Source organism: Talpa occidentalis, unplaced genomic scaffold (assembly GCF_014898055.3).
Source record: "Talpa occidentalis isolate TD23 unplaced genomic scaffold, MPIMG_talOcc4v2.1 talOcc4.5, whole genome shotgun sequence".
NCBI lineage: Eukaryota > Metazoa > Chordata > Mammalia > Eulipotyphla > Talpidae > Talpa > Talpa occidentalis.
Window position 1 is genome coordinate 138,206,679 of NW_023604861.1, and position 138,070 is coordinate 138,344,748.

The window sequence follows — 138,070 nt, forward strand, 5'->3', positions numbered from 1 at the left end:
ACAAACAAGGAAAATAAAATAAGGAAAACAGAATGAAATGATAAAGGCAGACCGGATCGGCTGCAGAACAGAAAACAGGGGCTGGCGAGTCAACGCGGAAGCAGGTCTTCACACTCTAAGAGCAGCAACAGCAACACGACGAGGTGGGTCACGGGACACAGTGACAGGGGACAGGAGCCGGCCCAGAGGGAGGGAGCAAAGGGGCGTGCTCTGCTGGAGCTCAGGGCCCCCTGGCCTCGGGAGAGGGGCGCCCTCAAGGGCCCGCTGGCCTGGGCAGGCTTCAGGGGGCTCTGCTAAGAGGCACAGCCCCACCCTTGAGCAGACTCGGAAGAAACCTTCGAGAAGCGGCTTCTGCTGGTGGCGGGGAGCAGAGTCGGGGCCGTCGTCCCTGTACCAGGCAGAGCCCCGACCCGCGCGGCGCCTTCACCTGTGTGTCTCTCTGCAGCCCGCACACCCGCCACTGAGTCGGCCGAGCCCGCCGCCCGCGCCTTCACTGCCGAGAACCTGCCATTGGCGGGTGAAAATCTGAGGCCCTTTGTCCCCCACTGGGCGCCATCAGGCTCCCGAGACGGGCGAGCCACTGCCAGCGCCACCTGGCTTGTGGGCCCCTGTCGTCTCTGGCGGCAGCCGAGCAGGGCCGCCGTGGGGCGTGAGCCTGCGCCCAAGTCCGGGGCCTGCCAGGCAGACTGAGGCGCTGGCCACGGGCGAGGGTGAAGTCTGCATCTCACTCACCCCGTCCTGGAGTCGGCCCAGCGGGGCAGCGGCCCCCAGGGAGCCTCGAGGGGGTGGGACTGAGTGGCCCCCCAGGACGGCACACCCCAGCGGGGTGACCAGAGAGCAGGTCCATCCCCACTGAGGGCGCCGTGCCTTTGGGGTCCTGTTCCTCCTACGAGGAAGAGGTGAAGGGGAGACATTTCTGTGGAGTCAGGCCCAGCACAGAAGGCAGGACCCAGGGGAGGGCTGCTCTGTCTCCTGTTTCGGGGTCCTCTCCAAACCCAGGGCATGCTGGGCCAGCCGCCTGGTGGGGGCCCGGCCACCCCCAGAGCCACCTGCCCCTCCTGGGGCTCTCCTGCTGCAGAGGAGGCTGGCTGGGTGGACGGCGGCCCCAGGGGTGGGCAGCGCGCAGGCCTGGTCTACAGCCTGGCGAGGGCAGGCTGGCCTGCCTGCCCCATCTCACGCTCTCTCTAACTACGCCCCTGCGAGCCTTCCTGGGACCAAGAAATCTGCGGTTTCTGGGGTTATTCTAACAGATGCCCAAGGGGTCTTGGTGGTGCTGGGTGAGAGGGCGGAGGCACACCCAAAAAGCCACCACTCGCTAGAAAAACAAAAACACCCAAAGAAAGAGCAATAACAAAGGCGGGCAGTGCGCATGCCCCGCGGCAGCCCGTACCTGAGGTGCTGGCGCCACCTGCTGGCCGCCCCGTGCCACGCGGCCCAGGGCCCCCTCCTGGCCCGTCCTGGCCCGTCCTGGCCTGTTCTGGCCCGTCCTGGCCCGTCCTGGCCCGTCCTGGCCTGTTCTGGCCCGTCCTGGCCCGTCCTGGCCGGGCTCAGCCCGCGCGGCCACCCAGCACCAGAAAGCCGGGGCGCACACATCACTGTCCTCCACCTGCAGCCCCGGCCCTTCCCATTTCACGCAGGAGCAACTTCAGACCCCTCAGCTAGGTACAGGAGGCCTCAACCGCCTCCTTCTGTGACGCTGCTGTGGGGTCCGGCTCTCCGGGTCAGCCGCCTTCCCGAGGGCGCCCCAGGCCCTTCCGGCAACTCTGGCTCTCGGGTCTGGGGGGACAGGCTGTCTGAGGGTGACTGATCGGAGGCGCAGGGAAGAGGTGGGCACCCCGGGGAGGCTGATGGTGGCTTTTTCTTCCCAGATGGAAGATCGCCTCAGCCGAAGACAGGGCCACGCGCTGCCCCCCACAGGCCCCATGCACCCGGGCGAGCCCCAGCCCCGCTACCCCGCTCTGGCGGGAGGGCGCTGTCGGCCGGGACCGGCTTCTTGGGGTGAACTACCTGAAGCACGTGCAGTGGCTGGAGGCAGCTGGAATTTGAGAATCCCGAGGCTGATAGGAATTGTAGGTCTGGACTCCCGTGCCCGGCCGAGGACGGCATCCAAGTCTCCGGTCTCCTCAGCATCCTCAGGTCTTGTGGCCCCAAAGTCTCCACCGGGGATGGGGTACACCCCAGGGACTCCTGGGGCTACAGACGTTTGTCCAGGAGCCGAGTTGGGGGCCCAGCTTATGGAGAGCGCGGCAGCGAAGGCCCTGGGAGGGCCCCCTGGCTGCCATCTCCGCTGGGGAGGGCAGACCTGGGGCTCCCGACTCAGGCCTGGAAACTGAGCTCGCCCGCTGGAGCCCCGGGGCCGGGGCCGCGGCTCTGCCTGGAGATGAAGCTCTGGGGCCCCTCAGACGGGAGCGGGAGGGAGCCGTCGCAGGATGAGGCTGGAGAGCAGTTAGCGAGGTGACAGGGTTCCTAAGAGAAGGTGGCAACACGTATGGGGGGAGCAGGAAGACGAGGCGCAGTACCCCAGCCACCCACCTCCGGGAACTGAGAGGACGGGAGGTGTGCTGGGAGGGACCGGGAGCCAGGCAGACCCCCCAGGACATCTCCCCCGCCCGCCACCAGGGCAGGCACCAGTCCAGAGGGGCGTCTAGCTGCCCACGGGCGGCAGGCGAGGGGCCCCGTGTCAAATGCCGTCCCTGGAAAAGCTGGGCTGCCCAACCACAGGGCACCGGCGTCTCCAAACCCAGAGCCGGGGTGCTCGGCCGCTGGGTCCCCCTCAGCCCTGGCCCCTGGGGCACCCACCGCCCCCACCCCAGGCACACATGCTCACACTTCGCCATAACTTTCCCTGGTTTCCCCTTCATCATCTGTGCCCCAAGTGGTGTCTGTAGCGACTCCCCATTTAGCGTCACCTGCAAGTGCCGTGCACACGCTGGCTGCTCCCGCCATAACACAAGCGTTGGGTTATTACCCCCGGTCACCCCGGCAGCGGGTGCACCAGACAGGGGTTCTGCAGAGGTTGCACCTCAGTTCTGTCCCTGGACACGCCCAAGCCGCTGGGAGAAGTCCAGCCGCTCCCCTTTGTCCCTCTGTGGACCCCAAGGGAGATGCCCTCGGCTCTTGGGTGCCGGGTGGAAGACAGAGTCTTGGGGAGAGCGGCTGCAAGACCGACCCGTCCTCTCTCCTCTCTGCTCTCTCCCGCACTGAGAATTCATATCCTGCCATTCCCCGCGCCCCTGCTTTCCAGGGAATGCCCTGAATCTGCGCCTTTGACCCCAAACCCCAATGAGAACCGGCTGCGCCGGGGGGGGGGGGGGGGGCAGGGCTGGCTCCCCAAGGGGGCCCAGCCTCTGTCACGAACGTCACCTCCATCCCCTCTGCCCGCGCAGCCCTGGCTCCCACAGCTGCCAGGACCCACTCTCCCTCTGGCGCTTCCCGGGGCCCAGGCGCGCACCTGCCCTGGGGTCTGCGGTCTCGGGTCCTCCCGGGAAGTGCAGCCCAGCACCGAGCCTGTGAGCCTGTGAGCCCCGGGACCAGGTACATCTGAGGCCAGAGGAGGGCCTGAGGAGGGAGGGGGTGCCTGAGGGTCTGAGGTGGGGGGGGCAGGCCTGAGGTCGGGGAGGGTCTGCAGAGCAGCATCCAGGTGCTGCTTCAGCCGGGCCTGCGTGTCCACACGCCCCTCGCTGTGGTCAAGCCCTCCGGTGGGGCGGGCCGAGGCGCGCAGGTCCCCTGTGGTCCGCGTGTCCCTCTGGGCTTCACTGTTTCAGCGCGTGGGGAGCGCCGAGTGCAGAGATTCCTCGCTGCGCTGGGCTGTCCTGGAGCCGCGGTTCGGAGCGAGGCTCCTTCCGGCAAACGGCCGTCCCTCCCCGTGTCTGCCTCAGCCCTGAGCTTGGCCTCCGCCGCAGGGTGGCCTCAGCGCACGTCCACCGTGCAGCAGAGACGCCGGAGCTTCCGTCCTTGCAGGGCCGCTGGAGCCGCTTCCCCGGAACAGACGCCAACCCGGGGCGGACGGCAGGTCCTGCTCAGGTCCACCCCGAGGCCTCCCGGCACCCGGAGGCCTTCGGGAGGCCCTTGGGGAAGAGCAGGGAGGTGTTTTCTCCCTGGCGCTGAAAGCTCCCGAATGGTGTGTGTGCCTGGGGGAGCTCCTCCCCTTAGGGGTTCCCTGGGGCTTGAAAATGGGGGATGGGGACTTGCATCTTCACATGGGACATTGTCCTCCCAGAGCCAGCTCTGCCCGGGAGGAGACACATGCCACCTGGCCCAGGTGAGGGGTCCCTGCAGGTGAGGGGTCTCTGCAGGTGAGGGGTCTCTGCAGGTGAGGGGGTCTCTGCAGGTGAGGGGTCTCTGCAGGTGAGGGGTCCCTGCAGGTGAGGGGTCTCTGCAGATGAGGGGTCTCTGCAGGTGAGGGGTCTCTGCAGGTGAGGGGGGTAGCAGGGTCAAGGGCAAACGCTGGCCCTGTGCTCCCAAGGACAGACCCCATCCAGGCTCCTCTTATGCTGCTTCACCTGCGGAACAGTCCTTGGATGCTCGCCTGGAGGCCAGAGGCCCGAGCCGGCCGCACCTGCGGGAGGGGCCAGAGAAGGGCCGGGACAGTCCCGGCTCTAAGTGATGTTTTACCCCGAGGCGAGACTCTTGCTTCCAGACAGTCTGTGCAGTTCAGGTTCTAGTTTAATGTGTGTTTTTTTTTTTTAATTGGATGATCCCAAGGGACTGTCTTCCCAACCCAAACACCCCCCCCCCCCACGGAAAGTTCGATTCCTTCTGTGATGGGAGTTGCAGAAGCTCTTACTGTGGGGCAGACACAGGTAGGGGTGACAAGCTCGTGTTCATTTATTTCCTCAGTGCCTGGAGAAAGCCGAGAGCCAAGCACAGTGCAGTGAGTCCTGCGCCTTCCAGGGGGCTGAGTCCCATCACAGGGGAGAGGGATGAGGGGGGCCTGGTAATTACACGGGGGACGGCGAGGGGCTGCTTTCCCGACGCAGAATTCCACTCCCTCCCGACGACGCGGACAGAGCGTGCGAGGCAGGCCGAGCGCCGCCGCAGGAGGGTCGACACCTGTCGGGACACCTGCAGGTGCTCGAGGTGAGGCCTCATCTGCACCACGCTCACCTGTCATAAGCGGTGCCTGAAGAGACAGGGTGTAGTTTTATCTCGCCTGTAACTTACACTGTTTCATTTTCCCGTCACCTCGTCCCGTCACCTTGGGCCTTTCTGCCTCCTCCTTAACCCCCGAGCCCCCTTTTTTTATTTTCACTCCATTTTGCTCTGCCTTAACCACCGGGCCCCGGGCGCAGGGGCCTGAGCGGCAGGGCAGGGGGCTGAGGGCCGCGGGCGTCCTCCCGGGGTGTGCCGGGGGAAGCGCGGCGTGTCCCTCCGTGAGCCCAGGGGCCACGAGGTTAGTGGGGGGGGGGACATGCGGCCTTAGACTCGCTGTTGCTGCTCTTGGCAAACTCACTAAGTGGACGTGGTGGGCGAGAGCCAACGGCTCGCCTTTTCCTCCCGGCACCACGCGGCTGCTCCCGAGGTGATGACACTCCCAACACGAGCTGGGGGTCTGTGGTCCTGGCCCCGCAGGGGGCACGCGAGTGGGCGGGATCACCCCGACCTGACCCGCCGCTCTGGAGCCAGGGCGCCGGCAGCCCCAGCAGACAGACGAGGGCTCCTTCCCGGCGACACCCGCCCCTCCCCGCCCCCCGAGTCAGGACAAGGGTCCCACTCAGCCCGCCGCCCGCTCGGAAGGTACAAAAGATGGAGCCAGACAGGATTTACAAAAGTAACCTGTATTCTAGCCAAAATATCATTAAAAACAAACCCCTCCTCGAGGGGAGGCGGGCGACAGAGACACGGTCAGCTCGCGGGCGGGCCGGGACCGCGGCCCCAGCTGTCCGGAGGATCCAAAGTACGAACACGAGGCAAAGGCATCGCAGCGTCTCCACATCACAGTGGGGCGGCCAGGACAGCGCCCACCCACGAGCGTCGCTCTGGCGACCGCCGCGGGACCCCCTCCTGCAGAGGCCAGGGCACCGGGAGCAACAGCGACGGCGCGGCTCAGGCCCGCGGGCGCCGCGGGGTGGGGGCCCTGGAGTTTGGAAGACAGGACGGCAGGACTCCAGGGGGGCCGCGGGGGACACCGGAGCCTCGCGCTCTAGCGGGGGCAGGAGGGCGGCGGCCGCGGGGCCCCAGCACGGCCCGGTTCTTGGCACTGGAGGGCAACACCGGCCACCATCCCTCACTGTGCTGCTCCGCGGGGCTTGGCTCCACGTCGAGGACTCGGCCAGCGTCGGCGTCCTTCAAGGAGCCGCCAGGTGCCGCTTGCGAAGTCTGCCCTTGACCATCCACCGCGCCGAGGTGCGTCCGGGGATTGAGTCATACGCGAGAGTCTGAGACACATGAAAGGGCTGCCCACTTCCGTCCCACCTCACACGCCCCACGCCACCAGGGGGGTCGCTCTGGTCCCGTCGATGACTCAAACTGTGTGACCTCAGCGGGAAAGGGAACGTCGCCTGGATGGATCTCTCTCGCAGACCCGGCAGCCCCCCTCGGGCCTCACTCTGGTCAGGGAGGCCCCGAGCAGGCGCGTGAAGAGGATGCCCCTCCCCGTGGCTGGTGCTGGTGCCTGCAGCTTCCTGCGGGTGGAGGAAGAGCTGACGGGGCAGCAGTCCACGCACCCTCGGGTGTTCTGGCAGCCCTTATTCTAGGTGGGTCTCTGTGACGGGGCTGTCCACTGGGCCCTGTGCTGCCACAGCTGACCCTGGGGAGCTCAGCTGACCCCGGGGAGCTCGGCTGCTGAGCTGCAGGAACATCGGGGCAGCCGTGTCCTCCGCAGTCACCCCAGAGGGACAGCACAGAGCTGACTGTGGCGATCTCTCGGGCCCCTTCCCCCCTCCCCAGAGTCTAAAGGCCTCTCTAAGCCCAGGAGTACCTGTGCCCGCAGGGGGTCTGCACAGAGCCGTCAGCAAGTCCCTGCTCAGGACAGAGACCCCCCAGGTTTTGCTGGTTCACACAGAACCAGTGTTTCCCACGTGCTGCTCGCTCATCACACCGGCTGGTGAATGCTGCACCCCGTGAGCAACGGGGAACGCTCGGGCTGAAGGGGGCCTGCTGGAGGCTCCCCAGCTACGGCAGCTCCCCATGTGCTCCTGCTGCTATTGTTGCACAGAAAGGACAGTGTCGGCCTCGTTAATTATGAAGTCAAGTGCAGCACACCAAGGCGTGCCTGATGCGGAGGGTCGGGGCGTATGGGCGCTATGGGCCCTGGCGGCCCTGACCTCCTGTCCCCGCCAGACCAGAGCCTGGGAGGGAAGGCACAGAAGTCAGGGCCCTGAGGAACGTGGCTGAGGCGCCTTCCTCCCTAAGGGCCTCACCCACCAGGAAAGCAGCTGCGCCCCAGCCTGGGCCCAGGCCTTGGGGAAGGGCTGGCCCCATCCGAGCCTGAGGCAGGGGCCCTACTACGTGCTACTCACGTCAAGTGCAGTGGACAACAGGCAGCTGCCAGTACAGGTTGGGGTATAGAAGGCCTGCGGGGGAGGGGGGTCACTGGAGACAGAACCGCCTCTTCAAGCCTCGTGCAAGGCCTATCACCGTGTCCACACCCAGGCTGACCACAGGGGCAGCCCCGGCTTGTCCTGGGACCCAGGGAGTCATCGCCCCTCCAGAAAAGGCACGGACCAGTAGTCCCTGTGGTCACCCCTCCAGCTACGAGACTTACAGCCCCAGCTCATCCGAGCAGATGGCCGCAGGAATGTCCTCTCAGTGCCTCAATTCTAAAGGGCAGCTACAAGACTATTCAACAGGACTGTGACACAGACCGACTTCCCACACGGTTTCACAAGGAAAATAAATAGGAGGGCGGGAGAGTGAGCCGCTCCTGCTCCCCTCACGCACTAATGCTCAGAGCGAAGGGGACAGGCCTCTAGACCCGAGCCCCAGACACAGAATCTCCACACCCTCCCGCGAGGAGTGCGGCCATACAAGCTGGGTCTCGTCCTGGGCGCCCCTTTGTGGAAGGCTCACCAGTGTCCCAAGGCCCCCGCTAATGCTAATGCCCCCCACGCGCCTTCTCGTCGTCTGTAGTTTGATGCAACCACTTTGGTCTCTAAAAGCACGTGCGGCTTTAAACGCCATAGGAAGATCAGCTCCCCTAAGGACCGCGCTTCCCACTCTGCGAAGTTAGTGGAGTGACGTGTCTTATTGAACCCCTGCTTCCTGCAGCCACAGGACGGTCACTCACAGTCTGGAAAAGCCCCTAGAGGTGAAATCCCTCATCAAAATAACAGTGAGGTGAGAAGGTCGGCAGCGGGGTGGTGGGCCGTGCAGGACAGAAGTGGCTCCTCCATCACTCAAGCAACTGTGAACACACAGGCCTCTCCCCGCCCTGCCGAGAGGTCCTGCTCTGAGGGTCAGCCCTGCGGTTCCCGACTCTCATCCACGGGGGGACGAGGCCTGCGGCCAAACCCGACTGCTAGTTGAACCACTTCCCAGTAAAACACTTGGCTCCTGAAGACATGAGACAATGTTTGCTGCACCCTGGGTGTGAGGTCGGCCCCGAGCGAGAAAAACCACAAAGCAGACCTGGTGACGCAGCTGCCCATTAGCCGGGTTCTCAAGGACAAGCAGCGACGCAGGAACCACGCTTATGACAGGACCCGGCCGACGGCGCTCAACAAGCCGCCGGCACAGGTGCCAAGGGAAACGCAGAGAACATAAGGCTTTCTCCGTCTCCTGCAGTGCGGCCAGGTCAGAGTCATTTAACAGTAACTTCTCAAAATGCACATTGCAAGAAAGGCATAGGATGGTTTAGATGCACCTTGCTGATCTCACTACTCGGCTGGGGAAAAGCCTTCTAGAAAGGAGTCCTACATGCCATCGGTAGTAACACAGCTGTCGCGAGCAGATGCTGGCCTCCAGTCACCAGTGAGGTGCTGTCTGCAGAGGGCGGCCACCTCCAGGACTCCTCAGCCCCAAGCTCCATCCCGACGCGGAGAGGGGCCCCCTGCAGAGAAGCCCAGAGCCCCAGACCCCGCGTGGCCACAGGAGAACACGGCCCGCGAGCAGCCGGCTCCCCCCAAGCGCAGCGGCGGCTGCAGGGACGGGCGGCCTGGCCTTCCCAGCCCGGCGCTACCTGGGCTGCGGCAAGCGCTCTGACGTCAGTCCCTGAAATCGCGGCGTCAGGCGTGACGCGGTGAAGCTCAATGGGGCACGTAAGGCAAGAGAGATGTTGGGTGGGGGCGGGGCGGACCTCGCTCCCGGGGGCAGTCCTGTTGGCCGACCGCCTCGGCCTAGGTGGGCAGCGGGTCGTCGTCTCCCTTACTGCACTTGCACTTGCAGCAGAGCACGAAGGGGGTGGCCAGGAGCAGGAAAGGGGAGGCCACCAAGAGCAGGAGCCCAAATCCGGCGAAAATGCCCACGACCTGCAGGAAGGAGACACGGGAGCCGGGGTCAGGGGCGGGCCTGTGGGTCCCACGGCGGTGGGGGGTGACCCGCCAGGCCCTCGCCAGCCACTGCCCCCCAGCCCTCCTCATCTCTGCTCACGCTCCCCCTCCCGCCCCCCGTTGCGTAAGCAGCCCAGGCCGGCAGCGTCATTGCTGATTCGGGCAGACGGAAAGAGAATCTGGGGCCTTGGCTGTATCAGGCCTTTGATGCTGAAGCTCGGAACCAGGCACAGGCGGACCAGCAGGCGGCGGGGAGCAGCAGCTGAGCCCGAAAATCTCCCCTTTAATCCCTGGCTTTGCTTTTTGGCCCAGGTGTCCATATTTACATATGCAAACACCGTGTATGTGCATGCGTAGGTGCGTGCGTGCATGCATGTGTGTGCACGTGTATGTGTGCGCGCGTGTATGTGTGTGTGTGTGTTTTCTCAGCCCAGGTGTCTGCAGTTACAGGTGTGCGTGCCTGTGCTACTCTCCCAAGCGCCCGCCACCACACGCCATTGTGTGCGGGCAGTGGAGCCTAGGAGGAGAGCTGGGCCACAGGTGGCCGCTGCAGAGGCTGGGGCGGGAGGCCGGGCCGCTGGGGCGGGAGGCTGGGCCACAGGGGCTGGGGCGGGAGGCCAGGCTGCTGGGGCAGGAGGCCAGGCCGCAGGGGCTGGGGCGGGAGGCCGAGCGAGCCTGGGCTGTGTTCCTCCACTCCCCGTCCCCTTTCCTCCCTTTAAAAACTCCGTCCCTCTCCCTCCTGCAGCCCCAGCCTTCCTCCGAGCACACACCCAGCTCGCCGCCAGGCCCCGAGCCGGACGCTGCCCAGCTGCCACGGACCCGGAAGACCTCGGCCCTCGAGGAGCCCCGTCTCAGCAGGCAGCAGCGCCGTCTGCAGACCCCTCTGCCGGCTTCCAGGCGTTACGGGGGCCGGGGAGGGGCCCGCGAGGAGGAGGGCTCCCGGGGACGTGGGGTGGTGAGGCCCGAGGCCGGGGAGGCGAGGCTGGGCGCGCTGCGCCCGGGAGGGACACGCCCGAGTCATCCCCGGGGATTCAACCCCAACAGTGACCGCCGCACGCTTGGACTTTGCTCAAGCCGCCGCCGCCGCCGGAGGGAACGCGCCTCAAACGCACACGTTACCATGAAAATCCAGGCGGGAGAGGGGTCCAAGAAGCCCGAAGTTCAGTTCCTCCTGGGCTGGCGGCCCCCATCCCGGCTTCAGCCCCTGCGGCCCCGACCCCAGCACAAGCCTGGCGCTGGGCCGGCGCCTCGCGTGGGAGCGGGAAAAGCGCGCTGGGCGCGGCTCTAACCTGACAGGCGCTGCCACCCTCGGGGCCTGTTTCTCGGCTCTGAAGGGAGCCGGGTAAGGGTCTGTCAGGGCCACTGTGGGCTTGGAAAGAGGGCAGCGCGCCTGGGGGCAACAGAAAACAGCTGCTGGGCTCTGCCCCCGCCTCTGACTCTGCTCCGGAGACTGGCGGCTCCTGGGGGGCCTGGAGGGCCGTTTGTTCTCAGGAGGCGACTCTGGGTGGGATCCTGTCATTCTCTTGAGAAGGGAGGAGGGAGGGCAATGGAGCGGATGCGGGGCCTGGGGGCGCAGGCCCGGGGTGGCCTCTGACGCTGTGCCTCGCCCTGGCTTGCGCCGGGGCCCTACCTGGCTTTCCCACCGGCCTGCTGGCTGCCCCACACCTGCACCTGCCCCACACGTTCTCCGCTGCCCCCCCAGACCCAAGCGTCAGGTGCCCCCCCTACCTGCGTCCGGTGCCAGATGACAGAGGCCCTGGAGTGGCCCAGCTTGTTCCGGCAGGGCCCCTTGTCGTAGTGGATCAGGAGGAAGTCGTCCTGGGGAGGGAGCAGAGAGTGGGCTCCCGGGCTGCTCCCCGCGCAGGGCTGAGCTCTGCCAGGGTCTCCCCCACGCCCCGGGCAGGGGACAGGCGGGGGCAGGTCCAGCATGGCTGGTGCCTGACCTCTGCCTGCCTGGACAGCTGCAGGGAGGACTCGGGCACTAGGGGGCGTCTGGTCCCTCGCTTGGGAGCCTCTGGCTCCGGCTCAGGAGGAAAGACCATCTTGGAAGAGGTGGGGCTTCAGAACCAGGAGCTGGGAGGCCCTCCTGTACCCTGAGGGGATACTCCTGGACGCCAGAGTCCCCTTTATCTCTGGTCCATCCTCCTCCGGGAGCGTCTGGCTGCTCGGCTGGGAGGTGCCCCTCAGTGCAGACCTTTAAACGCCCCCTGACGTGGGAGGGGGCTGGGGACTACCCTCCTATGCAACTTCCCAGCCCACTGACCTGAGGGGCGCCCCCCAGCCCGCAGGGAACGCTGCCCTTCGCCTGGGGGTCCCATGACCCCTGACCACCTCCCTGTGTGAGCTTCCTGGTCTCAAGACGTCCAGGGGAGCCCCTACACCCCAGTCTCCCATGCACCAGATGAGCCTGTGGGCTTTTTCCACAAACTTCTGGGCCCCTGAACAGGAGGCAGCTTTTCTGTTCCCTAGAAAGCGTCAAGGCAGCCACAGGCATGGGGGGGCCGTCGGTCGAGGCCGCCCGCATTCTGCCCCAACTGGCGAAATGCCACCCCAAGGAGGGCCCTTGCTTGGCCACCAGCAGGCCCAGGGGCATCAGCATCAGCCAAGCTCACACCCCACCCGGATGCTGGCGCATTTTCAGAACCTGCAGAGGCCGAGCAGGTCTGACCTGGTCTGGCAGCAAGATGCCCACACCCCCCCCCCCACCCTGCAGAGGCCAGTCGCCCAATCCGTGCCCTGGGCCCAGGTCCCTTTAGGAACAGAGACCACACTCTGAGGGCCTCCTCCAGGCCGCCCCGCTCAGAGCGGGTCATCGGGTCCTCCTCGCCGGAATCATCCACGCCTCCGGTCAGCGGGCGACTACTGACATCGTCCACAGGGATTTGCTCTGACCCCCTTTTCACTGGACCCCGGGGCAGCGCTGCTGTGGGGTAAGGGGGGCTGGCGCAGCCCCCAGTGTGGACAGGACGGAAGACATGCACGCACCCCCGTGTGACTTGATGCTCGGCGATGTGAAGTGACAACCAGCTCTGCTAGTTCAGGGTGCTGTCAGACCATCCCATGAGCTCTTGTAAAACCAGTCACCAGGGCGTCACCGGACGCCCACCGGGCAGGGGCCGCAAAGCAGCCTCGCTTTCACCAGACCTCCCAGCTCTAGAGGAAGCCGGGAGTGGGGGGCGGCCTTGGCACGAGAAGGGAGAGGCAGGCCGGGCACCGCCTGCAGGTACGCGCTGGAGAAGCGTCCACCCCTGCTGACTCGGAGGGCAGGCTCCTCTGGCCGCCGAACCGCTGCCTGGCAGTGTCCGCCTCTCGCGCACTCTCTCTTTCCCACCATGCTCCCGACTCTGCCTTGCCGGACACTCACCGCAGCAGCCCTCGCCCCGGGATCTGGAGGTGGGGCCTTTGGGAAGTAAGGAGGTGCAGGTGAGGCTGTGCAATGGGCCCCCGCGATGGGATGGGAGCTTGGAAGAGGAGGAGGAAGCCCGTGCTCCCTCTCTCCATCCTGCCAGGGCACAGCGGGAGGAGGGTCCTCCCCAGAACCCCAACACAGCGGCACCCTGTCTCGGATGGCCTCCAGGGCCGAGAGAAACTGGGGCCCATCCCAGCACCCCGTGCACGGCTCTCCAGGCCGAGCCGACAAGCCAAAACCCCCATCCCTCTAGCCTCCAGGAGGATCCAGGCCTGCGGGACCGTCCGGGCCAGACGCCTGCCTCGGCATAGTCCCGGGAACCACCCGCCCAGGCTGCCTGTGTCCCCGCGCCAGACACCGCTTCTGCGCACAGGGGCGTCCCCCGGCTCCGCAGGAAGCAGCGCCCACCCTCGGGGCGCGGCCTGGCGGGGGCCGCGGTACTCACGTCCAGGGACTCCAGGCAGTACCAGCAGAAGGCGTGCTTGCAGCTCTTGCACATCATCTGCGCGCAGCCCTCGTCCCGCTCGATGTAGACGCGGCACTGCGGGCAGCGCTTGATGGGCGCATCGTCGTCCTCTGGGGCGAAGGCGGAGCTGCGGGAGAGCGGAGGGGCGCAGGCGGGGTCGTCAGGAGGGGGCCGTGGGGGGCAGCAGAGTGGGGGGAGAAGCGTCAGGGCTGGGGGTGCCGTCAGGGCCGGTGGCTGGGGGCCTGGTTCTCAGGAAGCACAAGCTCAACTCAAGGGGCCCCGGGGCACTGGACACTACGTGAGGTCAAAGGGGCACAACGTGCCGTGACCACCCCAGAAGGCCTTTCTCACGCTGGGGGGGTGGGGGCAGCGTCAGCAGGAATCTAAACTTAGTGATGTCCAGACACCCTGGAGGAAATGCGGCTGAAGGCTTAGAGCGGAGACGCGAGTGGGATCAGGCCTGTGAGGTGCCTGTTCGGCCTCTGTCTGCTTTGCAAGGGGCGGAGCCCGTTCCATGCGCCTGGACATCATCAGAAGGAAACAAAAGTGCAGACACACGACCTCCAGTCCTCGGCTGGCGAGGCCGGGGGTGCAGAGCGCTGCCCCACAGCCAGCTGTGTGACCCGGACCGAGCTCGGGCTTCCCGTTGAGGGCAGGGCAGGGCTGTGGAAGGGCCGTGGAAGGGCGGCCGCGCTCCCTCCCACGCACGCTCTGCTGCCGTGGGGAAGCCACGCACACGCACACGCCTGCCGGGACGTGGAAGGGCCTCGTGCCATTCATTTTAAACAGACAGCTGGCGGGACGCACGAAGGGCTCTGGAGGGCACAGTCACCAGGTGGCAGGTGTTACTACACATGACGGCGGCTCCTGCCACGCTGCGCTAACTCACGGCGTCCACTCAACATCGACACGACGTCACCAGGGGAAACATGGCTCCCGCTGGGTGAGCTGCCTGTTGGGAACTCAGTGCACCGCTGAGTGCACGTCGGGGGAGGGCCCGATCCTGTTGTCCCGACCACAGCATGCTTGAGAGCGGGCGCAGCCTGGCTTGAGTAGCGCTACCGAAATAGCTGAGCCTAGGACCCAGCCAGAGGGCTCGCCCAAGCCCTGGCTCCCGCCCGGTGCAAATGCCCCAGCTGAACGTGGCTGTTCGGCTCAGCAGTAGCGCAGGCAGGTGCTGAAGGACGCAGCAGCCCAGTGGGGAGCTCAGGGACCCGACGTGCACAGACGCCCCTTGGGCGGGGCTACGTCATAGCAGTCCTCTCCTGCCTGCACAGCTGAGGCCCACAGTGTGCCCCTTGGGGGTGTTGTGAAGATCAAGAGTGAGGAGCAGTCCGTAAACGGCAGTTGTTATGGATAGCATCACTGGGAGAAATGAAACCTTCTAGATCAACTTCTTTTACAATTTTAAGGCAAACTAACAGGCCAAACAGATGTGATTTAGAACAAAGCAGGTCCAGGTCGCCGCAAGGGGCAAACGAGTAAGGGGCGTGGACGGACGTGCCTCCAACTACCTCTGCACACTTGTGGCTGCGACTCCTGCTAGAGTGATGTGAGCTCTGCAGAGCCAGGAGTCACGCGGTATGCAGGCCGGGGAGCGCCCGCAGCAGGACGACAGAGCTTTGGTTCTGCTCTTGGGACACACAGAGAAATGGGCACGGCAGGGACCGTGGTTTTCAGACATTTTCTAGCGCAAAGTATAGTTCAAATTATTAGTAATAACATCTTTTACTCTGAACTCACATTTAGGAAGGCAGAATGGAGACTGACCATTTCATCACACGCTACATGTTCTCATGTCTTTACGGGGAAAACACGTAACGTGAGTGAAGCCGGTCAGGTGGCGAGTGGGAACACGGGCTAAGGGAAGGTCTGACTTTAAACAGGACAACTCTACTGTGTGAGACCAGCTACCTGGGCTTGCAGTGGCAAGGACACCTGACCATCAGCCTCAGAAGCAGGAGGCAAGAGGGAGTGGTGAGGACTGTGGACGAGCCACAGCTGATGCAAACCCCGTCTAGGGAGCCGGTACATGCTCAGCTCCAGATGACGGTCAGCAAGCGGGTATGTTTGCCCAGATCAGCCAGAAATTCAGACTTTTATGTGAGATCTTGATTTTTACATTTCCACAAAATGAGATTTGTACATTTTGATTTTAATCGGCCTTGTTTCACTTTTGAAGTTGCACATGTGTTTTGTTTTGGTTTCTGTTCTTGGTGATGTCTGCGGGGGGTGGAGGGATTTCACGCACACAGATGCTGTGGAGCCACAACCACCCTGAGCAGGAACTAAAGGAGGCAGAACCTCAGGATGGGAGGGTGGGAGTCCTCGGGCTGCAGCATGCACGCTCCTCCACCTCGGGTCCCTCTTCTGCCGAGTCCCGCCTCCACATCACCCAGACTGCACTGCGCTCTCGGGACTGGTTGTCTTGCTTCTCCGAATGTGGGAACCCACTCACCCGCTCACTAGGGGTGGAGGGCCCTCCTTTAAGCAGATCGCCTGGTTGCTTCCTGAGGCTGAGGCCCTAACTCGCCTGTAGGGTAAGTGAAAATTATCAGGCTTTTCTGCCCTCCTGCCATTAGTGTTAATGATGGATCCCTGCGGTCCTACACGCACGCCTGATGGCGGCACCTGGAACAGGGTGTGGGCATACCTGTGTAGGTGGGTGCACCTGGGCTGAGACGGGACTTATAAGGGCAGAGTCACAGGGACGCCAGCAGAACGAGAGTAAGAGGGCAGCAAAGGAGAAGCAGAGACCACGAGAAAACGCCAGAGAGCCCAGGAAGAGTGAAGACTCACCGGCCCCCCCAGTCCCCCTGCCTTGTCAAAAGCCCAATAAAAGCCTGAAAAACCACCGAGGGCTCCAGGACTCTCCTTTACCCGCCTGCCCGGATCATGGAGACCCTGCTCTGTGCCCTCCTCGCACTGCAGCCTCCTGCACACGTCCTCCCCAGGCTGAGAACCCAGCTCTGGTAACCACACAGGCTCACAGCCTGGGTAACGCTAACTGGCGCCTCCTCGTGTCTGAGCGCGAGCTGTGGACGAGGTATGGATGAGGAGGGTCCAGCGAGCGCAGACCAGGCTGCCGCGGGCTCTGACACACGCTATGTGGCTGGTGTTGCAGCACCAGGGCCAGGGCCCAGGGCGGGGAGGGTAGTGGGAGGCCGGGGTGGGAGGCGGAGGCCATTCTCCCCCAGACTGTTTATTGGGCACACGCGCTTCCTGAGCCTGGCCCGGCGCCAGCAGAGAATCCGCTCTCCAGCAATAAGAACCAACCAACCAGACGACCCAGGTGTGACCGGGAGGGGCCCAGCCAGGAGCTGGTGCATCCCCAAGGGTACATTTAGGGGAAAGGCCAGGTCCCCCCGCCCTCAGCCCTGCCTTCTGCACGGACGCGAGGTACCTGCTCTCTCCAGGGAGGAAGGTGATGGGCATGGTCTCAGGGCAGCCCTGGCCGGGGTGCCAGCTGGCTTTGCAGGCAGAGCAGAACTCCGTGTCGCAGGCCTTGCACTGCACCAGCTGGGGGGTCTGCGGCCCCAGCTCCTGCAGCTGGCACACGGCCTGGCAGGCGGACGCTGGGCACCACGTCCGACAGGGGTCCAGCAGCACCTCTAGACCGGGAGAGAAAAGGGGCATCAGCTCCAGGGAACGCACCTGGGGCACCCACTCTTATTTTCAAAGGTGAGGGGAAGGTCACGTCCCAACACAGCCAGGCGCCAGGCGTAACAGGCCCTGTGTCCTGCAGGGACGCTGCTGCTCGTCCAGATGACCCGGCAGGCCCTGGAGGCCAGCGAGCACCAGCCATCTGGGTCACCTGAGCACCTGCATCCATGGCCCTCCCTTCCCCCACAGCCCCCAGGACGCAGCTTTCCCTGTCAGGTCAGTGAGGGGGGCGCAGGCCCTGGAGCGCTTGCTGCAAGATGGGAATAAAGGGAAGAGGGAGGGGAGACGGCCAGGTCATCCCATGCCGGGCTCACCTGCCGGCCACGGCCACCCCCGGCTGGGCCCGAGGCGCTCTGCAGCCCCTGTGCAAGCCAACACTTAACAGCCAGCGCGTCCTTGAACCCGGCCTGGGGCTGAGCAACTAAGCCAGTTTTAGCGGCACAGGAAGGAAACTGGTCTGGAAAAGCAGGTTCCCGCGGCCCCTGCCTTCACGCCCCGGCTCAAGTCTGGCCATCCTTGAGACCACCAGTCCCGAGCGGCCGTTCCTCGTGAGGCTGGGGTTGGACCCGTTTACCCTCTGTCCAAGGTGACCAGGGATTCTCAATGAGGGGGCAGTGGGCGGCAGCACAGGACCGGAAACCACAGGATGTGGCCGGGCTGCCAAAGGCCAACGGGCCGTCTCCAAAGGCCTACAAGGAGGCCGCAGCATCCTGGCTTCTCGGTGCTGTTCCTGGGGAGACGCTGAGACACTGGAGTTCGCCGGGGAGATGTGGAAAGCCTTGAAAGGTGCTAGAAGCTTCTAGGCCGTGTGACGGACTCACGCCACAGGGTCATTTCACTCCCATCACAAAAGCAGTTTGTACTCGCTGGGGGCTGGACATGGTCCTACGTACCCCCCAAATGGGCTCCACGGGACGTGCCAGTCAGCTTGTCCCGATCAAATGGGGGAGCCGACCGAGGCCTCTGGGAACAAGCTCGTATCAGACAGAACCTGAAAACCGTCACCCCGCCTAACGCGGTGCGGGAGGGCCTGTCCCTAAAGGGGCAGACAGGGTAGTTCAGTATTTGGAGGCCCTGCAGCCGCTGTCCCAACTGCCCAGGTCTGCTGCTGCAGCGCCAAAGCTGCTGTTGTCGAGCCATAGTGATGTTCCAATAAAACTTTATTTATAAAATAACACGGCCCCAGACTGGCCTAGACTGGCCCATTGGCCAACATTGACCAACTTTGATCTAACACCCCCATTTTTTTTTAATGTGAATTAATGGCACAAAATATCAAATCAGTAGATCTGGTGGAAGATTTAGAGAACTTGGTGCCATGAAGGAACCTTGGAATTTGAATGTAATTTGCACCATGCTTCACCATTTGAATGGGAAACCCTCACACAGCGCCAGCAGGAGAGAGGCACGTCGGCGCCCGTCACTCCCTGGTGTGCCAGTTTGCTTTTCTAAAAAACTGTCTGGCTGCCAGATCCAGGGGGCTCTGTGGGAAGGGGCAACGGCCGGCCCAGGTACATGTGGGGGGCACTGCCCCAGGCCTGGGCTTGGGGATCGGATGAAAAGAGGGGACCCTCCTGTGGATCCAGGAAGACCTAGCATAGCAGGAAATGCCCAAGGTGTGCACCCCGGGAACCCTGCCGTGCGTCCTCCTGGCAGCCTCCCTCACCCGACTCTCTTCATGGAGTCTTCTCCACACACTCCTGCCTCTGGGCCAGCGCAAGCCGTGGCAGACCCCAGCGTGGCCCTGGCTGCAGCCAGAGGAGGTTCACCTTGCTGTGACCTTCTGTGTGACGCCGTGTCCCCACCTGATGTCCATGCTGCCCTGTTCAGACCTTTGCTCTGGGGAGCCTGTGACGTAGGCCAGGCAAGGCTGGCCGCACTAGCCCAGGCACCCCACATGCCCCGGCCAGGTCATCTCCCCTCATTTTTGCACAACCAGTGTAACTCCGCAAGGGAGTGCAGGCAGGAAGGGGGTGCACCGGGCGGCAGGCGGTCCAGGAGAGCTGGACCTGGAAGTGGACAGTGCAGCATGTCATGCTAAAGCCCAGGGTGCTTGCCCCCCCCAGGCCTATCCCCACCCCAGTCTTTAGAGGAGCCGTGTGGGAACAAATGCCAGGAAGGAAAGCCCCCCTTCTGACAAAGCCGGATACTAATAAAAACTAGAGGACAGTGGTAACCAGAGAGGCTTCCAGAGGCCGGGGGTGGGGGAGAAGCCAGAGGGAGGAGGGAGGGACAGTCATGGGGTGATGGTGAAGAAACAAAGAGCCTGCAGCTTGCGTGCCTGCTCCCGGCCGGCCCAACACGCCGGAGGGCGGGGACGTGTCCACGGGTCAGCTGGCACCACAGCGAGGCAGCCCACGTGCTCGTGACTTCCACGGACCCTGGGCCTTTGTGGTCAGGAGTCGGTTCAGGAAACCATGGAAGGGGGTTCTTCCAGAGCATTCTTCTTGAGTACATTTCCAAGGACTAGGCCAAGTCAAAACCTGCTCTGATCCTATCTCCACGCTGGCTCCACGTCCTGGCTCGAAAGCCTGGCTCGTCGCCCTAAGGTCTCACTCCACAGGCCCCTGCTGGTATGAGTCTGAGTCCTCTCTTTTTATAGTTTTCAGCATAATGTTAGCAAAATGTCTTAAAGTGACAGATTTGAGAGCTTTTCTTTTAACCTAAGTCAAGTTGGCCTCATTTTCATGCAAAAGGAGAAAAGTGCCTCTGATGCTAGCAGCGGAGAAACTATTAGGTGGGAACATTTACCCAGCTGCATTTTCAAATTCAATGTCATAGAAAGTTCATTTTCTTGTAACCCAAATAATTGCTGTTTCTATCAAAATCCTCCTGGAAAATGTCTTCCAAAGAACCTGAAAGTCTCAGAAACACAAGCTGACCCAGGTCACAGCACCGATAGCAACACTTCTACCACGGGGCGTTACAGTTAGTCTAGAAACTGCTCCAAACCATGATTCAAGCCATTTAAGTGAAAAGTTCTGGAAAACAGATTTTACTGCCATCAAAAATCCTGGTTGATTTTTCAAATTGGCTGCATATTGCCATTTTTTTGAGAAGCCAGTCTCAGAGGAAATACAACTATCTTTAGCATTTTTTAAAAAAATAAACAAAACAGAACCCAGCAAGAGCCTGTCCCCATTCAGCTGAACGAGCAGCCTCCTGGACTCCCTCGCTCTGCGCCGCCCTCTGTCCTTAGCTGGGCGGCTCTGCGGTCAGCGCGTGACCAGGGCCGCCTCCGTACCGGCTGCTGACCTGGGCCCAGTGCCGGCCCAGGAAGCCTGGACCGCAGCAGAGACAAAGCAGGCAGAAGCCATGGAACTCGGACGCTGTCTCTTCACAACCGTTTTGCCAGAGGACCAGCCTCGTGGACACCCAAGCGGGGCGCCAGCCTGGGGGCTTGCAAGGCCCGACACTGAGTGGGAGACCAGGGAGAGTGTGCTGGGTCAGGTTCTAGGTCACGGCCACCGCAGGGATGCTGAGACTGAGATAAGACTCCATGCTCCACGGGCGCCCCTGGTGGCGCAGGCGATTGAGCGCAGCGCTGTGGAGCTGTCAGCAGCCTCTGCAGTGTGGGTTCCGTCCCAGCCAGCCAGCGAGGGTCCCACACAGCGCAGCAGACCTCTCCTGCCTTGCCCGCTGCTCCTCTCAGCAGTGTACTTCGTCAGTCTGCCTGTTCTGTTCCCCACTCTGGCTCTGGTGAATCCTCCCACCCTCCCGCACATCTGGCCTGTACCCCAGATCTTGTGTAAATAAATAAATCTTAAAAAAAAAAAAAAGACTCCATGCTCCACGGGCACCCCTGGACTAACCCGCCTGGGGGGTGGGCATGCAGAGACACCTGGGCTACAGGCTGATACGGCCACCGGTGACCAGTTCGTGCTGAGCCCCGCTGCTCCTGCATCAGAAATTCAGCACAGCCCAAGAGCTTAGTCCCCTTCTCTCTTAACTGGCTGAAGAATAGGCCCCTGTGAAGGTCTGTCCCACGAAACCACCCCTTAAACCCAAATCCCTCCACGCAAATTGTGTTTCCCGAATCCTTCCTGCTACAATCAGATGCACAACCAAAGCTCGGACATGCGCTCCTAGGTGTGAGCTCCTGGGCATGAGCAACTCGAGGGTCCAGCCTGCCCGCAGGGAATCACAAGTCCAGTCACATCACTTATTTGCCCCGAGTGTAGCCGAGTGATGTAGAGTCGTGCCCACCAAAATCGCTCCCCCAGAGGAATCAGAAGGGGTGACAGACCAAGGCACCTACCTCTTTCAAACTGCAGCTTTTTGTATCTTTGCATGATTTCAGCCGCAACCATGCACTCGATCTAGGGGGCAAGAGGGAGCGGGCAACAGGAGCTGAGGCCACAGACTGGGCGGAGCCCCCAGCCCCCCCCCACGCGGAAGGCACGGCCCGGCCCAAGCAGAGGCCCCGGCACCTGCCTCGCGCTCCTGCAGGCGGCCCTGCTTCGGGCAGGCGGCATCCGGACAGCTGATGGCAGTCTCCAGCCCCTCCTTGATCAAGAGCTCGACGTACTGTTTCAGGCACTGCAAGAAGACAGAGAAGCGCTGTGAAATCTCGACTTCCTCACGGCCGAGGCAGAAGAGATGCGTTCAAACAAGGTCAGCGTGCACACGCCGCTCCGTCGCGGGTTTGTATTGTCCCCGGGTAGCCCATAGCAACCGCCAAATTAATGGTTTCATTCACCCAACACATACTTCTGGGGCAGTTCTTCCGCCCGGACTCGGGCCGGTTCACCGAGCGGGGTCTGCGGACAGTCCCGGCCACAGCCTCGGAAACACGGCCAGAGGTCCAGCAGCACCCCCCGAGTGCACACGGCACGCCGGGCGGTGAGTCACGGTCAGGAGCTCCGACTAACGCTGCCGTCCAACATCGCTCGTCGTGTTGTGATGGCAGAAGAGAGGCCGGTGGACAATGGTGAAAGGACACGGCCGAGGCGCTCGCCCCCTTCTGCGGTTTCACTTAAAGCCACAGCTGCCGAGACAGCCTGAGCCCCAAGACCATCCTCACCAACAGGCGTGACAGTCACCTCGGTGTGAAACCTGAGTCGCCAACGGACTTGTCAGCTAACCCACAGCAGCCTCCTGGCCTTGAACCCAAACCCACAGGACGCCTGCATCCAGCTGGACGTCCACGTCCAGGCACACTCCCCCCACGTGACTGGCAGGGCCTGGCCGCTCGGGAGGCCCGAAGATGCTGGTCACAGAAGCCGCGTGGCAGCACGGGCAGCCTCGCATCAAAGCAGTGAGGCCGTCACAGCGCCCAGGCCTCCCCCCAAGACGTCCTCTGTTAGATGCCAGTGCGCCCTGAAAAACACACCGTAAACAAGCAGAAGACACGGCTCCCCGGAGTGCGCTGCTAACGTGGCCGAGGCAGGACTGTGAAGAGTTCACATGAGAACAAAAAGCACACGAAGCACCGGGGCCAGAGAGAAGACGCAGAGACAATCTCTCAGCAGCGCCCCCAGGCGGGAAGCCCAGCCCGGCGGGTGGTCTGGGTTCCAAACAGCCACACTTCGTAGTGTTGAAATAACCCCGCTGAAGAGTCTATTAGCAATCCATTGAGAGAAGCGCAAAGCTACACCCTATAAGTCTCTACTGCGCCCTAAGATGTATGATGGATTCTGTCCTATGCAAGCAGGGTCTCGGGCCTCCCTGGTGGCGCAGGGGCCACGCACAGCACTGTGAAGCTGTCCCCAGTCTCTGCAACGCGAGTTCAATCCCCAGCCAGGGAGCTACCCACAGGGCGCAGCAGACCTCTCCTGTCTCCCCGCTGCTCCCCTCAGCAGTGGGTTTCAGTTGATCCGCCTGTTCTGCTCTACACTCTGTCTCTGGTGAGTCCTCTCACCCCCACACCTCTGGCCTGTACCCCAGTTTTTGTATGCATAAATAAATAAATCTTTAAAAAAAAAAAAGCAAGACAGCAGGGTCTCCATTGGGGGAGGGGCTCCCGCGGTGGCCCCCGCAGTTCTGCCGGTCCTGGCACCATCTGCTCCTCTCCCCACTCGCCCCGTTTTCACGGCCTGTCATGTGGGATGGCCTGAGCGCCTGTCATGGGGTGGTGGGAATCTCATGCACGAGAACCGTCCAGCAAAGGCCAGTGGCATTGCTCAACATATACATGATGAGTTGATATAAATGACGATTCTCACAGTTCTAGCAAGTGAGAAGGTTCATTCACTGAAGACTCAAAAATAATCACTTTAAAAAAACAGAAATCGAGGTCATCCTGTTCCTGGAAAGGGGCGTCCTCTCTACATAGGAGGGGGAGTGGTAAGAGCCACAGAATGTACCAGGCATTTCCTTTTCCATTTTGCCTTCCAGCTCCTTGAAACCTTGGCCCACAGACAACGCGCCAGCCCCGCCGAGCTGCGAGCAGTCCCTGCCAAGGAAACACGGGCCCGAGACCTCGCTGCTCGCCCCAAAGCCCCGTCTGCGCACGGCCTGCCTCCTCACTTGGAGGTCCGCTGACGGCTGCTGACCCAACAAGTAGGGCAAGTGCCCAGAAGCTGTGGCCACGGCGCCTGAGCCGCCCTGTCCTCTTCAGACACCCGCCGTGACTGGCACCAGCGTGGCCGACAGCCTGGGGCAGGGTCCAGAGCCAGGCCGCCCACCACAGCGGGGCTGAGCCCCAGCCGACTCCCTGCGGTCGCAGCCCCGTGCCCGTGGGCCTCTGCTCCCCTCCACGAGGTAAGGTGAGGGACAGCAACCCGCCCCGGCCCGGGTGCCGATGAACGCACTCACACGTGCTCTGTCCTGCCCTGGCCCACAGTCGTCCACAGTTGTGACCCCGGCGCAGGCCCCTCCGTCGGGCGAGGCCTCGACAGCAAGACCCGCTGTGTCTCCGCTCCCAGTGCTGGGCGTGCCCCCCGGGAGGGGCTCCCAGGAGCTGGTGACAGGCAGACGGTACAGACGGACAACGAGAGGGTGCAGAGGGGCAGACCCGTGGCTCGCCGTGCCCTCCTCTGTCCTGGGGACACCCTGTGGCTGCCAGGCCGGGCCCCGTGCTGTCCGGCTGCGAGCCGCCGAGACCGGGGCCTGCCAAGGCCCTTGCTATGCGTGTCGACGGCCCTGCCCACTGTGGACTGGAAAGTCCCCCCATTCTGGGAGCAGAACACAAAAGCAGCTGGGTTTTTAATGGAAAGGAAAGAAAGTGGCTGTTTTCTTTTGTGAATGTTTGTTGTTGTTTGTGTATTTCTTGAATTCAGAGAAAAATGGGGAAATCAAGAAAAATGTAAGGGACGGTCTGAAAAAGGAGCGGGCGCCTTCCTTCCCGGGTCTGAGAGGTGGGATCTGCAGCACGAGTCAGGTCCCAGTGGGGCAGGCCCCGGCTCCTGCCCCCCGACCACCACGTCCTTATGAACCCAAGGTCTGTGGGGGCCCTGGGTTGAGTGGGCCACCCCAGCCCGGGCCGCGTGGCGTCCACGCCTGGACCTGCCTCTCAGACCCAGGCAGCCGCGCGGCTGGCAGGCGGCAGTGCAGAGAGCACCCCCCGCGCAGGCACGGGCAGGCCAAGCGCAGGCGCCGCTCCCCACCCCGCCACTGCTTCGGGTCCAGAACCCGCCACCCCCCGGAACCTACCACCAGTGCGAGCAGACCCTGCCCCAGACAAGCAAGAACGGACCCCCCAGACCTCCCTGCGCCCGCCACCAGCGAGAGCAGTGGGAACGAGGCGGAGGCCCCGTCCAGGTCTGCGCTGAGTCCGAGGCTGCCAGGGGAGCGGGAGGGCTGGGCTGCGCTCGCTGGGCCGCGGCGCCGCCACCTCAAGCTGAACTGCTGACTATGAAGCAAGGGGGACAAAACTTTGGGGGGGCAGGTGCGGCCCAAGCACAGAAGGTCAGCTGCGCGCCGGCCTCTAAGGTTCTGTTTAACTGACGCTTTTGCACCATCAGCGACTGGACGGAAACCTGCTCAGGGACTCCTCTGAGAACCGCATGGGAGTCTCGGCAGGGAGACCCCTCCGCTAGGGACGGGGCCCCCACGTGCAGGAGCCGGGCCTCCCCGAAAGACCCACCAGGGTGCAGAAGATGCACTGGCACTGGGCGATGGTCGTCATCTGCTCCACCGGGTACTCCCCCAGGCACAGCTTGCAGGAGACCAGCGGGTCCAGCGCCAGGTCCCAGGTGGGCCGGTACCGCGCCGTGGTCATGGCCGAGCAGTCTGAAACGAGAGAGCACAGCGTCAGAGCCCACGGCCCCGACACAGGCGCCTTCCGGGGTGTCCAGGCCCAGGGCGAGCACAGATGGGCAGGCCTCGGGGTCACACCTGGGTCCACTGAGGAGCCCTGGCCAGGGGCCTCTGACCTGGGGACAGGCCCGGCTGAGGGCCGACTTCCACGTCTCCCTCCCAGCAGCTACTTCCCACCCCCCTAGGCCCCTGTGGGCCCCGCCGTCCCCAGACTCGGCTGCACAGCATGGTGCAAAGTCAGGGCTCTCCTTCAACAGAAGGTTCCAGAGCCAGGACCCTGCCCCATGGCCAGGCCTCGGCAGGCAGCATCCTTGGATACCTCCTGCCTGGACCGTCCACTGTGGCTCACCCTGGCTTGTTGCCCTCCCATGTCAGCACCACCCCTCACCCCAACTCTCCTGCTCCCGATCCTGTCACAGCCGCTCCAAGGGCGGGCGTGACCCTCAGCACAGCGGCAGGGGCAGGACACACCCTCTCTTCCTGGACCTGGATTCCACAATGGGCTCTTCCTGGACCTCCCGCAATGGGCTCGGCCTGCGTGGCCCCTTCCGCAGCAGCTCAAGGCCAGCCTCCCGCACCAGGGCCCCTTCCCTCCAGAGCAGACTATGAGACGGCTCCTGGCGATGACCCCCATGGTGACAGCAAAGACACACACACGTCGGGGAGGCCGTCAGCGCTTCCCTGCACGCGGGGTGAGCTGGAGAGGATCTCGCAGACACAGAACAGCTGCAGACTTGAACTCGGCATCTGCCGCGACACGCAAAGCAGAGCCAGCCTTTGTTTTCCTGTTGAGCACGTCAAGTCATAGAGGGAACAACAAACTGGCAGAGGAACATCTGGTCAGCCACACGCACTATTCAACCCAAGCACCTCCCACGTCTGCAAGGCGGGTTGAGCGCCGCGGCCGGGGTCCTGCGGAGCCGTGGGCGGGCTGGGGGCGGCGGGCTGAGGAGGTGGGAAGGGCCGGCGGAGAAAACGGCGCTCGGAGGGAGACCTGCTGGCCAGGAGGCGAAATGTGCTCATTTGACCTGAAACATCTCAGCGTGGGCTCCAGCGCCGTGGGCGCCGCGGGGCCCTGACCTCCCTGCCTCCGCTGCTTCAAAAAAACCAGGGCCGGGAGCCACCTCCAAGCCACGTAAGACTTAGCGACGGGAGCGGCTGCTAGGATGCCCTTTGCACAATGGGGAAACCAAGGCGGGCAGACACGGGTGTCCTGCGGCCACGCCCAGCACTGGGGGCCGGTCTCCCTGACCCAGCAGGCGCAGACATGGCCTTGGAGCATTTCCTGCAGTGGTCAGGGCTTGGCCTCGAGCCGCATCCTGCGGGGCTCAGCCGGCAGGCACTCGCCCCCAGAAGCGCGTCTCTGGCCAGCAGCTGGGCCCCGGGACACTGGCCTCGCGGGGGCTCGCCCATTCACTTCTGAGGCCGACGCTGGCGCGACCTTTCCCAGAGCTGAGGTCACACACTCCGCACGCAAGCTTCAAATATCTGGGGAGCTCCCACGGGCGGCCGGACAAGCCTCCCTTTCGGACCTCCGTCCAGGAATGACACGCAGAGGAAGACAGAGGCCCCATTGTTACTCCAGCTTCCCACATGAACAGGGCATGTGGGCTCCGGCCAGCGGCAAGTTTAAAATCAAAAGCAGTCACTGTGCTCAGGTGTGTTCAGGCTGCAGGGCCTGGCGGGTCCCTCGGAGGCGGGCCTTCCTCCTGGCCCCTCGATCGCCTTCATTTCCCAGACTCTGAGCCGATTCTGAGAAGCAAAACGATCTGCCCGGCCTCCCCCCAGGTAACGAGCGGCACCCGCAGGGCTCTGCACCGTCCATCCCCTGAGGCCTGCAGTCCAGGGTGCACCCCTCACTGCTGGGGGGTGCCCCTCCTCGGCCCCCTGCCGTCCACCCAGGTGAAGCGGCAAGTGCTGGAGTGACCGCTCGGCCTCCATGTGTGAGAGGCCACCGTGAGGCTGAGAACACACCTGAGTCGTCACGCGGGACGCTCGGACACTAACGCGGCATCGCCTTGGTGGTGGTGATGCGGGCCGGTGGCCGGCCAGGAGGCAGGGGCCAGGCCCAGCTTCCTGATCAACTCACACAGGCCCCGGGGCTACTGTGGCCCACGAGGGATCGAATGTCCTGGTGACCAGGAGCACGTGGGGACCTCTCGCGAGTCTCAGCTCTCCGGGAGGAAGGCCGGACAGGACCGAGAGCTCAGGTCAAAGGGCATGGCCAACACCAGGGGCAGGAAGGTCCATCCTTGCCCGACGTGCCGCCTGGTCCCAGCCCCACCCCCTGCTCCAACCCCACCGCTGAGAACACCCCAGGCCTCCAGTTTCCCTCTTGTCTGACCCTGCAGGAGACCCCACGGGAAGAGGAGTCCCCAGAGGACAGAGAGCAAGCGGGGCACGTGGGAGAGGGGCTCAGGGCTCTCTGCCTGGACCCCGCCCCAGCCCCTCCCCGCCCCCAGCCTCCAGCCGCAGCTAGAGCCCGAGCTCCAGCAAACAGAAAGGAAAAGCAGAGACTCACTCAGAATTAGCTCGGCCATGGCGGCGTCCCCCGGCGCCCCGGGCTAGGAGAGACCTTCCAGAGCCCGCCGAGCAGGCGACCGCAGCCCAGCTCCTCGGCCTCCTGAACACGAAGCTTTGTTCCAAGCCCACCCCGAGGGGATCGAGCGTAATCAAATAAACTGACGCAACCTTCCCTAAAGGGAACCAGGGACGCCAGCTTCAAATTATTCCCCAGAAAATGCCCGCTGTGGCTGGGGACAGCCTCTGGGGCGGAAGCCTCCTGCTGGAACACCCACACCAGTGCCCGGAAAGCCCGTTTACTCCAGGCCAGGGCGCGGCCTGGGCGCTCCCTCCCGCATGTCCTGAGCGTGGGGCTTGGGTCCTGGACACCAGGTGTGGGCGGGCTCACAAGTCCATTCCGGGGAAGGACAGAGCTGTGGACACCCAGTGGGCCCTCGACCTCTCAAGGACACCCGGCTCTGGCCGCTCGAGGCCCGCTGGCACAGCCACAGCGCCAGACGGCAGGCCTGCTCCGCCCAGTACGGTCCTCGTGCGGTCTCAGCAGCCGCGCATCCGGGCCAGCGAGCTTCCTGGAGCTTGTCACCAGACCATGCACGGGAGGCCCGCCGGGAGGCAGGCGGCAGACTCACGCTGCGAGCTGTTCCGGCGCCGCGAGCCCACGTTTTGTGTGTGCAGGTAGGAGCAGTGCGTCACGGACATCAAAGGTCGAATTATTTTGGACAGGAGAGCCTCCGGGGGTCCTAAGTTCATTGGACCTGAGGACATGCACACGTTTTCAGCGTGCAGAAGGCAGAGCTGGGGTGTCATCTCTTCCTAGGGGACACGCCGCAGAGCTGTGGCTGAGCCTGTTTAAGTCCCCACCCGGCATCTCAGGCACCAGTGTGGGGGAAGGACTGGCTGTGCCCACAGCAGCAGAGTTTGCACAGCTGGTCAGACTCCAGCCCTGGCAAGTGGCTCTGGTCCCGACCTGCCGGGGTGGGAGGGGGCTCCGGAACTCTCCGAAGCAAGGAGCTCCCACAGGCTGGAGCCTGCAGTCAAAGGCACCCTCGCCCTGCTGGTGTCCAAGCCTCTGCCTCGCGTGGCCTTGGCCCCGCACCAAGCTGGTGAGAGCGGGCGCTGGTGCCATCTCTCTTGGGTCTGCTGCCTGCAAGGACAGTCTCCTCAGGGTCCCCTCTCCAAGCTCCCACCCACTCCTGGTTTCCCACTCAGTGCAAACTCTTCAACCCCCAACCTCTTCACTTCTCCCCTCAGCAGTGACCACCGTCTGTGGCTCCACTCACTGTCTTGTTATTTTATTCTGCCTCCCTTTCCAGAACGTCCTCACCTGGAGGACAGTGTTTTCACCTGCTGCTCACGCTCGTCTCCGTATTACAGCGCACCAAGGCTGTGCTCCACACAGATTGGGCTGCAAAATGTGCTGCCAGCCAAGTCCCATCACCCGGGCCCACGCTAGGCGGTCAGCGCTGTGGACACATCGTGAAGTGCTCTGGGAACCCCACCCGATGGGAGCAGACAGGCGAACAGAGGCCTCCGCACAGCCCTGAAGCCTGCAGGGGAAGACTTTTCTCTGCCACGATGACCAAGTTGCTGAGAGAGGCGGCTGAGCCAAAGGCCCAGCCTCTGCAACCCCAGGGCGCATTCTCCCGAAGGAAAGACATCACACCCCAGCTCTGCCACCTCCACACACAGAAAACGTCAATGTATCTTTAGGTCAAAACGACTCAGACCCAACCAGAGCTCCCCCGTCTAGAATAATCACATGTTTAATGAAATGACTCACTGTTCCTACCTCTGTGTACCCGAATTCAATTCAAAGTGCGACTGTCGGAATGGCTCTGGCAGAATAAAATCTGTCAAACTGATTTCTGGGTTCAAATCTTCACTTTGCTGATCTAGTAACTCTTTGTCTATCATGGAGACTTTATTTCCAGTTAACAGGAGTGAAAAGATGGCCTCCTGGGCCTCCCTGGTGGCGCAAGAGGTTAAGACGCAACCTATGAAGCTGTCTGCAGCTATGAAGACAGCTATGAAGCTATGAAGCTATGAAGCTATGAAGCTGTCTCAGCCACTGCAGCATGAGTTCGATCCCCACCCAGGCAGCTACCCACGTGGCACAGCAGACCTCTCCTGTCTCCCCGCTGCTCCCCTCAGCAGTGTATTTCGGTAGATCTGCCTGTTCTGCTCCCCACTCTCTCTGGTGAATCCTCTCACCCCCTGCACCCCTGGCTCACACTCCAGTTCTTGTGTGCATAAATAAAATAAATCTTCAAAAAAAATGAAAAGAAAAAAAAAGAAAAGATGGTCTCCTCCATGACACTGACGCTTCCAGGTAACGGAGAATCCCACGTAACATCAACCATGCTGTTCTGGTAAAATATACAAGTAAATATTTACTGAGTGACTCAATATCTACAAGCAATTAGGTGTGATTTTGTCTGAAATGAAATCAAAGTGTTGATTTTGGCCCATCCGCTTTTGTAAGAATTGCCAAAGAGCCCTGCCCAGTCGCCGCCTAGCTCCGCACCAGCCACAGACTCGCCGGCCTCTCTCCCACGGACCCGCCTGCGCTGGGCTTCACCCCCAGGTCGGCCTCCAGTTGCTCCGTGACCTTGGCTGGCCCTACCCCATCTCCCTGTGCCCTGCACACTGAGGATGCCATCTTGAGTGATCATGCGTTACCGTCTGGAGACGTGCATGAACAATGTGGCTGAAGGGACCTTACAAGGAGCCAACACTCGAGAAGCAGCAGGTGGCATTTATCAAGGCCCCTAAGGAAGAGTGAATCCTTCCATCGGGTAACCCCCCTTCTGAGCGTTCCTCCACAGAACGGCAGCCTCTCCTCTGATGTAAACAGGCGTAAGTCAGCATCAAAGCGATTTGAAAAAGGAGCATCAAGTCCGTAGAAGAAGAATGGAGATGTGCGGGCCGCAGAGCAGCTGCAGAGGATATGTCAGTGGGCGGGGGTGAGAATACACCATATTCTCATTTCATAGCCACCACAGTCGAAGCAAGGGTGTGCACCCCCACGTGAAAATCGCTTTGAGCAGAACGAGAATTTTTTTTCCTGCACTATTCACACACACACACACACACACACACACACACATTCCAAAGACTTCCGTAAAGCCAAAGCAGGTCAAAATAAATACCAAAAAAAATCAAAACTTATTCCAAAGAATTCCTCTCCTTTATACCAAGTCATAAAAATTGAGAAATTGGGCCTCCCTGGTGGCGCTAGGGGATAAGACGTAACCTATGAAGCTATCCCCACGCAACCTCTGCAACATGAGTTCGATCCCCGGCCAAGGGAGGTACCCACAGGGTGCAGCAGATCTCTCCTGTCTCCCCGCTGCTGCCCTCTGCTCCCCACTCTGTCTCTGATGATTCCTCTCACCCCCCCCACACCTCTCAACTGTACCCCAGTTCTTGTATGCATAAATAAATATTCTTTTTTTTAAATTGAGAAATTAAAGAACAACAATTTAACTCAAAATGATCAGCGCTGGAGGCTGAGAAGGCCCTTCTTTGTATTAAAATGGAAGGATCTGGGCCTCCCTGGTGGCGCAGCGGTTGAACGCTGGGTTGCAAAGCTGCCACAGCCTCTGCAGCGCCGGTTCAATCCCAGCCGCCAGGCGAGGGTCCCACATGGCGCACAGACCTCTCCTGCCGCCCGCTGCTCCCCTCAGCAGTGTACTTCGGTCCTTCTGCCTGCTCTGCTCCCCGCTCTGGCTCTGGTGAATTCTCTCACCCTCCCGCGCTTCTGACTGTGCCCAGTGCTTGTATAAATAAATAAATCTTTTTAAAAAATAAATAAATAAAATAAAATGGAAGGATCTGCAAAACGTAGTACACTGAAAGAACAAGTTGCAGAACATCCTGGATGTTGCAACTGTGTCTCATCATCCCCATTTGTATTTGCACAAGGAAAACCCCAATGACCACGCAAGATCCTAACTTACCTCCCTGCTGGGGTGGGGTGAACGCAGAGAGGAGAGCAGAGCCAGGCATGGGGGCCAGTAGGATTCTTGATATTTACCTTCAAACACACTTGGCTGTGAACCAGATGGCGCCTGCATTTTAGAAACGTTAACAACTTTAACAAAACGCTGAAATAGCAAATGTGAAATGCCACATTGAATTAGACAACTCTGGCTAGATGGCATCTTCCTGACTTCACCAGGGAGAGGGCCCATCCATCCACATCTCCTTGCCTCGGCTCGGGACCCGCGTATCAACACTGGCTCGGTGGGGAAAGCGCTCAAACTGCGTCGTGACCCGACTTCTCTCCGAGCCCGTCGCCAACGTGCGCTTGCTCGCCCACAGGCCTCACCCGAATTTAAAATCTGACATCCACGCTACTGTCAAGAGGTTCTGCCTTCTCTGATGGGCTGTCTGTCAGAATGAAGATTCACCTGAGTGCGGGGTTCACGGTGTCAGCTTTGGGGGTGGGGTTTCTCTGCCCCACAAGAAATGCAACGATAATTCAAATCAGCATTAAGAAGCACGGGCAGCTGGCTTTACTGGCAGCTTACTGGGCACACAAGTTCACCAGCCCCTCAGCCCAGCGGCACTGGGTAGATGCTACACCCCGACTTTGTAAGGGAAACCGAGACCCATGGACACCAGCCGGTGTCCGAGGTCCCCCGACAAGGCAACCCGGGCTGTTTCTGCTCATACTGGCCCACTGGAAAATTCTTCTAAAGTGGGAAGATAAGTAACACCGTCAGACACCTCGGCTTAGGAGGGAGAGTGGGGCTGAGCTTCAGGGCATGGCACTCCCCCGTGTGGGGGCGGGAGGCATCTCCAAAGTCTGACAGGCGAGCAACGGAGCAGGCAGCGCTCAGCTGTCACTCAGCCGGGCTGCAGGACTGTGGTGCCCGCCGGCAAACCTGTGCCCAAAGCTCGGGAGAGCAGAACACCCGGGGTGGCGGGGGACAGTTCAAATGAGTGTCCACTCAGCTGTTTGCTGTCAGGCTCCAGGGCACTGGGGGTCCCGATGACCCAGCCTGATTTGCGTCATAGGTTTACGGTCCTGGGCCAAGTGAGAGGCCCGGCGGAGGGAGCAGCCCCCACCCCCCGGCCTGTGCAAGAAGAAACCAGGCTCCTCCAGGCCCGCCCATGAACCAGGCAGCCATCCCTGAGAAAGAAAAGGCCAGAAGGAAACCTGTGTTATCACCAAGACGGGACTTGCTGTGTTCTGCGTGAGCCTACCCAAGAGGAACATTCCAGGCTTTGGTCAAAGGCAGCGATGTGGGGCAGAGAATTGGCAAAACACCCCAAGGTCAGGGCGCGGGAGGCCGAGGACTCGCCCCCTGGGCCCCGTCCCCCCAGCTCTCGGGCGAGAGACACCCAAGGCCATGAGGCGCATGGTGGAGGGAGCAGAAAGTGGGCTCCTCGTTCTCAGGCCTCAGGTCCCCTGCGCTGACACCCCAGGCTGCCCAGGGCGCCTCACGAGGGGAGGCCGCCCCACACAGCGCGAGTGAGGGCCCGAGGGCACGCGGCCGCCAGAGGAGGGTCGGCCAGAGCTCGCCCTCTCTGCCATCTTGACAGGCCATTGCGTGCTCAGCCAAGCCCACTCCGCGACGCACTCAGCCGGGCGCGCTCCTGGCCCCACACCACAGGCCAGCTCTGTGCTTCAGTCCTGCGGGATTCAAGGGCTTCCCGGCACTGAGACGGGAGGTCGGGACGGCCACATGCAGAGACGAGACAGCGCGTGGGGCCGCCCAGGGGGACCACTGCAGGCTCCCAGTGCCAGCCCAGAGCCCAGGGGCGGGCAGGGGCATCTGAGCCCGTGGTAACGGTTCCAGAATCTCCGAAGTGGGGGGGACCGAGGATACCACACAGCCCTCCAGGCGCCCCACGAGGCTGTCGGCCCGTGCTGACCTCAGCCAGCTGGAGCCCCTGCCTTGGCCGACTCAGCAGAGCCTGGAGGCTACTGATCCCTGCCCCTGAGCTGGGCCCAGGTCAGCCGGAGCCAGGACACTACACAGACGAGGGGGCTGCCCAGAGGCGCGGGGGATGTCACAGAAACCCAGGCCTCGGTTATCTGAAGAGACGCCTCTTCATTCTGCATGAATGGATGGCCTGTAGCGAACCCACGAGCTTCAGCCAAGTCCACTTTGCTCTGCCCTTGGGCAATACTGCTGACCCCTTTCTTCTCAACCCCCAAACCTATAATACAACGTCTTTCTTCATCAGGAGTCAGGTCTGAGCTTGCCTCCCGCCCCTTGCCAGTGGACACCCCATAAAGCTTGCTTCTGTCCGCAAAGCCCTGCTGTCACCGTGATCAGGTCTGTGCGTGTCGGCAGCAAAGGCCCCGCAGCAGAGCCAGCTCCCAGGGCCGCGGCAGCCAGCGCCATAAGCTGGACGGCTGAAGCTAACGGTTTATTCTCGCTGTTCCAGAGTGGAGTCTGAGGCCACGGGGTGGCAGCGTGTCTCTCTGGAAGACAGGAGCCTGTTTGAAGCCTGCCTGCTGGGCCCGCAGGTGGCTGTATGTCCCCGGACGTCTCCACGTCCTCCCTTCCGCACGTCTGTCTCTGAAGGTCTGTCTCATGGAGTCACTGGTGATACTGGCTTAAGGCCACCCAAGGAACCTCACTTTAACCTGACCCCTTCTACAAAGACCCCGTCTCCAAAGACAGGGTCTGTCCGAGATGCTGAAGTAAGGGGAGCCAGGTTTGAAGGTGGGGGACACAGCTCAGCCCCAGACAGCCCCTGTTCAGAGCAGAGTGTTTGGCGAAGACTAAGCTGTGATCAGAGGTGACTCTGGTCACGGGACCCGAGCACCGTCAGCGCCGCGCAAGCAAGCTGGTCCTCGTCGCCACCGCCGCCCTTCTCCCTGCTGATGGGCCGTCTCCAGAGGTCATGGCTGCTGCTGGACCGAGATGCAGGTGACCCAAGGACACCAAATGCCATGGCCAGAGCGTCCCCGAGCTGGAGACCTCACCCGACCCAGAGGACTGAATCAGCCTGCAGCGTCACTTTCACTGCAGAGGAGAAACGGGGTGATCGGGAGGGAGGGGCAGGGGCGGTGACGTCAAGGGCAGCAGCCCCATCTGGAGATAAAGGACGATTCTGGAGGCACCGGCCACCGCCCTGCCATGCCCAAGGGCCGGCTCCGTCCTGAACAAGAGGTAGAATGTTTTTCTAGACATGAAGGCAAAGTGGGTTTCTAAAAATCAAATTTACAGACAATTCTGGGCCTGTTTTGGGTGCTCGGAGAAAGGGACCATCCTCGCCGGCATGGCTGTCCCTTGAGACGAGCGCAGGCTGACCTGGAGGCGAGGGGCCTCTGCGGGGGGCCTGCCAGGGAGCTGGGGCGCACTGCAGCCGCCGCGACCTTCCGTGGCCCCAGCGCCTCTCAGAGCAGCAGCTGGCTGCGCCGGTCATGCTCCCAGGACTGGGCTCGGCCTTGGTCTGACTTGGCTGCTCTGGGCCCCACTGTCCTCCTTTGACCAAAACAAAGTAAAAATGGACTTTGCCAACATATTCGAACTGGTGAGTCACGGAGTCACGCTGGCGGGATTCTCAGGCTGTGTCTTCTGATGCAAATAAGGGGAGCAAGAAGGCTCTAGACAGAGCTCCAGCCTGCTCTGAGCGCGGTCCAGAGAGGAGGCGGAGCGGAGAAGAGACAAGCGCCTGGACAGGAGGGCTGCCCTGTCCAGAGCTGCCCACACCTGCTTCCTCTGCACACGGCCCACGGCCAGGCCGACCACGTCCCGGGAGGCGCGCTCTCCCTGTTAGAGCGGCGAGGCCCTCGCAGAGGGGGGGCAACGCGGGCGCCATGTAAAGCAGCACGAAATGCTGTAGACTTGGCCCCGCTCCGCAGACGCCACCTGTGCATGGCAGGCAGGCACCCTCTTCTGAAAACCACCCGCGCCCCGGGGAGTCTCCAAGCTATGGACCCCAAAAGCAAGCACAGACAGTGTGTTCACGTTCTTCCCTTCACCCAGCTCCCCCGCGAGGCCTCCGGCGTCTTCACTCTGCACAGGAAACCAGACATCGACGGCAGCATCTTAAGGGGCCTCCCACAAGCCACACCCGAGACAGAGTCAAGTGCAAATGGTTTACCTGGGACGTGACCCCAGAAGCAGATGCGGACACTGCAGCAGGTGTCCACGCTGTGACCTCAGCAGTCACCGCTGTGGTTCCTGCGCGCTCACCCCCCTGGGAGCTGAGACCCGCCAGGGCCGGCCCAGGGGCCGGGGGTCCGGACAAAGCGGCGCCGCGGGGGCCGGGAGGAGGGGACGGAGAGGTGCGAGGCGGGCAGAGTGGCCCCAAGAAGTCAGCGCAGGCCCGGGCCCACCCCTGCCCCCGCCCCCGCCCCCGGTGCTGGGCTCTGCCCCGGGCAGCCTCTCTGCGATGACGGACGAGCTGTGTCTCTGCGGGGCAGACACGCGTGTCACATGCCGCTTTCAAAGCTCGGCGTGTTCTCCCCCGTCAGACCCCCGAGCCTGTCGTCGGGGCACGGACGACCGCGGAGCAGAGAAGGGTTCTCGTGCCACAGCCGCCTGCGAATGGACCAGACCCTCGGCCCGGCAGCCACAAGGGACGGTGAGAGGCAAGAGTGACGGGCCGGGCTCGGCGCCCACGCCACGCACAGGACGGCGCAGGGATGTCCTCGAGAAGACGCCCCAGGATGCCTCGGGGGCCGATGTGCCGACGCCGGGCTCCGCCAGCAGAGACGAGGAAGAGCAGTGTGCACAGGGCGGGGGGGGGGCACGTGGGAAGCCCAGGAAGAGGCCAGGGCCTGGCAACAGAGGCCCAGCCCCGCCAGCCGAGGCCCCCCTCAATGCGGAGACCTGTACCACCTCCCCACAGCCCACACATCCTCTTCTCAGGACAGCCTCTCGGTGACTCTTCTAAACAAACTCGAGATTCTTCAGGCCACCTCAAAATAGCCTCTAAATGGCCGCCCTCGCTCGACAATATTTACTGTACTTTGCGGACGCCAGAGAGGAGGCTGACAGGGGCGCGGACTCCAGCTAAACTAGCCTCCACCCGAAAATAATCCTATGCTGACCGGTTGTTATTCTGACGAGCGGGGACGCTCCAGGCCGGTCTCTCCAGGTCTGGGGCGATGGCATGGGGCCCCTGAGACTAGGTTTGGCCCTTGGGCATGCGTGTTGACTTGGGGTCCGCGCCCCAGCTAGAGAGGAGACGTGCACATTGGAGAAAGACACCATTTTAAAGCCTCTCCCAAACTTCTCTGGCCTATTTGTCCTGGGTAGCCTCTGTGGCCACTGAGGTCACCCCTTTGTGTCACTAAGCACACAGGGCGAGAAAGCAGGCGACTTCAGCGCCTCCCCACGCCAGCCCTGCCTCCTGCGGCGGTGCCTTAGCACTCCCGGGTTTCCCGGAATGTCGTTTCTGATTGAGCTGGACTTGAAGAGCTGACTGCTGCGCCCCGACCCGGTGAGAGCGCCTCCCTGGCTGTGCTGTCCCCGGGGCCCTCGGTCTTAAGACAGCATCACTCCCCCGGCTCCAGGGCCTTCCTGGGCTCCGCTGGCCAGATCCGCCCAGCCCACCCACCTCGCCCTCCCTGCGCACCTCCTCCCTGCATGCCCCCACCCTGTAGAGTTGCCAGGATGATCATGTGCCCCCAGACCACCCAGTACAGCTCAGACACCCCCTTCAGGCTCAGCACTGCCCCGGGTGGCACAGGATGGACATGGGCGGGCAGCGTCCTGCTCGAGGTCCACAGCATCGCTAAGAAATAGAAGGAGGGCAGGGGAGCCACCCAGGAGGGAGGGAGGGGGGGGAGCACGCGGGGGCTGCAGCGTCCCTACCCCAGGTAGGCCAGCACCACCCGGGGCCCTGATGTGGGATCAGGCTGAGGCCTCCCACAAAATGTTGCCCCTATTTAGTAAATGGCGACGCTCTCAAGAGCCGCACAGACCCACGCTGTTATCACTCCGCTAGGGACATGCTGTCCAGGCCAGGCTGGGTGGGCCGGGCTGCAGGGGCAGGGGGTGGGGCGGGGAGCTGCAGGGGTGGGGTGGGATGGGGTGGGGCGGGGCTGCAGGGGCAGGGCTGCTGCCCTGGAGGAGCTCTGGCCAGACCCGGATGGGGTCTCCTCACCCAGGGTGGGAGTCCTGGCCTCTCTGGAGCCTGTGTCCCCAGGGTGGTCCCCCCACTGCACGCACCGTCTTCTTGGGGTGAGGGTGTGCAGGGGCCGCCTTCACCACGAGCCCTGCACCGCCCGCCCAGCCGCAGAGCCCTCGGCCCGGCACTCCCAGGAGGGGTGCGCTTTGTAAGAACCAGCCCCCAAAAGAAAACCCCGGCAGCCCTCGGAAACAGTCTGCGCCCCGCGCCTGGCAGACCTGTTTGCGGCTCGCCCTCCGGCCCTGCGGACACTGAGGACAGTGCGAGGGGAGCCAAGCGCCCCACACCCGGCACCGCCAGCTCCCGGGGCCCAGCCGCATGAGGGTTCCGGGCGCGCTGCAGGGATAGTGCGAGAAGAGCAGAACCAAGACGAGAGACGCGCTCACAGCCTCATCATGAACCCAAAGCAGGGCTGCTGGGCCCTTGCAGCTCACACCGCGCACACGTGTCCACACCCGCACATCCCCGCATCCCTGCTCACACTCGTGCTCACACTCACACACTCACTGACACTCGTGCTCGCACGTTCACACAGAGCCGCCGCGCTCTGGCAGCTCCCGCAGGAGGGAGGTAAACGGCTCCTCCCTCAGGCTCCTGGCCTCATGGCTCTGGGGTGCACCTGGAGGTCCGGCCAGTCCTTCAGGGGGTCCCCGCCATCTCACTGACCCGCTGAGGGGTGCACCAGGGAAGGACCCACCCGGCCCAAGGCCCCAGGAACACCCAGGCCGGCCCCAAGCAGCCGGGCTTCCCCCGGCCTGGCCTGTGCCGAGGAGAGAAGCAAGGAGGGGTGGGCGGGCCGCGGCCCCACTGGCTCCGCTGGGCAGATCCCGTCCAGGGCCCGTCCCTGGCCCGGGCCCCGCTGCCCGCCGCCCAGCGGAGATGCACCAAAAGCCAAACAGAAGGGCTCCAGGAGCAAAACCCCAACACGCCGCCTACTTGCCCGCCCCCATGTCCAGTTTTCCAGGGGCCTCCACTGCCATCCCACAGCCTCTCCAGTGCTGGAGAAAACCTGCCATTATAAGGAAGACGAAGTCTGAGGCGGGGACCCGGGGTTGGGCCTTAGGAGCCCAAGGGCCGCCCAGAGGAAGGGGCTTGGAGCGCAAGCGCGGGACCTCGCAAGAACAGGCCTGCAGGTCCAAAGCCCTCTTCGGGGCGAGACACCTGTGCGGTCCTGGGGCGTGGGGGCGCCACCTGTGGTGCAGCTCAGCGCTTGCCCTCGGCTGGGCGAACCCACCCCCCAGCAGCCCGGGTCTCCAGCAACAAACCACAGACCATTTCTCCAGCCTGCCGGCCTCCCCCACCCCCGCCCCACCTCTCCCCTCGCCACCTCCTGTCTACCTTTCCCAGTTCCTGGCGCCCACGCGCACGAGCACACACACACACACCACACACACACACACACACACCCCGACCTCCCACGAGGAGCAGGTTGGGTCCGTTCCTGCGAGCCTCAGAAGATTCCAGCTGCTCAGCTCGGAGGCAGCGCTGGGTTATAGATGGGCTGGGAGGCGGCTCCTGCAAGCCCAGCCCCCAACCCAGAAAAGGGACCCATGGCAGCACCTTCCCCAGGCCCTTCCTGCCGCAGGGCATGCATGCTTGGGGCACGGCAGCGGGTGGCCAGTGGGCACCACGTGTCCAAGCCCCGTGTAACGTATCCAGCAGCCAACCCGGGGGTCTGGCCAGTAAGGGGTGTCCTTAGTTTAGTGCCAAGAGCCTTCCAGACCCAGAGCCGAGAGACCAAACCCAGGGCCTGGTCTATTCACAGCCCTGCCTGCAGCAGGAGGCACCTGGACCCCTCCCCAGGGCGCAGCCCAGACTCTCTACTTCTGGAAGGGTTTGGGGAGAAAGCGGTAGTTTCTGAACAAGTTTCCATCTTCCGGGCGCACCATTTGCCTTCTGCAAACTAGAAGCTTCGGCTGCAGACGCTGAGTGAACTAGAGAAGAGGCGCAGGCGGAAACATCCCTCACAGATTGCAGGGCCCCTACTGCTGAGTGGGGGCCCGCGGGGCAGGGGCCACGGGTCAGGCAGACCTGGAGGACTAGGCTGGACCAGCCCCCACACCCCGCAGCACCCTTCACGGCCCCCCTCACGGCTCCTGGGAGGAGGGGGCCAGCGCCCAGGCGGGGGTGCCGGGCAGGGCCTGGCCAGCTGGCCCAACCACCAGGCTCACTCCAGCATCAGCACTGACCCCAGGGGACGGGCCTTGACACTTAAGAAGGAAACCCAGGACCACGCGGGCGGCCGTGCTGCAGGGGCAGACGGGCTGGTGACCTTCAGGGCCGAGGTGCTGACAGAGCCGGCCCCGCCCGCGCCTGGGGACAGCGCACCCACCAGGGCCGAGGGGCTTCCCTCCCTGAGACAGCGTCCCGGGCTCTAGGACACCTGGACAACCGGCCCTGCAGGCGGCGGCGCTGACCACAGGCCCCCAGAGGCCAGCCCCGCCCACCTCGAGGCACCGGCAGGCCAGCGCTGGGCGCCGCCCTCGGGAGGCCTGGGCGCCCTGATGGCCTTTGGAAAGGCCGGCGCCTGGCTGGGAAGGGGCGCAGGGGCTGCAGAGATTCGGGGAGAAGGGAGCGGGCGCCGCATCTCCCTCGCCGGCCCGCATCGCGCACGCTGGACTTGGGGCAAAAGCAGCAGCTCTGCGGCCGAAACGCCAGCGGCGCGCGAGCGCCGACCTGGGGCCGGCTGGCGAGGCCCGAGGAGCCTCCACGCCCGCGCTCTGCTGCGCGAGCCCCAACACGCGAGCCCACCCGGCGGGGCGGCACAGCATCCTGCGGGCAGGGATGCTGCCTCCCGGCCCGGGGCGGGGCGGGCCTCGCTGCCCGGCAACGGCCCAGCCAATCAGAGGCGGCCCCGCCCCACGGGGTGGGTATAAAAGCGCTTTTCCTGCGTCCTCCGCGCCCGCAGCTCACCTGGGACAGGCCCGCGGCGGCGCGGAGCGCACTAGGGCACCTGCTCCGGGCGGACCCTGCAGGGCCAAGCCACTTGGGTCTGGAATCTGGAACTTTTTCTTTTTATCGGCTGTTCTGCCTCAAGATGACTTATTCCCCTCCCACACTAGGTGACAGGACAGGAGTGAAAAGAAAGCAAAGAAGCCTTGTGCTTTTTTTTTTTTGTCTGTCTGTCTGCGAGTTAGTTGGCTTGTCCTTACATCATCCCTCTGTACTTTTTGGACCCCTCACCAGCCCTTCCTCTGGGGCAGCACAGGGAGCCCCTGGGAAGAGGGAGGTGCCACCAGGCAAAGGGTGACCTAGTGCCAGCTCCTGGGAAGGAGCTCCTGGGCCCTGAGCCCAGGGCAGCCACCTGCAGACCATGTGCATGTCCATCTGCCACTGGCATGCTCGGGGCAGAAGCGCCCAGTGATCCATCTGTGTCCTGGAACCACTTCCCCCCTCCCCTCCAGGTCTGCGACTGCCTCCCTGAGCACCTCCGAGATGAAGCAGCCTCAGCTGCAGCCTCGAGAAGGAGAGGTGACACCCTGACAACATCGGGCTGTCACAGCCAGACAATGGCAAGAGGTGGGAAGGGGCAGAGAGGCTCCCAAAAAGACTGGGAGGGGAGAGGAGGCACCAGACATTCCTTTCACTTAAAATGAAAGCTCCTGCAATGTGAGTACCCCAACATTCCTGGGGTGTTCTCTAGGTTCTCAGAAGAGGCCAGACCCAGCAGGCTCAAAATATCAAGTGTTGAGAGAAACTGCGTTGTTATTCCAGCCTGGAACTGCTGCTAGCATCAGCTCTGTGCGAGGGAGCAAAAGCTGCCAGGAGGGCAGCGAGGGAGGAAAGTCCAGCACCCACTCCCACGATGCCCCCTCCAGACACTGAGCACCGGGCGTCCAGGACGCCAAAGCCTGAGTGGATGCGACGTGAGTGGACCAAGCTCCTCTGAGTCACAACCGCTTGGTCGCATCCTTCCGAAAGCCCTACTCGAAGATGCTGATGAGCGCATTGTCCCCGCCTGGCTCTCCCGAAGCCCCGCCAACCGCCTTCCGGAGGACGCCCGGCAGGAGCTGAGCACATCAGGGAGCGCAGGTTGGGGGCGCAGTGGCTAGAGCGGGCTTCTCCACCAGACTGCCCTCGGGACGGTTCCCACTGCCACGGTCCAGGGGAGGGAGGAGCCCGGAAGCCCTCCCTGGACTCCAGCCAGCTATGTGCTGGGCCGAGAGCGACAGGCTGTGATAGGTTCAGGAGGAGAGTCTGAACTTGGCCCTTGAGGCCCGGGGAGCTGCCCACGGGATTTCAAGAGAGAATATCTCCCCATCCCGGTTCATGACTAACGAGAACCCCAGGGCGCACAGGTGCTGAAAGGGCTGCGGTGATGGATGAGGGGGGAGCCACGAGCCAGTAGGCCGTCCGGATGGGTGTCTGGAGTCCCGACGGCCCTGCACAAGCAGGTGAAAGAGCGTCTGGGAGCCTCCGCCTGGAGCGACATGGAAGGAATCAGGAGCTGCGGACTCGAGCCCCACCTGCTAGTGATACCCACGACCCCGGCACCTTTCCACAGCGCCTGCGGGTCTCGGGACCACATCTGCCCATCGGGGTGAGCGGCAATCCCCTCCGGGCAGGCAGGCAGAGGGCTATGATGACCTACACCCATGAAGGTACCGAGCATTTGGGGAGCAGGGGCCCCTCCAATACCCCCAACTTATATGTACCCACTTCTTAGCTCTTTCAGGTACACACCCTGCACCTCGGATTCAAGACCAGTAAGGAAATGCTGTCCTCCAGATGCCCACAGGAAATAAGTGGCTATTCCCATGCCTTTTATCCCAGGAAAACAGAAACCAGAAAGGGGGTCGGCAGCCAAGACTCCTGGGAGCAGAGAATTCTTCAGGCATCAGATCCACCCCCAACATACAGTTGGGCTATTTTTGAACATCCTGTCAGCCTTAGAAAGTTTGGGAGGGACCACCTCACCATGAAGGCCCCTGCTCGCAAGGCCTGGGGTGTTTTTATAGCTTCTCTGGGAGCAGCGGTGGGACGCAGTTTGCACTCGCTCTGAATTTAACTAGTAGTTAAGAGTGCTGATTATAGCTGCAGACACACTTCTTATTCCAGCGTGTGGTTGGAGAGGTGGACTGGGAAGAAGCTTTGGAAAGTTACAGCACAGAAATAGCGTGTGGTCTGTCTGCCTGAAAGCAGCAGTGCCTCTGTGGCCAGCAGCCAGAAGGCCAGCAAAGCCCCGAAGCAAACACAACGTGGAGTAAGCCAGGACCCCTGCTCCAGACATACCACGGACCGCTCCACCATCTGGGAGGCCCCCAGGGCAGCCAGCAGCCCGCTCAGGGCAGGCTGAAGGACACTGGAGAGCCACCTGGCCAGCGGAGGCCTTTCAAGCCAAAGGTCTAGACAGGAGCTGGATTTAAAGAAAAGTAGTGACAGTAGCAGTGGTGGATCATCTAGTTGGCTCGCAGGAGGCAACGACCCTACCTGGTGCCGGAAACAGGCAGTGGTGTCCGCAGGCCGCGGAGAACTGGACACTGGCCAGCCACCAGCCAATCTGTGCCCCCCGGGGCTTCCAGCTTCTCCTCTGCTGAAATGCAGGGGTGAGCAGGGAGCAAGCTCTTGTGGGGTCCATGGTCCCCAGCTTTACCTGAGGCCACAGCAGGGAGGTCTTTGTTGAGGGGCCACGGGCACCCTCAGTGGTCCCCATGTAACTCAGACTGACTTTCATTTCTGTTTATTTTTAAGAAGTTAGACTTTAAGACATGGGCATCGCCCTACAGCAAAATCTTTAAAAGAAAAGGGACTTCTCATCCTCAGAGACTCTGGAATCGTGTCCCAGAGCCCAGCAAACACACTGCTGGTGACTGTTGCTCAGAGATGCCCAGTGTGGCCCAGAATTCCAAGCCCTGAGACAAACGTGGGACAAAGAGGTTTCTTTAACAAAAAATATACTAATTACATTTTTCTTCTTTTTTTTTTTTTCTTGTCCTGTCTTTATACATGTTGACACATAGTAGAAAATCAGGGTAAAATGAAACTATAGAAGAAAACATTCTAGAATACCACGTTGACCACAGGTGACCTCAGCACTGCTGGGCTCCTCCCGTGTGTCTGTCTGATGCGCGTCAGAGCCCTCAGCACACGCTCAGTCTGGACCACGCCTCCAGGCAGTCCTCCACACTCACACTCAGTCACCTGCCTCACTAGCGATCCACAGCAGAACCGTGAGGACTTCCTGCAAGGGACAGGTTACCACCCACCCTGCTGGTCTCAAAACCTCATAGGCTTGGGACCCACAGGCCCCTCCATGTCTTCCGTAGCAACAAAGATGCAATCACCTTGAGACAAAAATGCAACAGAACATTTTCTAAAGCAGACACAAGGAATGACTCATAAATGCCAAATGACAAGCATCACATGTTGCATCACATCGATGCAATTAAGAAATGATGAAAAGATTCCTCGCGTTTGAAAATTTTCAGACTTCACTTATTCATGGGCTATCGATAAAAATATAGAAATTTAAATACATCTAGAATGAAACTAAACAAGGACATTATTTAACTAAACCTATGAGATGCCATTAAAGTCGACTTGAGAAGGAAACTAGAATCTTAAACATAACACTAAAAAGACTAAAAATGGACTGAGCTGTCTGGTTTAAGTAGCCAGAAAAGAACTGAAGAATAAACAGAGAAAAGGAAAGACCAACAGAAAAATGAGTAAATAAAACACAAACTAAAGTTGGAATAGATTCTCAGCAGAGTCAAAAGTATGTCTCTCTGGTAGTAACTATTCAATATACACTGTCAGGCAGGTGGTCAAGGGATAAAAACAAGATATGGCCCAGATAAACTGTATGAAAAATAAGAGTAGTAAGTAGTCATTCAAAACCAAGTGAATAAATTTATGCTGTTAATTCAAAAAGTAGGAAACTATAAGTATGCACCTATAAAATGGAATTTAAGGACATTAACCAAAAAATAATCATTCAAATAATTTTATAAGTCTTGAAAAACTTGCTTTCAACTGAGTACTACCCAATTTTTGAAGGCAGGTGATTCCCATCCTACACCCAATCTTACAGGGAATAGGAGAAAAGAAAAATAGGAGAAAAAGAATCCTTCTTAAATCAGACAAAGGCAGTTGAAAAAATATATCCCAAACTCACTATGATGAAAGAAGCAAGTATTTAAAACAACATTAGAGCAAACAGATTCCAGATGTTCATCAGACATGTATTTAGGAAAAAAGATACATAAAGTTAAACAAGCTAGATTTTTCCCTTGGCATAGAAGGGACTTTACCACTGGAATAAGCTGTAACAGTAATACAGTAAGAGGAAAAAACAGCCATCCTCATAGATGCAGAAGAGCCTTTGATAATACAACATACGTTTATGATTAAAAGCATAAAACAAAACTCTGCAGAACAGAAACTCTTAAGGGAACTTCCTTAATCTAATAAGGAGCATTTGGGAAAAGGCAACAGGAAACATCATTCTTAATTAAATTACAACATTCCTTATAAAAACCAGAAACAAGGAAAGGAGATCTTCAACTGCGTCAATTCAACACTGTCCAGGAGACCCTGACTCAAACAGGAAAAGGACGGAAAGCAAGCGACATTGAAGAGGAAGAGGGATATATGACTATCCGGAGGCAAATCAGTAGAAGCAGGGGCAGCTTAGGAAGGTGGCTGGATGCAAGATAAACATACAAAAGTCAGTTACACACTCACACTGCAGCAAAGATGTCCTCGCCAAAGACACCGAAAACTAAGGGGCCTCGGAACAAACACGTGCATATACCAGGAACACGCAGAAGAGCAGACAACTTTGCCCGAGCATTTAAGAAGACGAACATGTGGGCAGTAAGACAGTGTGTGTAGAGGGGAGGTCTCCATCAAAACAGTCTCCTCTCTCTAGACTGACCTGTAGATTGCACCCACCCAAGCAAACTCCCAACAGGTTTTATTGTTGGTGCTGCTGTTGCTGCTCCTGTTTCATAAAGTAACCGGAGACTTTCTAGAGAAGGCTGAAGCCCCAGTGAGCTCAGCACCACGGGCCTACCTGAAATCAGGCAAGCTGAAAACATGGAACACATTAAAATCGAGAACTTCCACTCACAAGACACCTTGTGAAAATAAATGACATGATCTGGGAAGTAATATTTTTAACACATGAGACCAACAACGTTAGTCTCCAGACTATAGAAAGAAAGTTTTCCAATCAATGAGATCAAAATTTACAATCTAATGGAAAACTGCAGAGATGAACAGTTCTTTCACAATGGCGGAAACAGATGGTGATCAAACATATGAAAAGCAGCTCAATATTATTGGCCTATTAAATTCACTTTACTATTAACTTGGCAAAAATTAGAAAGTCTGATAATGCCAAGTATAGAGATGACAGGCATGGGTTTCAAAGGAAACGTCTACTCTCTGCCAATGACAATATAAATTGGTTTAATCACTCTGGAAGTCGATATGACTTTTTTCTGGTAATTTAGCATTCATTAGCCTTTCTCTAGGAGTAAATGCTCCTTTTGGGTATAAAATCAAGGGAGAAACTGCACATGTGTAGCAGACACAGGTACAAGCGCATCCACTGCAGAACGCTTTGTGAGAGCAATAGCATAAAAGTGCCCCGGCTGACAGGTGCCCACCGTGTGTGTCCCAGTGTCCACACCGTGACCAGACTCTCCAGGGCGAGAGGAACACGCACAGCCACGCAGAAAAGGCTAAGTCTCAGGAACAAAACAATGAGTAAGTCTTCTTACAGCATGACGCCAACTCTAATGAATATAATTGTGTGTGTGCGCGCGCGCGCGTGCAATACAGACAAACTAAATAGCAAGAAAATCAGTAGGTTTGGGGCGTTGGGACCTTAGGGGAGTGTGATACCAGAGGGACCCCACAGGGATACCAGAGTGTTGCTAAGACGGGAGGCAGGTGTTTGAGAGACAGGAGCAGCGTGGACACTTAGTAATCTGCCTCAGAGCTCGCAAGCACTGGGCTTCTGTGTACTGGGTGTGACCTCACACGTGTGTTCAGGAGCACTGCTTACACCAGCACAGAGCCCTGAGTTGCTTTAAATGGGAAAATGGGCACCTTTTCATGTTTAATGCATTTTTCTAGCGGGGTAAACTGAAGAAAAAAATGAATAGTGGGTTTCTCTGGGGAGTACACGATGGAGAATTTAATTCTTCTGAGGAGTTATGCTTTAATGATTGTAAAATGTGCACATAATTATTTTAAAAATTAAGTAACCAGCTGATCTGCACGCTGTGGAATCACAAACTCAAAGGCGAAAGGCATGGTCACACCTAACGGGTTCAGAGAGTTTGGCCACGACTCACCCCCACACACCGAGACAGCCCGGTGGCCTGGCTGAGCGGCGGCCAGGACTCCAGGGGATCCCCAATGATGCCCGGGCCCCCCACCTCCTGCCCCAGGCCAGAGAGCAGCTCTGGGCAAGATCCGCTCAATACCAGCCCCGAGGCCTGGCTGCGGCGCGCTTTCCCCCCGGGCCTGCGTGCCGCGCTGAGAACAACAGGAGCCGCGATCCGGTCTCCATCCTGCAGCTCCTAAAGAAAAGGGCCGTGACGTTTGCTGGGCCAGCCCCTTCTTCAGATTATGAAATGTGATTTATTTCCTCATCTTGAAATGATTTAGACACAAACATCCTGTTTCTTATTAATCCTCACATCCAGACCACGTACCCGCAGAGTGGAGACATCACATCTGCTCCTCCTGGTTTTTCAAAACCCCACATTGCATTTGCTTTTCTCTCCGGGGTGTTGGTGATACAATTACACTCCGGGGTCACTTCTGCTTGCGTCATGGGAAGGAACTTGACTTGGGCAAAAAGGATCCAGAACAAAAGGACAAGTTCCTGGGTGGTCCAGAGACACACACCCCCAGCCCACGCATCCCTCCTCTCCCCACACCCCCCCCCCCACTGTTACGGCCGTGGCGGCGACGCTCCTGGGCCCCGCAGATAATCCGCTCATAGCCAACGTATGCGCGTGGCCTGCCATACCAGGCCGTCACTCCCGGGCTCCAGCTCCAGCGAGGAGCCCATCCTGTCGGCCAAACACCAGTGGACCAAAATCCCTTAAGGGGCCCTTCCGGAAATCCTACATCCAGAGATGACCGCACCCTGCTCCACCCCCCTCGTCCATCTGGAAACTGTAGGTTCTTACGATCCTAAATCGCTTCCATTCCACAGCAAGATGCCATCCAAGAGCTCCCCATCCGCCCTGTTTTCCCTGCCTGAGCCACCTCCTACGCGTCCACGCTTGCCTGGACAAGGGGTGCGTGGGCCCAGCCCAGCACCTGCATCTTGGAACAAAGCCCCACACCCTCTTTTGCTAACATCAGCCCCGTGTGCCTCCTGCCGCTCACAGTCCCATTCCTGCCCTTGCACAGGGCGGGGGGAGGACCAGAGGCTTACTGCGACCTGTCCAGGGCACCCCCACGGCCCCCGGGGGGCTCCTGCTTTCATGCCGGGGTGGGGGCCAGGCCCCACCAAGATGGCCGGCCCAGGCCGGAAGTGCCTCACGGCAGCGCCCAAAGACAGCACCCGCAGGGAGTGACCAAGGCCAGCAAGACAAACAAAAAGAAACAAAACACAAGAGAGAAAGATGCTGCCTAGACCACAGCGAGACGTGCGGTCGTCAGAGCTCCAGCCACCGCCTCTCAGGACGCAGCCCAGTGTTTGCGCTTCTAAATATACCGCTGCTGAGACTAGCACCCCCGAGGCCGCGGCCAGCGCGGGCCTGCCGTCCACTCCGTCCAGCCGGTGTCTGCAAGTGACCTTTGCCTGGGCCTGCGCTGGCCAGCGGCCTCCACAGCTGCTGCCCGCCCGGCCGGCTGCTGTGCCGAGGCCAAGGCCCAGCTGAAGTCCTGAAGCCGAGCCGGCTTTTTTTTTTTCTTTTAACAGACGACCTTCTCCACTTGAAACAAAAAACAAAAAAACAAAAAAAAACTACCTTTCAGGTTTCACCGCCTCCACCACAGACGCAAGGGTGAAGCGGGGGGCGGCTGCTATTCCAGGACGGCTGTTTCTCTTTATAAATCCCAAACATTTCAACACACTTGGCTCTTGCCAGAAGGTCATTTTCTGGAATGCTGGCCTCTCCGACGTGAGTCTCTCGTGGCTCTGAAGCCGTTTCACTGTTCCTGGAATTTGCGAGAGACAGAGTCCCAAAGAGCATGGGAGGCGCCGGCCGGTGCTGCAGGAAAAGCAGAGCCCGGGACAGGGGGTGCGCCCGGCCCAGGTGCGCTAGTGCACGCCCACCTGAGCAGGCGGCGCTGGGCCGGTAAGTGCTGAGTGGAGCAGGAGGCAACCTCCTAAGGCGCTAGATGTCAAGGCTGAGAAGGGGTATCGGCCTGTAGTGCTCAGGCCGTGGGGAGGGGCAGGCAGCGTGGGACTCCAGACCCATGCTCCTCCTGACAGCAGGGGCTGGGGCGCCCGGGCCGCAGGGGGAAATGTGTGGCCACTTCTCAGCAGACGTGCCCAACACAGGTGGTCCTGGGGTCCGGTCGGGGTTCAGTGAGACTACTGGGCCCTTCTAAGGTGCAGACAGTGAAAAGAGAAGTGGGCCTGGCCCGGCAGCCGGAGTTCTGTCTCCCACAGGCCCCTGCGGCACGCTCCATGCACGCCTCGCCCAACATCTCCGTCCCCCAGCGACCGCCACCACGTCCCCAAGGTCAGCTCTGACCCTGCAGCTCTGACCCACCCGCCTTCCAGCACCCCTGCCAACACCCCCTCGGGCCACAGACTGAATCTGCGCAAGGGTGCCCTCGCCCTCCCTTTGCCCTCTCTGCTCCACCAAAAGATCATGCAATTCTTAACCTGCCGTGTGCCTTCCACTCCCCAGCCGAACCTGCCGCGTGCCTCTGATTCCCCAGCTGAAGTGTCCGGAGAAAGACACCACCAGGTCTTTCAAGGTGTGGTCAGGAGCTGCCGGGGGCCTGGTGATGGGGGCAGCCCCTGCTTTCCAGAAGCCCCTTCCTCCATCCCTGTCCGGTTACACTTCCAAGCCCACGCCCCATGGCCTGTGCTGACGGGGGATTTGTTTCCTCTTCTCCGAAGAAAGTGAAACCAGCAGAAGAAAGCCACAGAGACCCCCTGACTGAGGGGGCCCGCTACACACACCCCCATCTGCCACTTGATCTGCCCCACCTGGAGCCACCACCGCTGCTCCTGAAGCAACAGCTCCACGTGCACAAGCACGCCACCGGCGGCCCTCCGCACCCCGCTGCCCTTCCCGGCCCGGTCCACCCGGGAGGCGCAGGAGGCGTGAGCAGACGCCAGCCCCCCACTGCAGCCTGAACTGGTCGGTCCATGTTACCGACCAGACACCCCGCCCTGCTCCCCTCTGCAGAGGAGCTTCTCAAAACAGTCGTCCACAGTCTGTCTCCGCTCCCTCCCTCCATCCTCCTGCCAGACCACGCCAGGGCCACCGCCCCCCGCACGCTCCTGTTCCTGCCCCGGCGCCCACGACCACGGCCCTGGTGTCCATTCTCCGGCCCGCGGCCCTCCGGCATGGCCTCCCTGGCTCCACCTGCCCTCGGCCTCCCCGCTCCTCAGCCGGCCGCACCCTTCCCTGCGCTCTCCCTGGCGCTGCTCTCGGCGCAGCTCCCCAAGTCAGCGGACCTGGAAATGAGCCACGAGGCCTCCCGCGAGACCCGCGACACACACGAGCCGTCGCCGGGCTGAGCGCGGCACAGTTTCAGCAGCGGGACCCGGAGGCCACCGTTGCCCCACGGGGCCAAGAAACAGGCTCCAGCCACGCCCACACCACGGACGCCCCAGCCACGGGGAGATGAAACTGCGGCTGCCGGGGACAAGGGGTGGGGTGCAGCCGAGCAGGTCGGGGTGGCTGGGACACTGCGCCCTCACACAGCAGACGCTCGACAAGGGAAGCGCTCACAGAGCAGTGGACGTCCACCATCCCAGGGCCCTGGGGTACGTGGGAGGAGGGGGGGCGGGGGAGCATTGGCCGGATACGGGGATTTTAAAAATGAAAAATAACATGGAAGACACGGCTTCTTTCTCCTCCGCTTTAAACCTGCCTGGAGCTCCCGCCATGAGACACAGGCCCAGAGCCTGCAGCAGGGGCCGGGAGGGTCCTGTGCCCCCCACCACCCCACCCTGCTCTCTGCGGCCCCCTCCAGCCACTGCCACCTGCGCCTCCTCTCCTGCGCCCGGGCGGCCTGGCCAGGGCCCGCTCATGTCAGACGCCAGCTGTCCAGCCCCCACAGGGCCTTGAATCCATGTTCAAATGTTGGGAGGGCCCCGACCCCTGCCATTCATACCCCAGCCTGCCCCAAAACACAGCTGCTTCTCTTCGCCCCGCAACGGTGATGGCTTGTAACCAAATGAATAATTAACTTCTCCAGGCTGTAGACGGGACGTGGTCTATCCCTCTGTGCCCACCCCCACCCCACGGCCACTCATGCCCCCCCAAACTAGAGCAGGGGCTTGTGCCCCTGAGGTCGCTGCGTGCCTTGAGTTCGGGCAGAGCCCGGCACCAGCAGCAGCCTGACCTGGGAACCCCCGAGCAGTGAGTGAATGAATCTTACACCACTTTGATCTCCCAAACCTGCTTCCTGACCTACAAAATGCCACCTGCAGTACCAACCTCACAGTCCAGAACTATACATGATGTGAGCTACAGGTGATGCGAGATATGATGTATGATGCGTATTTCCACGCATTAGATAGACATAAGCAGGAAATGAGGACCTGGTGGAAGTCTCTGTACAGTGTTACTCACTAGCAGAGGCTACCAAGGCACGCCAAGGGTCATCCTCAGAACCACACGTGGACGCACACTAGGGGGCTGCTTATTAGGTGCAGCTTAAGCGCAACAGAAAAATCCCTCGAGGCAAGCCTCCAGTCTCCCCAAGAATGACCCTAGATTCCGCTAGGAAGACAACTGCAGGGCTTCAAGCTCCATTTTCCAAAGTCAAAGTTACCTCCGAGAACTCCTGAAGGGAGGAGGAGAGGGGCTGTCTCCCAGTTGAGTGCCGAGATCCAGGGCAGCTCTGAGCCCTCAGCTGGCTCTTCCCCGCATGGCCGGCTGCCCAAGAGTGTGAGTGGGAGGTGGCCTCCAGCACCTGGGTCCCCCCAGACCTGGGGCACTTCTGGGGAGCTGAGCAGACTCAGCAGGGTGCTCGCCCCTGGAAAAGAGAGGCACAGGTGAGCGCGGAGAACAGGTGACCAGGGCAGGCAGCAAAGTCTGCTCTGCTGACTCAGCACCGTCCCCAGCAGCGGCCTCTCACATCTCCAAGCAAGAGGAAGACGGTGGATGCAAACACATGGTCTGTCAGATGGAAGGCTCGAGATGGAGCAAAGTGCACTGGAGGAGAAACCGAGTCTGCCGGATAAGTGAGCAAATTCCACCAAGAATTAACAGATACATCCACCCACACAGACAGCTCTCAGACTGGCTCCTGGGGCTCCTTTTTGATCCCCCTTTTTCCACCCAGCCATCCAGCTCAGCCCTGAGGACATTCCTCCAGGGAGAGGCCTTAAAAAAAGGGCAAGATTTGGAAAATGTCATCCCCGAGGCAAGCACTAAGAGGACAAGGTAAACACATAAGGCAGATCTTGATGCATCCAGCTGCGCCTTATTGCGTCTCGCAGACACGCATATTTTTCACAAACAGAAGGCGTGTCCCCCTCAGGAATGCCGAGAGGCAGACGCGCCCAACAGCCCATGCGCTTTCCGTGCCTCTGCGTCTGTTATGGTGACCTGTGAACAGGGATCACTGGCCTTGCCAGTGCCATGATTTTAGGGTGCCACCACCCCCATGTAAGACAGCAAACTTAACCTATAAACACTGTGTTGTGACTGCTCCCCCACCCACCCTCCCGTGATCTCGCTCCCCCTCCTTGGGCCGCCTGTTCTCCGAGGCGCGGTCACTTTGAAATTGGCCAGTGCATCCCCTCTTGAGTGCTCGGGGGAAAGGAAGGGTCACACGTCTCTAACTTTAAGTCAAAAGCAAGACACGAGGAAGCTCGGTGAGGACGGCCGGTGGAGAGCCAGGATGGGCACAAGCCAGGCTTCTTGGGGTAGTGAGCAAAATGTGAAGGCAAAGGAAAGTTCCAGAAGGATGAGAAGTGCCACACAGCAATGATGAGAAAGTGAAACAGGCTTACTGCTGATGTGGAGAAAGTGGCTGCGGCCCGGAGAGAAGGTCAAACCAGCCACAGCCCTCCCTAGAGCCAAGGCACGTCCAGAGCGAGGCCCTGAGGCTCTTCAGTGCTCTGAAGCCTGAGCGAGGATGTGGGCTGCAGAGGAAACATACGAAGCCAGCAGAAGTGTTTCCTGAGGTTTCAGGAGAGAAACCGTCTCCTTAAGAGAATTAAAACATAGACTAATAATTACTTAATGTAAACAAAGGCAAACATGAAGGAATAATCGAGAACAGATAAGAGACCCACAGGAAGTTGGTAAATTCTACTTTATCGGGAACTATATGACACGGCTAAACACTCCAATCGAAAGATGGATAAAAACTATCTGTTGTTAGAAGAGACCCGCTTTAGAACAGCATCAGAAAGACTAAAATACTTCATAAAAGAAAAAACAGAAATTGTGCAAGGCTCGTATATTGCTATGTGCCAAAACGTGATCCAGTGAAAGACCTAAACAAACAGACACCCCGAGCTCTGGGGCTGGAAGAGCTAGTATGGTTGGCACAGCAACATTGCCCACACTCACCTGCAGATTCAGGGCAACTTCTGTTGAAAATTACTGCATTTGTTCTTGCAGAAATGGACACACTGACCCTAAAATTCACGTGGAACGCCAAGAGACAGTGAGCAGCTGAAAGGAGATTGAAAAAGAAAAGCAAAGTCGGAGGAGTCACACTTCCTTCTGCCCGGGGTGATCCTGGAAGAGGACACACAGATGGAGGCTGAGGCCTGGGTCCAGAAATGACCCTGCACGTGTTAGGCTAATTGTTTTTTGATGGGGATTTACTCATTCAATGAGTAAATGAAATGTAAATGAATGCAGGATGCTCACACACAAAACATGACACCAACAATATTCCTTTCACAAAATTAGCACAAAATGGATAATAGACTTAAATGTCATTGCTAAAATTATAAAACTCTTAAAAGAAAAAAAACAGGAATGAATCCTGGTGGCCAAAGAATAGATACTAGTTTCTCGGACCTGTCACCAAAAGCACAAATAACAAAAGAAAAATAAGATGAAGTGGGACTCCATCGAAATTTTAAAATGTTGTGAGTCAAATGACACCAATATTACAGAAAAAAGGATCCATAGAAGGGAGAAAATATTTCCTAATCATATATGGGTAACAACCTTGTATCAAGATTATAAAAACAACACTTAGAACTTAACAATGAAAAGACAAAAAAAAATAAAAATAAAAAATGGTCAAAGAATTTGAATAGCTGTTTCTCCAAAAGATATCCAGATGTCCACTAGACACATAAAAATACTCAACATGATTATATTCAATTAAGGAAATGCACATTGAAACTGTAATGACACAGCACTTCACATCCACCAGGATGGCCAGAATCAACACACAGACAATCACATGTGCAGGCAAGGGCGTGGACATATTGCAGCCTCACACTTGCTACCGGGATGGTCACCGGCTGCTTTGGGAATCAGTGTGTTACGCCTCAAAGGGAGACAGGAGTTGCCACATGCCCCAGCAATGGCACTCTGAAAACACACCCCAGAGGACGGAAAACAAATGTCCACAGGAAACTCTCTGCACAAAGGTCCGAAACAGCCCCGATGGGAGCGACGGTGCCCACAGCTGGCGAGCGTGCACCCACGCTGGCTCTCCACACCGCGGAGCAGCGGCCAGGCCAGCGAGCTGGGGCTAGCGTGCTAAGAGTAAGAGCCAGACACAGAAATCCACACACTGCATGAAAACACAGCTGCGAGATGTCCAGAGGGCAGAGCCGCAGAGATAGAAAGTGGGCTCCTGACGGGGAGACGAGGGGCGGCTGTGCGTGGCTCTGGGTTTGTGAGACTTAGAATGATGTCCGTCCTCTCTGTGAATACACCGCCCACTACTCACTACACTGTGTGCTGTAAAACGGCGAAGTGGACAGGCTGCAAGTACCTCTCCATGACGAAGCTATTGAAAACGAATTATGTCGATTGGAAAAAATAAGAGGAAGGTACGAGAACCCCACACTGGCCGCACTCCTGGCTCCGCGGCCAGGCTGAGCCCCAACACGCCTCCAAACATCCAGGCTCTGCTCAGAGCAAGCCCCTGTGTGCAGAAAAGGGGGTCCTCCCACATCCTGAACAGGTCAAGGTGCCAACCCCAGAAACAGGGAGCCAGTTTCTGCAAACCCATTCCCTGCCACCACGTGGCAATGAACTCAGGTGCTTCAAACCGAAGGCGACACAAGTCCGTCTCCTTCACGCCACGCTCTGCGCTGTCCCCCATGCAGAGAGCCAGGGAACAGAATCGCTGCCTGCGATGGAATGCACTCCTGCTTGGCTGGCCGGGCGGGGGGGGGGGGGGGCCCGGGGGTGCTTTCAACGCTGCATCATTAAAAGATCTGGAAAGAGGCCGTGGGCAGAGCTCCCTGGCAGCCCCTTCTCAGCACCCACCGTCAGGGCTCTGATGCGGCACCGGCCCCAGCAGCGCAGCAGACAGAGGGGAGCAGCACGTCTGTGGGGGCTCTGCACCCCTGTGTCACTGCCTGTGGCGGGCACCACCCTCTCGCTGCCCAGGGTACTGCTCAATCCCGCCCTGCTCAACTCAGAGGCCACGCAGACTGCGTGGCCACAGCCCCTGGCCAGGCTCGTGCCCACAGGCCCTGCTCTCACCCCAGGGCCCCACTGTCCCCTGGGCGGACGCCTGTCCTTCTGGGCACTCTCACTGAGGAGCTGGCCCCGAGGACGCTGGACAGAGCGACCGGGCCCTGGGGGACAGCAGGCACCACGTCTAGAAATAAAGCCACAGCATTACTAGGAAAAAAACTGAATTATTTATAACCCAGAAGGGTGAAAAGCTGTTCCATGCAGACCTCAAAAATCAAGGCTTCCAGGACTAGAGTCAAAATAAGGGGAGGGGGGGTGCAATTGTAGGGGGAATATAACCAAAATGAAAATGCATACATTGTGCAAAGATGAAAAAAGATGTAAGAATTATATAAAATAAAATATTTAAATTAAAAAAAAAACAGGTTCAATTTACTCCTTGGAAGCAATTAGCACTAAAGTGATCCCAGGGATTAAAAACTTAATAAAATTCATTTCTGGAGCTGAAAAAAAAAAATCAAGGCTTCCCAAGATTTGACTACATAAAAAGTGTGCTCCTGCGTGGAGGCGACGCCGGCCCGAGTGCAAGCCAGGCGCCCAGGACACAAGCAGGCCCTCCCGTCACGTGTGAGGAAGGATGTCCATTCACAAAGACACCCACGGGCATGGAGGGGCCGCGGCTCTGCCTCCCGAGGCCCCGGGGTGGGCACCGCGCTGCCCTGCCAGGCCGGCCTCGGCTGCAACGCCCCGCGCACGGGTGGCAGAGGAGGGTCAGGGCAGCGTCATTTGGGGAAGAATCTAGAAAGAGGTGAGAACAGAACCAGACCTTCGGCTGGATGTGCCGGCCCGAGCGCGCAGGCCGCCGCCGCCGGAGGAATCCGTGGGGCAGACGCTGTCCCGGCGGCGTCTTTGCGCGCAAAGATGGAAAGTCGCCCCATTCGCATCTGGAGGGACAGGTGACGGAATAACCCCGGCCGGATACCACGGAGGGGCCACGGGGCGGCACGGGTCGTGTGGGCGATGCTCGAGGCCAGCGGGGGGCCACCTGACCCCCCATCCACAAACACAACCACAGAGGCGCCCGCGAGAAAACGCCAACATCACTTGCGCCTCCGTGGAGCTCTGTGCCTCGGGCGTTCCTTACCGAACTGCTGTTCTCTTTACTTTCTGCTTTATAACTCGATGTTCTAGAAGCTGAGGCTTCGTGACACGGCCTCTGTGACCCAGGAGCCACTTACATGTTGACAGAAAAAAATTTGTTTATAACAAGAAGGTTTTTATAGGTTCAACATGTTTCAAACTCAGTTAAAACTTCACAGAAAGGGGCCTCCCTGGTGGCACAGTGGTTGAGCGCTGGGTTGGGAAGCTGCCCGCAGCCTCTGCAGCGCCGGCTCGATCCCCGGCTGCTCCCCGGCCACCGGAGGAGGGTCCCACATGGCGCGCAGACCTCTCCTGCCGCCCGCTGCTCCCCTCAGCAGTGTCCTTCGGTCCTTCTGCCTGCTCTGCTCCCCGCTCTGGCTCTGGTGAATTCTCTCACCCTCCCGCGCTTCTGACTGTACCCAGTGCTTGTGTAAATAAATGAATAATAAATAAATAAATAAATCTTTAAAAAAAAAAAAAAAAAAAACTTCACAGAAAGACTCCCAGTGCTTTGCACGCCGCTCCTGGGAGCACATCCTCAGGGCCGGGCTGGTCCCTCCTCCACCGGGAGCAGCCCGCCCAGCTTCCCCTTCCCCTCCCCCTCCTCTCCTCACAGTTTTTTCCCCTTCCCCCCACCCCTCAGCCTCTCCCCCTCTCTCTCCCTAATGAATGGACATTTAGACTCGTGCCAAGCAACACGCTCGCCGCAGAGCCGCCCACGTACCCACGACTCCCCACACGGTGCACACGCGAGGTGAACCCTCGGCTTCTCCCCGTCTCTCCGTTTCCAAAGAGAACTCTCTGAGCGGCGCTGAACTTGCAAGACAGTATTTAAAAACCCACCACGCCCGGACAGGCGCCCCGCGGCCCTGCGAGCAGGGGCGCGGCGGGGAGGCCGCTGGCTGGACATGAACAGACGCCCAGTGGGGCGCCCAGAAAGCCTCTCTGTGCACGGCGGCCTCGGCCCGGGGCCCACGCGGTCACCCGGCAGGGCTCGGGTCCACGCGTGTCCTCTGCGGGAAGACGGAGCTGTCCCCGTCCATGGGCGTATTTGTCAAGCTCGACACCGAGCGAACTCAGATGCACGGGCTCGGCCACGCCCGGGGTTAAACGGTTCTTGAATTCTCCAGCTGCAGCAGAGGCGTTGCTGATGCCGCCACCGCCCCTTCTTCTAAGAAAGAACTCAAAGAAGCGAAGCTGCTTCTTAGGCTGCAACCTCCTCCCGAGCCCCAGCTCACCTCCCGACTCTGCGCCCAGGCGGGCACAGAACTGAGAAGCGCGTGGACAGGAGTCCACACCCCACACCGGGACGCCGCTCCCCGGGGCCGTGAGCAAAACACAACCAACTTTCAAGAACACAGAAAATAACTCACTTGGCTAAATGGTTCTGTAAAGGAATAAGGAAGATTTCTCTAGGTTGAGAGCAGAAAAAACTATTTCCCACTTACACGTGGGGGGAGCTGGCAGGCAGAGGGCCGGAGAGGCCGCAGGCCTCAGGCGGGAGAGGGAACCGCTGGGCTATAAGTCTGTGTGCCCCTGGGCTTTTAAAGTTATACCACAGCACATAGATGTTTCCTGGACTTGAAATTAACATAACCAAGTTACCCACTTTTAAGTCAACAATCCAATGGTGCTCAGTTGACTCACAGCATTACCTAATCAGCACCTCCATGTAGTTCCAAAGGTTCCTAACACCCCAGAATAAAACCCACTCCCCATCATGAGGATGTTCCTCACCCCCAGCACCCCCGGGCCTGGTAACCCGTCTGCTCTCTGTCTCTAGGGCTGTGCCTACGCTGAAGAGCTTATATCAGTGAACAATGTGATGCAACCTTGTTTTGTTAATTAAAATTGAAATAAAATATTTCTTGGGAAAAAAAGCCATCCAAGTCCTATTTATTAAAATATGTGAATCCTTGGGGCCTCCCTGGTGGCACAAGGGGTTAAATTGTAGCACTGTGAGGCTGTCCACGAGTTCGATCCCCGGATGCAGCAGACCTCTCCTGTCTGCCCGCTGCTCCCCTCAGCAGTGTGTTTCAGTCAATCTGCCTGTTATGCTCCCCACTCTGAAATAAATCTTTAAAAAAAAATAAATAGATAAAACTATGTGAATGCCAAAGCATCTGTCAATCTCCTCATGCCCCAGGTGGTGAAGCGCAACCAGCCACCCGAGACAGCTGACAGCAATCCTCCACCCAGGAGGGCAAAAAGCCATCGGTCAGCTGAAAAGCCGGAGCACCCAGCATGCAGAGGATCTTGCAAAGCACCATAATGAGCCTAGAAGGGACGGAAGCCTGAGGCCGGGAGGAGCAGAGGCTGCCGCCGAGTCGCACTGGCAGCTGAGCAGGCCAGGGCGCAACCCGGCGCCCACCTCCTGGAGCCTGCCCAGGCTGTGCCAGGTCCTCAGACCCATCCCCAGGTGCATAAGGCCCAGCAGGACCCCACAGGTGGGAATAAAACAGAGGGTGGGGGTTCAGTCTCACTCAAAGAAGCGGGAAGCTGTCACCACACCCAGGAATACATGGGCAAGCCCCCCAGAGGCTTCCTGGACGCCCCGGGATGGAGAGCAAGAGCAGGAGTGACCCCTGAGGGTGGCTCCCGGGCAGCTGCTAGATCCACTCCCCGCAGAAGCACCCACAAGATCTGGGGGAGCTGCTGGGGCTGAGGTGAATGGGTTGGGGAGAGGAATTCACTGGGGCCACCATCGTGAAGTGACCCCACTTTGTTGAGAATGACCTCAAGGAGCTCTACCAGTGGGGAGCCAGGACCCCCACACTAGGCGGGCAGGGGTGGGGTATGAAATAAAGGAGGCCGTGTCCACATGGCAAGCGCCCACCCAGGGCCTCCCCAGCCAGAGGAAGTCAAAGCCCCGTCCCTGGGTCACCGTTGGGGGGCAGAGCAGTGAGACACTCGGGAGAAGCCAGGCCCCCACGAGGCTCACCCTTGACCGTGTGGAACGTGCTCCTGCCCCCGTGTCTAGGGCAGTCTGACGGCGGGTTGCGGCTGGAAGCCTGCGGGAGGCAGGCCCAGGGAGGGCCTTTTAGGGCAGGTTGCAGGAAAGCTCGCTGGCGAAAGGAGACACAAGGCCAGGCCGGGAGGGAAGCCTGAGGCTCTGGGTGCCGGCACACGGCTCCCACACACCGCACCCCCACCGCCGCCCTCCATCTGACCCCCAACGCCTCCGACGTCGTGGCCAGCCACGCCACAAAAGCCCCGAGAGTGAGCAGAAGGCCCGTCTTCGAGACACAGCATCAGGCGCGGACTCAGACCCGACACAGGTGGTGGGGCCGGCAGACAGGAAACCCTACACGCTTCTCCCTTGTCAGGCTTTTCCCTGAGCCTGCGCTCAGCCCGAGAGCTGCTCGCGGGAAAGCACACTCACCACCCGCGTCCGCGGAGCAGAGACAGGATTTTAAGACTCCCAGAAAGCAAACGCACTGAAAATGAAGACTGCCTTCGACGGCGCGTGAGCAGGCTGACCACGGGCAAGAAGAAAGTCGGTGATTTCAAAAACAGGTCAACAGAAATGCCCCAAAATGCAAACAGAGAAAACACAAAAAGGGGGGCAAGCACGAAACAGAACAGCACCCCCGCAAGATGACAGCCCGTGGTCACTGGCAGCGGGGAGGGTGCGAGCAGGGCAGCGCGGGTCTGCAGCGAGCGGGCACCGGCCTGCGCAAGAGTGTCCGGTGGAGTTGGAGTCCGGAGGCGGTTGAGCAGCTTCTCCAAGACTCACTGCCTGGCCCTGACGTGGGCTTTGATGGCTCAGACCTGCAGGCTCAGGAGATGAAAGCGAGTCTGCACCTGCCCGTCGGGCAGGGCTGGGGCGGGGGCGTCCCTGCGCCCAGAATAACTGCTGCAGGCTTTTCCCTTGTCTGCTGGGATTTCCCTTGGCCGGTGGAGTTCTCGCAAATCCACTGCAGAGTCCACGTGAGCCGCAGGCCAAGCTGACGTGGCGAGGGTGTACCTGCTGCTTATCACATAACAACAGAACTGACGACTACAAATTTTTTCAGCCCACATCTTGTTGCAATGCGAGCTACGCAGCTGGCAACTAGCAAAGCTGAGAAACATGATGGTAGCTCTTGTCAGATAGGAAATTTAGATTTTATGCATCACAAGTCTGTGTAAACAGGTGTCTATGCTATTAAAACATTCATAAGGAAAATCTTCTTTCACTATAAAATGAAACTATACTGAAAAAAATCAAAAAAGTGGCAATCCTTGTGATTTATGATTCTTTTCCTCGATGTATGTCCACGTTTGTACGTATCCTGTCCATACAATTCAGCTTCGTAATTGCTTGCATTTAATGATACACTGAAGATCTTTTCCCATGTCCACAAGCTCCTAAAATCTTATCTAATCAGAGCACACTTACTTAACCACACTGAAATGTTTGCCTTGGGGGCTAATAATCTATATACATATATATAGATTTTATTTTTAATGAAGAGAAGCAGTGGTGCACACTGCTGTCTCCAGGTTTAGCACCCTATCTGTGAGCTGGACCCCCAACTGCACTGTCTGAAATAACCCGGCAGTCACAAGGAAAAAGTAGGCACGTGTGCTCCAACCAGCCTCCCCACCCCCCGGCCGCTCGCTTCTCCCCCTGGGCCAACATAATTTATATTTAAATGCTTCCTTCTCTGCAGCAGAGACCACTCCGACCTATTAGCAAATGTTTCTCTTTGCTAATTTCTCTCAGAGAAAAAAATTAATAATAATGTCTGTTTGCAGGAAAACTCCACCTCACCACTGAGGCACTGACGACCCCGGGCAGCTCGGCGCGGCGGGGGCTGCTGCAGCATCCAGCCCACGGGCAGAGGTCAAAGTGCGGCCACAGCGTCCAGATGTGTGCTTGCTGCTAGCAGCGCCGCTGCGCTCGGGGTTGACGCTGACACTTCGGGTCAGTTTAGAACACGAGTGGTTTGAATGTCACCCCAGGGTGGTGGCTTTGATGTGGTTTTTGGAGTCTGGGTTTGGAGAGCGGGGTCTTTGGGGTCACGCTGGGGAAGGTGTCCCCAGAGCTCCGGTTTCAGAGGCAGCAGGCATGTTTCTCCACGAGACAGAGACATTGGTTATATTTAAAGGGCAGGTTTATTAGGGACAGAAGAGTAAAGGACACTTGCCCAGACACCAGCGGGCAGGAAGAGCTGCCCCGAAGGGACAAGTTTGCTGAGAGAGGCCTGCATGGCTGCAGGCGGGCGGCCTTGAGGAGAGCGGCCTCCGCTAAGGGAGGTCAGTGAGGAGCAGCCCCGGCAGGTGCAGGTCACGGGCAGGCAGGAGGCTGCTGCCCTGCAGAGGGGAGAGAGTGGGTGAAAAGCAGCACCTGCACAGTCACAGGTGAGCAGAAGGACGGCTGCCCCTTTGTGGGGGCAGCACTGGGTTTTGTCATCTTCTTTCGGAGGGAGGGGCTCATCTCTGTGGGTGGATGGTTTGTTCCTTAATCTCCGTAACTTCCCCTCAGGTCTGCGCCCCTGACACTCCCCACAGCCTCTGATCCCTGCCTGGGTCTCGTGCCTCGTGATCCAGGTGTTGGCACCTGAGGATCCTGTTTTCTGTAGAGGGTTGACGGGCATGTCAGTCCCTTGTGAGGCAGGTTCCTGACCTTGTGGCGTCTCTTTTTTTATTCTTTTCTCCATCAGTTTCAGAAGAAAGAAGAATAAACCTTCAGGGGGGATCATAATGTTCTTCGTTTCTTAATGGAGAGTCCGGCTGGCAGCTTCCTGCGGGTCTGAGCAGACCAGGCCCCGACCCCGGCGCTCCTGGTGAGCCCAGCACGCCCTCCCCCAGCCCCACCAGCCACACACTCACCCTGAGAAGCCGCAGCCTCAGCCGCCCCCAGGAGCCTTCGGCGGCCATCAGGAGGCCCGAACCCCCGGGCCTGGCCTCACACCCTGTCCAGCATGAAAACCTGTGACTATTTCATATTCAAAATAAAAATTATCCTTAACTTCATGTCAGGCTGAGTACAACATGTGCGTAACGGCGCCCTGGTTCCCGGCTGAGGAACGACACACGTGTTGCTGACATCAGCTCCTTTTTTTTTTTAAACTTATTTGCAAATGTTACCAATACTGTGATTGGGGAAGCCCACAGGCCCTCGGGGCCGCCTGCCGGGTGAGACAGCTCAAGGGAGCTGCCTGGACTCCACGTCACCCACAAAATGCCAGCACAGTCAGGGACAGGATGGGGGGCTGAGCAGCACTCCCGGGAGGCAGCAGGACGAGCGGGGGTCCCCAGGATGAGCGGGGATGACCGCAGAGAAGGCACAAGGGCCACCTCAGGAAAAGCTGAGGCGGGGTGGGGGGAGGTGGCGGCAGGAGGGGCACAGGAAGAAGCAGGTGATGCGGGGACGGGGTATGGGGTGCCCAGCACCGCAGGCGGGGGCGGGGTGTCTGGTGACAGCGGAAGTGCAGCCGCCCACGGAGACAGGCCGGGCCGGGAAGGTGAGCTCAGGGAGCTGCTGGAAAGGCTGGGCCCTGTGCAGGCGGCGCAGCGGGAAGCAGCACGAAGCAGCACGCGGAGGAGGGGAGCAACTCCCAGTGTTGGGGGCTGATGAGCGGAGGGAACCCGGTTCAAACCCAGAGACAAAGGCAAGTCTGTTGACTCAGACCCGATGCAGGTGGGGGAACAAGGACGGGTGTGCAGGGGTGCACACCCAGCGGGGGAGCCACCTGGCAGGTAGGTGGGAGGTTGGGGGGCCTCTGCTTGATCCCCAAGGTCCTCACGGGCGTCAAGGAGATCTCAAGCACCGAGGAAAAAAGCTAAGTTCGCGGAAACCAAGGCCCTTGGGTTACATGTGGAAAAAGTCACAGACTCTTCCATCTGAACGGAGGCTGGACAGAGTCCTCAGCTCATCCTTCAGTCACACAAATGGCCCCCAAGACAGGAGTGTCAACCCCCACGGCCACACTCAGGATGAGAGCACTTCGGTGCGGGCGGAGCCACCCATGGGGCAGACATTACTGGGGGCCGCTGAGGGGGAGGGGGATCTGCGCCCCCAGTGGGGAGGGACTTTGCACTCCCAGGGGGCCTCTGTGCTGCAGGGGGGCTCTGCACTGAGTGGGGGGCTCTGCCACAGGACCAGGCCACACCGTCCCCAAGTCCCTCCAGGTCGGGTGCCCGGGGCTCGGGGAAACAAGGTCACTGTGGAGGAAGCAGGGCCACAGCCAGAGGGGCCAGAGTCCAGGCCACTCCGGCAAGAGCAAGCCAGGCCGGCCACCCACTCGGGACACCCGGCCGCGGCGCCTTGCTTGATGGCGCAGGGCAGGCTCCGCTCTTCATGGCCAGCGGTCTCTGGCCGCCCTGTCCGGCGCATGTGGGGTGGCGCCGTCCCGGAGTCGGGGTCACGTCCCGTCTGTCACAGGGCGGCACAGTCCTGCAGATACAAGGCTCTTGCACACTGAAGACCACACTCTCGTGTGAACATAACTGGGAAACCAGACAGCCCTGCTCTACCGCGACACCCCCACTGTGGTGGGGCCTGGACCCCAGCCCACAGCACCCCAAGGTGTGTCTGTGCCTCAGGCCGGGAGCTATTTTACAAGCAGGAGAACACGTAGGAGGAAAAGGAGTTCCTGTGTGTCCCAACACGTTTCTTCTAGAGACTGGAAAGTAAAAGCTCCTGGAGTCTCAGCTGTGAGCGCCACCCCGCAGATAACAGAACATCGGCCCCTCTTGACCTCCAAAGGCCCAGCCCCTCCAGCCTCCCTCACTCCAGCTCCCCCACTCTGCCTTTGAGCCCCAGGGCCCCCAGATGCTGCCAAATGAGCAAGGGGCAGGAGGGGCGGGGTGTCTCTGATTCCAAAGTCCTGGAGGGAAAGAGGCCGCTGAGCCCCACACTCTTCCCAGCGCCGGCGGCACACGGCCAGGGTGGCACAGGGGCCCGGACGGGAGCCACACGGTGACGTCTGGGCTCTGGCCACACCCAAGTCTGCAAATGTCCATGGATATGCTGGCCTGACGGGGCCCTGCGCCCACCAGGGATAGTTAAGCCTCATGCACGCTGGTCCAGGCCTCGTCCTGTGAATTCTTGCTTTTTGAAAACGGAGGCAGGAGCAGCAGAAGCAGTGAGTGAGATCAGCCGGCCCGCCCCACGCCAGGTCGGGATGTCAGATTGCAGCGTCCAGTCCCCCCCAGGAGGCCCTCCGGGCCCTGCCCCTCTCACCAGTGCCACCCGGCCCAGCCCTAGCAGAGGCAGCTGTGGGCTTTTTTGGTAAAGCTGTTCTTTCCAGATAAGAGACAGAGAGAGCTGCCACCCACCCACGTCTCTCCTGCTAACTTAAGCACAAACAGGAGCCGGCAGGTGGCATGTGACAGCCAACCAGGACCACAGCCCAAAGGTGCAAAGGGAGAAGGGGCTGGTATCATCACTGAGCAGCTGACCCAGCGGGCCGCAGCCACCTCCCAAGCCTTCTCACTGAGGAAAGACAAACGTGCTCATCCACCCACGTGCTAGCAAGCACTCTGACACCGGCCAAACCCATAGGCACACACAAAACCATGCAAACACGTACTACCGACCCAGCAAGGAGCGACACATACTACAGCGTGACCTGCGTCCCCTGAGACATGTTGGGGAACATGTAGGCCATGGTATCTGTGAACGAGACCCTTTGGGGATTCTGAAAACTAAGATGCGGCCAGCAGGGTGAGCCCCTTCCAGCGCCACTGATACCATTTCTGCCTGCTTAGTGCACGGGGACAGAGGCAGCAAAACTGTCACAGGCCAGCGGCTGGTGACACGCATTCACACGCTCATCAGTTTCTGGAGCCGCAAGTCCGAGACCAGGGTGGTTGTGGCGTCCAAGCCAGGGAAGCACCACCTTCCTGGCTCACAGCCGCCGGCTTCTCATTGAACCTCACGTGTCGGGGTTACTCTTATAAGGGGCCCTGACCCCACTCCCAAGGCCTCCAGCACGTGACCTCATCACCTCCCAAAGGTGCCATCACCTCCTAACACCATCGGGGGAGCGGGGAGGTTTCCAATGTGAGTCTGGACTCGAGCAAGCGCAACAGCAGCCCCACGCATGAGAACAAGAGGGGGCGAGGAAGGCGTGGGGAGCCAGAGGGGGACCACAGGAGAATCTGCATGAAACAGACAGCACCTCAGGGCCCCCCGAGCTGATGAACCTGAGATGCTGCTTTTCTTCCTCCTGCTACACCCAGCCCCACCCGCCGCCCCGCTGCCTCCCACACGTGACTGTCAGTGCTGGGGCCCACGGCACCCCCTTCATGGAGATACAAACTGAAAGAAGCAACTGTGAACTCGATAAGCAGCAGCTCCGTTGCCCCCCGCCCCCAAGACAAGGCTCCTGCCAAGAGACCAGGAGGGCGCAGACCCGTGGCAGCCACACGCTCTGGCTTCCTCGCCCACAGGCATCACAGATTCCTCCACCACAGGATCACTGGAGAGTCCTCTGTGCCCCAAGCTGGTGTGGCAGCCCCACTCTCCACTCCCTGGGCACCCCGGGCTCAGGGAGCCTCCCCGCCTCCCCTCCCAGGCTGCCAAGGCTTCACGCTCCAGCATCACCCCCATCCCAGGCTCACACCCCCACCCGCTTTGCCTTCAAGGTTCAAGGTCCAAAGGTCTAGGCCGTACTGCTCTGGCTCTAACCCTGACGCGCTGGGCTCAGTCTGACCTGTCCCAAGGCCCGTCTCATGGTCTCCTCCCTGGGAATCGTCTGCGTCTCCCTCAGGAGCCAGGGCTCTCCTTCCTGCCTCAACCACTACCGGGACTGGCCCAGGGCAAGTGCAGGAAGGAGGCGCCTCAGAGGAAATGGCCCCTGGTCTCTGAGCACTGACATGGGTGTTAAGCACAATTACAGGTTTTGAAAAGCTGGGAGGGGAACAAGGAGGCGAGCAGGGCGACATAGGGTGACTTAGGGCGAGGGGCTTCCTGCAGAGGAGAGGCCAGAGAACAGGGGGCAGGCCCGGCCACAATCCTGACCCCTCTGTTCCTGGCCTTGATCTCACCTGGGGGGGCCAGGACCAGGTGTGGCGACATGCCCAGGCCCACGTGAAAGGTTCTGAAGTGAGCATGGAAGGTTCTGGAGTGAGCATGGAAGGTTCTGAAGTGAGAGCAAAGGCGGCCTCTATGGGGAGCCTCACTGGGGATCTGGCGCCGTGGACGGCACCTGCCAGGGCAGGGCCTGGAGGCTGCTGAGAGAGGAGGCAGAACGGCAGCGAGTGGTGGGGACCCCGGTGGAGTCCCCGGGGGGGACTCCGGGGCCTTGGGCCTGCAGGCAGTGGCGTCTCAGCAGGGACGTGACCAGGCAGAGGGCCGCCAGCGGGCATCGCGTCTTCCCGGGGATGTCAATAACTCACATGCATTTGCACTGAACTCGGCGTCCGGGCATCTAACGTTTAAGTGAACATTTTAATTCGCAGAAGATTCATCCAGTCGGAGATCTTGCTAGTTCTGTGAGGGGCCCCTGCCACCCCAGCTCAGGGACACCAAAGCCTTGCGGCGCCGCACGCGGCCTCCACTTCGGCGGGTAACAGGAGGAGCCTGCAGCCCAGCGGCCACGGCCGGCCAGCAGCGAGGACTCCTCGGTGGATGCCGAGGGCCAGTCTCACTCGACGGGGTCTGCACGGCTCCCCTCCGCCAGAGACCCTTACATGCCACGGCCCCAGCCCCCAGTCAGCCCTGGCCCAAAGGACTCTTGAAAGCCGGCTCCTGGGGAGACGCTGCCCGGGGCCAGCCGGGGCTGAGAGGCGCTCCCAGGACAGCCCAGAACCGGCAGAACCAACAACCCCACCAGAGCCAGGCCAGGGGCCACCTCTGGAGTTGCGTCCTCCCCTCGCCGGCGGGACCCAAGCCACATCCTCCCTCGGCCACTACCAGAGGGAGCCGCTCACCGGGCGGCAGGCTCCAGTGGGCAGGGCCCGGTGCCAGCCTCGCTCGGGACGCTGGCGCCAGAGGATGGGCTCCTGGTCGTAAAAGCACATGGTGCCTCCAGCCCCCGCCCCCTTCCTCTCAGGCCCCCCGGGGTGGGGGCGGCAACAGGGGACACTTTTGCGGACAGAGGCTCCCAAACCAAAAAGAGAAGCCCCGCGTGGGGAGCGCCTTCCAGAAGACACCAGGAGGAAGGCAGCGAGTCAGCGCCGGAGCCTGCCCAGCCTCCGCACGGAGGGCGCCAGCCGCCCCCCGGGCCAGCCCCGGCGTGTAAAGGCCCGGCCGCCCCAGGCTGCTCCTCGGCCCACACCCAACCGGGAGCCCCCGCTGGCCTGGCTACCTGGGACTCCTCCTCCAAGTCCGGGGGTTCCCGGCGTCTGGACCCCCCCACCCCACCCCCACAGTGGGCAGAGGCCCCCAAGGCACCGGCTTCCCCGGCCTGCAGCCTCGTCAAGGTCGCGACAGCCCTTTCCTCCGGGCCAGGCCCAGCAGGCTCCTCCGCGCCCCACGAGCCCCACAAGCGAGCGGCCTTGGCCGGCCTGAGGGCTCTGTGCTCCCTCCCGTCCGCGAGCTGGGGCAGTGGCCGGCCTTCCCAGGCGGCCTGAGAACTGGGCCGCGGCCAGGGCAGGCTTCCGCCCAGCACCTGCTGATGGGGAACGCCAAGCGAATACTAACGAGGGCTTCCGCCTCCAGGCGCCCCAGCTTGAGGGCTGGCAGGCGGCTCCTGCTGGCCACCCTGGACCGCCCGCCCCACAGGCGCTCCTCACGGGACAGGCCCCGGCCGCTGGGGAAGCAGCCCCGCGGCAGCTGTGACTCTGGATGAGGGAACGCAGGTCCCCCACCACCCCCCGCCCCCAGTCTCCTCTCAACACAGCACCGTGGATCGTCTGGGCATCGTCCTACTGAAAGCAAAAAGTGTATTTTGTCCTCACAAGACTCCTCCAGTGGCTGAGCTCGGTCAGGACTCTGCAGTGTGGCTTCCCCAGAAACTCCACTAACAGCACATCTGCATTCCAGTCACTGGAGGTCTCCGAGGCTGGGGAGGTTAGGACCGCCCAAGGTCAGCTGGTCAGGAAGGTGTGCCAGCCCTGTCCTCCCGCCCGCTCCCCAGCAGGTGAGCGGTTGCTTCAGTTTAATTTCTCTGTCTAATTAAGGAAAAGGATTCAAGTGTGTCAGCAAGGCAGAGAGTAAAGAGGCTGGTCCCAAAGTGAGGCCTCACGTGGCCCGTCCAGTCTTAAAGCAGGACGTCCTTCAGGGTGTCCTGGCTCTCCCTGCAGGAAGTAACCCCAAGAGGTGGAGGCCCCCCCACACCCTCCTCAGAAGAGGCCCCTCCAAGGCAGAGGTGGGGCTGCTGGAGTGGATGAGCACCCAGACCCACACTCGGTGCCAGCCCTGGAGGAGCCTGGGTGCCCTCCCGGGTGCCCCGATTCCCGAGAGCTGGGCAACTGACCAGTTGCCATCCCCTGGAGATCTGCAGGAGAAAGAAGAACCGGCCGTGGCCAGAGTGGCCGGGCCCCTGACGCCTCCGAGTCACAGTGTCCGAGCTACGATTACCCTGGGGCTCTGTGATTCTCAGCCCACAAGGACGGGCCTCCTGTGTCCACTCCAGAGAGGAAGGTCCCCCACGAGGGAGAATGGGACAAGAGGCGGCAGGCAGAGAAGGATGAAGCACAGTGGTTAGGGTGGGCGGAGGGAGCCTCGCTCCACTGCTGCTGCCTGGGGAGTGGTCACCCCCCCCCAGGAGACATGAGCTTCACTGGACAGTGTGTGAGGTCCCGCCAAAGTCCAGCCACACAAGTCACAGAGCAGCTCCAGCCCTGGTGAAGACTGGGGAGCAGGATGGTGGAGGCCCGAGTGGGAGCATGCAAAGTGCCCCTGGAGATTTCAAGTCCACGGCACCGCCTGGGGGCCGGGTTCACTCCTGGCTGCGGCCAGGCCCCAGCACTGAGCCCGACCGTCATTAGTCCCGGCCAGGGAACTGCCTCCAGGAGGGGATACTAGAATAGGGCCGGGCCTCTTGAAGGCAGACACGTCAAAGTGCCAAGTGTCCTACATGTGGCAAATGTCCCTCGTATGAAAATGAGGTTATCTGCTTCCTAATTTCACAGGGGGTGCTGGATCCAAGCCTGGTCCCGTGCAAGAAGGTGGAGGCTGACCCTAAAGGCACGCCCAGGAGCGCCGCCCACAGCACTGTCCTCTCTCCGCAGGGGGCTCAGCGCCCCACTCTCCTCCTGCAGGTCAGCAGCCCCCACAGCCCCCAGGGGTGCCCGGCATGGACACCTGGTCTGGACGTCAGGTGCCATCACCTGCCCCGCGGTCTCTGCAGCCACAAGCCTTTGCACCCCACAGAACTGTGGGGTCAGGCCCTGCTCTCAGCCCTGGGGAGCAACAGTCGGGGTCCACGTGGGCTCCATCCCAGAAACTTCCCCAAGGCCCCTGAGCACCCTCTTCCCAGGGCTGGGCCCTTCAGCCCCACCCCCCAGCTCCGGTCAGCAGCGCCTCCTCTCTAAGAAGCCCCGGCCGCCCCACGCAGGGGGAGGGGGGGCCTGCAGACCTGCAGACCAGACCCCCGGGGCCTGGAACTCACCCCTCTCCAGGGCTCCTCGGCCCCTCCCAGGCCCCCTCCCCGGCGCTTGCCGGGCGCCAACAGCCCTCACTGCCCGCTCCTTGGGGTGAGGACCCGCCACCCGCACCCCCTCCCCGGGGCGGCAGGAGCCCCTGGGACCTTTCCTGGGGCTTCTCTAACTCTTGTTCCTCGGCGGCTCGGCCGGGCAGGGGCGGCTGCCGGGCTGCTCCCCCCACGACTCCCCGCAGGGAGAGGCAGGGGCGCTTGGCAGGACCACCTGAGCCCCTCTGGGGTACAGGAAGTCCCCCCCCCTCCTCCCCGCGGCCCCAGCCGCACAGGACCCCAGAGCTGGGCGCCCAGTGCGGTGCGGGCGCCAGGGAGCCAGGGCCACAGGCGGGTGGGGACTCGGGAGCCCCGGGCCGGGCCTCGGAGGGCGGAGGGGGGCCCGGCGCCCAGGTGAGCAGCGGTCATGGCCCGAGCCCCCCCCCGCCCCCCCCGCCCCCCTGCGCGCGCCGGGCCGCCCTCCCGGCTCCCCCCCCCCGCCCGCGGGCGCCCCGCCGAGAAGGCCCCACCGCCTCCCCGGCGCCCCAGACGCCGCGCGCCCCGCGCAGCGCCGCAGCCCCGGGAGCGCGGCTCGGTGGCCACAGAGGGGCAGGGCCGGGCGGGCGCGGGCCAGCGGGCCCCACCCGCGGGCACAGCGCCCGGCCCCACGCGCCCCCCCCGCGCCCCCCGCGCCCCGCGTCGCCCCCGCGCCCCGCGCCCCCGCCCGCGCTGCCCACACAAAGGGACGCGCGCCGCCTACCTGGTCCCGCGCCCGGCCGGGGCCGCCGCTGCGCCGCGGGGCCGGCGGGTTCCGATCGCCGCGCCGGGCTGCGCCGCCGCCGGGCCTGGGCCGGTGCGGGTCGGGCCGGGTCCCCGCGCCGCCCTGGGTCCCGCCCGCCTGCAGCGGGGCGCGCGGCGGCGGAGCGCGGGCGGCGGCCGAGCGGCACAAAGACTCGGGGCGCACAGCTGCCCGCCCGCCCGCGCCCGCGCAGCGCCCCCTGCCGCCCGCCGCGCCGCCCCGCCCCCCGCGCCCCGCCGCCCCCCGCCCCCCCCCCCCCCCCCCCGCCCGCCCCGGCCCGGCCCGGCCCGCTCCCCCCCCCTCCGGCAGGTGCCGCCGCGCAGGGCCCCGGCGCAGCTGGACCTGCGCCCCGGGCAGCCGCCGCCGGGAGGCCGGACACCGCCGGGCAGCGCGGGCCGCGGGGTCAAGGTCCGAAGGGCGCCGCCCGGCCGAGGCGGCAGCCCTGCTCCCCGGGCCCGGGCTCCCCCGACCTCACCTCGCCGTGGAGGGTCTCTGCACCCCGCCGCCTGGAGGCGCCCACAGGGACAACAGGGGCCCCGAGCGCGCTCAGCCGCGGGGGACGCACCTCCGGCAGATTCCCGCCCGTCCCTGGGGTGCAGCTCCCGGAGGCGGGGACCCCTGAGGGAGAGTTGCCTCAGGTGGGCCTCCACCTCTCCCTCTAGGGGGCGCGGCCCGCAGCGCCAGCCTCCGCGCAGCCGGCTGTAGAGCCCCCACCTGTAGGAAGGGCCCCCCCAGCCTGCTCCCCCGCCCCAGGGAGGGCGATCTGCGGGGGGCGGGGGCGCCACCCAGCTTGGCCCCGTCTGCTCTGAGCTGTCACCTCCCGCCCGCGCCTCCCTCCCCTCGCCAGCGCCTCCTCAGAAGAGGACGCGGGCACTGGGGGGTGCGCCTGGAGCTGGGGGACACTAAATAAGTCAGGTGGGCACAAAGCACAGGCCAGGGCGCCGCAGGCTGGGCATCCCCAGCTGACCGCTCCTTCCTGCAGCCAGCGAAACGGCCCGTCCCCCCTGTCCCCACCTTCTCCGCGGCTCGCCCCCTCTGCCACCTGCCGCCTGCACCCCCCAGCACAGCCCCTTCCCGTGCGCACGGACAGGACACCTTAAATACCCCCAGCCTGCTCCGCTGCCGCCCGGGCTGCCGTTTCATCAGCTGCCTCGTGGAGACGCTGGGCCCGGCCGTCTTCGGAAGCTGTCCCTGCGCCTGTGTGGGGACGCCAGCATGAAGCCAGGCCCTGGTCTCCCCTCCCGCCAGCACCCCGTCACTGCTTCTCCCTCCGAGTTACATTCACAGCGGCCCTGAGACGGGAGGCGGCACCGAGCAGCCCTAGGTCACCTCAGCCTCTCACGGAAGATGAAGGCAGCTCTGCCAAGCCCTGGGTGTCCTGCAAGCTGTATCCCCCATTCCAGTGGGGGGCCACGCCCTGGAGGGCTCCTACTTAGGAATGGACAGTGAGGACTGCAACCCCCAGGGGATGGAGGTGCCCCGCGTGCCCTGTGCCGAGTCGTCTACACGGAGACCCAGGCTTTCGCAGAGGCTGGATCCAGCTGGAGGGGAGGCTGGGGAGGCGGAGGGGCTGAGGGCCAAACCAGCAACTCACCGCCTCACTGGAGGATGCACGCCCCTGGCCCTGGTCGTCTCTGCTAGTGCCCTTGGGGTGGGGTGGACGTGCAGGCGTGGACGGATGGGCCCACGGAGATCGGGGAGGGGGCACCCCTGGAGAGGGCGAGGAAGCTCCTGGCTCGTCCCCATTCCTGGCCCCATGCTTCCCTGCTTTCGGAAGGTTCCAGAGCTATTTCCTGTCATGATAAACTGGCCATTGAATGATGAAACCTCTATGGCCTCCAGCAAGTGCGTCTGGTAAGGGCGAGCCCAGGAAACCTGGGTCTGTGGCTCATTAGTGGAGACCAGGTGTCACCTGGGGGCAGAGAGGCACCAGGGGAGCTGAGCCCTTAACCTTGGGTGGGATCTGACCCTCCCTCCAGCTGGGAAGAGTCAGAATCAAGGGGAATTGCTTGGTGAAGGGCGGACCCCGCGGGGCCAGGGACAGGCCCTGGCTGGAGCACAGTTGTCTTCTGGGCGTTCCCCCGCTCGGAGATGCCGTGCAGCGGGGCTCTCCCAGAGCCAGTGAGTCCCCACAACAGGAGATACCCTTGCAGTCATGCGCAAATACCTAAACTACTCAAAACCCAATACCAGCCTTTTTTTTTTTTTTCAAATTAATTATGGTTTTTGAATGTCTGTAGGGTAAGGAAAAATGTCAGGCTTGTCTGCCCTCCCGCCATCAGGCTAGATGATGGATCCCTGCGGTCCTGAACGCATGCCTGATGGCGGCACCTGGAGTAGGGTGTGGCGTAGGTAGATGGGATTCACCTGGGCTGAGACTGTGCTTTTTTAAGGGCGGCGTCACGGGGACGCCAGCAGAAGCCAAGAAGGAGCCAAGAACGGACGAAAGCAGAGAAAGAAGCAAGAGAAGCAGAAGCCGAGAGAAGGCCGGAGAGCCCAGAGTGAAGACCTGCTGGGGGCTGGGAGGCCTGCCAGCCTCTCGGCCCCCGGCACCCCTGCCTGCCGTGTACCTGGTAATCCCAGTAAAAACCTGCAAAACCACTGAGGACTCTGACTCCTCCTTCACCCGGTCTGCTGGATCCTAGAAAAGCTGCACCGTGACCATTCCTGCCCCTGCACTGTCCCTGCCTCTCCCCTCATCTATTAGTGTGAATTGCTAAAACTTGCTATTCTCATTAAAATATCGGAATGCTAATTGGCTTTAAAAGCCTTCAGAAGACACTATGTGGGAAATAAAATTGATTATGAATCCAACCTGATTAAAAATATGCACGTGGAGAGGCGCGACAGGTGCTGGCAGACCCTCTGGGTGGGTCAATTAGGGGGAATTTTTATTTTCTTCATTCTGCTGTGCCTGCTTGTCAAGCGCACGCCACAGGACACATACTTAGAGCCCGGGAGGATTGCACGGCTCCTGCTGTCTTGAAGCCCACCTTAGCGTGTCAGAGCCGACCTTGCACTGCGGGTTTGTGTCGCCCCCCACCCTTCCCGGTCACTGGGCGCACTCCCCAGACAAGGCTGCCAAGGCCCCCGGGCCCCAGGCTGCCCCTGGTCTCAGTCCTCGAGTCTGGGGCTGGCAGGCACCTGATGGCGGGGGCCTGGGCCACACCCCCTGCATTCAGTGCTTGCAGGTGGACTGCAGGGGCGTGACTGTGGGGGGCCAGCCCAGTCTACCCAGCGCAAGGCAGACTTGGGGACCAGGGTGTGGAGCCCTGGGCTCTGAGGCCCTGGACACCCCTGCTCTCAGCCAGTGGCACAGAGGCAGGGCCAGTCTGAGGCCTTGGGGGTGGCAGGGGCTGGCGGGCCAGCCAGGAGCCCTGTGCCAGGCAGGTGACCCCTGCACTATGTGGCCCTCTGCCGAGCAGCCGCCCGTGGGGGACAGCGGGCCTGGTCACTCCCAGAGCAGCAGCACATGGAGAGCAGTCCTGCCGGCCACCGGCAGGATCCCTCCTGGCCCAGCGCCTGCACCACTGCGCCGCCCTGCCCAGGTGCGGAAAGTGCAGATGAAGGATCCACAGCTTGGTGTCTAACGTGCACTTGCCCCAGCAGTGAGAGTGTGAGGCCTGCAGTTACTTTCAACACATGGGAAGGAGACATTTCACAACGGAGACCCACTGAGAGAGGATATACAATAAAATTTTTAAAATATTGCAGCATCTTACAGAGTACAGCAGACGAACATTCAAGACCATCACACGGAGGAAAAACACAGGTATGTTTCCCCGAAAGCTCCCTTTGCGCTCAGGACAGAGCCGCGGAGCCACAGCTGGATGGCCAGTGCCCGGCCGCGCCTGCCTGGCAGAGCTCACCGCCGCTTGGCTGGTGTCATCGCCTGCTCTCTCTAGTCACCCAGCACTGGACCCCAAACTCCAGAGAAAGAGCGAACAGGAGCCCACATTTCAGATGACTCGAAGGATGGCTTCACCCATCTTGACACTTCAAAGCAGGCAACCTTCCGGCCACGGGGCCCTGACTAGCAGGCTGGTTGTGCCTTTACGATCAATATGATACGATTAGCGTCTAGTCCCTTAAGGCAAAATTCCACTGGTGCTAGGACGGTGTGTGTTGCAGCAATGATGACCCGTGTCGCAGGAGAGCGGCCGGCCCTGAACGCTTGAATTGATGAGCTACAGAAGGAGTCGGGACAGAAAAGTACAAACACCGAGCGTGTGTTTACAACAGCTTATTTCTGAAGTGCAAGAATTTCGTTTGTTGCTTTGCTTTGTTTCTCCCAACCTTTGGGAGAGAGAAGAAGTCTCCCTCGACTGGCGAGAAACTCGCTGTAGCCTGAGAATCGAGGCTTTATCCAGTTGGGCTGCAGAGAGAACTGACTAAACACCGACTGTTGACCAGACTCGGGGGCCTTGAGCTGGTGATGTTTCCTCCGCTGAACTTCCTCTTGCTGAGTAACGTGACGGGCAGCAGCACGCGCCGCTGTCAGTCAAGACTTGCCTCGTGCACCTGCAGGCCACGGGGGAAACTTACTAATTCATTTTCCTCTTCAAAGCACAATAAAAAGTTTGTTTTAAAAACCCACGCAGCTGAACTAGAGGGACTTAAAATTTGAAAAAGGGAAATCTTTTCTGAGAGAAAAAAGTCACAAAAACCCAGCTTGCAGTTGCACACTCTCGGAAACAGACCCGCGCGGGACGTGTGCCGCCACCTGGCGACCCACCCCGGAGCTGCAGCGGATAAACTGAACCCCGGCCGCGGCTTTCTAGAGCCTGCTCTTTCCAATTCAACAATGATGGGAAATTATCCTCTTCCGGAGAGTGAGATGGCATCTAGGTCACGTCCCCAAACTGCGTGGGATATTTCCACAGGAGCCGATTGTGTCCCCTGAGCCAGTTGCAGGGCCATTCGCGCAGCTCCAACTTCCTGCTGGAAAAGGAAGGTTCTGGATTCTCAGACTGACCTACATCGTGGCCTTATTCCAAGCGACTCAGGTCACTGAGAAACGGCGGCGTGAGGCTGAGCACCCGGGCACATTCTCTCTTCACCACCTTCGTCCCCTTTTTCAGAGCAGCTCTTCCCACCCGGCACGCTCCCATCCCAGAGAGGTGGAGACCACCCTCTGACTCAAGTGGGCCCAGAAGCGCGGCCGGAAGGCAGCCACCCACCGCCTGCCCCTCCGGCTCCTCGGGAACCATGAAGTCTCCTTGGCTTTACGGCGAATTTCTGCAGAGAAAGGGCGCAACAGAGTAGCCGGCGGGGCCGGAGACCGACCATCCGGCCCTCCCCAGGCACTCCGCAGGCCGGCAAGCTCCTGGCTTGTGCTCCTCTAAAGGCCTGCCGACGGCTCCCAAGGTTCTGGGTCAAAAGTCCGAGACTGCAATGGCGGGAGGTAGAAAAGGAAGAAGCCACACGGGCAGCAGAAATAACCTGGAGCTACTTGGCAGTTTCTCCAAGTGTGGAAACTGGCACCTCAGGGGTGAGCAGGAGGGACGCGCTCTGCGGGAGGAGGAGGCCGGGGGAGGCTTCGGCATGGAAAGGAATCGCCACACAAAGCTGAACACCCAAAATCGGAAACACAAAGAAGCGGATGCGCTGGGCTCACGGCTTGGCTCGCCGCGTGTCCGGGCGGGTTGCCGGCGCACGCGGGGGTCAGGGTGGCCGAGGTCAGGTGGGGCGGCTGGAGGCCAACGCGCCACACTCCGCACACGCCGCTGCCGGGCGGCCCCGCGCGGGCCACGCTCAGCCCTACCAGTCCAGCTTCAGGTCCGCCTTGCTCCAGACGTACTTCCCGCCTCGCTTCAGAAACATCTTTTCATCGAATCCGCTGAATTTGATCGCTTCTTCTACTCCAACGTCCAGGATGGACTTGGAAGGGTCCTTCCGCCCATTCTGGCAGTTCAGGAAGCGCATCTAGGAAATTCAGGACGGGCATTGGGATATGCCCATAGACTCTCCCGCAGACTCAACCTGGGGGCTCATCCCGCATGATTCAGTAAATGTTTGCCAAGAGTCGGGGTCGGAGGCGTAGAAAGGAAACAGCTCCACACCATCCTCCACTCAGCCAGCCCCTCTCCTCACGTCACGTATTTGATCAATTAAATCCTCGATAAACAGAATTATACACCTGCCACAGAAGGGCTATGTCGTTTCATGCGGGGAGCGGGGGAGTTCATTAAGAAAGGTTTCCTTGGGTATGAAGCTATCGCCAGCTACTGCAGCACGAGTTCGATCCCTGGCCAGGGAGCTACCCACATGGTGTGGCAGACCTCCCCTGTCTCCCCGCTGCTCCCCTCAGCAGTGGGTTTCAGTCAGCCTGCCTGTTCTGCTCCCCACTCTGTCTCTGGTGAATCCTCTCACCCCCACACCTCTGGCCTGCGCCCCAGCTCTTGTGTGCATAAATAAATAAATCTTTAAAAAAAGGGAAAGACAAAGAAAGGCTTCCAAAATGTGACATCTGAGTTCTGCTCTAAAACTCTAAGCTGGAGAGAGGGCGTGGCGGGGGCCCATCGGGGGCATTTGGGGGACGGCGGGTAGACGCCGTTGCTGGCATGAGGGCTGTGCACACGTGTGTGGTGGTGTAGACACAAACAAGTCTTTGGAAAAAGGGGAGAGAGATCAGAAAAGAGTGACAGAGGCAGGGGCTCCAGTTCAAAGGGTCTCGTGAGTGCTCAGGGTCTTGGTTTGATCCGCAGGAGTCACCTGCGCTGGAGCCAGGCCTTGGCGTATGAGCCCACGTGAAGCTCCTCGACTCAAAACGTTTTAAAATCCTCCAAAGCACATTTTAGGCCCACTCTGTCCGCCTCGCTGTGTGGACACGGGAGACGGGTAGAGAGGGTCCTGCCAAATCCCACCTCGGGGTAAGGCTGGGCCCTTCTCCCTGGAAGGACCAGCACCTGCACCTGCGCTGACACCCGCCCCCCCTCATGCTCCGGAACGAAGCGCTTCTCTTCTGGACAAAAGGCTGACGGGTGGGAAGCGCGGGCCCTGGACAGCAAGGCGACACCAAGTCACAGGATAGCGCGGCGATGCGCCAGCCGCAGGACAAGTACGACCCCCGACTCTGTCTTGCTCTCCTTTTAGTGATGTCTGGGAAAATGTCACATTTCCTTTCTTACTGAGGCAGAGCTGGCACCGACATTACAGGGGTTCAGGGTGTGACATCGTGATTTGGTGTGACATCATCACCGCCCTGAGTCTAGCTGCCACCTGCTCCAGCAAAACTAACGTTTACGACGTCCTCGGCAATTCTCAAGCCTGCTGTCCTGTTCTATTTTAGATGTCACCAGACAACGGACGAAGATGACTAGTTTAACTGATAAATAAAGTAACTAATAAGAGAAAAAAAAACCACAGGTCTCAGAGTGGACTGTTGTCCTGTGTTAGAAATCTTGGCAAAGCCTTATAATCCAGACCACAGGAAGGCGGGGAAGAGCTAAGCTACTGACTTTCTTTTTGCTTTTTTCTTTTTTGCATAGGACAGCTGGGGTGCAGGCCAGATGAGGGGGGTGAGAGGATTCACCGGAGACAGAGTGGGGAGCAGAACAGGCAGACTGACTGAAGTACACTGCCGAGGGGAGCAGCGGGCACAGCAGGAGAGGTCTGCTGTGCCGTGGTCACTCCCTGGCCGGGATCGGACTCAGTGACAGCACTGAGGCTTCACCCCAGGCCACCAGGAGGCCCCAGCTACCACTTCCACCTTTGAGAAGGGAAGATTGCCTTTCTCCCTCGCAAGGCAGCCGAGAAGGGATAGTAGAGGTTTTGGAGGGGAATTGCACCCTCTCGCCACAAAGCAGGGACCCCCATTGAGGGGGGCTGCAGCACCTGGGGAACCAATGCTGATGTGACGGGGTCCCGGTCCAGGACAGTGTCACAGGGGCCCTGCTGGTGGCATTGGCCACTCGGGGGCTGGGGTTCCAGCTGCCGGTGGGGCTGTGAGCACTCCTCACACTGCGCCCACCCTGCGTGGGCGGGTCAGGTGCAGCTGGACTCCAGCCGGCCCTGCCGCGCGCGAATCTGCAAGGAGGCCCCGTGTTCACCAGAGATACTCACGTACTCATCCAGAATAAGGTAGGAGTCTTTCATCTGCAGGAGAAATGAAACACACATTTAGTTTCAGGCTTGTTTTCTGTGTTTCTGTCTTACCGTGTGTGTGTGTGTGTGTGGTGTTTGTGTGTGTGAGTGTGTGTGTGAGTGTGTGTGTGACTACTTGGGGTCCAGCCTTCCTGTCACCAACTGGCTTTTGGTGTGTCCCTCCCGTGGTGCCCCCAGCTCGCCTTTCCAGGGGCGTCTATGTGCCCGGCAGAGTCAGCAGACCCTGGCAGGCCTGCCCTGTGTCTCTTTTCCTCGTGGAAAGGTCGAAGGTGACTCAGGAGCTTCCCCAGACAGTGGCCCCCAAGCTGATCTCCCCACCGCAGGCCGAGGACGAGGTCTTCAGTCTGCGTCCCCAGGGCGTGTCCACTGCGTCCTAATCCCCGCTCCCCTCCCCCGCCTGCCCCCCACTGTCGGCCAGCCCCTCTCCCGCTCTGGGGTCCCCTCCAAAGCCCCGCAGCTGGGAGGCGCGGCCGGGATACTTGGCCCCGGAGCACTGTTCCGACCCCCCGGCGGGTGCATCCCCCGACCTTCTGGTTGGACTCGGGCACCAAGCAGGGCACGTCTCTGTGGCGCTCCAGGAAGGCTTCGAATTCTTGGTCGCTGATGACGAATCTCTCGGCCTCCCTGAGCGCGTCCGCCCCCGCGTTCTCGCCCTCGATGAGGAGGCACTGGAAGACCTGCGGGCGGAGCGCGTGTTGGCGTGGCACTGACACGGGCAGCTCCCGCCACCCACCCTCCTGGGACTGTCTTGTAAGGAAATAAATGCGTGGGGTGTGGGGTGCGCGGTGTGGTATGTGTGTGCATGGGGGTTACCGGCATGTTTCCATCATCCAGGAAACCACCTCCTGGAAGGAGCAGCTGGGTGACAACAGGTGGCCGAGGGTGGCAGCTGAGCACGGCACCCAGCCCTGAGCCTGGGTCAGAGGCCTCCCCTCCGGGGACTTACGCATCATTTTGCCAACATTTAGTCATCAAAACAGCGCCCTCTGTGCTCGCTCCGGCCCTGCCGGCAGACCCCGCTGAGGCCCTGAGCCCCAGGCCGGTCAGGGCTGTCCTGTGGGCAGAGCAGAGGCCCTCGCCGCCCGAAGGCAGAGCTGGAAGCTGGGTCACGGCAGCGTGGCCCAAAGCCTGGGTCAGACCCACGGGCTCACGCCCCCTCACCGCAGCTTCCTGCCGCCTCTCTCGCTCCTCCCTCTCCTGGCAGAGCTGTCCTTTCACACCGCAGGCGTAGCCTGCACCTGCCTGTGTCCGGGCCAGCGCCCGGTCTGCTGGGAAAACTCGCCGTGTGCCGCTGAAAGGGGAGTTTTCCCCCAGAGAACCCTGGGACCCTGCTCACGAACCCCACACCTCTTCACAGACTTCAACCCAGAGTTCATGGAGAACGTTGATCTACGCGCAGATAAACCAGGGGCTCTCAGAGCAGCTCCAGTCCCACAGCCATCAGTTCACACCGGGTCGGGATTCTATGCACATATCCACTGGAACACCCCAGGCCCTTGGGCGCAGCCCAGTATTCCAGAATATTCCAGAAGGGAATCAGTTCTGGTTTTCAGAAGGGAAACTGAGGCAGAGAGCGGGTAAGCTGTTTAAAGGTTATCAGGCTGAGAGAAGGGGCAGAGTCTGGGTCTCCGTATCCTGTGAGGCTGCGGCTCTCCCAGAGCAGCAGGGTGACCCCCCGTCCTCACCTTCCAGCGGACGGGACTCAGGGCGCGGATCTGCTCGTTCATGTCCTCGTCCACGTTGAAGCGATTGATGACGGAGTTTATTTTGAAGGCCACCCGGTAGTCCCGGCACCACGTCCGCAGCTTCTGGAGATTTTCTACGTGGTTCTTCTTCCCTTGGCCACGGCCGATCAGGACGTTGACACTCTCGTCGAAGCTGTCGCAGGAGATGGCCAGGATGTCCAGGTACTCACCTGCGGCAAAGGTCTGGGTTGAGTTTTCCACCTGAGAGCCAAGCGCTCCAACCGTTTCTACCTCACTGTAATGAGCCCCGTCCTTGCGTCTGTGTGTGTTTTAATTAATTAATTAATTAATTAATTAATTAATTTTTGTGAGACCCTCGCCAGTGGCCGGGGATCGAACTGGCACTGCAGAGGCTGCGGGCAGCCTCGTAGTCCAGCGCTCAACCGCTGCGCCACCAGGGGAGGCCCTGTGTGTGTTTTAATTTTTAAAGATTTTTTTCTCAGGTCCTTAACACTCGCTGGAACATTTAACCTGATATTCATGTAAAATAATCTTGAAAAAATGCACACCTATCACAAGGCATTGGAGACTGCCCGCCTGACTGTTCTGAGGCCGCACATGTGTGTGCACCTGTGCGGATACACCTCAGTGCACCTGTGTGACCACACCTCAGTGCACCTCAGTGCACCTCTGTGACCGCACCTCAGCGAGGTACCCCATCAACTCCTGCAGGGGCGGCCTGGCCTTCTGAGGAGGGCAGATGCACAGGCTCCTCCACACCTGGAACATTTACTGATTTGCTTTGAGCTGCTCTGCGGAGGAGCCTCACCATGGGGCAGGTCCTGGGCTCCTTGGAGACATCCTGGGATGCCTGACTCGCCCTCTCACCGCAGAACCTGAGACGAGTGGGGGCGCTGTGTTCCCTACGGATGGAGCCGAGGAACCGGCTTGACGGAGGAGTCGGAGGGGAAAGCTCTTCCGGGAGCACATCTGGGTTGGCCACAGGAGCAAGGATGTGGAGAAGCGTCCTCCCGGGGCCGTGCTGGCCTCTGCGACATGGCTTCCTGCCCTGCCCTCTGTGCCCTCTTTATCTCCGCTGCACAGGCGCTCCCTCCCCCGGGCACTCGGGCCAGCTTTTTGCCAAGGGCTGAGCTTTTCCCACCGACTCACAAGTGATAGCAACGCAGGCTCTGAGAGCTCTTTGAGTAACGCGTTTAATTCTGTCATCAGAGCAAGTTTGACCCCGGTTTGGGGGCGCATGTGAGGTCACAGACCTCACTCTGGATGACAGCTGGAGAAAGACAGCCCTGCCCACGAGCTGCTGCCCAGCGTGCTCAGCACCACTTCCTGCGCGGTCTCCATCCCCCCAGGGCCAGCCGCGGAGCGGCCCCCAAGCACCCGGCACACACCGGGCCAGCGCCAGGAAATGGACCATTATTTAAAACAACTCCCGAGGGCCTCCCCGGTGGCGCAGCGGTTGAGCGCTGGCTTGCGAAGCTGCCCGCACCTCTTGGCGCCGGTTCGATCCCGGCTGCTCCCCGGCCACCGGAGGAGGGTCCCACATGGCGCGCAGACCTCTCCTGCCGCCCGCTGCTCCCCTCAGCAGTGTGCTTCGGTCCTTCTGCCTGCTCTGCTCCCCACTCTGGCTCTGGTGAATTCTCTCACCCTCCCGCGCTTCTGACTGTACCCAGTGCATGTATAAATGAAAACAAACAAATAAAGAAGAAACATGCCTCTATAAAAAAAAAAAAAAAAAAAAAAAAAAAAAAAAAAAAAAAAACAACTCCCGAGTGGCCCGGAGGCTGCTCTCCAATACATCCCAAATGGCATAGTGTTTTGGGAAAAGACGACTAACTGATGGGGTGCTTTCTCAGCAAACCCTAAAATAGGTCAGTTGTAAGGGGCCCGGACCACCCGCCTGGAGCCCCTGGCAATGACCCACGATGAGCCTGGCCCAGGCCCCACAGATAGTTCAGTTCTTCCGCATCCACACATGCGGCCAGAGGCAAGAGTGCCCACCTCACGCAGTTGCTTCATTCACTCGTGCGACTGGTGCACAACAGCTATTTCTGTGACTGGTTTTAAAGATTAACGTGCATGGGAAGCGGAGAGTGAGGCTGTCGGGCTGACAACTGTCAGGGGTTGATTCCCTGCCAGCGGCAGAGCCAAGAGCAACAGCAATTAACGGTGACCCCGGGCATCCTGAGGCTGGGCTTGCCAGCCTCCCCCTATCGCTCTGGCCATGCTTGTTGACCCAGAGCTCAGGAGCACCACCCGCCCCGGAGCACCACCCGCCCTGGAGCACCACCCAGGCTGCAGGCAGCTGGGAAGAGATTAGCAAGAGCCCCTCAGGCTGGCCTCCCCCCCCCCCCCCAGGCCTGGCCCTGTGCCTAGGAAGGGCAGGCACGCCCGCAGCTCACCGTAGGCCTTGAACCAGCTCTCGCGGATCAGGCTGCCGTTGCTCACGATGCTGACGCTGGGCAGGCGTAGCTCCTCCTTGCAGAACCTCACCAGCTGGCCCAGGTACTCGCCGCGCTCGGGCAGGAACGGCTCTCCCCCGGAGAAGTTGATCTTCTCCATGCCTGTGAGAAGCCCACAGGAAGCTTTTCTTCCACCTTCTGCCCCACACACAGTTCCCAAACATCCTTTCCTCGCAGCAACGGAAATTGTTATAGGGCAGGGAGAGGGGCAGCCCAAACCCCGCAAACCTGCCTATTCTACATGGGTTCTGCCATCCGCCGCATCAACACAAAACATAGGAGACTTTAATGGGAAGGAACTTTAATAAAACTAGGAAACAATACAGGTAAGGCAAAGAGTCTAGTTTCTAAATGAAGCACCCAAAGTTACCCGTCCCCTCGTGGGTAAAACTCCATCCAAATGGGATTGGCCCAGAGCAAGGCCCCAAAGCCGCCTGCCACAAGTCTAAAACATCTTCCAGTGGGGACCCACAGCAAAGGGTCACAAACAACCGGATAAGCCCGGAAGGAAAAGAGCAAAATCAACATCAAGATAAAAGCCGCCATGGTCACCTCCCCACGGGTCTCACCCACATCTGTGTCACCCCGTCCACGACCAAAAGACAAGCGCAGTTTCTTCACGTGTCTCTAGGCTCCACGCACCTCCTCCAGGTCTCCTGGCTCCATCCTGCTTCCTTCCTTCCTCAGTCTCCTCTGCAGCTTCTCCTCTTCCTGCTCAGCTCCACCCTCCCTTGGGTGGGGCAGGGAACCTCCCCCTTTCCTGGGGACCCCCCTGTTACAATCCCCCCTTTTAATTTTTATTCCACCATATCTATGGTGGCCTTACTATGCTGTTTAAAAATTTGGGATCAAGGTTGAGAGAATTTGTTTTTACATAAGTTGAACCATTTTAAGATTTTTTTTTCCTGTGGTTTTTGACATATCTGCTGTCTTGTTCTGGCTAATGCCTCCAGATGTTTTCTTTCGGCTGGGACTGATGAACTGTTTTTCCAGGACTGTAGGACTTTCGCTTTCCACAATGGACACTACCTGGAGGGATTCGTTTTCTTTCAGACTGGAACCCTGGAAAGTTTTCATCTGAGACTGTATCCCAGCATCCATATGTTTGATCTTCATCACCATGGAAATGGTGGCAAAAAGTGAAAGGGGGGAATTGTTAGGGGGAAATGATGTCCTGAGATAATCCCATACAGGCTTTGTGGACCCCACCCCCACTCCAGACTAAAGCCATCAAGACTCTGGGAAAGACACATCCCATCACCACCAAGGGAGGGTGGCTGGGACCTGAGGGTGGAGTTGGGCAGCCAGGTTGGATATAAAAACCAAACACGTGGGCCTTGGGCTCTCTCTGGCTCGCGATCGCTCGCCGCCTGGCTTCACCGCTCCTGGCTGGCGGCCAACTCTGAGAGCGCCATTTTGGGATTCCTGATCGGCGGATCGGGTAGGACTCATTGAAAACTTTGTCTCCCACTTTTCTCCCAGAGCTGTACATTTCCTCATTTCCCCTTCCCTTGTCAGTAAACCTTTTATTAACCTTTCGCGTGTGCCTGCAGGAGAGCATTGATAAGTCCTTTGAAGGGCGCGGGTGAGGACCCACAGTCAGGCACCCCGTTTTGTATCGGGGTTGCTCTACAACAAAATGACATAAAAAGATGTCAAGGTCCCGGAGGCCCAGCCCCTCAGCACACTCAGGGAGTTACCAGAGCATGTACCAGGCCCGGGGAACACATCTCCTGCAGCCTGTCTGCTCTTCCTGGCTGACAGAGCACAGTGGTGCTGCGGGTGGTGAGCCGCACAGAGGACGGCTGCACAGAAGCCAGAGGAGCGCCGCCTGGGGACTGCGCAGAGACTGGGGAAGCAGGGACGGCTGCTCCTGCACGTCACCCCAGGACGAGCCCAGCAGCTGGCACTGAGGCCGCAGGCCTGAGGCAGCACCCTCAGGCGGGAAAGAGAGCCCTGCCTGCTCCAAACACGGACAGGGGCATGGGGACGAGCCCCAGAAATGGACCGTTTGGAATCTAAGCTCAGAGGAGCATCAGCCCGCCAGAGCATGGACAGGCCGGCTGGAGGGAGGTGGCAGAAGTGCCAGCAGCAGCGCAGAGGGTCTGGGCATTCGGGAAGGGCCGGGCACCAGGGCCACCAGGTCCCCGGGACGTGCGTCAGTGCCCCCGCCCAGCCTGCCGTGCAGCCACGAGTGCCAGCCCCTGGGCTGACCATTCCACCTGTGCAGTCGCCTGAAAATGTTTTATGATGCTGTCTTGACCCAGTTTTTCAAGGTTCTGGCTTGAGGCTGTTTAGCTCTTTTTGAGCTAGCAAGTCAGTCAACCCCGCCCCCCAGCCTCACTCTGCCCCCACAATGGCCACCCCTCTCTGCACGGCCAGCGGCCCCTTGGCCAGGCTCTGCTGACATGACCCAAGCCGGCCTGCCCTGCCCTTTCTGTCCCTGTCCTCAGCAGCCACATGAAAGGCTGCTCCACCCCCAGCCTGTTCTCCCCTCCCCCGGCCTCCCTGTGGGCAGCTGCACTGTTCCCCGCCTTCATGCCCCCCTCACCCCTAAGCCCCCTCCTCTGCGCCCAGGGGCTGGGCAGCTCTTCCCAGGTGCTCTCTGCACCCCGCACTTCCCCTGCGGCAGCGTGCTCAGAACACCCTTATGCTCACAGCAGAGGAAGGCACCAGCCTGGTTCTCAGTAGCAGGAATTGAGTCCAGGAAGGTTCAATGAGTTACTCAAGATCTAACCCCAGAGGGAGGCCTGGCAGGCCGACCGGGCAGGACCTCTCAGTTCTCTCCACAAGGCTGTGACTCGGAGGAGCCCCCTGCCGTGGGGCCAGCTGAGAAAAAAGGCCGGGCCCGGCCGGAGCCACAGGCGCTGAGCGTGAGGACGAAGACTGAGATGCTGGAGGGCAGGACGGGCACGGATGGCCTTCAGGGGCCAGGCAGGTGCCCACGGGCTACAGCACAGGCCAGCAGGTACTCAGGGGCCACCTCCCTGTGCGCCTCTCAGCTTAGAAGTCTGAGCAGCAAGTGATACTTCTTTTTGCAGCATTTCTAGCCAAAGTAGGACATTTTCATTTAAAAAATAGTTTGCATTGAAATATGTTTGATTTAACTTGTAATGCAAATTTAAATTTTCAATCATAACCAAAAATATACTTTCCTCCACCAGCCAGAAATCTCATTACAGTCACAAACACACCGAGCCATCTGAATCCACTTGGATCTTACTAACCGAACGCTGAGAGGCCACGATATAAAAGTACTATCACCCCTTAGGACAATTTATTATTTATACAAACACATCAGCATACACTGATTTATGCCTTGCAACCACTTTTCGAGGCTGGCATAGGAGCTATGATTGGCTGCATTTTAAAGATCATCACCCTGGCACCAGGGATGGTTGGCGTCTCGGTGTGCCCAGAGGGCCAAGGGCGGCGCACGCCCATGGAGGCTCCTCCAGCCTCTTTACCTCGTGTTCGCTCATCACCAAGACACGCTTTAGGCCCCTGTGGCTTCCTAGATGTTGTCCTGGGTGTAGAGACGCACGGGTGCTAAGCCTCGACTTTGGAATGCAAGCTCTTTGGGGGCCCGGGTAGGAGAAACAAAACAGCAGCGCAAAGTCCAGTGCCAGGGAAGAGGGCGCCCTCGGCAGCCGGGTCCGTCCACCCTCGGGACGCCGGGCATCGTGGCGCTTCTTTAGGCCACTGTGGGGCAGGGGGCGATAGAGCTCTGGGGAGAGGCCAGGGTGGCCGGGCTTGAAGGTGGCCCCAGCTGAGCCCAGAGCTCTGGGGACACAGGCTTTGGGAGACGCTGATGTCACCACGGGCCTTGCAGGGGGTCCTGGCTCGGGCTGGTGAGAGGGTGTGTGTAGTGAGAGGGTGTGCTGGGGCAGCGGCGACCCGGATGGGCTGCCGCGGACCCATTGCTCGGAGAGGGCAATGCAGCTCTGACCGGGGCCTGCGGGGAGCACAGAGAGCCTCGGGGCACGGGGCCAGTGACCCCCAGGCTGCAAGTGCCGTCATCTCCACCCACAACACGCAGCAAACTCTGTGCTGGAGAAAACAGGCCGGTGCCTGCCCTGGGGGCGACGGTCCCTGCACTCTCTGTCGCCAGTGTCTGGGCTCAGCCTGGGGCACCTCCCAGCCTGGCCACCCTGGCCTCTCCCCCCAGCTCTGTTATCCACTCCGTCCCCCGCCGGGGGCTGAACTGCAGGGCTGTGGCCCCTGGCTCTGCGGTCCCCCTGGCCAGCTCATGCTGAAGCCCGGGAGCTCTGCGCCTGCCAGGCAGGTTCTTACACAACTAAGCAGTGGAGAGAAGTGGTGCCTCGGCAGACGAGGGGTGAGGGAGCACAGGTTTGGGGGACCTGCGGCCCTGGCACTGGACAGGTAGAGTGAGCAAGCCCAAGAGCGGAGAGGCCTTGTGTACTCGAGTCTGATCAGTCTCCCTACCCTTTCAGGCCAGGGGGACAGAAATCGGCCCACAAAGGGAAGTGAACAGAGGCCCTCAGTGGTCCAGGGCTCGGCTTCTGTTGCCCCCTCGCCTCTGGCAGTTTTGGGAACTCTCAACCCACAGGTGTTTTGGACAAACACCTCCCCAACCGGCCTCTTTCCCAAAGCTGGGTGGCCTGGGGGGACCCACGTCTGCACCCTGGGACTTGCAGGAGGGGACGGGGTGGGCCTGCCCACTGCCCCGCAGCAGGGTCTGTGCCCAGAAGGCCTTGGCGTGTGCCCAGCTCAACCTCCGGAGGCTGAGTCCTCGCAGAGTGGCGGGCAGGGACCCCGGAGACGCGCCCCCTGACCCCCCGGGCCAGGGCTCACCTGCCTGCTTCAGCATCAGCAGCCCCCTCTTGGCCTCCTCCAGGGGCAGCACGAAGGAGGTCTTGGCCGTGTGGAAGCAGAAGCCGCACTTGTAGTTGCACTGGCGGGTGAAGTGGTAGTTGACGCTGGTGGGGGTGGTGGTCGCCAGGCCCTCGGCCTCTGCCTCTTCCGCGGACGCCTCTGCCCCTGCGCCGCCCGGCAGTGGCTGCGGCTGCTTGGTCCCCGTCCCCGCCAGCCAGAAGGTGGCCCGGAGCCAGGACAGCAGGGGGAGCAGGCTGCTCCACAGGGCGCCCAGCAGCTTCCCGGCGAAGGCCGGGGCCACCAGCACCCACATGGTGGCAGGAATGTGGCTGCCCCGTGGCCCAGGTGTTTATATGCACCGAGCACCTGTCACCAGATGACGGACACACCCTCTGCCTGCCTCTCAGCTGAGCGCAAGTTTCATTTTTCCCTTCAAGAAAACGAAAGTTGGAGCCCGGCCAAGACGAGCCAGGATGTGGCCCCAGCCCATCTCTGGTCAGGGGCCGCCTCTGCGGACACGGCCTTCCGGGGACACTGCCGTCCTGACATGCCCCCTCGGGAATGGGGGGTCTTGCACACAAGGGCCCCCCCTAAGGCTTCTGCCCTGTCCGTCCCGTACGGGTTCAGCCAAGTTCATCCTGAGGCCCAGAGAGCGCGGAGGGGCAGACCCCGAGCGGGCAGAGAGAGTGTGTGGAGCCGACCGGCTGGCGCCCTCCTCCTGCTTCACTGATGTCCCTCGAGGGCCCTGGAACACACATGTTCACGTCTCCCTGCGTTTCTCTACAGCCGCGCTGGCTGGGACGTGCTGTGCGGTCGGGCTCACGGCCCCGGGCATCACCATGGCCGGCATTCGCCTTCCCCACCGGGCCCAGCGCCGCCCGCCCCTTCCCTGCGAGGCGCTGCTCCGCGGCCGTCACCGAGGAGAGGGTGTCTGCTTGGTTCATTCTTGCAGTTGTTGCCTCCTGGACGGCATGTGAATGGATCTGGGAACGAGCTGTTCCCAGCCTCCGCAGCTTGCATTCGCTCCCGGCCGGCCAGGAGTCTGCAGCCTTCCGAGCAACAAGAAGCCGGATGCTGTGCTAAGCTGCGTCTCAGCGGGCGAGACGCTCGGGGTTAGTTTTACTGCTTTCTCAGACAGGGCTGTTCACGTTGCCCCCAGGCTGTGTGCCTCCTCCCCCAGGGTCTGAGCGCAGGAAACCGGGGTGTCCTGGCTTCTGGAGCTGCACACCAGGCTTGCCACCCGCTCGGGCGAGGCGCTGATGCCTCTGGTCTCCGGCTGCGCTGCCAGCCTGGGTCTCCTCACGGGAGTCTTGGGAAGACTAAAAATTCTCACTGAAGTAAATCACTTGGAATGGAGCCTGGAAAATTCCAAGGGTCAGTCGGGGCTTCCTGCTATTATTCCAGAATGGAAACAAGGTGATTTTCACTTTACCTAGAAAGGAAACCAAAAACAAATTCAGCCAAACAACTGTCCCCTGCGCCAGGATCGCCAGGTATGCAAGGAGGGCCGGGGCCAGCCCCGCGCAGCCTCAGCGGCTGGACTCACCCGGCTGTGACTCACGCGCAAGTGCTGGCGTGGCTCAGTCACGCGCGGAGAGAAAGGAAACCCAACCGGTTTACATTTCAAGCAGCGCAGTACTTGCCCCCTGGCAGAGGCTTCCCAGGAAAACGTGTCAAGGGTCAAGCGCAGGCTCAGCCTGTGTTGGGCAACCCAGGGTGAACCCATGACCTGCCTGACCTTGCTGCCACACCTGGGGTTCTGGTAGGAGGTCTCACTCGCGGGGGGTGTTTACGGATTCAGGGGCATCCCGAGGACTAGCGCTGGGCGTCTCAGGCGCAACACACCAGAGCAGCCTCCCGGCGCTAGCAAGGCGGCAGGTGCGGGCCTGGACACCCGCTGGCTTCTCACGCCGGGGGGCCCAGGCCCGGAACGGCGCTGCCATCACGGCATTTTTCATTGTTGCTTCCTATGTCTGTTCTGCCCGAGCAGCTTCCTGTCTTCATGCACCAGCTCGTCAGCTCATCCGCCCGTGCGGCCAGGCGTTCTCGCGCCTTCCTGTCCCTTCTTCCCTTCCAAGGCAGTTTTCGAGGCCTCCCGCGTCACAGACACGGCATCGCTAGATAGAAACGAAATAAATAAGTCCAAGTCCCTTTTGGCAAAGAGCTCACAAGGGTCGGGTGCCCTGGATGCTTGTGAACATCTGTGTGTCCGTCCGGACGTGGCTTGGAGCCGGCTCAGCGCGGGTGCACTGGCCCCGGGACTGACTGAATTATGTGGGGCGCGTGCCTTAGAGCCCCAGGCTCGGATTCTGCGGGCGTCAGTGCCTGTTGAGGCTCGTAACGAAATAGAAACTGAGGCCCTGGGGACCAGCCTGACCGCCACAGGCCTGCCGAGGGCCACCGTCGGCAGAGCTTTCTCAAGATAAACCCCAAGCCCTTCCTGTTCCGTGGAACAAGGGGGCAGAGGCGTCTGCTTGCTAGCGGTGGAGAGGAGGGAGCTACATTCCGGGCTGAAGCCTCATGGAAGCCACAGCCGCCGAAGCAGGGTGGCGCCTTCCTCAGCCAGGCTCCCTGCTGCACTGGAGCCTGCCTCTGCAGACATCCAGACCCAACAGGTAACTGCCGATTGCCAACACCCGCTCACCCCTCGGGCACTGCCCCCCGCTGGGCAGGAGGTCACCAAGAGGCTGTGGAATCCGCCTGGCTACTTCCGACCATCACACGGCTCCAGCACTTCCTGCGGTCCATGCGGTCGCCCTATGATGCGACGTTTGCAACACTTCGCTGCAGCGCTGAGAGCCCTGTCCGCCCCTTTTGGTGCAGAGAGGTCTGCATTTATGTTGGGTCTATGCCCAGGCGCAGCAGGACCCCTGGTTCATGGGGAGCATGCATGCATGCATGCTTTAGAAATACCCTGAAGAGTTTCCCATGGTGGTTGAACCAATGGGAAACCAATGGAACCCTCTTACCACCAAACTTTGAGGGTCCCGGGTGCCCCACAATTGGCACCGCCCCTTTCTGATGTGCTTGCTCTCTGGTTCCATGTCAGCCATCCCTCAGGTAGCTCCCTGGGGCTCACTCTCTAGCCCTGATCACTAGAGGGCCGAGCATCTTGCATGCATTAGCCACCGGTGTCCTCCTTGTTCACCTGTTCAAACTGCCTGCCCAATTTTGTATTGAGGTTTCTGTGCTCTAACCTCTGATTTGTGGGAATGTCTTGGAAGCCTGGCACTTCCTTCCCTGTGTGTTTTGCAAACACTTCAGACTCTTTCACTTCCCCTATTTACCGGTTGTAACATCATTGTTGAATGGACTTATTTCCCTCATTTACAGAATTGAGAACCTGTGTGTGTTTAAATACATCGCAGACCCAGGGACCTGCCGCTCACCACCACGGGGCTCCAGGGCGCCCAGACCGACGGGAGAGTGGAGACCGCGGGGAGTGAAAACTTGACTTCACGCACCACTCAGATCACCTCGGGAGAGAGGCTCCGAGCCCAGAGCCGTGTGGAGCTCAGGGGCTAAACCGTGTCCTCCGTTCGGAGGCTGAGGCCCTGCCTGCCCAGCACCCTGGATGTGAGCCTCCCTTAATGAGGTGGTTACGGTGAAAAAGAGGCCTCCAGGGTGGATCCTGACCCAATCTGACAGGTGCTCCTATTAGAAGAGGAAATCTGGAGGCAGGAAGACACCTGGGGGGCTACAGAAAGGAAAGGCCAGGAGGACACAGTGGGAGGGCGCTTCCTCTCAGAGCTCCGTGAACCCCGTGTGTTGTCTAGGCCACTGGGTCTGCCATGCTTTATTACGGCAGCCCCAGCTGACTAATAGGACCGGGCAGCCTGGAAGAGGGGCCAGGAACAGGCAGGAGGACGCGACACTGGCCGCGAGTGTTTGAGAGGGAGTAAGAGTCTCCCGTTCTCACCTGGGCCACACGGGTGCGCGCCCCTCTGTGCCCTCAGTGCCTGAAGGTCAAGCTGCTCAAGGATAGACATGATCCTGCTCTCTAAGAGCTAAAGGCACCTGCGTCTCCTAGGGCCCTGAGCCCATCCATGCACATCTGCAGTAGGTCCTCGGGGCAGAAAATGTCATTTCCTTAGATATTAAGCGTAAGGCCAAGCTGAGTCCGGGTTCATGCAGTCACACACCTCGGGTCTTCATCTCCATTCTAATGTTTCTGACAGTTTCCCAGGGATTTTTTTTTATCTACTTGACTTGAAATCATTCTTAAAAACACTAGTTAATGAGTCAAAACAGAATAAAAAATTCGAATAGCTGCATAAATGTCACTAAACAAGGGCCAGGGCACCGGCCTTGCGGGGATGCGCCGGCCACCCTCACGGGACAGCGCGTCGGGGCTTCGGGGCTTCACCCGCCCAGGCAGGGCCGGGCAGGGGCGGCCCCGGGGCACCTGCAGCCGGGGCGCCGCCAGGGGCGGGTGGCCCAGGGGTGTGAGCCGGGTCCGCGCGGGCCTTGGAAGCAGCTGCTGGGGCCTGGGGCCGCGGGGGGCGGTGGAAGCCGGGGCGTGGTGTGGAGCCCCAGGGCCCGCCTGGGGTGGGGTCCGCGGAGCAGAAGGGCCGGGGAGCCGGGAGAGCGGCCGCAGGGAGCAGACCCCGGGGCCAGGGCACAGCGGTTGGAGGCTCCTCCTGCGCCCCCCGCCCCCCCTCGGGCTCTGCGCACGAGCCGCGGGGAACCGTCACCCGCGTCCAGCGCCCGCTCGCGCGCACCACACCGGGCGGCCAGGCGAGCGCTCCGGGCGGCGGGCGCGGGGCGGGGCGCGCCCGGGGCGTCTCCGGGCTCCGGTGGCTGCGGCGGGGCTCGCGGGCTGACCCGGGCGGGGAGGGGCCAAGCGGGGCGGCGAGGCCGGGCGGGCGCCGGAGGCCCCGGAGCCCGGGCCCGCCCCTCCGGCCGCTGCGCTTTCGTTTCCCGCGCGCGGGGTGGGGCGCGGGGTGGGGCGCGGGGGGCGGGCGGGCAGGAGGGCGGGCGGGCGCGCCGCCCCAGCGCCCATGGCCTTCGCCCGCGGCCCGCGCGCCCCGCCGCTGCTCGGCTGCCTCCCGCGGCCGCGTCGCGGGCACTGCGCTCGGGCCATGGCGCCGCCGCCCCGCTTCGCGCTGGAGCTGCCCGACTGCCAGCTGGCCCACTTCGCCCTGGGCGACGCCCCCGACGCCCGCGACGCCCCCGGGCGCGCCGCCGCGCTCCTGGGCGCCCCCGGCCGCAGCTTCTCGCTGTGCGTCCCGCGGCGCTCGGCGGGGACTGCGCGGCGCGGGTGCGGGCGGCGCGGCTGCACCAGCGCCTGCTGCGCCAGCTGCGCCAGGGGCCCCTCGGGCAGTGCCAGCTGCGCCAGCTGCTGGGCTACTGGCCGGACGCCGGGCCCGCGGGCCTGCAGCGCGGGGTCCTGCTCCACGACCCCCGGGACCGCCCCGACACCCGCAGCGCCCTGCTCGCCCTGCTGGACGCCTGCCCGGACGCCCAGCGTCCCCGCCTGGGCGAGTTCGTGGGCGACCCGAGCTGCCAGGTGTGGCTGCACCTGTGGGAGCGGCGGGACCAACAGGGGTGGCAGCTGGCAGGCCGCCAGCGCGTCGTGACGGTTCCCGAGCCCGCGCTGCACCCGGTGGTGCCCGATCTGCCAGGCTCCGGGGTCTTCCCCCACCGCGAGGCCGCCCGCGCCGTTTTGGAGGCGGTAAGAGCTGCAGCCCTTCCCGGCACTCAGGGGTCAGCAGGGCAGTGGAAGCAGCGGGCACTCCACGGTGCCCATCAGACCCGTCTGCCCAGGTGGTGGAGCTGGCACATCAGGGGCACCAGCAGCGGGCACAGCCTCTGCTTCAGACGCTCAGACACGCACCTGCAGGTTCTTGCCTCTGGGAACCTCCAGCCGCACCAGGGGCCTGCCATGCCCTGCCGCACCGCTCGCTGCAGGTAGCGCAGACGGGGAGGGGGCGCCGCTGGTGGCAGAGATGATGCCGTCTAGGAAGCCCCGCAGTGTCGATGTGACAATGAAAGTGACCTCTGACGCCAGCAGGGCTTCGGAGCAGGCCGGATAAAATGGTCTCTGACCACGGCCTGGCCGCGTATGGGTGCCCACTGCGCCCTGCCCTGGACTCAGGTGCCTTGAGGGCTTCCTGGACGGTGGGGAGGGAGCGGCTAGCGAGCAAGACCAGGTTTCACTGTTGCAGGGACCAGCGGTGGGGCTGAACCCAGACTGGCATTTGTGAACAGTGTCCCTTTCTGGAGGTGTCATTCTTGGCCCCAGTTCCCTGAATCCGGGGGGGTGGGGTGACGACAGCACCACCTCCCCGAGTTCCCTGAAGCGGGAGCACCGAGGATGTGGTCTGGCTCCCGGGAGCGCAGCAGTGAGGACGCGGGTCTGGCCATCCGGTTGCCGTGATGCTATTGAACCCAGGCCCCCAGGACCTTTCATTCCCAGAAGCTCTGGCCGCCCAAACCCAGTGGTTCCAGCGCTGTGCACTATTGTCCACTCGCCCTGGTCAAGTAGGAAGGGAGAGGTGGTGGTGGAGCCCTCCAAGCCTGTGGGGCGACCCCCTACTTTTTCTTTGGATACCCCTCAGCAGGCCAGCCTTGTGGCTCCACTCTCGGGTTTTTCGTCCTGCTGGTCCTCCCTCCCGGGGCAGCTGGGCAGTGAGGGTGCAGAGCGGTCCTCTTTGAGGACCTTTGAGCCTCAGTGGCACGGGATGAAATAGAGGGGCCCAGCTCTCCTTAGTCATGCGACGGGCTGGGGCAGCCCCTGGGCAGGAGGCCAGCCTGCACTGGGCGGTTAGGGGCGGTTTCTGCCACAGGCTTGGCTTCCTGCTGAGGCCCAGACCTTCCTTCCAGTGCACACCCTTCATCCCCGAGGCCCGCGCGGTGCTTGACCTGGTGGACCAGTGCCCGGAGCAGGTGCAGAAGGGGAAGTTCCCAGTCATCGTCATTGAAGGCCTGGACGCCACAGGTACGAGCAGGGCCCTCCGTGAGAGACAGCGCGGTCGGTGGTGGGTGGACAGGCTGCTGGACGGCAGGTCTGGGCACGAAACTTCACATGGGCTTGGAGTCCTCAAGCTCTGGGGCCGCAGGTCCGGGAGCTGGAGGGGAAGGCGCCCGCCCATGCTGGGCAGGACACGGGGACCCCGGGTGCTGGGTGCGGCTGGGCTGGGGCATGAGGGTGGCATTGCTGTCAGGGAGAGCTCAGCCAGGGCCGTCCCCGGCCTCTGTTTTCCGAGCTGGGCAGAGGGCGGGTCCTCCAGTCAGAGGAGTCCACGTGGGCCAAGGTGAGGGACACCAGCCTGGAGTGCGTCCAGGGGGACAGGCAGGTCAAGGTGCCTGTTGGCGCAAAATGTGGGGGGACAGGGGCCGGAGGGAAGAAGCCTTGGGGGCTGCCAAATGGAGGTCGCAGCTGCCTGGAGCCGCTCACAGGACAGGGGAGCAGGAGCAGTGCTCCAGGTCAGCCCTGGCAGAGGAGGCTGGTCTCGGGGAACACGAGCTGCTCCAGGATGGGAATGGACGGCAGAAGGGGCTTCTCCCCGTCAGTCAGCTGAAGGCGTCCCAATGAGGCGGAGCTGGCCCCAGCGCCCGGCCGCCCGCAGACTTGGCCCCTCCTGTACGCCCAGAGGACCCTGTGTTTTCCCTCCAGGTGTTCTGATCGCCAGCAGAGGAGTCCAGGTTCCTCAGGGGGGCAGCTCTTGATAAAGATCCGAACTAGCGACCCCAGGCAGAAGGGATGGCTCTGTGCCCTCTGAGCGGGTGTTGGCTTGGGGGCGGCCTGGCACGGGCCAAGATGTGCTGTGCTTTGTCCCTGGCCTGCAGGTAAAACCACCGTGACCCAGGCGGTGGCCGAGTCGCTCCAGGCTGTCCTCTTGAGGTCTCCACCCGCTTGCATCGGCCACTGGAGACAAATCTTTGACGAGGAACCAACAATCATTAGAAGAGCTTTTTACTCCTTGGGCAATTACATCGTGGCTACCGAGATAGCCAGGGCGTCCGCAGCGTCGCCTGTGATTGTGGACAGGTAGGTGTGAAGATGCCCGGAGTTGGCTGTTCCTCCTCGTGTGTGTGAGTATGTGCACGTGTGTGTGCGTGTGTGTGTGCGCACGCGCCTACATACGGAAGTAGATGGTGCTCGTAAGTCAGAGTGTGCCGTGACGATACCAGGAGTGAAGTCCACGACTTACTAATCACACACATCGTTGCGAGGGTCTTGCTGAGATGAGGGCTTTGCATGCGTTACAGCTGCAGCAGTTTCTTGGCGAGGTTAAATGTTCCCCCAATTGCGGCGAGAAACCTCGGTCTTCGGAAGGTGCGACAGCTTGCCAGAGTTACTGAGCTACAAACAGCATGTTGGACAGTCACAAAAGTCGCTGCTTCAAGTCAGTGCCCTCTGTGGCTCACCAGCACATTTGTTGAGCGTCCACTAAGGGGTGAGATTATTCGGTCATCACTGACCTGGACAGTGTCCTCTTTCTTGGAGTAAATGTGCTGTTGAAGAGACGAGAATAATGGAGGCCGTGCGGCCACCATCAGCCGACATTCCAGAGAGGTAAGTCAAGGTGAGCAGAGGATGGCCACGCCCCCTCCCTAAGGGGCTGCAAGGAGGTGCCTTTGATCCGAGCGCCCAGTGACTGGGAAGGCTGCTGACCACTCCGTGGACACAGCACTGCAGAGCAAGAGCGGGCCCTGCAGAGAAGAGGCTGGCGCGCTCCAGGACCACAGGGGCTGTGTGTTGAAAACATGAGGGTGAGGCCTGCTTTCTGGACAGACGGACGGAGAAAGCCCAGGACAGATCTGGGGGCCTGCTGCAGCGGGAGCGGGTGTGGATTCCACTCTGAGCACAGCGGGATAATGGAGCGACAAATTAAATCCATGCACAACGAACAACTTAAAAATATTCGATGGCAGACAGAGCGTGTGGCCAGCAAGTCGGACGAGGCCTGAGCGTCCACCACTCAGGCCAGGAAACTAGAGCCATGAGGAAGTGCCATTTCGCTCTGAGTTTCCTAAAACCCAAGTGGCAGATGCTGGGAGCGCCTGGCGCCCCGATGTGGTGCTGGGGGAGAAGCACCCGGCACAGAGATGCGGGGGCAACTGCAGGTGACGTCGCCCCAGGAAGGCTGTTTCCCGCGCTCGCAAATACTGCGGCTTTTGCTCATGATGTCACAGCCTTGGAAAGGCCAAGAGCCCACCCAGAGCTAAGGCGGCGGCAACAGAAGCTGGGCACTGGCCTGGTAGAGCCCCCGAAAGAAACAGTTGCAGAAAGATCATCAGTGTGCTGCCTGGGAGGGGGGCGGTGAGCAGGGTGTTGGTGAGCAGGGGGGGCGGTGAGCAGGGGGCGCTGGTGAGCAGGGAGGCCAGTGTGCAGGGGGGACTCTGAGCAGGGAGGATGGTGGGTGCCACTGGCCTGCGGCAGGAGGGCCAGGACCGGGGGGACTTCCCCTGCTGGCGGGGGACCCCTTAGCTGACATGAGCGCCCGCTTGGTGTGCTCGCGCCTGAGGGGGCAGGAAGCGGCCACGTTGACGCAGGGTGCGCGGTCAGACGAGAACGGGTCATAAATGGGGTCTTCGGGAACTTCTGGAAGGGAACTCATCCAGCCCGGACTGCACCCCGATCAGGCCTTCGCCCTCACCTTGCCCCAGAAACCCCGTGGTCACCACTGGCCCGGGAGCCGCCTGTCCACGCCGTGCTGTTTGCCTCTGTCTCCCCGTGCTCTGCCGTGACCGTGGGTTCTGTGAACACCTTCCCCACGACTCTGGCGCACATCTGCATCCTGTCCTGCTGGTGGACCAGGCGTGCAGCTGCGGCTCACGCACGTCCCGCTGGGCAGTGTCTGAGGAAGCTTTCTGAGCTTGGACACTGGGACTCCCCGGGTTGGAACTGCTCTCGGGGCCTCGACCCCCGCGTGTGAGGGCCCTCGCCCGCCCGCCCCTGCCCGCCAGCGTGGGCACTGCAGGTTACCTGCGCCGCTCGCCCCCGGGCCCGGCGGGCCAGGCAGCAGGCGCGCAGCCAGCTTGCCATTACCCGGAACCAGATTGCTACCTCTTTCGTGAAATCCCCACAGAGAGGCCACTCTGTGCAGGCTCGAGGGGACAGTGGGCGGCGGCGACAGGAGGACGCGGCAGGCGGCAGCAGGAGCCACCTTAGGCGACACGGCAGTTGCTTCAAAGTCCCCGGGAGCCCTGGGAAGCGCAGGAGCTCGTGCTCCCGGGGGCCTCTGGGCTCTGGATCCCGCCGCCATGTTTAAGACCCTCCTGGATACGAGTCCTGAGCAAGGACAGAGACCACACTTTCCTCACAGCGACCGCGTGGAACTCGCTGCTTCCTGACACGGCGACCCCAGAGCCGCCAGCGCCCCTCCCGCTCCGGCCCTGACCCCCAGGGCAGCCCGTGCCCTCCCTGCCCACCTGCGGGGCAGGGGCTGTCTTTGAAGATGGCCAGTGGCCATTTAAACATCAGGCGGGTTCTGTCAGCCTGGAGACGCTGGACGAGCCGCCTCTGAGTTGCGCTCGGCGGGGTCCCCGGCAGGAGTCTGAGGAGGCCGGGGGGTCACCCCCCAGCGGCCCAGGAGGAGAAGGCAGCCGCCTCGCCCCGCGCTGGCTTTGCTCCTCCGCGTCCCGGGATGCTGTTCTTTCGAGGGAGGCCGTCCCACCTGCGCGGGAGGAGGAGAGAGCGGTGGTTTGCTGTCCGGGTGGGTTTTGTTCGTGTTTAAAGATTCTAATGAAACCCGCGTCGACGCCGCCTGCTGGGCAGGGAGAGGGCAGCGGGAGGCGGGGGCTGGGGCGCCGGCTGGCGCCTGAATCACCCTCATCACCTTCAAGGATCTGTCCTCGCTGGTGGTTGTTCACACTAAGGAGACGCTTTGCATTAGGATGAGCTCGGCCCAGCGCGGGCCCAACAGCGGAACCGGAGTCCAGTGGCTGGGGAGGGGGACGCGACCCCCATGGAGCTCGGGGGAGGCCTCCGGTGAAGGAGCTGGGGCGGGCGTGCCAGCGCGGGGCGGGCATGTGAGTGCTGGGGCGGGCATGTGAGTGCTGGGGCGGGCGTGCAAGCACGGGGCGGGCGTGTGAGTGCTGGGCGTCAGGGCGTCACACGCGGGGCGGCCCGCAGGAGCACCCGGGCCCGAGGCGGGGCCCCCGTGAGGCCGAGCCCGCCTGCCCGTCTCAGGAAGGGCGCGTGGGGTCGCTCGGCTCCGGGGTTTCCATCCTCCGTCCTGTCCGGTGCTGGCGGCGTCGTGCGTGGCTGTGAGGCGGCATTTGTCCCAGCCCACGTCCAGGTCAGGTAGCGGCGTCTCCCACGAGCGCCTGTGCGGGAGTGTGCAGCCGCGGCCGGGAGGCGGGCGCGCTGATTCCCGGGCGAGGGGCTTGAGACCACGTCGGCTTGAGCCGCCCGCTGTGCCCGCAGAGCAGGGAGGCGGCGGGAGGTGACACTGCGGGCGCGGGCCCTGCCGGGAAGGCATCGGGGACACCGCGGCGCAGCCGTCTCACTGCACGCGCGGCCGCGCCCCGAGACGGTGAAGGATCTCGGTTTTTAAAGCACTGAAAGCAGCACATCGAAAGCGGGGGCCCCAGCACCTCCCTGCTCGGGGTGTTCACAGTGTTTCCTGGATGCCAGCCCCGAGCCTGGGTTGGAGTCCTGCGTTTCCTCGCTGTGAGAAGCTGGGCCAGGGGGAGGGTGACCCCAATCCCTGCGCTCCCGGGACCTCCCTGCTGGCCTCGGCACCGGGGTGGCTTCCAGTTCAGCGGATACAGGTGACTTAGGAAGGACGAACGGTGTCATGGAGGTGACAGAGATGTCACGTTTGTCAAGAATTCGCTCTGACTTACAGTGAGTTTCAGCAGAGCTGGGTGTGGAGGGCGCTGGGGGCCAGAGGGGGCAGCCAGGCTCTGTGGGGCGAGCAGGAGACGTGCTGGGGCGACGCTCCCTCTGGGGGGAGAATGTGCGAAGGCGGGTGGGGAGGGCACGAGCCAGGGACAGGTAAAGGTGCCCGTGTCTCCCCAGGGAGACTGAACATTCCCCACAGGCGGCACAAAATGGCGGCGAGCAGAGGGAAGCCCCCTGTGTGCCTCCGGGTCCTCCCGGCGGACCGGAACCAAGCAGCAGACTGATGAGAGGAAAGGGCGGCCTGAAGTCGGTGGGGACGCGCAGCCTGCTGTGTACGTGGGAGACCCAGCGTGCTGAGTGGCTCGGCCTCCTGCTTCAGATGCTTCTGGAACAGGGACACGGGGGACAGACGTCCAGGGAAGACGGGGGTCCGCTGGGGAGCTCACCAGGGAGGGCAGTGGACAGGCTTGTGAGGATTCCAGCGCGGCCTGTGCAGAAAGGAGGTAAGGATGCAGCCCTCCCTGAGCAGCCACACAGAGAAGTTCACATGTAAACATGGTTTTCAGAACAGCCCCACCCAGTCCTCAGAACTGTCCCGAATGCGGCCTCAGGTCCCTCCGTCAATAAAGGGAAACAAGGTATGAGGAAAAGGGAAGTGGTTTAATTCGTGGACGAATGCGGAGGGCAGCAGACCCCGTCCTGCTCCGGGTCAGGGTGCAGGGGTGTTTATACAAAGGGGAGTGGAAGGGGAGCCGGCGAGGGTCTGCCAAGGGCAGGGGAGGCCGGCACAGAGGCAGGTGGGCACCTGCTGGCTTTTTCCAACAACTGCCTTGAACAACCTTTCCCCTGGAATGCAGGACAAACCTGTTAGGCCAGGGGCGCTGCAGGAGACGGGGAGGACAGGCTTATCTGAGGGTCATTGGTGCCTCATCAGAACCTGCTCATGGAATCAACCTCTTGCCAGAAATGCAAAGTTTGGGGTGGCAGAATTGTGCTCCCCTACAGAGTCCTGGGGCGCTCTGAAGAACAGCGTGCCTTAGTTTTCTTTTTTTTTTTTTTTTAAAGATTTATTTATACAAGCACTGGGGACAGTCAGAAGCGCGGGAGGGTGAGAGAACTCACCAGAGCCAGAGCGGGGAGCAGAGCAGGCAGAAGGACCGAAGGACACTGCTGAGGGGAGCAGCGGGCGGCAGGAGGAGAGGTCTGCGCGCCGTGTGGGACCCTAACAACCCTCGTGACCCTCGTGTCCCTCGCCGGTGGCTGGGGATTGAACCAGCGCTGCAGAGGCTGCGGGAAGCTTCGCAGCCCAGCGCTCAACCGCTGCGCCACCAGGGGAGGCCCTGGCGTGCCTTAGTTTTCTCTGACATTTGTGATTTTCCTTCTCTCCAAACATTTTTAAAAGCAGCCACTGAAGGAATAGAGGCCTGGCTGGGGCCTTCTGAGCCTTCCAGTGGGTGGACGTGGCTCCTGGCCTCATCAGGCACGATTGGGGGGGCAGGTGGGCAGGCCCAGGGCCTCCTCACCAGGCCCCGGGTACACGTGCCCTGTGCACGCTCACGTCAGGCCATGTGGGAACTGCCTGGGTGGCAGGTTTTGATTTGGTCACGACCCGCCGCTGCATTCCGGGACTCCGGACTCGCCACCCGGCCCGCCCCAGGGAAGCAGTGCCCACGGCCGAGGGGGGGTCGCTGTAGCTTGTGAAGGGCCCGCTGCGCCCAGACGCGGCCGCTAAGTTATGTTGATATTGTGTGAATGTTTATTTGATAAAATGCAGCTTTATTTACTGAACTCACACAATCGGGAGCGTCGGCAGGCCAGCCTGGAGGTCCAGTGGCCGCTCTTCGGGGGCCACTCTGACCTCTACACGCCCTTCTTTCCTCCCAGGTACTGGCACAGCACGGCCACTTACGCCATCGCCACGGAGGTGACTGGGGGTGTCCAGCACCTGCCCCCCGCCCATCACCCCATATACCAGTGGCCGCGGGACCTGCTAGAGCCCGACCTGGTGCTGCTGCTCACGGTCAGCCCCGAGGAGAGGGTGCGGCGGCTCGCGGGCCGGGGCCTGGAGAGGACCAGGGAGGAGGCCGAGCTGGAGAGCAACAGTGTGTTCCGCCAGAAGTAGGTGCCCGAGCCCTGGGGTGTGGGGTCCCTGTCGTGGTGGCGAGCCAGGGCCGAGAGGGAGTCTCTCCCCCGGTGAGCCCCACGGACCATGTCTTGCTCGTTGGCTCAGCCCCGTCATGCCTGTCAGTGGGCCTGCAGCACTCGTTCTGCCAACGCGGGGCGGCTGGGCGTGGGTGGTCTGACCCCGTGTCCAGCACGAGCAGTGCCAGCGCGAGCGTGCACCCGGCCTCAGTTTCCCGAGTCATAGCAGAGTGGTGCAGCACTGGCTGATGGCCGCAAGGGACGGGCCTCTCCCCGGGACGCTTTGAAATCCTTGCCAGGATGGCATCAGCCATATTTGACATTTTCCAAACCTCAGCCCCAAAGGTTACGTGAGTTGTGTAAGCTTGCACAGCTTCTAAGTAGTGCCCTCTGCCTCGCCAGGGTGGAGACGACCTACCAGCGCATGGAGAACCCAGCCTGCCACCTGGTGGACGCCAGCCCCGCCCGCGAGGAGGTGCTCCAGGCAGTGCTCGGCCTCATCCGCGGCCACTGTGACCTGCAGCTGCTCCAGGGCCAGTAGCTTGTTCCTGAGGGACCCATGCAGCAGACACGTGTCACCGTGCAGCATACTTGTCACCTCATCCTCTGCGAGCCCAAGACATCTGTGTCTAGAAAGCCTGACATGTGCAGAAGCCACCAAAAGTGCTTCCAAGTCAACTGGAGATGCCGTAGTCCCTCCCCGCCCTTGCCTGGCACCCCACAGACCTGGATACCTAGAGGGGGCTTCGTCCTCGCCTGGCTGCACCCCACCATCATGACCGCACCCCACATCCTATCCCAGGACACTCCCACACTGGGGCCGCTTCCCCAAGAGGCATCTGGCCTGGGCCTGAGGCCTGCGGTCCCCAGGGTGGTCCTCTGCGGTCAGCTAGAGGGACAGCCGGCCCGAGGTGTTCCAGACACGGATGTCCCCACCTCCCCTGGACTGAGTCCTGACCAGTCAGGCTCCCCTCTTTCCCTCTGCACGCCTGGCTGGGGCTGGAGGGAGCAGCTGGCATGGAGCTCGATGGGTCCCTCTGCCCGGGCAGCCATGTGTTCACACTGATGTCCGGGGCACCGTCCCTCGGCGCAGAGCCCTGCGTCAGCAACGGGAGGGGAGCCGGGACACTGAACACGAGGCTGGCTGTGTGTTTCCATGCCTCGGATTTCATTCCTCTTGCTGGATAAGCTCAGTGGATCCTGGAATAGATTTCTTAGTAAATAATCTTGCACTTGAATGTCCAACGATCATAAACGATACCTACTTTGAGATCTGTCTGACTGGAGGAAATAGAAACTTAATAGCTCTGTGGCCTTGGGTGAGTCACTGAACTCAGCAGTCCCTGCCATCTGCCCCAGCCGGTGAGCTAATCCTTTGTCTTAAGGTGTTGGCCGCACCAAGTGATCACCTAGAATCCTTTCCGGTTCAAGACCTATATGCAAATGATTGTTTTCTTGTCTGCCATTTCTTACAACAGCAGGCCCCTCCCAGTAATTAGATTTAAGGTCTTCTCGGGTTTGTTTCACGGGATCGTAAGTTAGGATGTGTGGGTTCCTATGAGCTGGCTACTAGTTGGCCACTCAGGGCAGCGGTGGCCTATTTGCCACCTGCAGAGCCCAGCAGAGCATCCTTGACCACCTCTGGAGTTAGCCCGAACCACCAGGCAGGCTGGGGATGCCCAGGCCGCTGCCGACCTGCTTACGTGACTCCATGGTGGCCTCGGGATACCTCTGCAGTGATAACATCACACTCTGCTGACGCAAGTGGCTCTTGACATGTGGTCACGATGTCCCCTTCCCTGCCCCTTATAAAACTTTGTCCCCCATTCCTGCCCTACCCTCCAGACCTTATTCCTCATACCTCTGCTGCACGATCAGCTTGCCCCAGCCCGTGTGCTTCCAATAAACGGCACAAGGACGTCTGCTCCAGCAGCAGAGTCTGGCCTTGAAGCCTGCTCCATGCCTGCTGCGTCCCTCATTGCGTTCCTGCTGCAAAGTGGCAACAGTTCCTGTCACAACAAGGATGAAGTTTGAAAAAGGATGTGATATTTCAGTACGTGGCTGGCGTTGAGACTTTAGGCCTTCTGGGGGGCTGGCGCCGGCCATCCGGGGAAACCGCACGCCACCCTCCATGACCCGGTGGGTGAACTGGCTGGGATGCTCCGGCCTGTGCTGTGGCGCTTTTCTGGAAAGTGGTCCGCTGTGTGGCTTTTGTGGGAGGGAATTCGGGGCCCGGTAACTTAAAAGGTGTGAGTTTGGGGGGCCATGTGGAATTCAGGGGCAACGTGCTCTTGAGCAGGGGAGGACGTTTCTGTCTTGCATGTTTTAGGGCAGCGTCATCCCTCCCGCACGGCGAATACCAAAGAGAGGGCTTTCTGCTCAGGTAGATCACTGTCCACGGCCCTGTCCCCCTGGCAGGCGTGGCCCAAGCATCGAGTGAGGCAGCCCCTCCTCCCTGGGAAGGGCCCCAGGGGCCCCTCCACACAGCTCCGTCCGGGGAGGGGGGGTGCGGGGGGGGGGTTTGTCCCAACCATCATCCTCCTCCTTCCTTGGCCCGGGGCGGCGTGCAGCTTGGCACCTGGCTGCCCACAATGCAAGTCCGTCCTCCTCTTGTGAAGCAAGGCCGCTGGGAGACCAAGGGGAAGTTTACGCAAGAGACGCCCAGGGAGGGGACACTCAGGCTGCCTGTGCACGTTCTGCCCGTCGTGGCTGGGCCGGGCCCTGATTCGCACAGGCGCAGACCGTCAACTCTGTTTAAGGGACACCAGCAGAACCCGGCGTCTCCACGAGATAACACCGCGATAGGCAAGATGCAATCCCAGATCACACCCCGGGGAGCCGAGAAGGGACGCGTTATCAGGAGAGTGCAGTCAAGAGGGACGCGGAGGGCCGGGCGGCGGGAGGGCAGGCGGCCGTGGAAGTGGCTGCGATAACTGGCGAGGGTTTACAGGGAACGGACTGGCCATGAATGAAAGGTAAGAGAACTCGGCAGAGAAACCAAACCTCTGCAAAGGGCGTCAAGTGAAAATTTGAGAACTAAAAACGACAGCATCTGCAATCAGGAACAAGCCCTCATGGCAAGGTGAGCAGCAGAGCGGGGCTGACGCGGGCGGCGGGTGCGCCCCTGAGGACGAGTGGCTGGGGAGCAGCCCATCCGCACGCTCTCCCCGGATACGCGCGCAGCCTGGAAGACGCGCGCTCTGGTACTGAGTGTGTGTGAAGGCCCAGGCGGGGGCTGTGGGGTGGGACGCAGCACGCGGGGCAGGACGCTGAGCCCACAGACTGAGCCCTCCTGCGGCTCCGGGGAGAGTGCCGGAGCAAGGAGAGCAGGCCTGGACGCGCCCGCGCTGGCCTTGCTCGGATGCATCGCCTCAAAATTCCCCTGCTGCTGTGAACCTCAGCGCGTGAGCTGATCTGAATCAAGTAGGGTTTCTGGTACTTATTTAAGGCGATGCTGCTGGTGAGAGGCTGCGCTCTCCAGGGACTGGCATGCTAAGAAGAGGGGGGGATGGGCTGTGGGGTCACGGCAGCACCGCCAGGCCACAGCAGGGCAGGGCCCGAGACGCCTCCCAGGGGATTCCCAGCCCTGCCGGACGACAGTGCAGGCTCTGCCTGGGTCCCGGAGGGAGAGGACTTCTGCCCAAACCTTGGCCCTGGACCTCCAGAATCTTGGAGTCAGGGGTCAGACGCTTACCTGTGCTCCACGTGGGCAAGCGCACGGCCTGCGAGTTCCCTGTCAGCCCCGGGGGCCGCCGTGCGGCAGCTCTGGCCAGCGCCGAGCCTGGCCCTGAGCAGGGCGCGGAGATGGAGGCTGGGCTCGGTTTCCCAGGCAGGCGTCTCTTTTTTTTTTTTTCTACTTCAAAAGCTTTGTGACCTTCATCCCGTCCACAGCTGCCCGGAGGTGGCGGGGGCAGTGTCCTCTCTGTTTTTATAAGTGACTTTCCTTCCTGGGGAGCAGCACAGCTGGGTGGGGAAGGAAAAAATAGTTAGCCCTATCAGTTTAAGACGTGCCATGACTCGATCTTCTCACCATCTCCGAGGGTAATGCACACGCTTTTTCCTTTTAAAGCAAATGCTCAGAGTGTCGGATTTCCCGGTCTTCAAAGGCCCAGTCTGGCCCCTCTCCAAGCTGGCATCTGGCGCCTGGGCCAGGGTGTCACTCAGGAAACACGAGCAGGAGGTGGGTCTGCACCACAGTCGGCGCGCGGGCGCTGTGGCATCCCGGGAAGACGCTTGCTGTCGCCCTCACAGTGAGCGTGGCCTACCTTGGGGCTCATGGCTGCTGGCCCCCTGGAGTTGTCTTCCTCAGTCCCTTCCCAGGGAGGAGGCCCCAGCCCGGGGCCACCTTTCAGAGACAGGATCAGGGGACGCTCACGCAGGCTCACTGTGGGTCCGGGAGAGTCCAGGAGCCCTCAGTGGGTTTCTCAGGCTTTAATGCTCTCCCAGGGAACAAGGCACACCCGGCAGGAAGGCAGGCATGGGGCCTGGTGGGGGGCTGGGAGGCAGGCAGGCGTCAGAAACCCCCTGCCCCCAGTCTTTACCTCTTTCCCTGGGCTCTCTGGCATCTGCCCTGGCCTTGCCTCCTCCGTAGCCACGCCGCTCCTGCTCTGGTGCCCTGTAAGTGGCAGGAACAATACGAGGCAGGTTCTCTATGACCCGAGCAGACCGGGGAAAGGAGACGTGCGTCCTGGAGCCCTCGGTGGCTTTTCAGGCTTTTATTGGGATTTACCAGGTACACGGCAGGCAGGGGCGCTGGGATGCCAGGGGGGCTGGGAGGCCTCCCGGCCCCCAGCAAGTCTTCACTCTTCCTGGGCTCTCCGGCCTTCTCTCGCGTTCTTTCTGCTTCTCTCGTTGTTCTCCTGGCATCCCTGTGATGCCGCCCTTATAAGTTCAGTCTCTCAGCCAGGTGCACCCACATATGCCCACACCCCACTCCAGGTGCCGCCATCAGGTGTGCATTCAGGACAGCAGGGCTCCCTCATTGTAAGGGCAGGACTGGACCACTGAGCAGGTTTTCTGATCCCATGCAGACCGGGTAAAGGAGGAGTCAGAGCCCTCAGGGGGTTTGCAGGTCTATTATTTGGGGTTCACCAGGCATATGCAGGCAGGGGTGCTGGGGGGCCGGGAGGCTGGCAGGCCTCCCAGCCCCCAGCAAGTCTTCACTCTATCTGGGCTCTCCGGTGATCTCTCTCGGCTTCTCTTTTGGCTTCTTCTGCTTCTGTTGGCGTCCCCGTGACGCCGCCCTTAAAAAGCACAGTCTCAGCCCAGGTGAATCCCATCTACCTATGCCCACACCCTACTCCAGGTGCCGCCATCAGGCATGCATTCGGGACCACAAGGATCCATCATCTATCCTGATGGCGGGAGGGCAGAAAAGCCTGACATTTTTCCTTACCCTACACTCATCCATCCTCACGGCGGGAGGGCAGGAAAGCCTGATAATCACTTCCCCTACACCCTGTCTGAATGATGCCGCCCTTACAGCCCTGCCCCTCCAGGCTCCAGTGTGCACCCTTACACACGTGCTCACACCCACGCTCAGGTGTCCACAGTCAGGCACGCTTCCCCGTGCCCTCGCGCCCTCCACATTAACAAGATCAGGCAGCAAGTGATGGCCACAGAGGCCAGTGGCACAAAAGCCTGATGAATTCATTTTCCCTACACGGGTACACACGTGTGTTGACTGTGCAGCCACGTCAAACTCTATCACATCAAACTCACTTGAAATCTGCTTCTCGAGCCAAGGCGCCCTCTGGCTGGGGCTTTCTGCTGCTTGTCTCGTTCAGTGAAACGCCCTGACTCAGTCATTTCCATACGTGAGCTGGTCTGGAGCCACTTGTGGGCATAAATCAAATAGAAACCCTCTAATCTGGGCCTGGGGGTCCATGTGGAAAGTGCATTGGTCTAAATCGACTTTGCAGGTTTTCATCGTTAATCTCTGCATTTTTGTAAGCGAGTGAAATATTGAAGACATCTGGGGGTGAGTCTGTAACAAGCTGCGTTTGGTGGGAGCCGGTTACAACTCAGTCACGCTTGCTGTTTTTCTTTGCTTCCTGGATGAAGGAAATCCATTGTTTATAGCAAATCCTTCACGGTTCCGCTAGAGGGAGTGAAGTGCTCCTTTGAAACACTCGCAGGGAGCAGTTCTTTTGTGAGCAGGTCCCGCCCTCAGCACACAGGGAGAGCTGGGAAACAAGGGTCTTCTTCTCCTGTTTATTCAAACGCAGCTCTAATGCGAAAACAAAGGCCAGAACAGGGAACGTTTCTAGGTCAAAGTTGCAAATCTTTAAAAGTGGCTAATTTCTTGCTTCAAGAATTCCAAATGCAGCCCCAGGATCAGGAAGCTACTCAAAGAAGGACCTTCTGGTCCGAGAACTCGATCTCTTCCTTTAATAGTGGTGGAAATGAGGCTGCGGCAGGCGCTGCCCGGCTCCGGGGCATCTAATTTGCTGGTAGCTGATGTAAGGTGAGAAGGAAGTTTCCTCCCCTCCCCCAAGTCCCACACCACGCGGTCTCTTGGCGTGTCTGCTGCTGTGGATGTCGCGCGCGCTTTCATGCGCACAAACACACACGAGCATTTCCTCCCTTGTGAGGCTGGTGGTTTGAGAGCTGCATTAAGAACATTCCGGGCTCTCACCTGGTCTTACTTATTGGCTCGTGCATCTCCCACCCACCCCTCCCGGTTCTGTAACTGGATGCTGGAGAGGCGGCCATGTGACCGGCTCACGCAGCCCTCAGGGCCCGCCCTGTCATTGCTGACCAAATCACCAAAACACCACTCTCAGGAAAGGCAGTGTCCACCTTCCCAGGAGGTCTCCAGGATGTTATGAAGGGGTGTGCCGGCCCAGGTCGTGCTCACCCTGCCTGGGCGAAGGGGGGTGTGTTTCTCCAAAATAATGCGGCTTTGGGGGAGCTGTCAGATTTCACTCTGGCTGAACCTGATCCCAATGTCCTGCATTTTGTGCTCATCTTTGAGGTAGGAAAGACTGTTTTCTGTGCTTTAATTGAAAAAATAATTGCACCCAAACCATCTATTCTGAGTTGCTAAAAAAATAAACCAACAGATATATACCTGTGTGGGGCCATAAAAGAAAATCTCTTTCCGTATTTTCTGTAGTCAGAACTTTGGGGGTATTTTCCTCCTGCCTCTGAACAGTGACTCGTGGGTCTGGCTGCTTTCACCTGGAGAACGTTGCATTAAAGGCAGGGCTGTCGAACAGGACCTGCGTTTGCAAGGTGACCGTGGGCACAACTGGGGTTCTCGTTCACTAAATCATTGATTTTTTTCCTCTTTCATTTGCATAAATGCAAGTAATGGATACAAGAATTGACCTAGGAAACTTGGGAATCATTCCCTACAAGATGGACATGTGACCTTGAATAACACTCTCTGTTTGCAAAACAGGAAGCGCCTCCTCCCGGGAGACTGGAGCCCTTCACTTCTGGTGGCCTTGACCTCTGGTTGCAAGACAAATGGGATCCACTAAATCCGCTGTCCCTTCTCTCAAGAGGCTGGGAGGCAGGGAAATTGTTCTTCCATTTGTTACTGTCTTGATTACAAAAACATTATTGGCAACAGTGTTTTACATAATGTACTGGTGTCCACTAAACCTTGAAGCAGGGCCTCCCCCGTGGCGCAGAAGGTTGAGCTCAGCCCTGGGAAGCCGCCTCCAGACTCTGCAGCGCAGGTTCAATTCCCGGCCGGCGAGGGAGATTCCCACATGGCGCAGCAGACCTCTCCCGCCGTGCCCGCTGCTCCCCTCAGCCGTGTGTTTCATCACTCGGCCTGTTCTGCTCCCTGCTCTGTCTCTGGTGGATCCTCTCACCCCCCACACCTCTGGCCTGTGCCCCGGTTCTTGTATGCATGAATAATAAAATCTTAAAAAAAAAAAAAATACAACCTTGAATTAAACTTTAAAAAAAATAAACTTAAAAAAATTCCTTAAAATTCCCCAGGGATGCCAATGTGACATAATCTGGGACTAGAGTGGCCCCTTCTCTCCCCTCTTCTCTTCCCTCCTGCCCCCCAAGTTCCTCTTCCCCCAGGGGAGCTATTTCTCCGGAAACTCTGCTGCCCCCTAGAGTCTACTCTTCGCATGGCAGCCAGAGCTGTCCTCGCAGGGCCCCGCGTGGCTGGCCAGTTGAGGCCTCCACGCGGCAGCAACAGGCTCAGCGGATCTCCCGAGAGACCTTCTCCATCACTAGGGCTGAAATAGCCGGTATTCGCCTCCCTAGCTCTAGAACATGGCTTCGTGTCTCCGCGCTGTGTTCAGGCTCTGTCTGCATCTACCCCGCGTCCGTTGCACACCCAAGCCCCCCGCATCTCTCCGGAATGACGCCCCGCCTGCGTCCACAGCCGGCGTGTGCACCTGCACGTGTGTCTGCGCTGGAACACGCGCTCCAGAGGACGGGGTTTGCTCCCTCGCCGCTGTGATGAGCGCCCAGCACAGTACATGTCTGATTGCTCGTAAGAATGTGTCACTTGGGCCGCCCCCGGGGCACAGAGGTTGAGCACTGGGTTGTGAAGCTGCCCGCAGCCTCTGTAGCGCCGGTTCGATCCCCGGCCGCCGGCGAGGGTCCCACATGGCGCACAGACCTCTCCTGCCGCCCACTGCTCCCCTCAGCAGTGTCCTTCGGTCCTTCTGCCTGCTCTGCTCCCCACTCTGGCTCTGGTGGATTCTCTCACCCTCCCGCGCTTCTGACTGTACCCAGTGCTTGTATAAATAAGTCAATCAATCTTAAAAAAAAAAAAAAGGAATGTGTCACTTATCACGTGGAGACTTCCCGGCCTCGGCAGATAATAAACTAAACACTCATTTTGCATGAGGCATCGCCGCGACGCAGAGCCCACTGACCTGAGAGCTTCAGCCTGATGGGGAAAATACGTTTTTTTTCCCCCAAAGTCAAGAACAGCGGTGACGTGTGATTTCATTGTATTCATAGTGTAGAGTAAGGAAAAATGTCAGGCTTTCTGCCCTCCCGCCATCAGGATAGATGATGGATCCTTGCGGTCCTGAATGCATGCCCGATGGCGGCACCTGGAGCAGGGTGGGGCATAGGTAGATGGGATTCACCTGGGCTGAGACTGGGCTTTTAAGGGCTGCGTCATGGGGACGCCAGCAGAAGCTGAAAGAGAAGCCGAGAAAGAAGCAGGGAAGCAGAAGCAGAGGTCACCGGAGAGCCCAGATAGAGTGTGGATTTGCTGGGGGCTGAGAGGCCTGCCAGCCTCCCGGCCCCCCAGCACCCTTGCCTGCTGTGTACCAGGTAAATCCCAATAAAAGACCTGCAAAAACCACTGAGGGCTCTGACTCCTCCTTCACCCGGTCTGCTGGATCAGAAAACCTGCTCAGTGGTCCTTCTGCCTCTAGACATAGACAAACACTGAGCCAGAGCCAGGAGGCCAGAGCTCAAGCAGGTACCCAACCCCTGACAAGACACTCTGCTTTATAGATAAACTTTCAAAAACTTTCTCTCCATTTGTAGTTAAAAGCCAAATACTCTCCAGCAGAGAATACGTGTCCCTTGGAAAGAGAAACCACTTTAGTCAATAAAAAGGTGAGCCCCAAGCAGCGGCCGGGAACTCCACGGCCTCCCTGGCCCCGCTGCTCACGTGAAACTGAACCTTTTCTGAAATGGGTGCTGATTCTGAGGTGGCTTCAGCAGCCCAGGGAGGCAGGGCAGGCTGGCTGGCAGTTTGGCCTCCGTCTCCCTGTGTCTGACCCCATAGCGGTGTCACTGCTATGTAGACGCTCAGAGGAGGCAGAACAGTCCCAGTGATGGTTGTAAGGAAATAAGAGGCTGTAGCGCCAGCAGGCGCAGAGCAGGACTCCACAAACCGGGCAGGCGGGTAAAGGAGCGACCCGGAGCCCTCGGTGGCTTTTCAGGTTTTTATTGAGCTTCTTACCTCATTTGCAGCGCGGCCCCAGGTACCCGGTAGGCGGGGGGCAGGGGGCCGGGAGGCCAGCAGGCTCCCAGCCCCGGCGAGTCTTCTCTCTCGCTGGGCCCTCTGCTCATGGTGTCCCCGCTGTCTCTGCTTCCTCACTGCTTCTACCACTGCTGGCGCCCCCGTGACGCCGCCCTTATAAGCCCAGCCTCAGCCCAGGTGCGCCCACCTCCGCATGCCCTCGCCCCACTGCAGTGTCCGCAGGCCCCCGTGCAGCCCGCAGGTGTCCGCCATCTCTACTGACGGCGGGAGGGCAGCGACTCCTGGCCACGTTCGCTTGCCCTGCAGAGGCCTGGAAAGCAGCTGCAGCCCAAAGCCCGCTCCGGCTCGGCCCTGGCTCTGTGTGGCTCCTGCGCCGACAGGCACGTCCTTCTGCGGCGGCTCGGGCGTGTCCACAGGGGCTGGGCAAGGCGGGGCGTGCCTTTGCAGACGAAGCCTCCTCCGTGCGGCGGGTCCTGGGGAAGCTGCGACTCTGCCCGCTCGCTGCAGCTCCCGGGTCTTCCTGTCTGTCTCTGGCCTTTCTGGGAGAAGCATCGCGGGTCCACAGGCTGAGGCGGGTCCACAGACTGAGGCGGACCCACGCGTGTACGATCTCTTCTAGTAACACAACCCAGCAACGGAGTGGCCTCACCTGGCCCCAGCGAGGGATGGAAGCCAAGGGTGGGGCCCAGCTGGTCCGTCTCCAGACAAGTGACGGCTTCAGAGAACGTGGGCTCTGTGGGGGGCTCATGGCTGAGGCCCTAGATCCGGGAAGACGAGGCTCTAAAGGAGGGCGACGCTCAACCGCCTTCTCGGTGCCTCAGAGCAAGACCCTTGGCTGGACCCCAGCCCCCTGGCTGAATGCACAGGGGCAGCTGTCCCCGGGGCAGCTTCCCGGGGCACTCAGGAGGGGGTGACCAGGCCAAGTTCTTAGTCCTGATTCTCTAACTCACCGGCGTCCCCGCCCCAGGTCATGTCAGCAGGCACGCCTGGGCCCAGCCGCCCCAAAGGGCCGGGAGCACCCGGGCTTGCAGACTCTCCCGGAGCAGGGACTTGGGAATGAATAAAACAGACACTTCGGAGACGGGGTAGAGCGGGCGCCCGCGGGGGCTGGAGGCCAGGGGGAGGCTGCGGGTTGGAAGGTGGTGGGGGTGAAGCTTTGCGCGTTAAAGAGACACCGGGCGCGGGAGGAGGCGGGCCCGGCCGTGTTCTGGCGCAGAGCCCACGCGTGAGCTACGGCCCTGCGGGGCGCTTTCTCCTGAAGGGTCCAAGGAGCGGGATGGAGGTGCTTGAGGCCTGTACCCCGGGAGCCCGGGGCCCCGCTCTGGGGGTGCGTGCCGAGGGGCGAGGGCCAGGCGCTCAGCGAGTGGGGCTCGTGCTAACAGACCGGCCTGGGGCACCCCAGAGCAGGTGAGAGGCCTGCCTGGCAGGAAGCGAACGTCCCAGAAAACTGCTTACAGCCTCCAAACGGGTCCCCTAAAGAGCCAGTTCTGCATCCCAACCCCGAGCACCATTCCCTGGAGGGGAAGCTTCTCGCACCCCTGGAGAAGCCCCGTGTCCGAGCGGCCTGGCCGAGCTCCAGCCTGGGCCCACACCCTGCCCCCTGCAGGGCCCGCCCCGCCAAGGGCAGCCTTTCTCCACAGGCGGGGTCTTCCTGGCAGGGGGCCGCGGGGGTTCCTGGAAGGGCTGGGCTCTGGGGGCCGCACATGAATCACCCAGAGGGCAGCGGAGCGCCGTGAAGGCAGACGAGGCTTCTGTAATGAAGGGCATTCATAATGCGCGTGGAAGGCAGCACCGAGGAAGCTTCTCCCCCGGCTTGACGTTGATGCAGGGCTCCTCAGCGCCGGCCGCGCGTCATCGCGCTTCTCTGTCCGGCAGAATCTCCCCTCCCCGCCCCCCCCCCCCCCGCCCGTCCCCCCACTCGGTCCTCTTCTCCCTTCCTTTCCTTCCTTCTCTGGAGAGGGGATGGAACCCGAAGTGGTATTTGATATGGTGGAAAGCGCTGGAATGCTAGAGACCTGGGTTCTAAAAATGACACTTTTTCTAATCATCAAAATTAACCAGTGTGCATAGGACACAGCGAGCTGCCGCCGGGTGAGAGCAGAGGCAGCAGCTGTCACCACGGGGCTGCGAACACAAACCTGCTGGAAAGCCATGTGGGCACACGCGTGGGAATGGTCACGCTTCCCTTCTGACATGTAAAGTGTACTTGTAAGAACTCCCGAAGGGCATCATCAAAACTACCGTAAAGGTTAATGTACCAAAGATATTTATGCAAGAATTATTTATAAGAGCAAAATTTCTAATAGAACGAGACGCTTCACCATGGGGAAGTGCCTCCGTCAGCCGCGCCGGGATGGCCGGGCCCTGCCGCTTGCCAAGAGGCCCGGGGAACTCCGGCGACCTGGAAAAGTCGGGCTGGCGACACGCCACGGGCAGCGCGGCCTGGCTCGCGGGCATGGTCACCGCCCCTACCGACCTGTCAGGAGCTGGTGCGGAGAGAAGAGCTCAGAAAGGACGTGGCTGGATGCGGGGCTCAGGGAGCCCCCCTTTCCAGGGCTCTCGTTTTCCCCCTTGGTCCTCCGGGTCCCTTCGGCAGGCCCAAGGGCTGACATCGTGGCAGAAACTCCCGGGGCCCGCGCCTTTGTCCCAGGCCCATCCTGGGCAGGGGGTGCTCCGGGGGCTCAGAGCTGCAGACACGAGGGTGGGTCTGGCGGTCCAGCCCTGCCGTGGCCTGGGGTGGGGGCTGCGTGCTCTGGGTCATGCGGTGGCCGGTGATGGTGGAAGAGCCAAGCACCCGGCAGGCCGCGCTCCCAGAGGAGCCCCGGGCGCTGCAGCCGCGGCGGGGTGAGACCGGCCCCTTCCTCTGCCCCCTCTGCCCCCCCAGGAAGGCCAGGATGCGACAGTCGTCATCTTTGTGGCTTTGTTTCGCCTCAAGGTCTTTCCTCCTCAGAGGAGGCCTCCGCGCATCTGAGCGTGCAGCGCTTCTCCGTCTGAGGGGCCGGCGTGGGCACTCCGCGGGGCCCAGGCCCGGCCACCTGCTCACCGCAGCCTCAGCAGCGCCCCCTTCAGGTCTCGTGGCCGCCGCGGTCCGGCGCCTGCGGAGCTGCCTGGGCGATGAGCCGCGGAGCATAGCAACCCTTTCCTGAGCCAGAGGCAGCGGACCCAGGGCCTTGAGAAGTTTAACTTGCAGTGAGATCCTGGGCACCGAGCAGGTCACCCTGCCAGTGGCAGGCACTGGGATTCAGAGGCGAGGGGCAGCGTGTCGGGGCCCCGGCTCAGCAGACGCCACAGCCTTCCAGTTTTCCTAAGAGTCCTCCTCTTCCTCTTGCTGGGCTTCCCCTGCTCACGCTCCTGTTTCACCTCCTTTTCCTGGCCCCTCCAGGAGCCACTGGTGCCAGCTGGGTGCAGCTCTGTCCCCCCGCGATTAGCAAGGCCCCCGTCAGCACAGGCCCTTCGTCCCTCTGGCCAGCCAGTGCCGGGCTGCAGCATGAGGCGCTTGTAAGTCCCCTGGCAAATTGCACCCAGGGGCACGTGGGTGGGATGAGGCCCATCCCAGGAAGAGACGTCAGTGTGGTCCTCCTGGTCCTCCCCAGGCCGGGCAGGGCCTGCTTCTCCCCACGTTCTCCTCCCCTGGCCACTTGCCTCTGCCATACGTGGGCAAAACCCAGAGGAAAGTGGGGTGGGGGCGCTGAGTCACCCGAGTCGCTGCGCCAGGACCTGCCGCCCACAGGACCTGCTGTCCACAGGGCAGAAGGGTCCACAGGGCCCTTCTCTGGACGCCTGCCTGGTGACTGGCCTCTGCCCCCGCCCACCTTGCTGCCCGGGTGCCAGTGAGCGACCCTTAGTGCCAGCAGGTTCTCTGTGGATCCTGGCAGATGGTAAGGGAGCGTCCTGGAGCCCTCACTGGCTTTTTCAGGCTTTAATGCTCTTTCCACGCCAACTGTTGTGGGCGAGCCCGCAGGCGGGCAAGGCAGGGAGGCCGGGGGCTGGGAGGCTGGCGGGCCTCCCAGCCCCGGCGAACCCGTCGGCATTTCTCCTTGGGCGCTGGCGTTGTCTCTTGGCCCTGCCTCTGCGTCACCTGCCCCGGTGTAGCCGCTCCCAGCGCCGCTGCTGAGTGACGCTGCCCTTATGTCCCCGCCCAGGCCCAGGGGCGCCCACACGCGGCCCGCACCCCAGCCCAGGTCCACCCTCGGGCCCAGCGCCCCAGCGCCTCCCGGAGGCCAGCGGCGCAAAAGCCTGTCCATGTTCACTTACCCTGCAGACCCCGCCGCGTCTCCCCAGAGTAAGAAGGAAGGAGAGGAGGCCGGCCCGTGCCAGCCCACGAGCTCCGTTCCTCGGCGCAGCCCGCGGCCGGCATCGGCGGCAGCTGGGGGTCAGGGCGCGGGCGCTGAGGCGGGGCGAGATGGCGGCGCAGAGGACGGCGGAGCGAGGCCAGGCCTGGCGGGTGGCCGGGGACGGAGCGGCGGGAGCCGGGAGGGGGGATGGACGATGCCCGCGGCCTCCCGCTGGGGCGGGAGAGGAACATCAGCCGCCGTGGGGAAAGCTGCGGGCCCGGCTGAGTTTTCTTCTTCTTTTAAAATCCTGCTAATTCATCGCATTATTGATTTCCCCGGCATCCTCTTTGACATGCTTCTCCCGGCTCCGCCACGGGACACGGGCTGGGGGGCCGCCGAAGCCGCAGCGGCCAGGGGCACCGTGGCCGCAGGCCGCGCCACACCTGTCCAGAGGGTTTTCATAGCCTGGAGGTGATGTCTTCTGGAAGAAGAGAAGGGAAATCCGTTCGTCTTTCTGAAGCTATTGATCACCTGTGCACACGCCCTGCTCAGCCCCCCGGGGGCAGCAGCTGCCGGCCACGGCACAGGGGGACTCGGGTGAGACAAGGTGCCGGCCTCGGCCTCAGCGCGGCGCCTCAGTCCCGCTCTGTGAAGGGCGCGTGAGCCAGCAGGGCTGCGCGCATGTGCTCGGCCTTCCCAGGCCTCTTCTCAGCAACAAGAAGCTGCGAGGCTTGGCCTGAGAATCGGCATCCTTCGCTTTCCAGAACCCGGGCGGGATGGAGGGACACAGACGCTCCGCGTGCGGCTCTGCAGAATGCCGAGCTCTTCACCAGCCGTCCTGCTCCGCCGCGCTGCTGTCCTGGAGCGCTGCGCTCAGCATCTGTGTAACAACAGACAGGACCAGCAGAGGGACCCGGCACAGCTACGCAAACCAGCTCCAGCTCCAGAGCCTGTGCCACGAGCCCCGCGCGCCTCGCCCTGCCCACCCCAGCCCGGCCCTGCCCCTCAGCCCCAGCGCACTGCCCACCCCCGGCCCTTCCCTGCCCCTCCCGCCTCGGCCTGCCCACCCCAGCCCAGCCCTGGCCCTCAGCCCCCGTGCACTGCCCACCCCAGCCCGGCCCTGGCCCTCAGCCCCCCGCACTGCGGGCGGGAGGAGACGGGATTATCGCCAAGAAGCACGAGGCGTGGGCGAGTGGGGGCAGAGCAGCCAGAGCCAGGCCGGGGGCACCGAGGCCAGGATGAGGGGAGCACCACCGGTGTGTCCGGGCAGCTGACAGGCGGGTGCCCTCTGGAGAGGGGGCTGCAGCGCCAGGGGTGGGCCAGGCCCCCAGCTGCGGGTCTCCATGGGGCCCCGTGGCCCAGCCGCGCCGGGCCCCCTCGCCTGCCCTTGGAGGCGCCGCTGGCTGGGCTGCGGGCACGACAGCTCGCGTCAAGGTGACCTCCTCAGTGCTGACTCCAGCTTCTGCAGCTTGCCTCCCGGAAGCAGAGAGGAGCCGCCATTGCAGAAAATGCCAATAAAAACGCCGTGGAGTGAAAGCGCCCCTGGCCTCGTGAGCATAAATCAGTGCTCCGGGCTGCTCGCTGGAGGCTGCAGACTCTCCCCCAGGCATTTCAAGCTGTAAATAAGACTGGTGCCCGTGGCGGGAAGCCGGCTCTGCTGCCCACCTGGTGGTCGGGGTACAGTGAGCGTGGGGGAGCGGTTCCGGTACCCATGGGCACGCGGGGGGCTCAGGGCCAGGCTCGGCGCGTGCTGGGTGGCCAGAGGGCCTGGCAGGGGCTGGCGGCTCTGCGACCACGGTCAGTAGACAGCTATTTTAAGAACAATAGGGGTGCTGTGCCCCCGTACCTCCAGCGGGAAGAAAATACTCCTAGTCTTGCAGGTGGAGTGTGGGTGCACATTTCAGCTCGTTCTCGTTCTCACTCCGTTCTGCAGTGGAGTTTCCTTTTTTTTTTTCAAGATGTATTTATTTATGCCACAAGAGCTGCAGTGCAGGCCAGAGGTGTGGGGGTGAGAGGACTCCCCGGAGACAGAGTGGGGAGCAGAACAGGCAGATCTACTGAGGGGAGCAGCGGGGAGACAGGAGAGGTCTGCTGCGCCGTGTGGGTAGCTCCCTGGCTGGGGCTCGAACCAGCAGCAGACTGCGGCAGCAGCTGCTAGCTGCGGGCTTCACCTGCTCTAAAGCCACCGGGGAGGCCTCTTTGCTTTTTCAAAAAGAAAATTAATTTATTTTCTTACACCGGGGCTCTCTTTTGGACAGTATCGGGCTTCGTCCCCGTGGGGTCGTCCCTCTGGTTCTCCCGCCACCCGTGACCACTGTCCCTGTGCTCCTCGCTCCCCCGTGTGCCCTTCTCCCTCCCCGCCCCCCGGACACCTCAGATTGCCGGTCACCGGCCAGTGCTGTCTCCTCCTGCCCCTCTGCTCGGGTTCTGTGCTCCACAGGGAAGTGAGCCCAGCGACACTTCTCTCTTTCCTGCTGGCCATTTCGCTTAGCTTCGTCCCTTCCCGTCCGCCCATGTCGCCGCAGTGGCGCGAGCCTGTCTCGGACGCTGGGGAGTGTCCGCGGAGGACGTCCCCCCCGGAGCACCGAAGGGGGCGGTCCAGGCTAGGTTGTGCTTGGACCCGACGCCCCAGAACCCCGGGCCCTCTGAGCAGGAGGCCACGGGGCACCCAGACGCAAGTGTCCCCCTTGCTGGGAGGCTCTGGGCCCCAGGACCGCGTCCATCTCCACGCCCTCCACTCCCACCGCAGAGCGACCCCTCTTCTGAACCCTGTCATGGCGTCTCACTCTCTTCCACCCGCCCGCCGCCTCCAGCCCATCCTACGGGGACGTGTGGAGCCGCTGCTGGGAAATGGACGTGTGCGACTCAGCTCAGGGGCTTCCGGAAGTCTTGTCCCCCTTCCAGGGCCCCCCTCCAAGTCCCCTTTCCAGGGAACCCCTCCAGGCCCCCCCTCCAGGGCCCGCCCCGGGGCCACACCTCTCCCGCTGCAGGCCCTGGACCTTCCGCTCCTTCACCACCCGCTGCCCACACTGGGCTGGGCTCTCATTTTGATAAAAAGCCTTTTCTTCTGCTCCTCCGTGGCCACTGGGTTATTGATGACACGTGTCAACTGTGACGAAGGTCACTAATGGCGTCTCTTTGTCAGCTCAGGCCTGAGCGAAGCCCCTGGTGTCACGAAGACAAAGCTGCAAACGTAATGCCTTACGAGGGGGACGAAGGACACAGCTTGCCTCTGCCGCCTGAGAGGCTGCCCACGTGACGCGGCCGCCATTGGCTTGAAAGGAACGTCCTGAGCGTCTTTTATGTTCAATCATTTGCGACTCCCAGCGAGGAACGCGATGCGCGGGGGCGGGAGGGGAGCTGCCACACAGCGGGGCCCGGAGCTCCGGTGGGGAGGGACATTCGCTCTGTCTGGTGTCTGCAAACCAGGGTTCTGGAACCCGAGGTCCCCAAGCCCCCCTCACTTCTGAGGGGCCCCTTCCTTCAGGCCCAGGTGCGTTGGCACGGCCCGCCTGAGCCAGGCCCTGGCAGCTGAGGACACCGTGGGCTTGCGCGCCCTCGGGGAGGGGCTGCCAGGCTCCCGTCTCTGACATTGCCCCCTTAACCACCACCGAGGACTTGGCGGGACACAGCTGCCCTGGAGGGACGGTGACGGGCTCACCCACCAGGTGGTCCGGATATAGAGACAGAAAATGAGCTCCCGCGAAGAGACGCTGATTTCTCCGGCCGCCCCGCACGGCCCGGCCCGCAGCCAGCTCCTCCCCGTGCAGTCACCCCCGGGCAGGCGCTTGCTGGCGGGCGCCCCTTCTCCTCTCACCTGCCAAGGCGCTTGTCCTGTGAGGGGTCGTGTGGGGACCTTCCCTCCCCAGGGTGACGCAGAGACCCAGCTCAAGCGCCAGGTCACAGCTGGGGTCTGCCCGGTGTCCAGGGGCCTTCGGGCCCCACAGACCTCGTGAAGCGGGTGGGTGACGGGAGAGGGCGCCGGCCGGGCAGCGGGAGGAGCTGAGCACTCGATGGAGCAAGCCCGGCGGCCCCAGGAGCCGCCTTTTCATTAGAATGATTTACAATGAGATTTTCATTCTGAAGCTCCGGCTCCTGAATGATACCGTGCAATGCCTAACCCCTGGGGACGCCTTCCGATAAGCGGGAGGAAGTCCCATAAATCGCTCCTGCATTGTTTTTTCAATGGAAAGACACGAATTATGTCCTCCCGAGGTGGCCACATGAGCGCGCGGGATGTCGCCCTTCCCTTAAACATCCTGGCCGAAGGCTGCAAAGACGAACAAGGGGCCCTTCCTGGGTGCAGACTTCCCTGGGGAGGGGCAGGGAGCCTGGCTGGGGGTCCGCCTCTGAGGGCCACAGCCCAGGGGGCAGGAGCTTTCTGGAGACCTGGGCCAGGACGTGGGAGAGCCGGGGGGTGAGCGCCTATAAGTACAGACGCCCGGGCTGGAGACCACAGGGCCCCGGGACATCGTGGGAGAGCGTGGGAGCAGGAGGCGTGGGAGCAGGAGGCACGGTCGCTGCCCCCTCCCTGCTGGCCTGCCCGCGCATCCGTCCCTCGCTTCAGCATTCAAGTTGTGTTGGATGCACCTGTGGCTCCAAGATCCTTTTCTGTTTGCTCGAATCATCCATGAATCCTCCAGCCCTGTGCCTGCTCGCCACAGTGCCCCAGCAGGGACAACAAGAGGCTCCTCTCTGTGTGGGAACATGGACCAGGGGCCGCAGTGCCTTCTCCGAGCTCCTCCTGTGAGGAGCCAGTTGCTGCCGGACAGCTGTTCCCGGGAGGAGCCAGCGCCGAGACTGGCCGCCTGGCGTATCCTGGCAGCAGCTGTGTCCAGATGTGGTGCCCCCGGCGACGGGAGCGGTCTCAACAGTGGCCACTAGGGTGTGGGTGTGGGAAGCAAGAGCCACTGACCTGACCCACCCAGCCCTCCCCAGAGCTGTCCTCAGATGAACGGCAGCCAGAACTGCTTGTCCAGCACGTCTGTCCCCAGGGCGGGCAGAGCCGAGGCTCGCGAGGCTCACGCCTTTGCTCCCACCCCACATGGCAGGCCGGGGTTTCTTGCCCAGAGTGATGGCTCTCAGGCCGTCCTACGTGCTTCCCGCCAGGACATGTTGGCTCAGCAGGACTGTCCGTGGGGCCAGGCCAGCCGAGCAGGGCAGAGGATTGTGGGCTTGGGGGGCCCCCATCTGCAGAACTGCGCCTCTTTCCCCAATGCCCGTGTAATGCAGGATCTGCCCCTCTCAAGTGTAAAACAAGGAGACAAGGTCTCGCTCGCGGGACTGTCCTGAGGGTCGGCTGAAAGTCTGCATAGAGCCTGACGCTGTGCGAGGTCTCTGTCCTCATCCTCCCTGCCCGGCCTCTGCAGGGGGCGGGGTGCTGGGGCGGGGGCTGGGGAGCTGCGCCCCTCTCTCAGTGCTGTGCCTGGAGCAGGCACCTGGGCCAGCTCTGCGGGAAGGGGCGAGCACTCACTCCTTCAGAGCAGGGTCTGCAGAACGGGCCCTCACACGGTGGTAGGCGCAGGGGCTGGGGCCCAAGGGCCAACCTCCGTCAGTGACATACAGAAAAGAGCAGCAACCACACAGCCGCACTCGATGGTCTGGACTACAGCACGCACGGCCTGCACCTTCGGAGGGCCCGAGGGAGCTGCGGGGCTGCCTGGGACTCCCTGGGCTCTGGCGAAGAGCGGGGAAGGGGCAGGTGTGGAGGGTGAAATCACACCCGTGCAGACACTGCATTTGCATTATTCTCAATTGCTCCTCGTCACAGACCCGCGGGGCTCATCCCCGGGCCTCCGCTTCCCCGGAGAGCAGAGGGCGGCGCCAGGCAGGGCCACAGGATCCCACTTTCCAGAGTCCCCAGGGCCTGCAGTTTACCCGTCTCTGGCGTAGATTATCGTATCTAGTCTCCACTTGAAAGCGGACAGCACCCCTCGCTCTCCGTGGGCGAGGCCGACACGAGCCACGCAAGCACAGGTGGGGAAAGGGCAAGAAACAGCTGCCCCAATGCGGGCCACTCCCCGTCACCAACAGGCGGGGACACGGCATTCTAGAAAATTCTGATGAGAGCAAACCCAACTCTCAACATTATGGAGGGTTTTGCACCAGACATGAGCCCCCTTCTGCGTGCTGAGAGTCGAGGCCTCGGGGTACAGCCGAGGAAAGTGCAAATCACCCCAATTAACCAGACCCTGCAAACAGAGGACCCATCACACCCCAGCGCCCGTCACCCCGGCATTCATACCCTCCGGCAGCGCTGGAAGTTTGACATCATTTAAGCTTACTCATTGCAAAAATCCACTAACCTCACTGACACATCTTGGAAAGTCTCTCCTGAGATATTTTTAAGGGAAATGACCGAAAAACATCAATCATTGAAATATTTGTTCTTCCAAATTTGGGAAAAGTGGCTGAGGCAACAGAGTAAACACCACACATGGTTACACCTGTGTCTTCACACACCTGTGTCTTCACACGCCTTTGCACGGTGCGGAAGGAGGCGACAGGCCGGAAGCCACTCACTCACAGGCCGGTCCCGCGGAGCAGGTGCCTCAAGGCCCAGCCCGGAGCTTCTATCACCTCAGTTTCAAGGCAGAAATCCACCAAGAGCGGCTTCCTCGAGACCCACTAGGAAGGATGGGAGAGAAGTCGATTCTGAGCCGCTAATGACTCATTAACAAAACGGCATCTTCTGGGAAAAGATGATGTAAGGGCGGGCACCGCGCGCTTCCTAATTAACCGCGGCAGCGAGAGCTGGCGGGTCGCGCGCGTGCTCAGCGCCATGTCTGGGAAAGTGCCCTTTAAAGGCTGTCACGCGTTTATTAATCAGGGAAATATTTTCATTAGCACAGGCCGATAGGCAGCGAGAAAGGAGAAGAGCTTAGATCTACGATTCCGTAGAAGGACCTTTGCTTCCAGAAGCATCAACTTTGCTTGCATTTGTTTGATTTTCCCCCAGGTGAACTTGCTGTGTTTTGAAGAAATTGGATTTTCAGAAAAGTATAATGAAAATAATCCCTCAACCTTCAACTCAGATGCCGCTATATCACGCAAAGTCTTTCGTCATGTAGATGAACCCACTTCTACACACATGTAAACATCTTTTTAAAAAGAAAGCAGAAATGGCACAACTTATGGATATCATTTTAGAACTTCAAAAAATTACAATACAAACGCACAGCACGCCTGCTAAGGACACAGAACATTAGGACAAACATTTCTGGTCACACACACACACACAAGTTTGCTGCTTATCACCTGCAAAGTACTTCTAAGTTGTCAAGCTTAAAACAACAAATAAAAAGTATCACGCACTGAATGCAGGTAACGTTTCTCCGGTCTACAAGATTTTTTAAATGAATTCATGGAAGGCAAGGAACTGGAAAAATAATCTTAAGAACGTAAGTTCAATTCAGAGATGCGTTTTAAATAGTGCATGAGAAAAAGACCCATTTTTGATTGAAATTTATACCATGGAGAGAACAATTTGGAATTAGGGACGTGGAAATGATTCTACCACGACTTAGTATGAAAATACACGTAACGACGACAAGTTTAAAGTTGCCTTACATTTTCTAAAATAAGTATAATAGTTTTTTGAAGCACTTTCATAAAATTATGAAAGTACTGACATTTTTAATAAGCTGATAATTAACATTAAGGAAAAGGAAATTTAGGAGCTGAATTTTGTCAGCAACAACCACGACCGTAATTGCTGAACGGAATTAGAACATGGTGCCAATATGTAGGAAGCACAGCTGAGGACTGACCTCCCAGCACATTTGTGTCCTTTCCTGAAATGATTCCCAGCTCTTCCGATGAGTTCCTGTCAAAGTTAACCCGGTCTTTCACTTTATTGTATGTGTGTCAAACTGATATAAAAAATAAAAATGATTTATTTCACTGAATGGCTATTAGCAGTAAAATATTTGTTGTACGAGCACAGAAGATTTTTGTGCACTTACAAATAAAAATGAAAAGTGAGGTTTACAAGCATTCTACATTTTCTCTTCTCTCATCCTTTAGGGTTTGCATTTCCTTTTGCTGTAACACCCGTGTCTTCCTCGCCTGCGGGGCATGATGGATGAGCAGGCGGGACGGGCCTTTTCGGTGGCCTCAGATTGTTTTTTTAAATAGGCACCTGGGTCAAACCAACGTCACCGCAATAGGAAGCCACAGCTAGCAAAGCAGCTGGGCAAGTTGTCCTAGATGGGGATGCCTCGATGCCCCTGACGGCCAAGGGGTGCCTGAGTCATGAGGGACACGCACGAAGGGCTGCGAGTGTCTCTGGCACAAAGGAACCCAAGTTTTAAACCATACAAGCACCTGAGAAGCAACTGAGAATGTGGGGTGTCGGCCTTCTGCTTGCTGCGCTCTCCAGGATGGCACGTGCGGGGGACTGCCATTCCCTGGCTGATTCTGAGCCCTGCGTTCGCGGCCTCCTTACCACATATTAGAGTGGCCACGCTGGGCCCTCGCGGTTGCACAGAGGCCAGTAGGACGAGCGGCGAGGCCGGAGGCCCCAGCCCACTCCCGGGCTCTCAGGACACGCCCTGGCGGGCAGGGCACAGCCCTCGGCCACCTGGAGCCCCAGCAGCAGACCCAGTGCCCTCCCGCATCACAAGGCACCTGGGCCTGGGAGGCGGGGTTGGGGGTCTCTGGGGAGTCCCAGGTACGGTCCAGCCGCCGGCCGCTCTCAGAGTGGATATTTAGCCCAGAAAAACAGCAATTTGCAAGGTTTCATCTAGTAATTTCTATGCTCTGAAATAACCTTTTCTGCAATAGCTCGCTAGGTGAGAGTTTAATGACTTGTGAAAGTCATTTGTTGAAAACGTGTAGCCAAAGCTGCACCAAGCTCCCCGGGCAGCCTCCTGCTCAGTCATGGGGACAGCCATGGCCCCCCAGCTCTGCACCACGCTGCGCCCCAGACCCCGCCAGCCTGCTCCTGGCCCGCAGAACCAGGGGATGGAGGAAGGACACGGGGCAGGGGAGGGCCTGGGGGCTGGGGAGGGGTGCGGTGTGTGCAGCGGTGCTGGGGCCAGCAGGAGAGAGCCCAGCGCCCCCGGTGGGCTTTAAGCATGTGAAGCTCTCTGAACCGGGCGCAGGGTGCACCAGGTAGGGGGGCTGGCCCTGGGTGGGGGAGGGGAGCCTGGGAGGCTGGCGACCCGGCCCAGCCCCATGAATCTGCGCCCTTTCTCCCCTCTCCTGGTGCCCTCGGCCTAGCAGTCCTTGCCCGGCCGCCACCACTTACCCGTCCTCTAGGCCAGCGGCCCGTGTGCATGCACAGCCTGGCCCTCAGGCCGGGTGTCCACAGCCAAAGACGCCTGAACCTGGCCGCAGCTCCGGGCCTGGCGTTCACGCTACTTGTGGGGGGGGGTGTGCAGAAAATGCCTGGGAACTTCCTCCGCCCCACTCATCCGGAGAGATGTGGCCCTAAACCACATGCGTGCTGCCCACAATGTCACCGCTGCTTGCGCCCCAGCGCTCGCTGACACAGGCCTGACGCCCACGCTGCGCTGGGCTGGCCTAGAAGCCCCTGCGCCCCAGCCCACCAAGGGGTGACTGAACTTGCTGCGGGTTTGCTCTGGGGACTAAGCAGTGGAGTTTGGGAAATGCGGTTACAGAGCCCAGCAGGGAAGGGAAGACTCACCCTCTGGGCGCAGAGGAGGCGCAGACACTGCACCTCCGGCATCAGGAAATAACCCAGAGCAGCCCCAGAGCAGCCACGTGTGGAGGCAGAGGGAGGCTAGTGAAGAGGGGCAGCCTGGGAGGCAACACCGGGGATGGGGCAGAGCAAGCTCAGACCAGGGGACGCCATTTGCAGGGTTCTCATTTGGATTAGAAACCGGAGACTGCCATCCCCCAGCCCAGGCGGGCTCCGGCACACCCCAGCACTGCTGCGGGCAGAACAAGTGGCTGCGAGTGGGGGCATCTTGCCGCCTCCCCCAGCCCCCCACTGGGGCTCAGGCTGCTAGCAGAGTCCACGGAGCGGGGGGCAGCAGCTCCCCTACCCACCATCCAAGGGCAGGTGCCCCTGGGTCAGGGCTGCAGGGAGCCCTGGGGGCCCCGGGCCAGCTCCAGGGCTGTGGCCCCAGCTGCAGGTGTGGACAGACGGTGGAGTCGGTGCCTGGAGCGTGGGGCGTGGAGAGGAGCATCAGGTGCATGTGGGCTGGTGGGCAACTGGTCCAGTCACGCTGGCAGGTGGGCCGCAGCGCGGCGCTCAGGCGGGAGGGAGGGCAGCTGTGGGTGGGGTGGCACGGGGCCTGCTGCGCCCTGAGACGCACTGGGACGGGGCGCCCCTGACTGGCTTGGGATGCTCTGGACCAGACACTCGCTCGCTTGGACTGGATGCCCTTGGCCGTGCCCAGAAGCTGGCCTCCCGGGGAGAAGAGACACTGAAGCTTCACAGAGGCGGGGCTGCTGCCTGCCTCCACCTGCCCCTGTGAGCAGCTCTGCCTGCGGGAGCGGGAGCACCGGGCCCGGCCCGTGTCTCAGAGAGTGGCTGTCGGCGGTGCGGGCCGGGGACTCATGGTGACTGGCACTACCGCCCAGCGCTGCCCAGCGCCGCGCCCGGGTTACCTCTGAGAGCTGTGCAGTGTATCTGACCATCTGCTGCAGCTTCCCGGGGCTGCTGCCCGGTGCTGTCCGGTCTAGTGTCCAGGGCTGTCCGCCTGGCTCCAGGCTGCCGCTCTGGAGCACCAGGAAGGCCCCGAGCAGGGTCTCCGTCATCCCAGCAGACGGGTGAAGGAGAGTCCTGGGCCCTCGCTGGCTTCTCAGGCTTTTATTGCCATTTTACCAGGTACCCGGCAGGCAGGGGGCCGGGGGCTGGCAGGCCCCCAGCAGGTCTCCACTCCTTCTGGTGGTTCTGTTCCGTGATGCCGCCTGGTAAGCCCTGTCTCAGCTGAGGTGCGCCCACCTACGCATGCCTGCACCCCGCTCCAGGTGCCCCTCAGACGGCGTGGGTGCACCCTCCATCCTGAGGGCGGCAGGGCGGGAAAGCCTGGCATCCTGTACCCCACGGTCGCCACCCCGTGCCCCTGGGAGCAGCTCTGCCTGGCGAGAAGGAGCCGCCACCGCTGCCCTGCGCGCCAGGCCCTGGTGGTCAGGGCGGTGCCGTCTTGGACAAGCGGCTTTTGTTTAGGACTTTTGGACACCGGGACACCCTGGGGTGAGGCGGGCACCGCCTGTCTGTTGCCCGCTGCCCCGGGGGCCAGAGCCGGGCCCCACTTCAGGCTCTTCCTGCACACGCGCCTCACGGGTCCCGCGTCACGGCGGGACCCCACGCCGGAGCTCGGGGCGGGGCGGCCCCGGCAGGACCCGCGAGGGGGGGCGTCTCCCGCTCGGGTCACCCGCGGTCCAGGGTGCTGGGGTCTCCCGCGGCGGGAGCGGCCCCCGGACCCCGCAGCTGTGCGGCCCGGGCTGGGCGGGCGGCGCCCCCGAACGGCAGCTCAGCGTGGGCCCCCGCGCCCCCCGCGCCCCCCGCGCCCCCGCGCCCGCACGCCGCTGTCGGGGCTCACCCGGACCGCCGGAGCCCTCGGTTCAGGCGCTGCCTTTCGGGGCGCCCGGCTCCCCGCGCAGGTGGCCCAGCGTCAGCGGCGGCCGGTCCGTGCGTCTGTCTCGCTGCCCAACAGTGTCCGTCATGTCCGAGACGGGCCCCCAAAACCATCTTCTCTGTCACGGGCTCTTTAAATTGCTCGCGCGCGCCTGAGCGGCCGCCCGCGCCCCGGAAACGGCGGACCCGAGTGGTTTCTAAATCATTCATTACCCCGAGCCCGGAGAGCGGAGTCCTGGGCCTGGGAGGGGGGGGGGGGGCGCGGGGGGGCGGGGGGGCGGGGGGGGGGCTGGTCCGGGCTCGCCGGCCTCGCCCCCGCGCTCCCCGGGGCGCCCGCCGGGCGGCGCTGTTGCTCCACGCAGGCCGCGAGCACAAAGGGCGGCTCTGCCGGCGCCGGCGGCTCCTGCGCGCACCTCTCGGGCGGGTTCTCGGGGTGTCCCGGGGGGCTTGGCCCTGCGCGCGGCGGGCGCGGCGGGGGGCGGGGGGTGGGCGAGCGCCCCCTCGCCCGGCCCGGACCCGGCCCTGCGCGCAGGTCCCCGCGGGGCGCACAAAGGAAGGCGCGGCCGGGCTGGTGAGGACCCGCCGGGCCCCCGACTTGAGGGGCGGGCGGGAGAGGGCTGGGGCCGGCCCCCGACCGCCGGTCGCCCTGTGGGAGCCAAGGCGCCCCCCACCCCCAGCTCCCCCCCTGGGCGCCTTGAGCCTCTGGGTGGGGAGCGGAGCGCGCAGTGCTGCCCGCGCTGCCCGGGGTGGGGGCGGGAGGCTGGGGGGCCGGGCCGGGCCTGGACGGCGGGGTCTGCCTCTGCAGCCTGACCAGTGCCCGGCCGCCTGCCCTCGCCCGCCGCGCCCCCGTCCGTCCCCGCCGCTCTTGTGTTCCGAGGCCCCTTCCCTGCGCCCCCGCCCCTGCGCCCCCTGCGCCCCGCAGCCTCCAGCGGTCACTTCCTGGCCATGGGGATGCCCGCGGGGGGGGGCCGCCCCATCACTCTCGCTTCTCGTGCCTTGTCCGGAGGCCGCCGGAGCGCGGGCAGGTGTCCCCGTGAAAACGCACAGCAGCGGCCCGAGGGCCTGGACGGCGCGGCGGGAGGGGCCGGGCAGGCGGCGGTCAGGCCGCGGTGGCCGTCTGGGGGGCTCCGGGAAGGCCAGGCCGAGCCGAGGTCCACCCCCGCGCCGGCGCCTCCCGTCTCTGCGGAGGCCCGACCCTGCCCGGTGGGCCCGGATCCCCCCGCGGCTCCTCACGGGGAGGGCAGCTGCCCCCAGGCCGCCCTCCTCGCCGAATGGGAGCCCGCGGCCCGCAGACGCAGACGCAGACGCGCCGGACGCAGCCCGGTCCCCCGCCCGCGCTCGCCGGGCCGCGCTGTGGCCCCGGGGCCGGCGCCTGCTCGGGACGAGGCTCCGCGGGTACCCTCACGGCCGACGGGCGGGGGGAGGGCTGTGGCGGCCCCCACTTTCCCAGGGGCCCCCGTCTTGCCGCCCTCGGAGCTTGGCCACGAGGCGGCATCGCAGCGGCCACCGCCGCCCCCCGGCTCGCGCCTCTCCCGGTCACCCGGCGCAGGGCGGCCGGCGGGCCCAGGGCGGGGTGCGGGCACGTGGGGCGCCCTCACAGGGACCGGGGAGGGGCTGGGGGCGGGAGGGGTGGGAGGGTTTGGGGTCCCTGCCGCTGTCGCTGGCGGTAGCTTCAGGGGCACCTTCACTCTCGCAGCTCAGGAAGGAATGTAGGTCGACGAAGGGACATCCAAGTGCGTCCCCAAGATTATACGGGGAAATCCGCAGAGATGGGCTTTCTAGAAAGGGGCCTCCCCTGGGTGGGGGTGCCCCACGGGGACGGCAGCCTGGGGCTGTCCCTGCCGTCGGGGGTGCCCTTCGCACAGCCCAGGGGCTCCTGGTCAGAGACGCGGGTGGCCAATTGCAGGAACGCCGTCTGTGTTTTAGAGAATGTTCTCCATGCGGGGAGGGAGCGCCCGGACACCCTCAGTTTTAGATCCTGCAGATTGACCGTGAGCCTCGGGTTAGAGCAGCCGGGGGCGAGGACGAGCGTCCAGACACGGCAGTGGGCCGGGACCACGCGAGAACTCGTGGAAGCCCCGGTCAGCTGCGCCGGGACCGCCTCTCGGTGTGGGGCAGGGCACTCCGGTGTCTGCTCCGGGTGTCTGCTCCGGGTGGGTCCTGGTCTCCCCAGAACAGGCCGAGGCGGGGCTCAGTGACCTGGGACGGCTCAGGCCCGTGTGAGCACGTGGGTCTGCGCACACCCACGTCAGGGAGTGAGTTTTTAACACGTGTTTGGGCCATAAGCATCGGGCAGCGCCAGCGTGTGTGCCTGAGTGTCAGGCCAGCAGGTGACTGTAGACCAGCCACGAGTGGGGGGCCGTCTCGCGCGTCCCCACGTTGCTGCCAGGCTGCACGGCCTGCTGACTGCCCTTGTCTGAGGGCCCAGAACAAATAAAATCAAGGAGAGATGTTTGTGGGCCTAGAATCCCCTCGCTGGCTTGTGCGTGAGAGACATACAGATGATCACACAGGGGATGAAGATTCTGGAACTTTCTGCCATCGTCATTGTCACGTTGGTTGCCACTTGCGTAGCCACATGGACTGTTAACAACACCGCCAAGGGGCCTCTGGGGGGTGCCATACATATTATCAGTTCTGAAGGAAAATATCTAAACCTTTCCAAGGTGTCGATTCTCTGAAAGCCACGTCTGTGCCCCTGCTGTCTCCCTGTCACCAAATAAGACCAGGAGGGCCTCTGGCGCCCGCTCACATGGGGGCCTGGACCCTTGGCTGGACAATAGCCATCAGTGGCCGTGGACTCTGGGATCCTCTGCCCAGCACCCTCGCCCATGTTTTTCTGGAAGAGCACCTAGGAGCCGGGGCCCTCCTCCAGGACCGACTGTCCTCGTGGCCTCTCCCTAGCCAAGTGGGGAGACCTCCCCAGGGATGTCACGGCGACCCTCACGTGCGGGCTGGGGGAGGACAGTCTCCTTGCCAGCCTGGAGTGGGGAACACCTGCCTGCTCCTGAGGTTTTACATGTGAACCTGCTGTAAAGGGTCCTGTGAAGCCCCTGCCTGGGCTGGCAGGCGAGAGCCCTTTGCATAGACTTGAGTGTGAATAGCCACAGGCAAGACCCTGCTGCAGGTGAGGCCCGTCTGCCGGCCTTGCTCATGAGAGGAGCTGGACAAAGGAGACTTTAAAAAAAAGATTTAATTTTATTTATTTATGCATACAAGAGCTGGGGTACAGGCCACGGTGTGGGGGTGAGAGGACCCCCAGAGACAGAGAGGGGAGCAGAACAGGCAAATCTACTGAAATCCACTGCTGAGGGGAGCAGCGGACAAGACAGGAGAGGTCTGCTGCACCATGTGGGTAGCTCCCTGGCCAGGGATCGAACTCAGGCTGCAGAGGCTGCGGATGGCCCCACAGGTTGTGCCTTAACCCTTGCGCCACCAGGGAGGTCCCTGGACAAAGGAGTCTTAGTGGTGGTCCCGCCTCTGCAGCTCCAGGGAGCATTCTCTGGTGAGCACAGGCGGGAACCCCAGCATCACCCTCCCCTGTGCATTGCCACATATTTGATGTCAGCTGCCCACTGTCCTGCCTGGAAACCAAGCCCAGACTCGCCACGGCCGGACAGCTCTCCAGAGCAAAATCCGCCGCCTGCGTCCCCGGTCCGACCCTCGCGAGGAGGCCCGGCGAGCTCTCTGCCCAGCTCCCCTCCAGATACCATCCGCGTGCCCACCATGAGGGGGAGGTTGCGGACATTACCAGGAGTCAAGCTGGCCCCACGCAGACACGCGCTGCGCAGCAGGGGGATGCGGCTGTGGGACGAGGCGGCTCGGGGTCGGCAGCCCCATATTCTCGCTTAATGTGAGTGAACCAGGCCCCCGGGCTTGAGCGAATTGTGCTGCTGCTGCCGGAGCTGGAGGAATATCGTCCTGGTGTCGTCCGTCCCTGTGTCTTGTACGGCGGACAAGTGGTCAGTGGTAAGCACGTGATGGACATTTCTGGAGCCTCTAAAAGGACTCAGTGACAACACCCTCTCCGCTTCTCTCCTCTTCTCGTGGTATGAGACGATCGCCTAGAGGATCACCTGGTGGAACCAGTTCACAACCCACCTGCTTAGAACATGTTGTGTGTTTATTTTTTTAACAGATGGTATTTATTTATGCATACAAGAAGTGGGTGCAGCAGAGGTGCGGGGGGCGGTGGGGCTGAGGGAGGGCAGGGCTCATGCCGTCTGGTAACGGTTTGTGCCCTCGCGAGTTCTTCCTTCCTTCTTGTGTGGGTGCTACCCCCCCGGACCATGCGCTGTGAGCCCAAGGAGGGTCCTGCAGGGTCTCGGGTCTGGACAGCCCAGGGCCTCTGAGCCGGATGGACGCTGCGGTCCAGGCACTGGGATGTCCCCGCTGAGCGTGGAGGGCACTGCAGGGAAGTGACCTTCCTGCTGGCGCCGGACCGCATTCCTCCGGGGAGTCACCGGGAAGGTGACTCCACTGGGGGAGGCCGTTGAAGTGGGGAATGCGAGAATGCTTCCCCCCCAATTTACTTTTTTTCTTACACCGTTGTTCATTTTTGTGCGCTATTTGGATCCTCCCCTCAGGGGTAGGCGCCATGGCCCATCTCGGGAACTCCCTGCAGGGAAGCTGGGGCTTGCAGGCCACGAGGCCCTGGATGAGGGACCCTCCCTGGAGAAAGGGCGGGGCTTTGGGCCGCCTCCCGGGCTGCTCTTCAGATCTCCAGAAGGACGTGTCCCCCAGGACCCCGCTGGCCTTTCAGGCCGCCCCGCCGGCTGTCAGGAGCAGGGGCCTGGGAATCAGCACGAGAGCGTTTTTCTTTAACGGGCAAAGCCACGACCACTCACAGACATTGGCAGACCCTAACCCTGGCTGGTGCTCTGGCCGCCGAGGAGGCCCTTTGAAAGGGGCTTCTGAAAAGCCGCGGAGAAAGAAGGATCCCAGCCTGGAGCCATGTGGAAGGTGAGGAGACAGTGCGCACCCCGGAGGGGCCCGGGCCCTCGGGACCCAGCTCCATGCAGGGCTGGAGGGCTCCACTTGCCGAGTCTCCAGATCACCCGCAGCGCTGCAGGCCGAGCTAGCAGCCCCCAGGACCTCGCCCCAGCACGGCCATCTTGCTCCCCACACCCAGCTCGCCCACCTCGAGGTGCCGCTGCCTCCCCGTGACCAGCGTCCTGTCAAGGCCCCAGAGGCCCTCGGCCCTTCCATGGCCTTCTCTGCAATAAGGACAAGCTCAAGGCATCCGCGCCCGGCCCTCTGCTCCCCTGGTCTCCACGGGCCCAGCATGGCACACCCCTGGCCCCCCTGGAGATGCTGACCCAGCCCCACAGTCTCTGCGTGGGCTCCGGTCCTGAGTGGATGTGCGGCTGTGGGGGGTGACCCTGCCACTGCCGTGCTCGCCCGCGCATGAGACTTTGTGCATTTCATTTATGCACAGATGATTGGATTTTGTATTAGTTCCCGTTCCCCCAGAAATGTAAGTTCTGTGAACACAGAGTCTGTCTGCCTTGTCGCTGGCATGACTGGCACCCAGCCTGGCACGGGCTGACCGGTGGGCAGGGGTGTGAGTGAGTGGTCAAGCGGAGTCATCTCTGAAAGCCTCAGTAACACAGGGTGTGAGCGTGTCTGCGCGCACATACACACACATACACACACACACACACACACACACTCCTGGGAAGCAGCCTGGCAGCGGGTCCCAGACCTCACTCTCCTCTCTGGCTGCAAGTCTGGCCAGGAGCCGGGCCACAGGGCTGGGTGGGCAGCAGAGTGGACATCCTGGGGCCTGGAGGGAGCACAGCGTACCATGAGGATCAGACGTGAGTGCCTTGCTCAGGCTCCGGCCGGCCGTCCTGGGCACGCGCGGGAGCCCCGCTGGGCTGGGCAGTCCCTCACCGTCATGGTCCAGACTGCGACGTCTGCCCCTTCGGCCACCTGCCAAGGTGTGGGGGACTGAGAGGTGGGGCTGCGCCCTGGAGGCGGGCGGGTGCTGGCGACATCCAGGCATGCGGGCAAGCCAGGACGCGGGCGGGGCGGAGAAGGCTCTCCTGCGGGACCGCGGGTCTCTGCCGCGAATGGTGCCAGGAGGCGCAGGGGAGGCCGGGCCGGCTCCTTGCAGCAGAGGCCCCGAGAGGGTCGCGAAGGACAGTGGGTCCCTCGCTGGGGCAGCCGCCAGCCCGGCCGGTGACAGATGTGGGACTCGTCCTGTGTCTGGAGTTGGGGTCTAGACGGGAGGGCGCCAGTGGGGTGCAGGGCCGAGTGGCTCTGCAGAGGGGACACTGCCCTCCGCGTGGGGGCGAGGACTGAGCGTGGGAGGGAGCAGCTTGGGGACCCCTGAGGTCCCCTCTATATTCACGTTTCTCTACACAGACTTAGCGTCCCCCGAGGCGGCTGCCCAGCCACACACGACACCAGTGCACCCACATCCCCACACACGCAACATCCCCACACACGCAAGCCGACTTCGCTGGAAGGGCCGGGCTGGCTCCATGACGACCCCAGGCGCTGAGCGTCACTGGCAGTGACTTGTTGGGGTGAACGTCACCTCCTGTTCGTGGGTCTTGTGTTATCTTGGTAGAATTCGGAACTTAATTTTTAAGGGCCGTGTGCTTCTGTGTGGCGTCAAGCGAAACATTCCAACGTCGTGCTTCCAGAAGGCGGCGTTTCAGACGTGGGGTGGGGGCTCCCTCCCACCGCGCTGTGCGGGACCCTCCTCGTCCACAAAGAGTGGACGTGCCCGGCTCCCCGCCGGGGGTGACAACAGGCTCCTACCTTGTCCCGAGCCTGTGTGCTTAGAGGGAGGTGTGTCTGACGAGCCGCCTTTGACAGGGATGCGTGAACACCCGCGCCCGCTGTCCCCGCGTCGGGGCTGTCCCTGAGGGCGCCGCGGCGCAGGCGTTCCCTGGAGCGATCAATACGCTGCCCGTGAAGAGGAGACCAGGATGACAGGGCCGTCTTTGTTCAGCGGCGGTGGGCAGATGCCTTTTCCTATAGAAAGAGAACATTCCTGGAAACAGATCCCATTAATTGCCAACAGCAAACGCAATGTATTTTTTAAAAGGAAAAAAAAAAAAGAACCTCACCCACCCAGGCCAGCCACGCTGCACGCTGAGTTATTTATGAGACCATAAATCCGGCTGTCCCGGGAGCCTCGCGGACGGGCAGGACGTGTTCCTGCCACTCAGTTACAAACGGGCACACGCCCCGGCGCGCGCTGGCCGCCCGCGCCTCCAAGATGCATGGCATCTGTCTCCATTGAAAAAAATGCTTTTAATACATAGTAAGGTTTCAAAAGAATAAAATGCAAAACCGGCTCATCTTTCAAGGCGCCAGCCTCTGCTCTTGAAGAAGCTTCCGTGTTACTGCCACGGTGGCTCTGCGTCTGTTTTTTTGTATGAACTTTTTTCCATCCCCAGCTGATGCATGGATGTATTTATAGATCAGTTTCATTTTAACTATGTTCATTTGTACTGATCGGTGACAGATTTATACGATCATGGATTCTTGGTGTCACTGCTGTATTATTTATATTTCTATAAATTAAGGCCATTATTATCCAAGATGGCCCCTGACAATAGAATTCGGTAGTTGAAAACAGCATTTAATATTTCCTTAGTGCTGATGAATTCTCCACGATCGCCTCCTGATGCAAACGGAGAAATCATTGTCTTTGCTGGAAAACAAGGAGGTCTTGAGTAATCCTAATAATAAGTAACTAATGAAAGACAAAAATTTCAGGACTATTTGTCGACACTGGTTTTTAATCTTCTTAACGACAGCCCTGACGATAAATAGGCAGGAGAGGAAGTGTGAGCTGATAACAGCGGCGCAGGCCCCCTCGGAGTCTCTGGACGAGGCACGTCTTACCTCTCAAACCCTCTTTTATCTCTGTTTTGGAGTAGATGCCTGCACCAAACACTTTTTAAGCCAGGATTTTATGACAGATGCAACCTCCTCATGCTCCCTGGCACCAATAAAACAATCAAATTTAATTGTTGACATCAGCATAAAACAGCTCCTTTGTGGCTCTAGGATGCGGCAAATTAATAACCAGATTGAGCGCGTGGGCCTCGCAAGGGCCCGGGGACACGCTGCCTGCGGCTCCGCAGGTCCTCTGCAGCCCCGTCTGCGCAGACGCTGGGCTGGCGGGGAGGCCCAGCTCTGGCGTCCTGGCGTGGGATTGTAGTCAAGGGACGTAATCTCACTGCACCTCAACTCTTTTGCTGTGAAACCAGGAGGCTTATGGGCCACTCTGATGGCGCAGGGTTAAACACAGCGTTATCAATCTCTCACCAGCCACTGCAGCATGAGTTCGATCTCCGGCCAGGGAGTGACCCACACTCGCTGGCGCAGCAGACCTCTCCTGTCTCCCTGCTGCTCCCCTCAGCAGTGTATTTCAGTCAGTCTGCCTGTTCTGTTCCCCACTCTGTCTCTGGTGAATCCTCTCACCCCCCGCGCCTCTGGCCTGCACCCCAGTTCTTGCATGCGTAAATAAATCTTAAAAAAAAAGGCTTATGTCTCAAAACTTGAGGGGCTTAGCAATAAATTATTAAATAAACTAAATCTATGCGTATTAAATTAAGATGGCTAAAATGCACAAATTTGCACATGTGAGCACGTGAAGAAGGAACCCGGTGGTGTGTGAACTCAGTGACCAGTCAGGCTCCATCTGATTCACCCCTGGACTCGTTAGTGGCCTGCGCAACCTCAGGCCCTAGCGCTCCCACCAGCTGGGCCTCCCAGCCCCAGGGACAGGACACGGGCAGCTGAAATATGGTCGACCTGACCTTCCCTTTGGGGCGTCGCCCTGGAATCAGGACGGCCGCCATTGCCTTCCTGCGGGTGCTGGCTCACTGAGAACATCCCGCAAGGCCAGCACCCTCAGCCTGCCTGGCTGCAGTCCCCTCTGAGGTTGTCTGTCCTAGTTTGGGGTCCATTCCACGAAGGACGCTACTCAGGAAGCGGGAAGGAGAATCAGCTCTGGCAATGTTACAATCTGTGCTCCATTTCCCAGCTCGGTCCTCAGAAATTCTTCCACCAGGTGTTATTCTGCTCTTTAGTGAGCTTGGGAATTACAGATTGAGGAAAAAGACTGAAAAATGTGAGGACGAAATCAGACTTGCCTGTAGAAGCCTCACGCGTACACTTGTGCACGTTTTCAGCGCGTCGCTCTGCGCGGCTCTGCGTCACCACTTTGTATCCGGTGGTTTGTGGAGAGCGCGGAGTCGGGGCAGCGTGAGCTCCTCGGCGGGCGTGGGGCTGGGCTGGGCGCCTCCTGCGGGAGGGCCCTGGAGCCTGGCCGGCTGGGGGCGGGCGGGGGTTCCTCCGGGCACCTCTGCGGGGAGCAGGTGCTCTGACTCCCAGGACGGGGCTGCGCTGGGTCAGGACAGCCGCAGGTCTAGCAGCCCGGAGCTAAAGCCTGGCACTTGCGGGTGACTGTCGAGGTCTCGGGTCTCGCCGTGGGCCACACGGGTCACTGCCCCATGGCTCGGGCTTGGCCGTGGCAGTTAGGGCCACGGGACATGGTTCTGTTCTAGCTGGGCGATGCTGGGTGATGTAGGGTGACACTGGGCAACACTGGGCAACACTGGGCACATTCTCTTCAACAGCCCAGTCTCCCCATGCTGATGACGCCCCTCTTCAGAGCTGCTGAGGGAACCAAACATGTTCTCTGGTGATGGCTGGCCCTGGGCCTCCAAACCTCAGACTCCCCATCCTGGTGAGCGCTGGCCTCAGTTTGAATGAGGAAACCGTGCCCCACGGGCTGGGAAGTCCATCCGGTGCGCCAACCCAGGGCCCCAGGCCCGCAGGCCCTGCTTCCCTGTTGATTTAATTCACTCCTATTTCCTGCGGAGCTGGCAATGCTCACTTCATTAAGGCGCGGAGCGGGTCTGGCACACACACTCGGGAACATGTGTTTCTGTCCTTATCTTATTGACTCAACCTGCGCCGATCTCTGCCGGAACGTCCAATCGCTCCTTTGTCTCGGGAAGATTTGCTACTGATCTTAATCTAATTAGCGTGTCTGAACTCTGCCTTGCCGGTCCCTGTCTTGATCTAATTAGCTACTGTAGCTGCAGCCCCTGCATGTGCACCTCTGCGTGTGCATCCCTGAGTGTGCACCCCTGTGTCTGTACCCCCGATGTCTGCACCCCTGCATCTGCACTCCGTGCGGGTGCTCCCTCTGCCTGCCATGGACGTGTCTCTAAATGCACCAAGCACCCCAGCCCAGGCAGGGCTCGGAGCTGGCTTCAGCTTCTCCCAGAGCTGCCAGTGGGCATGAACCTGAGACACCCAG

The 138,070-nt window shown here is 61.2% G+C and overlaps 3 protein-coding genes and 1 long non-coding RNA gene across 13 annotated transcripts; 2 read left to right on the forward strand and 2 right to left on the reverse strand.

The window, feature by feature from the left end:
* Positions 1-5,741: 5,741 nt before the first annotated feature.
* Positions 5,742-70,959, reverse strand: RNF144A (ring finger protein 144A). 4 transcript variants are annotated; one of them, XM_037528563.2, is made up of 8 exons: positions 70,939-70,959; positions 24,993-25,138; positions 21,401-21,505; positions 21,225-21,285; positions 16,707-16,914; positions 13,283-13,430; positions 11,157-11,246; positions 5,742-9,407 (listed from the first exon to the last, which is right to left on the reverse strand). In XM_037528563.2, the coding sequence occupies exons 2-8, from the start codon at positions 25,125-25,127 to the stop codon at positions 9,276-9,278; spliced, it is 879 nt and encodes a 292-aa protein (XP_037384460.1). In that variant the 5' UTR covers positions 25,128-25,138; positions 70,939-70,959; the 3' UTR covers positions 5,742-9,275. The 4 variants fall into 4 exon arrangements, with proteins under 4 accessions (XP_037384460.1, XP_037384461.2, XP_054557394.1 ...); XM_037528564.2 differs by lacking the exon at positions 70,939-70,959 and adding an exon at positions 31,648-31,716; XM_054701419.1 differs by lacking the exon at positions 70,939-70,959 and adding an exon at positions 51,731-52,585 and having other exon boundaries at positions 5,743-9,407.
* Positions 70,960-76,704: 5,745 nt separating this feature from the next.
* Positions 76,705-108,684, reverse strand: RSAD2 (radical S-adenosyl methionine domain containing 2). Of its 7 annotated transcripts, none has more exons than XM_054701425.1 (8): positions 107,745-108,684; positions 105,718-105,986; positions 88,064-89,516; positions 83,189-83,350; positions 80,769-80,998; positions 79,611-79,760; positions 79,042-79,074; positions 76,705-76,902 (listed from the first exon to the last, which is right to left on the reverse strand). In XM_054701425.1, the coding sequence occupies exons 3-8, from the start codon at positions 88,395-88,397 to the stop codon at positions 76,738-76,740; spliced, it is 1,074 nt and encodes a 357-aa protein (XP_054557400.1). In that variant the 5' UTR covers positions 88,398-89,516; positions 105,718-105,986; positions 107,745-108,684; the 3' UTR covers positions 76,705-76,737. The 7 variants fall into 7 exon arrangements, with proteins under 7 accessions (XP_054557400.1, XP_054557397.1, XP_054557396.1 ...); XM_054701422.1 differs by lacking the exons at positions 105,718-105,986; positions 107,745-108,684 and adding exons at positions 89,836-90,201; positions 93,921-97,405; XM_054701421.1 differs by lacking the exons at positions 105,718-105,986; positions 107,745-108,684 and adding exons at positions 89,836-90,201; positions 92,004-92,420.
* On the forward strand, positions 93,085-104,003 carry CMPK2 (cytidine/uridine monophosphate kinase 2). The gene is given in 6 exon segments (XM_037528560.2): positions 93,085-93,330; positions 93,333-93,758; positions 94,910-95,024; positions 95,876-96,077; positions 101,766-101,999; positions 102,426-104,003. Coding segments are annotated over 6 exon segments (1,362 nt in total). The 3' UTR covers positions 102,565-104,003.
* A 113-nt stretch (positions 108,685-108,797) lies between the features above and the next one.
* On the forward strand, positions 108,798-109,918 carry LOC119259586 (uncharacterized). The gene is made up of 3 exons (XR_005128505.2): positions 108,798-108,999; positions 109,141-109,259; positions 109,429-109,918. It is a non-coding gene; the product is annotated as an uncharacterized LOC119259586 (long non-coding RNA).
* Positions 109,919-138,070: the final 28,152 nt, after the last annotated feature.

Bases quoted from the DNA above. Each gene is read 5' to 3' on its own strand.
- RNF144A (XM_037528564.2), bottom strand. From the start codon at position 31,696: ATGCCTGGCTCTGCTCTCCTCTCTGCGTTCACCCCACCCCAGCAGGGA. The intron at 13,431-16,706 runs GTACCTCGCGTC...GCTCTCCCGCAG, and splicing joins TTCCTCCCTGGAGAGAGCAG to CTCCGCCTTCGCCCCAGAGG. The intron at 11,247-13,282 runs GTGAGTACCGCG...CTCCCTCCCCAG, and splicing joins ACTGCCTGGAGTCCCTGGAC to GACGACTTCCTCCTGATCCA.
- RSAD2 (XM_054701425.1), bottom strand. From the start codon at position 88,397: ATGTGGGTGCTGGTGGCCCCGGCCTTCGCCGGGAAGCTGCTGGGCGCC. The intron at 83,351-88,063 runs GTGAGCCCTGGC...GGCTTCTCACAG, and splicing joins GCTGATGCTGAAGCAGGCAG to GCATGGAGAAGATCAACTTC. The intron at 79,075-79,610 runs GTCGGGGGATGC...TTTCTCCTGCAG, and splicing joins TGCCCGAGTCCAACCAGAAG to ATGAAAGACTCCTACCTTAT.